This window comes from Triticum urartu, chromosome 3A, assembly GCF_056163025.1.
Source record: "Triticum urartu cultivar PI428250 chromosome 3A, HENAU_Tu73, whole genome shotgun sequence".
Lineage (NCBI taxonomy): Eukaryota > Viridiplantae > Streptophyta > Magnoliopsida > Poales > Poaceae > Triticum > Triticum urartu.
This window is the reverse complement of record NC_141875.1, coordinates 93,961,500-94,105,678: the sequence shown is the minus strand read 5'-3', so window position 1 is coordinate 94,105,678 and position 144,179 is coordinate 93,961,500. Positions and strand designations below refer to the sequence as shown.

Genomic DNA, 144,179 nt, shown 5'->3' with positions numbered 1-144,179 from the left:
TGATAATGACATGCCTTCATGTTTTTTGATACATACTACATATGTCTATTAACCATGTTTGTACATCAAACTAATGCTCTTTTGTATCCCTCATCAATCACTTATGATGAGACAGTCACCCGAGTGGGTTACTGTGAGACGCCCTACTCATTTAAAGAGTGCAGTGTCATCCTCCCCACATGATTCTCAAGAAACAGCAAGGCTAAATGAAGATAGTCAATGTAGCTCTCTAGTTGATCACCGCAATTCCCCCACACCACCATCGCAGGTGCTTGCTCTTACTTGGCAGTGTGATATGTGGTTGCATGTTGCATATGGTGTCTACCTTGTAATGCTTCTAATTAGGGTAAATTGCATCTGCTTAGTTAACACATTATACCTGTGAATATGACATGCCTTCCTGTTTTTGGTACGTACTACATCTTTCTATTAACCATGTTCTTAGATCAAACTACTTTTCTTGTGTATCCCTCATCAATGCTCCTAATTTGTTAAATTGCATCTCCTTACCTTACACATTATACATGTGAATATGACACGCCTTCCTGTCTTTGGTACATACTACATCTGCCTATCACACCATATTCTTACATCAAACTACTGTTCTTGTGTATCCCGCGTCTATCGCTTATGATGAGACAGTCACGCGTGTGTGTTAATATGAGACGCAATACTCTTATAAAGAATGCAATTTCATCCTCTCCACATGATTCTCAAGAAACATCAAGCCTAAATGAAGATATTGAACGTAGCTCTGTACCTGAAGACCGCACTTCCCCTACACCAGCATCATAGGTGCTTGCTCTAACTTCGCAGTGTGATATGTGGTTGCATGTTGCATACGGTGTCAAGCTTGTAATGCTTCTAATTAAGGTAAATTGCATCTGCTTAGTTTACACACTATACCTGTGAATATGACATGCCTTCCTATTTTTGGTACACACTACATCTATGTGTTAACCTTGTTCTTACATGAAACTACCTCTCTTCTGTATCCTGCATCAATCACTTAGGATGAGTCACCTTAATTCGTTGCATATTGCATATTATTTCTAGCTTGTTGCCATGTATTGCTTCTAATTTGGTCAAATACATTTGTTAGGGCACCCTTTTAATTTGGCAGAGTGATATTGGTTTCATCTTTCATATGGTTTCTAGCTTGCATCGATTCTAACAAGTTCAAGCACCTTGTGCTTAGTTTACACTTTATACATCATACATGTCAATATGTCACGCCGTCCTGTTTTTCATACATATTCCATCCTACTATCATGTGGCTGCCTTACATGAAAGTAGTGTTCGTCAGTATCATGCATCAATGAGTTCTGAAGAGCAAATTTTATTCCTTTTTCTTGTGGGTTTGACTTGACAAGGAAAAATCAAGAAAGAGGATGGAAAAGAGTAAGGAAGGCGATGATGGTGGTCCTCTGCAGCAACATAAACGGAGCATCTGTACCGATTCTCCTTGTACTAATAGTGCATTATAAGGTCCAAGTCTCCGCTCCCCTACTCCACCATCCAAGGTGCTTGCTCTAACTTGGCAGTGTGATATCTAGTTGCATGTTGCATATGATGTCTAGCTCGTATTGCTCCTCATTAGTGTAAACTGCATCTGCTTAGCTTACACATGATACATGTGAATATGACACGCTTTCCTGTTTTTGGTACATACTATATCTGTCTATCACACCATGTTCTTACACGAAACTATTCTTCTTGTGTATCATGCATCAGTCACTTATGATGGGACACCTTTAAGTTGGCAGTGTGATATTGGTTTGCGTCTTGAATATGATTTCTAGCATGTATTGCTTCTAGTTTGATGAACTCCACCTATGACGAGACAGTTTTAACTTGGCAGAGTGATATTGATTGCACCTTCCATATGGTGTCTTGCAGTGTTTCTAATTTGTTGAAGTGCCTTCTGCTTAGTTACCACATCGTAGGTGTGAATATGTCAAGCCGTCCATTTTTTCGTACATATTCCATCCTCGTATCATGACTTTGCCTTCCATCAGAGTAGTGTTCGTCAATATCATGCATGAATGAGTTCTGAAGAGCGAATGATATTCCTTTTTCTTGTCAGTATGACCTCACAATGCAAAATCAATAAAGCTGAAGAAAATTGGCAAGGCATTGGATGATGGTGGTCCTTCCGAGCAACTGAAACGGAGATTCTCTACAGATTCTACTCCGCCATCCTCCCAGCAAGATTCGCAAGACAACGCAAGGCTAGACAGTCAACGTAGCTGTGTAGATGATGAGCACATCTCCCCTACTCCACCATCACGGGTGCTTGCACTAACTTGGCACTATTATATGTGGTTGCGTGTTGCGTATGATGTCTAGCTTGTATTGCTTCTAACTTTGTTGAATTGAATCTGCTTACTTTACACATAATGCCTGTGAATATGACACGTGTTCCTGTTTCTACATTAGACTACTATTCTTGCATATCCCGCATCAGTTACTTATGATAAGGCACCTTTCAGTCGCCACTGTGATATTGGTTGTGTCTTGCATATGATTTCTAGCATGTACTGCTTCTAATTTGTTGAAACGCCATACAGTTTGAACTTGGCAGAGTGATATTGGTTGCATCTTTCATATGGTGTCTAGCTTGCAGTGCTTCTAATTTGTTGAAATGCCTTCTGCTTAGTTTCCACATCATAGGTGTGAATATGTCACACCATCCTGTTTTTCATACATAATCCATCCTCGCATCATGTGTTTGCCTTTCATCCGAGTAGTGTTCGTCAGTATCATGCATGCATGAGTTCTGAAGAGCGAATTTTATTCCTTTTTCTTATCAGTTTGACTTCACAATGAAAAATCATTACAGCTGAAGGAAATTAGTCCGGCAGTGGATGATGGTGGTCCTTCGGAGCAACTCAAATAGGGGGTCTCTACAGATTCTACTCCGCCATCCTCCCAACAAGATTCGCAAGACAACACAAGGCTGGACAGTCAACATAGCTGTGTAGATGATGAGCACATCTCCCGTACTCCGCCATCACAGGTGCTTGCTCTAACTTGACACTTTATATGTGGTTGCATGTTGCGTGTGATGTCTAGCTTGTATTGCTTCTAACTTGAATTGCATCTGCTTACTTTACACATAATGCCTGTGAATATGACACGTGTTCTTATTTCTAGAACATACGTGTACATGATGAGCACATCTCCCCTACTCCACCATCACAGGTGCTTGCTCTTACTTGGAACTGTTATACGTGGTTGCGTTTTCCGTATGATGTCTAGTTTGTATTGCTTCTGATTATGTTGAATTGCATCTGCGTAGCTTACAACTTATACCTGCAACGATCACTTACCCATAAGACACATTTAACTTGGGACTGTGATGTAGGTTGCATCTTGCATTGTCTTCTAGCTTGTACTGCTTCTAATTTCTTGAAATGGCACTTACGGTGAGACACTTTTTACCTGATAGAGTGATATTGGTTGCATGTTCATATGGTGCCTAGCTTTCATTTCTTCTAATTTTGTTGAAATGCCTTCCGCTTACTGTTTTTTCATACATATTCCATCCTCCTATCGTACGTGTGAATATGAAACACTGTCTTTTTTGTATATATCCCATCCTCCTATCCTGCGCTTGCCTTACATCAAAGTAGTGTTCGTTTTTATCATGCATCAACCAGTTATGCAGAGCTAATTTTATTCGTCTTCTTGTGGTTTTGACTTCATAAGGCAATATTAGAAAATAGGAAGGAAAAGTGTAAGTTAGGGGATGTTGGTGGTCCTCCGCACCGATGCAAACAGAGACTCTCTAGATTTGCCACTGCTATTGCTAATGAAGTTGAAGTCCCAAGTCTACATGATGAGTTCATCTCCCGTACTCCACCATCATAGGTGCTTGCTCTAAGTTGACAGTGTGATAATTGGTTTCATGTTGCATATGTTGTCTAGCCTGTATTTCTTCTATTTTGATTAAATTGCACCTGCTGAGTTTATACGTTATACATGTGCATATGACACGGCTTTCTGTGTCTAGAATACACTACATCTATCTATCATACCATGTTCTTACATCAAAGTACTACTGTTGTGTATCCCACACCAATCACTCATGATTGGACGCTTTTAACATGGCAGTTTGATAGTGGTTGCATCTTGCATTGATTTCTATGTTGTACTGCTTCTAATTTTTCGAATTGCCACTTATGACAAGACACTTTTAACTTGGCAGAGTAATATTGGTTGCATCTTTCATATGGTGTCTAGCTTGCATTACTTCTATTTTCTTGAAAATCCTTCTGCTTAGTTTGCACATCGTAGCTGTGAATATGTCATGCCGTCCTGTTTTTCTTACATATTCCATCCTCATACGGTTGTCTTACATCAAAGTATTGCTTGTCTGTATCATGCATCAATGAGTTCTGAAGAGTGATTTTATTCTTTTGTGTTGTGGGTATAGCTTGACATAGCAAAGTCAAAAAAGAGCAAGGAAAATAATATAGTAGGGAGTGTTGTTACTCGTCGGGTGAAACGAAAAAGGCTCTGCCGTCGAGATTCTGCTGGTACTTATAGTGCAGTAGAAGGTCCAAGTCCACCGGCTAAATCTACAAACACAGTATCACCTGCTCCACCAGCTGCAGCATCCGCTTCAACTGTACCAGCATCTCAACCAGTTACTCGTTCATTGGCTCCGGAACTGGCTAGTTCCCAAGCTGCCTTCACACCTAACACTACTTCCGAAGCACCGCTAACACAACAGGACATGGCAAGATCAGATGAACCTCATGAGCATCAACACCAAGACGGTACCTGACCGAGTCAAGCTACAGTTGCATGCTCCTTTATATGTACTCTCACAGTTTGATGTACACTAACACTTTACATATTCGTTGTTGAACTAGCACCATGGCGCAAGCGGAAACAGACATCAGGGATAATGCTTGACAGATTAACAAAATCTAGAGGAAGAATGGAGATCCATTTTGAGGCAGGTTTAAAAAGGCCACGTGATGCTACAGAGTCAGCCAAGTTAGTATCAGAGGCAGCCGTTGCCGTTAGGTGTCATGCACGTATCCTCCCAACGTGGATCCAGTACAGGAATGAGAAAGACCATACCCAGTTTAACACCTTCCTTGACCATTTATCCATAAGTAATGTTATTCATCACAATTAGTAATATTGTCTTGCTCTGTCCCATACTTTCTAGCTTCCTCCTAATAAGACTCACATTCTTTTTTCAATAGATGAGGTTCAAGTTGGATCTGAAAGATGATGCAACTAAACAAGCATGCACTCATGTTTTTCAGTCTGCTCTGCGACAGTATCAGTACCACCTTAGAAAATCTCACTTTGAAGGCAAGGCTAACAATGAAATTGCCCAAACATCTCCAGTGGAATATATTACAGATGAAGACTGGATAACCCTCGTTAAACACTGGTCTGATCCAAAGTATCAGGTAGGCTATATGTATTTGATCAGACCACATATTGAACTTGTATTTATGTATGTGCCTTACAAGTGTATCTTCTTCTAGGCTAACTGTTTGAAGAACAAAACCAACCGTTCTAAAGTGAAATTCCAACAGACAATAGGATCTCGTAGCTATATTGCACACTGCGAGGATCTTGTAAATAGCTGCTACTTCCTTCTTTTTTATGCCATATTATCGTATCTATATTGACTTGTTCCAAATACAGAGGAAAGCCCGTGCGGACCAAAAATAACCTGAACCAAATGCAGTGCAAATCTTCAAGGATTGCCACACCAGCAAGATGAAGGGCATGAGCACACCAGTTCAAGCCGTTGTTGTAAGTCCTTACTCCTCCTTCCTTGAACTGATTGGTACTGTGATGTGTTCATTTAACTACTTGGTTTGCAGCCAATGTCAGTTACTCTGTTCACTTTTATTCATAGTTGTCTTAACGTATCATTTCACCTTACATGATTTAAAAGAGATGAAGGATATTCTTTTGGTCTTGATCTGTAATCTAGTTGTTATGTTCATGTGCGCACACAATGATAAAATAGCATGTTTGTTTTACATCTGTTTGCCCATGATATGAATGATGTCATACTATGTTCATCCTACTTTAAACCATGTCTCTTTATTCTTAGATGTCAACGAATGTGAGGAAATAGACAATACAGTAGGCATGCTACATGGACATATGTTCCGAAAGTGATTTTATTATGTAGTTGGCACTACAATACATGCTAATGTATTACAGTAGTTCACCAAAATAAGTTATGTATAAACGTTTAACCTACTTTGTTTGTTTTTGTCTCATTAGTAACTTATCTGGTACACTAATCTACAAGTTCAAACTTTCAGGAAGCTATGGAACAAACGATTGAACAGCCACAACCACCTGAAGGTGACGAGGCTACTATAGGCACAATGTCACCTCTTGCTGCATTGCGTCAGTATCTCTCCACTAACAGTGCAAAAAGCACCTTCTAGCGTAATTCTGGGTTGGTTGTCAAGGTAACCTCGTCCAAATCACCGACTGAACAAAATCTTCCTGCTAGACAGAGTGATATATCTGTGCTCCAGACACAAGTCCAATCCCTAATGGACGTTGTTTCAGAAACAAGAATAGTGGTTGAGAAATGTCGTCAAGATATGAATGGTTTTGAAACTAGACTATTAGACATTCTCTTCGTTGTTCAAGAGCAATGGCGGAAAAAGGTGGAGATCGTGCTGCTCCATCAGATTCTACAGCCTGAAACATTAGCACTCAGGTCAAATGATCTGTGCTTCTATACATCTGATGGTGCTTTTATCTGGAAGGACTGTAAACTTTATGCCAACAGGCCTTTTGTTGTATGGTTGGAATTTATTTTATTGTGATACAACATTTATGATGCTACCTCGGGCTGCAGTAATTACGACGCTATGTTTGTATAGTGTAGGTTTATCTTAGTAATGTATTCGGCCGAAAGCTTCGTAGGAGCCCAACATGCCAACATTCGTCGGGCCCATTCCAATTGGGCTAAAAATGATTACGGGCCGAAATTGGCATGTAGCCCACTAAAAATATCTGGGCCTAAATCAGCATAAGCTTTCATATTTTTCTGGTAGGCCTGTGCCCATAGTGGGCCTTTAACAGGCCTAAACATAATTTGGGCCCTCAGTAAAAATAGGCCGTTTACAGGTGTAAATATCTCGAGCCCATAAAAAACATGGGCCTTTAATAGACCGAAAGTGAGATTGGGCCCTGATTGTGCCAAATAACCCACTGGACTTAGCAGGCCGAAATGGTGGCCCGTTTACGATGCGGATCTTTGACATGCCGAAATTCGGATGGGCCGTAAATGTGCCGACCTAATACACGGGCCTTTAACAGGCCGGAACTTCGGTTGGGCTAGATTATCGTCATTTTTATATGGGACGTTAATGGGCCCGATATGACGTTGGGCCACATATGGCCCATGGTTTACTTCCGGCGTTAACAGGCCGAAAATGAAAACAGGTCGAAAGTGGCCCAAAGCTATAGTGGGCCTCTAACAGGTCAAATTTCAGACATGGCCGAATATGACCCAAATCCTTCATGATCGTTTATGGGCCGAAAGTTTTGATGGCCTGTAAATGGGCCCAAATGAAGCTGGACCTTTAACAGGCCGGAAATACACCGGGCCGTAATTCGGCCCAATTACTTAGCGGACTGTTAACGGGCCAGAAGTGACCATGGGCCGCGTTGATGACAAGTTTAGGACAGGCTGTTGATGGGCCGATTTGACAGAGAATGTTGGGCCTTTAGCTGGGACGGCCCATTATAGTCTGCAGAATCTTGTGGGCCTTTAGCTGGGCCGGCCCATTGTGGTCCACAAAATCTTGTGGGCCTTTAGCTGGGCCGGCCCATTATGGTCTGCTAAATTTTATGGGCCTTTAGCTGGGCCGGCCCATTATGGTCCGCTAAATCTTATGGGCCTTCGGTTGGGCCGGCCCATTTAAACTTTGTGGGCCACTTTTGGGCCGGTCCATGTGTCAACATATCATAGGCCCATATCGACCGTTGGATGAGTGACACCTATGCCAACGCAGAGCTGACGCGTGGATCCGTCAGCCAATGAGAATTTTAAACATGGAAAATCGGCATTGGTCGTGGCTGTTAACGGGTTATCGGATCCAAAATCCGACCCGATAGCTTAACAGCGTTCCGTTACGGTGGATGCCACGTGTCGGTCACCCTTGACAAAAGCACTTCTGTGACACGCGATTTATCGTCATGGAAATGGACACTTCCGTGATGATAATTTTAGCAATGCCATGGAACACTTCTACGACATCACAAGTAAGACTATCTTGATTCTGTCATAAATTTGTCATGGATGTACATGCATGACAGAAAACGCGACCTACTGTGACAAACATGTATCATCACGGAAGTGTATTTTTTTGTAGTGCACGCATGCCTCACCGCCCCATCGTACTCCCATCGGTGGCCTAGCCATCCCTCTACTCACCCACACCTGCTGTTATTCTCTGGCGACGGCAGACAAACCAGTAAACCCTCGTAATCCCCTCCACGTGGGAAACAACTGTCGAGTCTTCCCTAGCTCTGTGTCGTTCCCTTCCTAGGCCTCTCCGTCGTCCATCGCCCTGGTGCTCTCGGCGCGGTGTGGTGAACGTGGTCAACGAATGACATGCATCTGGAGTGGACTGTACGTGGAGAGGCTAACAGCTGGGTCCATGGCCGCACGCAAGGAAATTCCTCCTTATTACATGCAAAATAATGATTCCTCCACCTGATAGCTGGGACCCACCAGAAGGGCCTGTGTATTTCGCGAAAAAAATGTTCCCCCCCGCTGACAGGTCGGACCCATCAGCTATATCTTCGCACGCAAGGAAGTGCCTCATTAGTACGCACAAAAAAATTGAATACTCCCCCTGCTAGCTAGGACCCACCATAGTGGGAGGCTAATTTGTGGGCCTACTAAGATGACGGGGACGGAGGGCTTAGTCAACTTAGTCAATATGAACGACTCTAGCTCCAGTGACCGTACGATGTCCATCCAACGACCGTAGTGCTTCTTCAACCTCTGGTCTTCTTGGTCCAGCCGCCCAAACAAGCGTCGACCGTGCCGCCTCCTCCTGCCTCCCGTGTCCGGCTGTGCTGCCACCGCTAGACATGCCATCCCTCTATACTCACCCACATCTCCTGTTATTCCCCAGCGACGGTAGCCTCACACCGCAGCCGAAGCAGTCAACCCACGTACTCCCCTCCGTGTGGGCATCCACTGCCGCGTCTTCCCTGGCTCTGCGTCGTCCCCTTCCTAGGCCTCGCTGTCATCCACCGCCCTGGTGCTCTCGGCGCGCCGTGGTCAACGTGGTCAATGAATGACATCCATTGGATGTGGACTGTACGTGGAGAGGCTGACAGCTAGGTCCACGGCCGCACACGATGAAATGCCTCCTTATAACGCGCAAAATAATGATTCCTCCACCTGACAGCAGGGACCTGATAACCCACAAGTATAGGGGATCGCAACAACTTTCGAGGGTAGAGTATTCAACCCAAATTTATTGATTCGACACAAGGGGAGTCAAAGAATATTCTCAAGTATTAGCAGCTGAGTTGTCAATTCAACCACACCTGGAAACTTAGTATCTGCAGCAAAGTGTTTAGTAGCAAAGTAATATGATAGTGATGGTAACGGTAACAAAAGAGTAATGAAAGCAAAGTAATATTTTTGGTATTATGTAGTGATTGTAACAATAGAAACGGGAAAGTAAATAAGCGCAAACCAATATATGGAAAGCTCCTAGGCATCGGATCAGTGATGGATAATTATGCCGGATGCGGTTCATCATGTAACAGTCAGAACATAGGGTGACACAGAACTAGCTCCAATTCATCAATGTAATGTAGGCATGTATTCCGAACATAGTCATACGTGCTTATCGAAAAGAACTTGCATGGCATCTTTTGTCCTACCCTCCCGTGACAGCGGAGTCCTAATGGAAACTAAGGGATATTAAGGCCTCCTTTTAATAGAGAACCGGAACAAAGCATTAGCACATAGTGAATACATGAACTCCTCAAACTACAGTCATCACCGGTAAGTATCCCGATTATTGTCACTTCGGGGTTAACGGATCATAACACATAATAGGTGACTATAGACTTGCAAGATAGGATCAAGAACTCTCATATATTAATGAAACATAATAGGTTCAGATCTGAAATCATGGCACTCGAGCCCTAGTGACAAGCATTAAGCATAACAAAGTCATAGCAACATCAATCTCATAACATAGTGGATACTAGGGATCAAACCCTAACAAAACTAACTCGATTACATGGTAAATCTCATCCAACCCATCACCATCCAGCAAGCCTACGATGGAATTACTCACGCACGGCGGTGAGCATCCTAAAATTGGTGATGGAGGATGGTTGATGATGACAACGGTGACGAATCCCCCTCTCCGGAGCCCCGAACGGACTCCGGATCAGCCCTCCCGAGAGGTTTTAGGGCTTGGCGGCGGCTCCGTATCGTAAAACATGATGAAATCTTCTCTCCTATTTTTTCTCCCCGAAAGCAGTTATATAGAGTTGGAGTTGGAGTCGGGAGGTCTCCAGGGAGCCCACGGGGTAGGGGCGCGCCCTAGGGGGGGGCGCCCCCACCCTCGTGGCAAGGGTGTGGGCCCCCTGGTCTTCATCTTTAGCGAGGATTTTTTATTATTTATTGTAAGATATTCTGTGGAGTTTCAGGTCATTCCGAGAACTTTTGTTTTCTGCACATAAAACAACATCATGGCAATTCTGCTGAAAACAGCGTCAGTCCGGGTTAGTTCCATTCAAATCATACAAGTTAGAGTCCAAAACAAGGGCAAAAGTGTTTAGAAAAGTAGATACGACGGAGACGTATCAACTCCCCCAAGCTTAAACCCTTGCTTGTCCTCAAGCAATTCAGTTGACAAACTGAAAGAAATAAAGAAAAACTTTTACAAACTCTGTTTGTTCTTGTTGTTGTAAATATGTCAAGCTAGCATTCAAGTTTTCAGCAAATATTATAACTAACCATATTTGCAATAATCCTCTGGTCTCATGATTACCCATATCAATAGCATAATCAACTAGCAAGCCATAATAATAAATCTCGGATGACAACACTTTCTCAAAACAATCATAATATGATATAACAAGATGGTATCTCGCTAGCCTTTTCTGAGACCGCAAAACATAAATGCAGAGCACCTTTAAAGATCAAGGACTGACTAGACATTGTAATTCATGGTAAAAGAGATCCAATCATCGTCACACCCAATATAAATTAACAATGATGAATGCAAATGACAGTTGCGCTCTCCAGCTAGTGCTTTTAATAAGAGGGTGATGACTCGACATAAAAGTAAATAGATAGGCCCTTCGCAGAGGGAAGCAGGGATTTGTAGAGGTGCCGAAGCTCGGTTTTGAAATAGAGGTGAATAATATTTTGAGAGGTATACTTTCATTGTCAACATAACAACCAAGAGATGGCGATATCTTCCATGCTACACACATTATAGGCGGTTCCCAAACAGAATGGTAAAGTTTATACTCCCCCTCCACCAACAAACATCAACCCATGGCTTGCTCGAAACAACGAGTTCCTCCAACTAACAACAGTCCCAGGGGGAGTTTTGTTTTGCAATTATTATAATTTAGTTTGCATAAATCATGGGACTGGGCATCCCGGTGACCAGCCATTTTCTCGTGAGTGAGGAGCAGAGTCCACTCCTCTTGAGAATAACCCGCCTAGCATGGAAGATACAGACAACCCTAGTTGATACATGAGCTATTCGAGCATACAAAATAGGATGATTATTTGAAGGTTTAGAGTTTGGCACATACAAATTTACTTGGAACGGCAGGTAGATACCGCATATAGGAAGGTATAGTGGACTCATCTGGAATAACTTTGGGGTTTAAGGGATTGGATGCACAAGCAGTATTCCCGCTTAGTACAGGTGAAGGCTAGCAAAAGACTGGGAAGCGACCAACTAGAGAGCGACAACAGCCATGTACATGCATTAAAATTAATAAACATTGGATGCAAGCATGAGTAGGATATAATCCACCATGAACATAAATATCGTGAAGGCTATGTTGATTTGTTTCAACTACATGCGTGAACATGTGCCAAGTCAAGTCACTTAAATCATTCAGAGGAGGATACCACCCTATCATACCACATCATAACCATTTCAATAGCATGTTGGCACGCAAGGTAAACCATTATAACTCATAGCTAATCAAGCATGGCACAAGCAACTATGATCTCTAATTGTCATTGCAAACATGTTTATTCATAATAAGCTGAATCAAGAATGATGAACTCATCATATTTACAAAAACAAAAGAGGTCGAGTTCATACCAGCTTTTCTCATCTCAGTCAGTCCATCATATATCATCATAATTGACTTTCACTTGCATGACCAAACGATGTGAATAATAATAAGAGTGCACGTGCATTGGACAAAGCTGGAATCTGCGAGCATTCAATAAACATGAGAAGACAATGCAATATGGTCTCTTGGTTAAATCAACAATAAAGCATATAAGAGCCACTTCAACAATTTAATCATGGTCTTCTCCTATCGACCCCCAAAGAAAAGAAAAGAAATAAAACTATTTACACGGGAAAGCTCGCAACAAGCAAAATAAGAACGGGAAATATTTTTGGGTTTTGTTTTTATTTATTACTATAGCAAGAAAAGTAAACTACTACTATTTTTTTGGTCTTTCTTAAGGTTTATTAAACACACAAGAAGAAAGCATAAAAGGAAATAAACTAGCATGGATGATACAATGAAAAAGTATGAACACCGACATCTAGCAATGAGTGTGTGTGAACATAAATGTAATGTCGGTGAGAAATACGTACTCCCCCAAGCTTAGGCTTTTGGCCTAAGTTGGTTTATGGCCACGGCAGGCCTGGCTGATATCCATAATAATAGTTGGGGTCGTACTGTGGTGCAGCGGCTATCGTCTCCTGAGCCGCAGTGTGGCGACGAGCGGCCTCCGCTCTCCTCTCGTACTCATCTGCCTCCTCTCTGGTAATAGTATATCCTCCTCTTGCCTGATAATCAAAGAAAGCAGGAGCATGGAGAGTAATACGGACAGCACGACGTCTGTCAAAGATTAGTCCGTACTGGAGAGGTGATTCGTTCCTCTCGACAAACTGGTGGTGAACCATAGCATTAAAATCTAGATAGGCAGGAGGTAATTCAATATCATCTTCGCGTACATCTATACCAAGAAAATTAGCTATGCAGGTTGCATAAATTCCACCAAAGAAATCTCCATTACGTCTATTAAGATGCAACCTACGTGCAACAATGGCTCCCAAATTATATGATTTGTCTCCTAACATAGCACTCCTAAGAATACTGAGGTCAGGGACACATACGTGACATGCCTCATCTTTACCATTTATGCATCTACCTATGAAGAGAGCAAAATAATGTATAGCCGGAAAGTGGATGCTCCCTATGGTAGCTTGTGTAATATCTCTAGATTCTCCCACGGTTATATTAGCAAGAAAATCTCTAAATTTAGATTTGCGAGGATCCCTTATACTACCCCATTGTGGAAGTTTGCATGCAGTGGTAAAATCCTCTAAGTCCATGGTATAAGATTTATCATAAAGATCAAACAGGACAGTTGGAGAATTACGTGAAGTGGAAAATTCAAACCTCCTCACAAAGGAACTAGTGAGGTTATGATACTGACTGCACTTCTCTTCCTCGAAGCTCACAAAATCAGCGTTACGCAAATATGCGTTGAATTCTTATTTTATTCCCGCTCGATCCATAAAATGTTCAGAAGGCCACTCATAAGGACGCACTGAAGCGTCTCTTGGTGGCTCTTTGTCAGCATCACGCATTGCAAGCCTGGGTCCTTGCTTCTTTGAAGAACCACCTTGGAACATTTTCCTAAGCATTTTTCTTCCTCTGAAAAATTCTGAATTTTTTTAGTAACTTCAAAGTAAAAGTAAACCAAACTCAATAATATTGATAGCAATCACTCCTACAAGTGCCTAGGGCTTTTATCATGCATCAAAACTACTTTTGACCATATAAATTTGACATGCAAGCTCAAGAACAGGGTCACCTAAGCAGCAAAAATTTGCAATGAATAAAGCACTAGAACAAAAACTAATTGGACCAATGGAGGAGTCACATACCAAGGAACAATCTCCCCAAGCAGTTTTGTGAGAGGTGCTTTGATCAAGGAGATTGAAAATGGCAGCAAAGAGGGCTGGAACTCGTGCTTGAGTTGGTTTTTCGTGTTTGTGGGAGGAAGAAGAAGAGGATGGGTGCAGGAATAAGTGGAGGAGGGCCACCATGGGCCCACGAGGCAGGGGGCGCTCCCTAGGGGGGTGGGCGCGCCCTCCACCCTCGTGGCAAGGTGGTTGGCCCCCCTGGTGTGTTCTTTGTTCCATAAATTCTCAAATATTCTTGAAAAATACTGTTTAATTTTCAGGGCATTTGGAGAACTTTTATTTTCAAGGTATTTTTATATTGCACGGATAATCAGATAACAGACAGAAAATTATTTATTTTCACTTTATTTCAACTAAATAACATAAAGTATAGAGAGGGTACAGAAGGTTGTGCTTCTAGTTTCATCCATCTCATGCTCATCAAAAGGAATCCACTAACAAGATTGATCAAGTCTTGTTAACAAACTCATTCCGATTAACATGAAACCGGAGAAATTTTGAATAACACTACGTTACCTCAACGGGGATATGCAAATCCCCAATAATAAGTATATCATATTTCTTCTTGACAGTAGGAAGAGGAAATACAAAACCTCCAAATATAATCGATGGAATTTTTCCGATAGAATTGATACTATGAACTTGAGGTTGTTTCCTCGGAAAGTGTACCGTATGCTCATTACCATTAACATGAAAAGTGACATTGCCTTTGTTGCAATCAATAACAGCCCCTGCAGTATTAAGAAAAGGTCTTCCAAGAATAATAGACATACTATTGTCCTCGGGAATATCAAGAATAACAAAGTCCGTTAAAATAGTAACATTTGCGACCACAACAGGCACATCCTCACAAATACCGACAGGTATAGCAGTTGATTTATCAGCCATTTGCAAAGATATTTCAGTAGGTGTCGACTTATTCAAATCAAGTCTATGATATAAAGAGAGAGGCATAACACTAACACCGGCTCCAAGATCACATAAAGCAGTTTTAACATAGTTCCTTTTAATGGAGCATGGTATAGTGGGTACTCCTAGATCTCCAAGTTTCTTTGGTATTCCACCCTTAAAAGTATAATTAGCAAGCATGGCGGAAATTTCAGCTTCTAGTATCTTTCTTTTATTTGTAACAATATCTTTCATGTACTTAGCATAAGGATTCATTTTGAGCATATCAGTCAATCGCATACGCAAAAAGATAGGTCTAATCATTTCAGCAAAGCGCTCAAAATCCTCATCATCCTTTTTCTTGGATGGTTTGGGAGGAAAAGGCATGGGTTTCTAAACCCAAGGTTCTCTTTCTTTACCATGTTTCCTAGCAACAAAGTCTTTCTTATCATAACATTGATTCTTTGATTGTGGGTTATCAAGATCAACAACAGGTTCAATTTCTACATCATTATCATTACTAGGTTAAGCATTATTATGAACATCATCATTAACATTTTCATTAGGTTCATGTTCATTGCCAGATTCTGTTTCAGCATCAGACATAGAGATATCATTTGGATTATCAGGTGGTTCATCAATAGGTTCACTAGAAGTTTGCACAGTTCTATCATTTTTCTTTTTCTTCTTTTTAGAAGAACTAGGTGCATCAATATTATTTCTCTGAGAATCTTGTTCAATTCTCTTAGGGTGGCCTTCAGGATACAAAGGTTCCTGAGTCATTCTACCAGTTCTAGTAGCCACTTTAACAGCATAATCATTTTTCTTACTATTCATCTCATTGAGCAATTCCTTTTGAGCTTTAAGTACTTTTTCTACTTGAGTGGTAACCATAGAAGCATGTTTGCTAACAAGTTTAAGTTCACCTCTAATATTAGCCATATAATCACCCAAGTATTTAATCATATCAACATCTTGCTTTAATTGTCTACCAAAATAAGCATTGAAGTCTTCTTGCTTAAAAATAAAATTATCAAACTCATCCAAGCACTGACTAGCAATTTTAGTAGGAGGGATTTCAGCTCTATCATATCTATAGAGAGAATTTACCTTTACTACCTGTGTCGGTTTATCGAGGTCTGGAGGTTCTTCAATAAATAAAGGATTAAGATCATATGTTTCTTCAATAGGCGGTAAATTAAGACCATGTATTTCTTCAATAGGTGGTAAATTCTTAACATCTTCAGCTTTAATACCTTTTTCTTTCATAGATTTCTTTGCCTCTTGCATATCTTCGGGACTGAGAAATAGAACACCTCTCTTCTTTGGAGTTGGTTTAGGAATAGGATCATTAATTGGAGCAGGAGCTGGCTCAGGAGGTGCCCAATTATTTTCATTTGTCAACATATTATTCAATAAGATTTCAGCTTCATCCGGTGTTCTTTCCTTGAAAAGAGAACCAGCACAACTATCCAGGTAATCTCTGGAAGCATCGGTTAGTCCATTGTAAAAGATATCAAGTATTTCATTTTTCTTAAGAGGCTGATCAGGCAAAGCATTAAGTAACTTGAGAAGCCTCCCCCAAGCTTGTGGGAGACTCTCTTATTTAATTTGCACAAAGTTGTATATTTCCTTTAAAGCAGCTTGTTTCTTATGAGCAGGGAAATATTTAGCAGAGAAGTAATTGATCATATCCCGGGGACTACGCACACAACCAGGATCAAGAGAATTAAACCATATTTTAGCATCACCCTTTAATGAGAACGGAAATATTTTGAGGATATAAAAGTAACGAGATCTCTCATCATTAGTGAACAGGGTGGCTATATCATTTAATTTAGTAAGATGTGCCACAACAGTTTCAGATTCATAGCCATGAAAAGGATCAGATTCAACCAAAGTAATTATATCAGGATCAACAGTGAATTCATAATCCTTATCACTAACACAGATAGGTGAAGTAGCAAAAGCAGGGTCAGGTTTCATCCTAGCATTTAGAGATTGCTTATTCCATTTAGCTAATAACCTTTTGAGTTCATATCTATCTTTCCAAGCTAAAATAGCTAAAGAAGCTTCTTGATCAAATAAATAACCCTCAGGAATAACAAGTGATTCATCATCATCATAATCAGATTCAATATTTTCAATCTCTCTAGCCCTAGCAGGTCGTTCCTCGAGAAAATCACCAAGTGGCACAGTAGTATCAAGCATAGAAGTAGTTTCATCATAAGTATCATGTATAGCAGAAGTAGCATCATCAATAACATGCGACATATCAGAACGAATAGCAGAAGCAGGTTTAGGTGTCGCAAGCTTACTCATAACAGAAGGTGAATAAAGTGCGGAGCTAGATGGCAGTTCCTTACCTCCCCTCGTAGTTGAGGGATAAATTGTTGTCTTAGCGTCTTTCAAATTCTTCATAGTGTCCAGCAGATTTAAATCCCAAGTGACTCAAAGAATAGAGCTATGCTCCCCGGCAACAGCACCAGAAATTAGTCTTGATAACCCACAAGTGTAGGGGATCGCAACAACTTTCGAGGGTAGAGTATTCAACCCAAATTTATTGATTCGACACAAGGGGAGCCAAAGAATATTCTCAAGTATTAGCAGCTGAGTTGTCAATTCAACCACACCTAGAAACTTAGTATCTGCAGCAAAGTGTTTAGTAGCAAAGTAATATGATAGTGATGGTAACGGTAACAAAAGAGTAATGAAAGCAAAGTAATATTTTTGGCATTATGTAGTGATTGTAACAATAGCAACAGGAAAGTAAATAAAGCGTAAACCAATATATGGAAAGCTCGTAGGCATCGAATCAGTGATGGATAATTATGCCGGATGCGGTTCATCATATAATAGTCATAACATAGGGTGACACAGAACTAGCTCCAATTCATCAATGTAATGTAGGCATGTATTCCGAACATAGTCATACGTGCTTATGGAAAAGAACTTGCATGACATCTTTTGTCCTACCCTCCCGTGGCAGCGGGGTCCTAATGGAAACTAAGGGATATTAAGGCCTCCTTTTAATAGAGAACCGGAACAAAGCATTAGCACATAGTGAATACATGAACTCCTCAAACTACGGTCATCACCGGTAAGTATCCCGATTATTGTCACTTCGGGGTTAACGGATCATAACACATAATAGGTGACTATAGACTTGCAAGATAGGATCAAGAACTCTCATATATTAATGAAAACATAATAGGTTCAGATCTGAAATCATGGCACTCGGACCCTAGTGACAAGCATTAAGCATAGCAAAGTCATAGCAACATCAATATCAGAACATAGTGGATACTAGGGATCAAACCCTAACAAAACTAACTTGATTACATGGTAAATCTCATCCAACCCATCACCGTCCAGCAAGCCTACGATGGAATTACTCACGCACAGCGGTGAGCATCATGAAATTGGTGATGGAGGATGGTTGATGATGACAACGGTGACGAATCCCCCTCTCCGAAGCCCTGAACGGACTCCAGATCAGCCCTCCCGAGAGGTTTTAGGGCTCCGTATTGTAAAACGCGATGAAATCTTCTCTCCTATTTTTTTCTCGCTGAAAGCAGTTATATAGAGTTAGAGTTGGAGTCGGGAGGTCTCTAGGGGACCCACAAGGTAGGGGGCGCGCCCTAGGGGGGCGCGTCCTAGGGGGGCGCGCCGCCCACCCTCGTGGCAAGGGTGTGGGCCCCCTGGTCTTCATCTTTGGCGAGGATTTTTTATTATTTATTGTAAGATATTCCATGGAGTTTTAGGTCATTCCGAGAACTTTTGTTTTCTGCGCATAAAACAACATCATGGCAATTCTGCTGAAAACATCGTCAGTCCGGGTTAGTTCCATTCAAATCATACAAGTTAGAGTCCAAAACAAGGGCAAAAGTGTTTGGAAAAGTAGATACGACGGAGACGTATCAGGACCCGCCGGAGGGGCCACCGTATTTCGTGAAAAAAAACGTTTCTCCCTGACTGCTGGGACCCACCAGCTACATCTTCGCACGCAAGGAAGTGCGTCCTTATTACAGGCAAAAAAATGATTCGCCCCCTGACTGCTGGGACCCACCAGCTACATCTTCGCATGCAAGGAAGTGCCTGACAGTCGGGACCCACCTGGTCGAAGCATACGTAGCGTTGTCATTCTGGTCGTGAACGTGTACGTACATACTGGTCGATGTAGAGGCGCACGTGTCATAGTAGGGGCGCCCACGTAGCATGTACACGTACGTACACCGGCAGGGTGCAAGAAAGTAAATATGTCCACGTACGTACATACGGGCGGGATCTCTAATGCCTACTCACGCGTACGTATGGCCAGGGCTCGTGTACATGGCTGGGTCAGAACGGAGAAACTGCGTCGTCGTCGTGTTCATGGGGAGGCAACCGAATGCGTCGTGTTCATCGGGAGGCAACGGAACGCGTTTTGTTCATCGGGAGCCAACCGGCTTGGATGGAATAGCCGATGGAAACGAGGCCTGGTATACGGCAGAACGGAGGAAACGGCCTTGCGTTCGACCAGCCACGGTCAAAACGGGATCCTGTTCATCGGGAGGGGTCTGGCGTACCACAAAACGGAGGAAACAGACTTCTCTTGGACCTCCTACGGTCGAAATGGGGTCATGTTGATCGGGAGGGGTGCGGCGTACCGCAAAACGGAGGAAACGGACTTGTGTTGGAGCGCTACAGTCGAAACGGGGGTCCTGTTCATCGGGAGGGGTGTGGCGTACCACAAAATGGGACTCCACAGGATACTGTTCATCTCCACCGTCGACCTCCTCCAGCCTCCACGGACTACTGTTCATCCACTATCGACCTCCTCCAGCCTCCACCTGCGAATGTTCATCCACGGGCTCCTGTTCATCCAGCCTCCACCGTGCGCTCCTCCACCGGCTACTGTTCAACCAGCCCTCTCCACGGGGTCCTGTTCAACCACCCCTCCACGGGCTACTGTTCACCCTGCCCTCCATCGGCTGCTGTTCATCCAACCCTCCACGGGGTGCTGTTCATCCACCCCAACCGGCTCGATTGGGGTCATGTTCATCCAGCGGCAACGGCCTCTACTACCACGGGGTCCTGTTCATCCAACCCCCCACCGGGAACTGTTCATCCAACCCCCCAAAGAACGCTCACTGTTCATCCAGAGGCAGCATTGATTGGCTTCAGTTAGAAGCAGTAGCGAAGGAATCACTCGGGTTCAGTTAACAGTAAGGGATCGATTGATCGCTCGGGTTCGGTAACGCATAGCCTGCAGTGCAATTGCTCGGGTTCAATTAGAGCCCAACGCCCCGCTCGAGTTAAGTTAGAGCGCAATGCCTCGTACACACACACGCGTACATACGAGAGAAACGCGCATCGCTCGGCTTCCGACCACCCACCGTAACCGGGAACTCCCCCGATATTTTCCTCGCCCTCGCTTCTAGCATGGTTTTTCCGTCATGGACGGTGCAAAGAATGTCATGTAGCTGCGTCTCTGGCCCGCCCAGGAAGAAAAGCCCATTTTTCTGTCATGATTTTTTGTCATAGAAGTAGGAGCCCACCACATCTATGATGATACCGGGTTTTGTCACAATTATCGTCATAGAAGTGTCATAAGCATGATAGGAAAAAAAATCGTTCGGCCCAAAATGTAACGGATGTGTCTTTGTTTTGTAGTGCTTGATCCTGTGTTCCTGTCGTCCCTCCTTCATGGTCCGGCCTAGGGTGCAGAAGGCGTGCCGAGGGCTCCTCCATTGGTCATCACTGGTGGCTGGGTAATCCTAGCCCTAGCTTCATCTTCGAGTAGTGATGCTACGCAATCCAGCACCTCCGCCGAGGCCCGAAGGGTGGCGCGGAAAGAACCGGCCTCCAGCCCCCCGTCAGGGGCAGGCGGGCCACCTCGAGCTTCCCCAATGACTCCCGGCATGAGGGATGGGCTTGGCCATGCGCTAGAGCTCACGCATGGGCGCAGTGTTGTGCTCCACGAGCTTTTCCGGGAGGCGATGGGTGTGCTGAGATGGCTCCGAGAAGAACTTGCCGACATCGATGCCCACCTTGAGACGGAGGATCTCCGGCTAGCGGACGACTGGCACCAGTTGAAGGTGGACATCAACCTTGGGTATCTTCAGCACGAGCGCGCCAACATGAAGGCCGTGCTATCCCTCATGACCTCACGCGAGGGCTACGCCCGAGCCTTGGAGGAGGCCAGGGCGGCCGACCATCGACGCGAGGCTGTCGAGGAGCGCGAACGAGAACTCCAGGCCTTGAATGCTACCCTTGAGCGGCGGATTGAGGCGCGCAAGGCCGTCTTGGCATCGATGAGGGGATCACCTTCCAAAGATAAGGAGATCTAGAAGCGTGAGGAGGCGCTGGTGCTGGAGGCCTTGGAGTGCAGCCTAGAGCTTGAGCACTGGAGGTGAGGGAGCGCCAAGCGGTCATGGCCGAGGATGCCGTCACCGTGCGAGAAGCCAAGATCCAGGAGGAGGTTGATCGGAGGGTGGCGAAGGCTCGCGCAGATATTGCCGATGAGCACCGCCTGAAGCTGGAGCTCCTGGAAGCCATGGTTGAGGGCAGGACTGCCGCCCCTAGGACGAATCTGAACAAGGCGGAGCAGCTCGAGAGGGCCGCCAAGGCAGCTGGCTTCCGCCCAGGTTGACTTGGCCCCTGCACGCGCCAACTTGCTCTCACTCTAGCAACAGATTGATGGCGCCGTGTCTCTCACGAAGAAGAATGTGGATGAGGCATGCGGTAGGCAGACGCTGCAGCGTGAGCATGCTTCTATGCTTCAGGCCCACATGGTGAGATCCAACCGAGCCTTGAGCACCATCTGCGAGGAGAGAGTCCTTCATCCGCGCGAGGAAGATTATGCCAGCCACCTCCGCTTCTTCACCGACTTCGTGATGCGCCTGGAGGACCGGGCTGCGAGGGCTCGCGAGCTCGTTGAGGAGAGGAGCCAGGGCCTCCTTGAGCATGCATTCTCAGGAGTCTTCAGTCACCTCCAGAACCTCGATCCCCCTTTTGACTTTGACACCGCCATAGCCCCCATGCCCGGGGTTATCCGAGACAACCTATCGAACTGGGTGGATGACCACGTGGACGCCCTGGTCACGGAGTTCGCCCCTGAGGACGACGCGACTGTGATGGTGGTCGAGGAAGGTGGCGCGGACAACGATGATGAGGACGACTCTAGCGACAGCTAGGGTGGCGAAGATGAAGACAGTGAAGACAACGAGGAAGGCAATGCCTCCGGCTAATCTTGCATTTCCTTTTGCGTTAACCCGTGTGAAAAAAAGGAAACCTCCGGGCACGGCCCTGTGGGATGTGAAAGAATTTTGAAAAGGGGGGCCCTTATAATGTATGAAACAGAATGTATGAAATGACGGCATGCCTTTTGTGGACAGGGCTTGAGATGCGCCATCACGGGCTCGCGAGGCTGCCGAGCGGGGTAGTCGTTACGTCTTACCTTGATTCCGCAGGTCTTGGGCGTGCCCTGACATCCTGGTCGAACCTTCCTCCCGAGGTGGGCTCTTCGGGGCTCATGAGGCTCTGAGCCTCCTGAGAAGCCTACTGATCCGTTCGAGAAGGCCCGGTGAGGAGTGAATGCCCGACTATGGTAGGATGTGCGCGCGGTGATCCTGCGGCGAGTCCACCCTTGACCCCGAGGGGATCCTGTCCGGGCTGTCCGGATGTGACTGGCGTTGCGCGCCGACCAGCCCCCACTCGCGAGGCACTCGCAGGGGGGCAGCAGGCGTGAGCCTCAAAGTAAAACACGCAACTAGAACGCAAGAAAACGACACAAACAAGAGAAGGCTCCCCCCATTTTGATAACACAAAAGAACTTCAAATCTCAGTCCAAAAGGCGACGAATCGAATTACAGAAAAAAGGGACGAAAGCAACAGCCGCGTCCGACACCTAGCTAGTCTTCTTGTCTTATCACTAGCGCGGAGCTAAGTTCTTTCACTGGATGTGAGCACAGTCATTGGGGGATAGTGTCGACGGCCAGCGCGGAGCATGGTGCTTCCACTTGGACGTGGGCGGGAGCCCCTGAGGCCCAGGGGCGGCACTCCGGGGACTCCGGGGCGTGTACAACCCCACTCATTATTATGTGAGAGTGTCACGAGCGGAGACCTTCATAGGTGTGAGCCTTGCTTCATATCGCCTAATGAGGGCCCCGCCATGCACCTCCCCGACCACCATTGGGGCGTCCAGAAACCAGGACGAGACAAAGGAGCAAGGGGACGCTGGCGGCGCCCTCGGCGACCACGGGCCCTCTACCGGGGGGAAGGGCTCACCGGCGCCTTCCCCGGTAGAGGGCCTACCTCCGTGCAACGCCTTTCTCCATGCGGCGCGGGGGAGGCCCTGGCTCTGGGCCCCTCCCGTGCAGCCCCCAGTGCGCCACTCTCACCGGGAGCGGAGCCACCGCCCTGGGGTCTCCGGCCACTATTGTGGCCTGGTTCACCTGCGGTTCATGGTTAGCGTAAGCATGCTCCTGAGATATCGGTTGTACCCTATGGTTATTGTCGTCGAAGGGGTCGGCAAAGCTTCCAGGCGGCTCGTGGAAAGCCTCAGCCTTTGGCGTCCCTTCTGCCCAGCCTGGCTCGGGGAACGAGTTGGGGCCTTCCTCCGGCGCATACTCCAGATCGACAATGCAGGGCATGTAGGCGTCTGAAGTTGCCGTGCCGGAGCCTTCGCCTGGGTGCCTCACGCCTTGGGCCACCTGGCCCCGCGCCTAGCCCTGATGGCCATGGGGTGATATCCCAGCGCGGCCCCGCAGGGGACCACCAGAGCCTGCCCCGCTCGGAGGAGGCGCGGTCGTGGTAGGACGAGCAGCGCCGCTTGCCATGTTGATGCTGTCGAACCCCTTAGGTGCTCCGGGGGCGCGCGCCCTGCCACAACCTAAGGCGTGAGCAGGGAGCAGAAGGGCGCCGCACCTCTGCAGGCGGTGTCTAGCAGCTCAGCGACCCGCTCCAATAGGGCATCGCGGCCGCCCTCCGCCAACCTACAACGCAGCAGCTCTCACGCTATGATGATCGCGGCTTCCATGTTCGCCTTCTCCCGACGAATGTGTGGCATTGTCGCCGCGGCGTAGCCCAAAGATCGTGTGGTGGCACGTACGACGCGGTGCGAGGGCGGACGGTGACGGCCCGGGTCGCCCACGTTCGGCGGTGTTGGGCGGTGTGCGAGCCGCCTGGAGCACGGAGTGGAGGTCTTCCTGGGTGGACGGCACCGCTCGGGCGGGCCAAGCGGACCAGTGCTCGGACGAGCCCTCGGATCGTCGGCCATCGGAACTGTAGGGTGATGGCGGACCGGCTGGAAGAAGAGAGGCTCCGACGCACCCCTACCTGGCACGCCAAATGTTGGATTTAGGGTTCCACAAACCCTTGAGAGGTTCGAACTCTGGGGTGCGTGTGAAGAACTCGTCCTCCCCAGTCTGCCTGCTCACCGAATCCACGACCTAGCTCGATGAATCTAATGGAAAAGAGACACAGCAGTTTATCCTGGTTCGAGCCACCTTGCGGCGTAATACGCTACTCCAGCTTTCTAGTGGATTGCCTCGAGGGGCTAAGTATGAACTAGTATAGTGGTGGAATAGCCTCAGGAGGCGAGGCGTTCTTGTGCTCGATGAGCTGGTGATTGTGAGCTTGGTCCAAATGATCCGTCCGGTTACCTGTATGGTGGTGTGATATGTCTCCATCGTATCTACTTTTCCAAACACTTTTGCCCTTGTTTTGGACTCTAACTTACATGATTTGAATGGAACTAACCCGGACTGACGCTGTTTTCAGCAGAATTACCATGGTGTTATTTATGTGCAGAAACAAAAGTTCTCAGAGTGACCTGAAACTTCACGGAACAACTTTTCGGAAATAATAAAAAATCCTTGCAAAAGATGAAGGCTAGGGGTCCCACCACCTGTCCACGAGGGTGGGGGCGCGCCCCCTACCTCGTGGGCCCCCTGGAGCTCCTCCGACCTCAACTTCAACTCTATATATTTGGTTTCGGGGAGAGAAAAATCAGAGAGAAGGATTCATCACGTTTTACGATACGGAGCCGCCGCCAAGCCCTAAAACCTCTCGGGAGGGCTAATCTGGAGTCCGTTCGGGGCTCCGGAGAGGGGAATCCGTCGCCATCGTCACCATCAACCATCCTCCATCACCAATTTCATGATGCTCACCGCCGTGCATGAGTAATTCCATCGTAGGCTTGCTGGACGATGATGGGTTGGATGGGATATATCATGCAATCGAGTTAGTTTTGTTAGGGTTTGATCCCTAGTATCCACTATGTTCTAAGATTGATGTTGCTATGACTTTGCTATGCTTAATGCTTCTCACTAGGGCCCGAGTGCCATGATTTCAGATCTGAACCTATTATGTTTTCATCAATATATGAGAGTTCTTGATCCGATCTTGCAAGTCTATAGTCACCTATTATGTGTTATGATCCGTTAACCCTGAAGTGACAATAATCGGGATACTTACCGGTGATGACCGTAGTTTGAGGAGTTCATGTATTCACTATGCGTTAATGCTTTGGTCTGGTACTCTATTAAAAGGAGGCCTTAATATCCCTTAGTTTCCACTAGGACCCTGCTGCCATGGGAGGGTAGGATAAAAGATGTCATGCAAGTTCTTTTCCATAAGCACGTATGACTATATTCGGAATACATGCCTACATTACATTGATGAACTGGAGCTAGTTCTGTGTCACCCTAGGTTATGATTGTTACATGATGAACCACATCCGGCATAATTCTCCATCACCGATCCATTGCCTACGAGCTTTCCATATATTGTTCTTCGCTTATTTACTTTTCCGTTGCTATTGCTATCATCGCTACAAAATACCAAAAACATTACTTTTGCTATCATTACCTTTTGCTACCGTTACCACTACTATCATATTACTTTGCTACTAAACACTTTGCTGCAGATACTAAGTTTCCAGGTGTGGTTGCATTGACAACTCAGCTGCTAATACTTGATAATATTCTTTCGCTCCCCTTGTGTCGAATCAATAAATTTGGGTTGAATACTCTACCCTCGAAAACTGTTGTGATCCCCTATACTTGTGGGTTATCAAGACTATTTTCTGGCGCTGTTGCCGGGGAGCATAGCTCTATTCTTTGAGTCACTTGGGATTTATGTCTGCTTATCATTGTGAAGAACTTAAAAGATCCAAGAACCAAGATTTATCCCTCAACTACGAGGGGAGGTAAGGAACTGCCATCTAGCTCTGCACTCGATTCACCTTCTGTTTTGAGTAAGCTTGCGACACCTAAACCTGCTTCTGCTATTTGTTCTGATATGTCGCATGTTATTGATGATGCCACTTCTACTATACATGATATTTATGATGAAACTACTTCTATGCTTGATACTACTGTGCCACTTGGTGAAATTATTGATGAACAACTTGCTAGGGTTAGAGAGAATGAAAATATTGAATCTGATAATATTGATGAAAGTGATGATGAAGACTGACCTGTTATTCCTGAGGGTTATGTTTTTGATAAAGAAGCTTCTTTAGCTATTTTAGCTTGCAAAGATAGATACGAGCTCAAGAGGTTATTAGCTAAATGGAAGCAGCAATCTCTTAATGCTAGAATGAAACCTGACCCTGCTTTTGCTACTTCACCTATCTTTGTTACTGATAAGGATTATGAATTCTGTGTTGATCCTGATATAATTACTTTGGTTGAATATGATCCTTTTCATGGCTATGAATCTGAAACTGTTGTGGCACATCTTACTAAATTAAATGATATAGCCACCCTGTTCACTAATGATGAGAGAACTCGTTACTTTTATATCCTTAAAATATTTCCGTTCTCATTAAAGGGTGATGCTAAGATATGGTTGTGTGCGTAGTCCACAGGATATGATTTATTACTTCTCTGCTAAATATTTCTCTGCTCATAAGAAACAAGCTGCTTTAAGGGATATATATAATTTTGTGCAAATTGAAGAAGAGAGTCTCCCACAAGCTTGGGGGAGGCATCTCAAGTTACTTAATGCTTTGCCTGATCATCCTCTTAAGAAAAATGAAATACTTGATATCTTTTATAATGGACTAACCGATGCCTCCAGAGATTACCTGGATAGTTGTGTTGGTCCTGTTTTTAGGGAAAGAACACCGGATAAAGCAGAAATTCTATTGAATAATATGTTGACAAATGAAAATAATTGGACACTTCTTGAACCAATTCCTGTACCAACTCCTGAGCCTATTCCTAAACCAACTCCGAAGAAGAGGGGTATTCTATTTAGATTGTTGGAAATATGCCCTAGAGGCAATAATAAAATGGTTATTATTATATTTCCTTGTTCATGATAATTGTCTATTGTTCATGCTTTAATTGTGTTATCCGGAAATCGTAATACATGTGTGAACACATAGACCACAACACGTCCCTAGTGAGCCTCTAGTTAACTAGCTCGTTGATCAAAAGATAGTCATGGTTTCCTCACTATGGACATTTGTAACATCCCAAAATTCTAAATTTTGGAATGTTATAATAAATAGATAGATTTGATTGATTGTTTGATTGATTGTGTGAAATTGAGTGAAATTCGAAACCTTTTTGAAAGTTAAATGAGAGGGAATAAAAGGACTTTCCCAAACTTTCATTTTGCATTCGTGATCTCCATGAATTCAAATTCTTTTCACCACGAAACCCTGGAGAGAAGATGACATGACTTCTTCCATTTATTTAAATGACAAGGGGTGTTGAAAATATTTGAATTTCATTAGGAAAATATTTCCAATTCTAAAAATTTATGCAACTCAATGATTTTCACGAGAGGAGATAAAATGACTTCTTCAAATTATATGAAATATGAGTTGGGAGTTTCAAAGGATCAAATTCAAAGTCTTTTTCAATTTGGAGTTTTTTGGATTTTATTCAAATCATTTTTCTCCAAAAATAAAATACATGGAAAATAGTGTAACATGATTCCCTACAACAGAAAAGCGGAGAGAAATAAATTTGATTTCATTTTGGTATTTTTAAAATGATTTTGTTGGATCTTATTAGAGCAGGAGCACTGTTGGAATTATTAGAATTTGTGTGTATTTTATTTAATGCTCGAAAAATGTTGATGTCGTAGAAAATCTTTTTCTGAAAATTTTGATATATAATATTCCTATATAAAATTTTCATTTTATTTTCTTATTCGGTTTTCCTTCTGTTTCTATTTTTTAAAAAAACTGTACGTGCGGCCCATATTTATTTATCGTCTACATGCGTAGTATAGTAGCTTCTGACGCCCCATTGTTTTTTTCTATCTTAAATAGGCCAGGCCCAGCCAACCTTTTCATTTTTTTTTATTTTTTTCTTAGGCCAAATTTTGTAAATAAATAAAAAGCTGCAGCCGCAGCATGCACGCGGCCGGCCGAAGGCCTTTAGGCCGCTCACCTCTTTTCATCTCTATTTCGTATATTTTCGTCTATGTTTAGTCCCACATTGCCTAGCCTTTGATCTCTAAGCCTCTTTTCCATCAGTAAATATAGACCCATAGAGCCTCCAAAAATCATCCGATTCGGATTAAATCAATATTTTGGTTTCCCTAGATTCATTTAAGAAAAATATATTTCTCCTCTCCGGCGCGACTTCTAGAAATTTTCTCTTTTCTCCAAAATCATCTTTTCTCTGCCTTATAAAGGTATCTTTCTTTGTTTTTTTTTCTTCTTATACTTCCGTAGTTTATTATTTCTAGACTAATACGATAAAATAATTAGATTATCAATTAGTCTACGTATGTATACATTAGACCCTATCTCGTAGCTATTTTTCTTCCGTAAAACAGCTTGGCCCTGATTTTTCAAATAGCCATAACTTTTTACTCGTTTGTCCAAATCCAACGAAACCAACGCCCACTTCTTCGTTATGATCTCCTCTATCTAGTAATCTAACTCAAACATGTTTTTGAAAAGTTTAAAATTTGAATTAGATCAGATTTGAATTCAAATTTCGTTTGATCATAACTTGAGTTTCGTAGCTCCGTTTGAGTTGATTCTTTTTGCAAATCGAAGCTCTTGACCTAAACTTTCTGATAAGGCCAAATTCATATAATTTTGGTACTGTTAGAAATTGTTTTATGTTGCAACAGTTATTTGCTTGGTTTTGATATTTTCCGAATTGTCTTCTTCGATCTTTCTGATATTTTGAGTGATTGCTTATGTGTGGTTACTATTGCTTGCTTACGATAGATTGACCGGAGTGTGACGAGTAGAACTATCAAGAGTTATGAGTGTGAATCATCTTCATCAACATTGCAGGCAAGTTCACACTTTGATCATATCCCTTTCATACCCATTTTTTATGCATTAGTTTCACCCTCAAACATTGCATGAGTAGGATTGATAACATGTGGGTATTGGGAAGTAGTTGATGAGGTAGGAACCTATTTCCCTGCATTCAAACCTTGGGAGTGACCATTACGTTATGCTTATATTGCCATGCTATGCTCGTAGACATGGATTGGGTTTGAGAGTATTTCATGACAGATGTGAGATTGTTAATTAATGGTTTACTTAAGGTGGCAACTTTAACACACATCTGGGTGGATTGAGACACCTGGGTATTCCAGCGATTGCATGTCTAGGCACCTGGGTATTCCAGGATTGCCTGTTTTTTTTATGGACCGCCACCCAGGCTCAAAGGGATCATGAGATTATTCATACTAGAAACTTCTGTGTGCAGCCACAAGCTATTATGGGCTCTATCATAGTTGATTAAGTCGTGTGAACTCTTACAGTGGTAGACTAGCAGATGTAGGGGTTGTAGGTGGTACGGTCTACCCATCGTAAGGTGCAAACGCTTCTGAAAGACTATGTCTCGGTCACCCATTTCTCAAACACCATGTAGTGCGAGAAATCCAACGGAGGAGATCGAGTCTTGTGGGGAAAAGTGCGCAAACCTCTGCAAAGTGTATAAACTAATCATGATTAGCCGTGTCCCCGGTTATGGATGTTTTGAGTATCTAGTACTTGGATTATCATGTGAATCTCATCATGTGACTTTAAATAATTTTGTTGGGTTTAATGATGTTACTTAATTGGGATTGAGAATGCTATCAACCATTCTCAATGATTAACAACCACATAGTTAAATAAAATTTATTCCTTTATAGTAGGGAAAAATTGGCTTTTCGCAAAAACCTTATAACCATAGAGCTTTTCACCAGCCAAATATGCATGTAGTGATAGCCTTTATTCATCATTCTCTATGGTGTGAATTTGCCAGTACATTCAATGTACTGACCCTTTGTGGCTGCAATGTTTCATGTTGCAGGAATCTTACGACGAGTAAGTGATACGTTAGGGTTACTATTTCTACACTCAACTTTGCCGTTGGTGTTGATGAGAATCCACAACCTTGTTACTTCCGCTATTTGGATTGAGGTGATAGTATTTACGTTACTTTTTACATGTGATTTACCTTTGTTATAAATCCTCGAGTACTGTGTGTGTCAGCATACCGATCCAGGGATGACACTTAAGCACAGAGACTTGACCGTCTGAGGTCGGGTCGCTACAAGATGGTACCAGAGCACATGTTGACTGTAGGACGTGACCCTAGAAACTGGCAAGCCCATAGCAAAGATTTTTCTCAACAACTTTCCCTTTCAAAAAGATCTTTTACCTCTCTTCTTTCTGAGCTTATTCAAAAATTCCCTTTAGTGAGACCATACCCCTTTCCCCTTTTGACCACACGAAGATTCGACTGATGAGACCACTCCAAGAAGTACAAGATATCGGACAACTAAGACCACTTCGAAATGAAGAGTACTTTCCGTGCATCTGAATAATGGAAACTACAACGGTTAAAGACCGAAGAGAAGTAGAATTTGAAGGCTCTGAAGAATTCCCAGATTTGTATGACCTAGGAAGGCTACCCTTATGGAATTTGGCAGACTATGGAAGTTGTCAATACCCGAGATCAAGGTGTATCGGAGAAAGACTGAAACAAGGAGCATGCGAACTCGAAGTTTTGTCAAAGAAAACCCTAAGGCAGGAGATATCAACTATGGAATGATAGCTCATGGGAATGACAAGAGCAGAAACACGGTTATCCGTGATGTCATCGCCCGCTGATGCTATTGTCACCATGCTGAGTTAAGGATGCATTTCTTCAGAATGGATTTGATGGAAGAAGGCTGATGGAGCACCTATTAGTAAGATGAAGTTTTAACCTTAGCCGGTGTATCACCAGGATCTTGAGTAGTACATCAAGAAGTTTAAGGTGGAGCTCCATGAAGCCGTATTAGACAACGAAGCATTTCGTGAAGAACTCAGGAACCAAAAGCTGAAAGTAGCCAAGCTGGAGGAGCTACAACCTCGAGATACCGGAGATTTGTCAGGAACTGAAGGACAGTATAACCATGGTTCATGTGAAGGATGTTGAAACCAGAAGTTTGGAACGCAACTCCAGAATATTAAAGGACGTCACGAGAGACTTCGCGTCAACAGAGTTGATCTGGCAAAAGAACTTGAGAAAGACAAGCATGATCGGAAGAAGCCATTGGAGGCATGAACAAGGCTTGAAGAGTTTGGAGATGTTGAAGATTTATTGACCTTTAAAAGACCAAACCCCTGTTATATACCTACGTTAGATGCGACATTTGTGAGCTGTCATTTGTTTGATGTTTTTCCCGACGGCCGCAAATAAAATCTGTCTTTTCAAAACTGTTGTTTGCATTGTGTGTATCCCTCTCTATCTCTCTTATCTCACCCCAAACCCATGGACCCAATAGAGGACGAATGGAGATGAACTCATGTTTTCCTGGACCGATAAGTCAATTGGAGACGGACCGATGGATTCAGAACATGGAGGATCATATGAAGAATAACCCTATAGTTGGAAAGGATATGATCCAGCATGCTCTTCGGTGCTTTGAAAGAGGTGCTGCTGCTTGGTGGAGGATGTACCAAACCATCAATGGATGGCAAGGAGTAACCACTTGGAAAGATTTTAAGTTGACTTTGCTAAAGTCTCGGTTCGTGTCCCAGAAATTGAAGCCTTCTGGAAAGTATATGAAGAAACCTTGTGCATGCAAGCTTTGTGGAGAAATAGGACACAACCATAAAGAACACAAGGATGAATGCCCAAATTGTGAAGGAAGTCACCCAGTTAAAGAATGCACAACTAGGCAGATTACTTGTTTCTTGTGTGAAGGGACTACCCACTATCCTACTCAGTGTCACATTTACCCCATGGTACAACGAACCATCCAGCAGAAGAAAGAATTAATGAAAGGAGCCCTCATGGAAATTTTAGAAGAAACTGTGATGAAGGAAGAGGTGGAAGACATGCCCAAAGAAGAACCAATTAAACCCTGCACCAAGTCATGCTATTCATGTGGAGAAGAAGGACACATCTCCCAGAATTGTATGAATGGGGATCTAGTAGAATTCCCGATAGAGGAAGTAGAATATGACCCACAAGAAATAGAAGCCATGATTGGCATGGAAAGGTCCAGGAAGAGAAGCAAATTGGATTCCAGGAAGGACCTGAGTCATATCACCTGTTACAGATGCAAGGAGTCAGGGCACTACCTCAACAATTGCCCAAAAAGGAAACCTCGATACTTGTCAGAAGTAATATGTTTTCGTTGTAATGAAGCAGGGCACTTTGCTAGAGATTGTCCCAAAGAGGAGACTTGTGATAAATAGTTGAGTCTGTGAGAAGTATAGTAGTAGAAGTGAGAACAACTCTTTTGTATCAAGGTGTTGAGTTGAGACATGTAATGGAAGAGCGAGAGATTGTAATCATTGGAGAATAAATAAAGTTAGCATCGTTGGTACTGATAGGGATTTTATGAGTTGTTACTCTATGAAGAAGGATTTTGACCATTTTTGAGGATAAGAGAAATATGGTCTATGGAAGATTTGTGCATTTTAAGGGTGGTAGTACCCTGTAAGAACCCTTGACCCCTGGAAAAGATAAGGATACTCCACTGAGTGGATTTCGAACAAAATGAATACGAGTTTTGTCTCGATATGTGTGATGCCCCAAGAGTATGTGGGATGAAGTTGGAGACCGTCAGTTGTTTGGACCAAATGTGATCAAGGAGTCAGAAGAGAATGTTAAGTTGATTCGAGATAGACTGAAGGTAGCCCAGTCTAGGCAGAAGAGTTATGCAGACTCAAAAACTCAAGGAGGTAGTCTATGAGATTGGAGACAGAGCATGTCTTCATCCCCTCTGCGAGGAGTTAAACAATTTGTAGTTAAGGGAAAGTTAGCCCCGAGATTTCTAGGACCATACCGAGTTTTGGAGCGTACGGGAGAAGTGGCCAACAAGTTGGAGTCACCCGAAGGACTGTCGGAAGTTCATGATGTGCTTCACGTTTCCCAGTTGAAGAAGTGCCATGCAGAGATGGCCAATATTCCCCTGTAAGGACGCTTGACCCTGGAACGGATAATGATGTTCCACGAAGGGGAATGTGGACTTCATAAGTATAAGTTTTTATCTCGGTATGAGGGATATCCCATGAGGATGAAGAGATGAGTTACCATTGGATATAAAGGAGGTATGATGTTGGAAATATGGATCAATGGAAATTCCATGATGAGTCTGAGTAATCATGTCCTAGTTTGGTGCCAATAGAAGGAAGGAAGACAGTACAATTGGATGGATTTAAGAATACTAGGGAGTTGGAAGTTGAAATAATGATCAGTTGCCCGATGATAAGTTCAAGGACTACAAGTGATGAGATAGGCCATAACCCACAGGCCCCAGGACCTGCCAAGAAGCAAGCACATTCTTGCTGAAGAAAAACCCTGGAGGAAGATACGACGTTTATCGGCAGACGATTTTATAGGAGTTTACGCAAAACCTGAGAGTTGTGAAGAAACGATAGATGTTTGTTTGGTTTGTAGAATCAATGGATTTATCCGAACCTTGGTTCGTCGACAAGAGAAATTCTGCAATGCTTGTGAGGATGACCGAGCGTTAGAATGCGAGATTCGCTAAACCGTATACAAGGTAATGATTTGGGTGCGGGATGGATTGATCATCATACCGAATTACTCTTATTGTTCGCCTTGATATATGGGATGGTAAATCTGAGTGACTTACCTATAGTAGAGAGACGACGATCAAAACCATGTTTAAACCTTAGAATGGTATAAGAAAATTTTCCCTTGTACAAGGCAGCTTTTGCCAACCGTAGGTTATACGGTGGGGATCAACCAGACCCATTTCCTGCAAAAGGAACCATAAATTGTTGACCACCATGAAATATCGATAGTTGTTTAGTTTTGGCACCAGACCCGTCAGCTAAGAAGACCCAGTCACAGAAGAACCTTACCGAGATGAAAGACAGAAGAATTGAGGAAAAGGTTATGCCACTACCGAAAGAGCCCAGATAAGGAATTATCCTGAAGATCTGAGAAGACCGACACTGTTAACAATATGGATGAAGTATATGAGTTTTGATGGAACCGTAACCATGCTTCTAAGGGTGGTAGCACCACAGACCCCAGAGACGATTGATGAAATTTTGAAAAGACCCCGAACCTAACCTATTTCTTTCTAGCCTCTCCGAATCTCAAGGACGAGATTCCTTTTAAGGGTGGTAGGTTTGTAACATCCCAAAATTCTAAATTTTGGAATGTTATAATAAATATATAGATTTGATTGATTGTGTGAAATTGAGTGAAATTCGAAACCTTTTTGAAAGTTAAATGAGAGGGAATAAAAGGACTTTCCCAAACTTTCATTTTGCATTCGTGATCTCCGTGAATTCAAATTCTTTTCACCACGAAACCCTGGAGAGAAGATGACATGACTTCTTCCATTTATTTAAATGACAAAGGGTGTTAAAAATATTTGAATTTCATTTGGAAAATATTTCCAATTCTGAAACTTTATGCAACTCAATGATTTTCACGAGAAGAGATAAAATGACTTCTTCAAATTATATGAAATATGAGTTGGGAGTTTCAAAGGATCAAATTCAAAGTCTTTTGGAATTATTTTTCAATTTGGAGTTATTTGGATTTTATTCAAATCATTTTTCTCCAAAAATAAAATACATGGAAAATAGGGTAACATGATTCCCTACAACAGAAAGTTGGAGAGAAATAAATTTGATTTCATTTTGGTATTTTTAAAATGATTTTGTTGGATCTTATTAGAGCAGGAGCACTATTAGAATTATTAGAATTTGTGTGTATTTTATTTAATGCTCAAAAAATGTTCATGTCATAGAAAATCTTTTTCTGAAAATTTTGATATATAATATGCCTATATAAAAATTTTATTTTATTTTGTTATTCGGTTTTCCTTCTGTTTCTATTTTTTTTAAATGTACGTGAGGCCCATATTTATTTGTCGCCTACATGCGCAGTATAATAGCTTCTGGCGCCCAACTGTTTTTTCTCTCTTAAATAGGCCAGGCCCAGCCAGTCTTTTCATTTTTTTTATTTTTTTCTTAGGCCAAATTTTGTAAATAAAAAAAATTGTAGCCGCAGCGCGGCCGGCCGAAGGCCTTTAGGCCCATGCGAGCCGCTCATCTCTTTTCATCTCTGTTTCGTATATTTTCGTCTACGTTTAGTCCCACATTGCCTAGCTTTTGACCTGTAAGTCTCTTTTCCATCAATAAATATAGACCCATAGAGCTTCCAAAAATCATCCGATTCGGGTTAAATTAATATTTTGGATTCCCTATATTCATTTAAGAAAAATATATTTCTCCTCTCCGGCGCGACTTCTAGAAATTTTCTCTTCTCTCCAAAGTCATCTTTTCTCTGCCTCATAAAGGTATCTTTCTTTGTTTTTTTCTTCTTATACTTCCGTAGTTTATTATTTTTAGACCCTAGCCCATAGCTATTTTTTCTTCCGTAAAACAGCTTGGCCCTGATTTTTCAAATAGCCATAACTTTTTACTCGTTTGTTCAAATCCAACGAAACCAACGCCCACTTCTTCGTTATGATCTCCTCTATCCAGTAATCCAACTCAAACATGTTTTTGAAAAGTTTAAAATTTGAATTAGATCAGATTTGAATTCAAACTTCATTTGATCATAACTTGAGTTTCGTAGCTCCGTTTGAGTTGATTCTTTTTGCAAATCAAAGCTCTTGACCTAAACTTTCTGATAAGGCCAAATTCATATAATTTTGGTACTGTTAGAAATTGTTTTATGTTGCAATAGTTATTTGCTTGGTTTTGATGTTTTCCGAATTGTCTTCTTCGATCTTTCTGATATTTTGAGTGATTGCTTATGTGTGGTTACTATTGCTTGCTTACGATAGATTGACCGGAGTGTGACGAGTAGAACTATCAAGAGTTATGAGTGCGAATCATCTTCAGCAACATTGCAGGCAAGTTCACACTTTGATCATATCCCTTTCATACCCAGTTTTTATGCATTAGTTTCACCCTCAAACATTGCATGAGTAGGATTGATAACATGTGGGTATTGGGAAGTAGTTGATGAGGTAGGAACCTATTGCCCTGCATTCAAACCTTGGGAGTGACTATTACGTTATGCTTATATTGCCATGCTATGCTCGTAGACGTGGATTGGGTTTGAGAGTATTTCATGACAGATGTGAGATTGTTAATTAATGGTTTACTTAAGGTGGCAACTTTAACACACATCTGGGTGGATTGAGGCACCTGGGTATTCCAGCGATTGCATGTCTAGGCACCTGGGTATTCCAGGATTGCCTGTTTTTTTATGGACCGCCACCCAGGCTCAAAGGGATCATGAGATTATTCGTACTAGAAACTTCCATGTGCAGCCACAAGCTATTATGGGCTCTATCATAGTTGATTAAGTCGTGTGAACTCTTACAGTGGTAGACTAGCAGATGTAGGGGTTGTAGGTGGTACGGTCTACCCATCGTAAGGTGCAAACGCTTCTGAAAGACTATGTCTCGGTCATCCGTTTCTCAAACACCATGTAGTGCGAGAAATCCAACGGAGGAGATCGAGTCTTGTGGGGAAAAGTGCGCAAACCTCTGCAGAGTGTATAAACTAATCATGATTAGCCGTGTCCCCGGTTATGGATGTTTTGAGTATCTAGTACTTGGATTATCGTGTGAATCTCATCATGTGACTTTAAATAATTTTGTTGGGTTTAATGATGTTACTTAATTGGGATTGAGAATGCTGTCAACCATTCTCAATGATTAACAACCACATAGTTAAATAAAATTTATTCCTTTGTAGTAGGGAAAAATTGGCTTTTCGCAAAAACCTTATAACCATAGAGCTTTTCCACCAGCCAAATATGCATGTAGTGATAGCCTTTATTCATCATTCTCTATGGTGTGAATTTGCCAGTACATTCAATGTACTGACCCTTTGTGGCTGCAACGTCTCATGTTGCAGGAATCTTACGACGAGTAAGTGATACGTTAGGGTTACTATTTCTACACTCAACTTTGCCGTTGGTGTTGATGGGAATCCACAACCTTGTTACTTCCGCTATTTGGATTGAGGTAATAGTATTTACGTTACTTTTTACATGTGATTTACCTCTGTTATAAATCCTCGAGTACTGTGTGTGTCAGCATACCGATCCAGGGATGACACTTAAGCACAGAGATTTGACCGTCTGAGGTCTGGTCGCTACAACATTAGATGTCATTGATAACAGGATCACATCATTAGGAGAATGATGTGATGGGCAAGACCCAATCCTAAGCATAGCTCAAAGATCGTGTAGTTCGTTTGCTAGAGCTTTTCCGAATGTCAAGTATCATTTCCTTGGACCATGAGATTATGCAACTCCCGGATACCGTAGGAGTGCTTTGGGTGTGCAAAACGTCACAACGTAACTGGGTGACTATAAAGGTGCACTACGGGTATCTCCGAAAGTGTCTGTTGGGTTGGCACGAATCGAGACTGGGATTTGTCACTCCGTATGACGGAGAGGTATCTTTGGGCCCACTCGGTAATGCATCGTCATAATGAGCTCAATGTGACGAAGTGGTTGATCACGGGATCATGCATTACGGTACGAGTAAAGTGACTTGCCGGTAACGAGATTGAACGAGGTATTGGGATACCGACGATCGAGTCTCAGGCGAGTAACGTACCGATTGACAAAGGTAATTGTATATGGGATTAATTGAATCCACGACATCATGGTTCATCCTACGAGATCATCGAGGAGCATGTGGGAGCCGACATGGGTATCCATATCCTGCTGTTTGTTATTGACCGGAGAGTCGTCTCGGTCATGTCTGCGTGTCTCCCGAACCCGTAGGGTCTACACACTTAAGGTTCGGTGACGCTAGGGTTGTAGAGATATTAGCATGTAGTAACCCGAAAGTCGTTCGGAGTCCCGGATGAGATCCCGGACATCACGAGGAGTTCCGGAATGGTCCGGAGATGAAGAATTATATATAGGAAGTCCAGTTTCGGCCATCGGGAAAGTTTCGGGGGTCACTGGTATTGTACCGGGACCACCAGAAGGGTCCCGGGGGTCCACCAGGTGGGGCCACCTATCCCGGAGGGCCCCATGGGCTGAAGTGGGGAAGGGAGCCAGCCCCTAGTGGGCTGGTGCTCCCCCCTTGGGCCTCCCCCTGCGCCTAGGGTTGGAAACCCTAGGGGTGGGGGGCGCCCCACTTGGCTTGGGGGGCAAGCCACCCCCTTGGCCGCCGCCCCCCTTGGAGATTGGATCTCTTAGGGCCCGCGCCCCCGTAGGGGTCCTATATATAGTGGGGGGAGGGCAGCCGCACCCTAGCCCCTGGCGCCTCCCTCTCCCTCCCGTGACACCTCTCCCTCTCGCTGAGCTTGGCGAAGCCCTGCCGAGAACACCGTTGCTTCCACCACCACACCGTCATGCTGCTGGATTTCCGTCAACCTCTCCTTCCCCCTTGATGGATCAAGAAGGAGGAGACGTCTTCCCAACCGTACGTGTGTTGAACGCAGAGGTGCCGTCTGTTCGGCGCTCGGTCATCGGTGATTTGGATCACGACGAGTATGACTCCATCAACCCCGTTCTCTTAAACGCTTCCGCGCGCGATCTACAAGGGTATGTAGATGCACTCACCTTTCCCTCGTTGCTAGATGACTCCATAGATTGATCTTGGTGATGCGTAGAAAATTTTAAATTTTGCTACATTACCCAACAGTGGCATCATGAGCTAGGTCTATGCGTAGTTTCTATGCACGAGTAGAACACAAAGCAGTTCTGGGCGTCGATATTGTCAATTTACTTGCCGTTACTAGTCTTATCTTGATTCAGCGGCATCGTGGGATGAAGCGGCCCGGACCGACCTTACACGTACGCTTACGTGAGACTGGTTCCACCGACTGACATGCACTAGTTGCATAAGGTGGCTAGCGGGTGTCTGTCTCTCCCACTTTAGTCGGATCGGATTTGATGAAAAGGGTCCTTATGAAGGGTAAATAGAAATTGGCATATCACGTTGTGGTTTTTGGCGTAGGTAAGAAACGTTCTTGCTAGAAACCTATAGCAGCCACGTAAAAACTTGCAGCAACAATTAGAGGACGTCTAACTTGTTTTTGCAGCATGTGCTATGTGATGTGATATGGCCAAAAGGATGTGATGAATGATGTATGTGATGTATGAGATTGATCATGTTCTTGTAATAGGAATCACGACTTGCATGTCGATGAGTATGACAACCGGCAGGAGCCATAGGAGTTGTCTTAATTTATTTATGACCCGCGTGTCAACATATAACGTCATGTAATTACTTTACTTTATTGCTAAACCGTTAGCCATAGTAGTAGAAGTAATAGATGACGAGACAACTTCATGAAGACACGATGATGGAGATCATGGTGTCATGCCGGTGACGATGATCATGGCGCCCCGAAGATGGAGATCAAAAGGAGCAAATGATATTGGCCATATCATGTCACTATTTGATTGCATGTGATGTTTATCATGTTTTACATCTTATTTGCTTAGAACGACGGTAGCTTAAATAAGATGATCCCTCGTAATAATTTCAAGAAAGTGTTCCCCCTAACTGTGCACCGTTGCAAAGGTTCGTTGTTTCGAAGCACCACGTGATAATCCGGTGTGATAGATTCTAACGTTCGAATACAACAGGTGTAAGCCAGATTTACACACGCAATACACTTAGGTTGACTTGACGAGCCTAGCATGTACAGACATGGCCTCGGAACACGGAAGACCGAAAGGTCGAGCATGAGTCGTATAGAAGATACGATCAACATGAAGATGTTCACCGATGTTGACTAGTCCGTCTCACGTGATGATCGGACATGGCCTAGTCGACTCGGATCATGTTTCACTTAGATGACTAGAGGGATGTCTATCTGAGTGGGAGTTCATTGAATAATTTGATTAGATGAACTTAATTATCATGAACTTAGTCTAAAATCTTTACAATGTGTCTTGTAGATCAAATGGCCCACACTAATGTTGCCCTCAACTTCAACGCGTTCCTAGAGAAAACCAAGCTGAAAGATGATGGCAGCAACTATACGGACTGGGTCTGGAACCTGAGGATCATCCTCATAGCTGCCAAGAAAGATTATGTCCTAGAAGCACCGCTAGGTAACGCACCCATCCCAGAGAACCAAGACGTTATGAACGCTTGGCAGTCACGTGCTGATGATTACTCCCTCGTTCAGTGCGGCATGCTTTACAGCTTAGAACCAGGGCTCCAAAAGCGTTTTGAGCAACACGGAGCATATGAGATGTTCGAAGAGCTGAAAATGGTTTTCCAAGCTCATGCCCGGGTCGAGAGATATGAAGTCTCCGACAAGTTCTTCAGTTGTAAGATGGAGGAAAATAGTTATGTCAGTGAGCACATACTCAAAATGTCTGGGTTGCACAACCGCTTGACTCGGCTGGGAGTTAATCTTCCCAATGACGCGGTCATTGACAGAATCCTTCAGTCGCTTCCACCGAGCTACAAGAGCTTTGTGATGAACTTCAATATGCAGGGGATGGAAAAGACCATTCCTGCGGTATATTCAATGCTGAAATCAGCGGAGGTGGAGATCAAAAAGGAACATCAAGTGTTGATGGTGAATAAAACCACTAAGTTTAAGAAAGGCAAGGGTAAGAAGAACTTCAAGAAGGACGGCAAGGGGGTTGCCGCGTCTGGTAAGCAAGCTGTCGGGAAGAAGCCAAAGAATGGACCCAAGCCCGAGACTGAGTGTTTTTATTGCAAGGGAAGTGGTCACTGGAAGCGGAACTGCCCCAAATACTTAGCGGACAAGAAGGCCGGCAACACTAAAGGTATATGTGATATACATGTAATTGATGTGTACCTTACCAGTACTCGTAGTAGCTCCTGGGTATTTGATACCGGTGCGGTTGCTCACATTTGTAACTCAAAGCAGGAGCTGCGGAATAAGTGGAGACTGGCGAAGGACGAGGTGACGATGCGCGTCGGGAATGGTTCCAAGGTCGATGTGATCGCCGTCGGCACGCAACCTCTACATTTACCTACAGGATTAGTTTTAAACCTCAATAATTGTTATTTAGTGCCAGCTTTGAGCATGAACATTGTATCAGGATCTCGTTTAATTCGAGATGGCTACTCATTTAAATCCGAGAATAATGGTTGTTCTATTTATATGAGAGATATGTTTTGTGGTCATGCCCCGCTGGTGAATGGTTTATTCTTAATGAATCTCGAGCGTAATGTTACACATATTCATAGTGTGAATACCAAAAGATGTAAGGTTGATAATGATAGTCCCACATACTTGTGGCACTGCCGCCTTGGTCACATAGGTGTCAAACGCATGAAGAAGCTCCATGCAGATGGACTTTTGGAGTCTCTTGATTATGAATCATTTGACACGTGCGAACCATGCCTCATGGGTAAAATGACCAAGACTCCGTTCTCAGGAACAATGGAGCGAGCAACCAACTTATTGGAAATCATACATACTGATGTGTGCGGTCCAATGAGTGTTGAGGCTCGCGGTGGCTATCGTTATGTTCTCACCCTCACTGATGACTTGAGTAGATATGGGTATGTCTACTTAATGAAACACAAGTCTGAGACCTTTGAAAAGTTCAAGGAATTTCAGAGTGAGGTTGAGAATCAACGTGACAGAAAAATCAAGTTCTTGCAATCAGATCGTGGGGGAGAATACGTGAGTCACGAATTTGGCACGCACTTAAGGAAATGTGGAATAGTTTCACAACTCACGCCGCCTAGAACACCTCAGCGTAATGGTGTGTCCGAACGTCGTAATCGCACTCTATTGGATATGGTGCGATCTATGATGTCTCTTAGCGATCTACCGCTGTCATTTTGGGGCTATGCTTTAGAGACTGCCGCATTCACTTTAAATAGGGCTCCGTCGAAATCCGTTGAGACGACACCGTATGAATTATGGTTTGGGAAGAAACCTAAGTTGTCGTTTCTAAAAGTTTTGGGATGCGATGCTTATGTCAAGAAACTTCAACCTGAAAAGCTCGAACCCAAGTCGGAAAAATGCGTCTTCATAGGATACCCTAAAGAAACTATTGGGTATACCTTCTACCTCAGATCCGTAGGCAAGATCTTTGTTGCGAAGAATGGATCCTTTCTAGAGAAAGAGTTTCTCTCGAAAGAAGTAAGTGGGAGGAAAGTAGAACTTGATGAAGTATTGCCTCTTGAACCGGAGAGTGGCGCAGCTCAAGAAAATGTTCCTGAGGTGCCTGCACCGACTAGAGAGGAAGTTAATGATGATGATCATGAAACTTCAAATCAAGTTGCTACTGAACTTGGTAGGTCCACAAGGACACGTTCTGCACTAGAGTGGTACGGCAACCCTGTCCTGGAAATCATGTTGTTAGACAGTGGTGAACCTTCGAACTATGAAGAAGCGATGGCGGGCCCAGATTCCGACAAATGACTGGAAGCCATGAAATCTGAGATAGGATCCATGTATGAAAACAAAGTATGGACTTTGACTGACTTGCCCGGTGATCGGCGAGCCATAGAAAATAAATGGATCTTTAAGAAGAAGACAAACGCGGATGGTAATCTAACCATCTATAAAGCTCGGCTTGTCGCTAAGGGTTATCGACAAGTTCAAGGGGTTGACTACGATGAGACTTTCTCACCCGTAGCGAAGCTGAAGTCCGTCCAAATCATGTTAGCAATTGCCGCATTCTATGATTATGAGATATGGCAAATGGACGTCAAAACGGCATTCCTTAATGGTTTCCTTAAGGAAGAATTGTATATGATGCAGCTGGAAGGCTTTGTTGATCCTAAGAATGTTGACAGGGTGTGCAAGCTCCAACGCTCGATCTATGGGCTGGTGCAAGCATCTCGGACATTCGTTTTGATGAGATGATCAAAGTGTTTGGGTTTACGCAGACTTATGGAGAAGCCTGCATTTACAAGAAAGTGAGTGGGAGCTCTGTAGCATATCTCATATTGTATGTGGATGACATACTGTTAATGGGAAATGATATAGAATTCTTGGAAAGAATAAAGGCCTACTTGAACAAGTGTTTTTCAATGAAGGATCTTGGATAAGCTGCTTACATATTAGGCATCAAGATCTATAGAGATAGATCGAGACGCCTCATTGGTCTTTCACAGAGTACGTATCTTGACAAGATATTGAAGAAGTTCAATATGGATCAGTCAAAGAAGGGGTTCTTGCCTGTGTTGTAAGGTACGAGATTGAGCACGGCTCAATGCCCGACCACGGAAGAAGATAGAGAAAAGATGAGTGTCGTCCCCTATGCCTCGGCCATAGGGTCTATCATGTATGCTATGCTGTGTACCAGACCTGATGTAAACCTTGCCGTAAGTTTGGTAGGAAGGTACCAAAGTAATCCCAGCATGGAACACTGGACAGCGGTCAAGAATATCCTGAAGTACCTGAAGAGGACTAAGGATATGTTTCTCGTTTATGGAGGTGACGAAGAGCTCGTCATAAAGGGTTACGTCGATGCGAGCTTCGACACAGATCTGGATGACTCTAAGTCACAAACCGGATACGTGTATATTTTGAATGGTGGGGCAGTAAGCTGGTGCAGTTGCAAGCAAAGCGTTGTGGCAGGATCTACATGTGAAGCGGAGTACATGGCAGCCTCGGAGGCAGCACAAGAAGCAATCTAGGTGAAGGAGTTCATTACAGACCTAGGAGTCATTCCCAATGCGTCGGGCCCGATGACTCTCTTCTGTGACAACACTGGAGCTATTGCCCTTGCCAAGGAGCCCAGGTTTCACAGGAAGACCAGGCATATCAAGCGTCGCATCAACTCCATTCGTGAAAGTGTTCAAAATGGAGACATAGATATTTGTAAAGTACATACGGACCTGAATGTAGCAGATCCGTTGACTAAACCTCTCCCTAGAGCACAACATGATCAACACCAGAACTCTATGGGTGTTCGATTCATCACAATGTAACTGGATTATTGACTCTAGTGCAAGTGGGAGACTGTTGGAAATATGCCCTAGAGGCAATAATAAAATGGTTATTGTTATATTTCCTTGTTCATGATAATTGTCTATTGTTCATGCTATAATTGTGTTATCCGGAAATCGTAATACATGTGTGAATACATAGACCACAACATGGCCCTAGTGAGCCTCTAGTTGACTAGCTCGTTGATCAAAAGATAGTCATGGTTTCCTGACTATGGACATTAGATGTCATTGATAACGGGATCACATCATTAGGAGAATGATGTGATGGACAAGACCCAATCCTAAGCATAGCTCAAAGATCGTGTAGTTCGTTTGCTAGAGCTTTTCCAAATGTCAAGTAGCATTTCCTTGGACCATGAGATTGTGCAACTCCCGGATACCGTAGGAGTGCTTTGGGTGTGCCAAACATCACAACGTAACTGGGTGACTATAAAGGTGCACTACGGGTATCTCTGAAAGTGTCTGTTGGGTTGGCATGAATCGAGACTGGGATGTCACTCCGTATGACGGAGAGGTATCTCTGGGCCCACTCGGTAATGCATCATCATAATGAGCTCAATGTGACCAAGTGGTTGATCACGGGATCATGCATTACGGTACGAGTAAAGTGACTTGCCGGTAACGAGATTGAACGAGGTATTGGGATACCGACGATCGAGTCTCGGGCGAGTAACGTACCGATTGACAAAGGGAATTGTATACGGGATTAATTGACTCCACGACATCGTGGTTCATCTGATGAGATCAGCGAGGAGCATGTGGGAGCCGACATGGGTATCTAGATCCCGCTGTTGGTTATTGACCGGAGAGTCGTCTCGGTCATGTCTGCGTGTCTCCCGAACCCGTAGGGTCTACACACTTAAGGTTCGGTGACGCTAGGGTTGTAGAGATATTAGCATGCGGTAACCCAAAAGTTGTTCGGAGTCCCGGATGAGATCCCGGAGGTCACGAGGAGTTCCGGAATGGTCCGGAGGTGAAGAATTATATATAGGAAGTCCACTTTCGGCCATCGGGAAAGTTTCAGGGGTCATCGGTATTGTACTAGGACCACTAGAAGGGTCCCGGGGGTCCACCGGGTGGGGCCACCTATCTCGGAGGGCGCCATGGGCTAAAGTGGGAAGGGAACCATCCCCTGGTGGGCTGGTGCTCCCCCCTTGGGCCTCCCCCTCGCCTAGGGTTGGAAACCCTATGGGCGGGGGCGCCCCACTTGGCTTGGGGGGCAAGCCACCCCCCTTGGCCGCCGCCCCCCTTGGAGATTGGATCTCCTAGGGCCGGCGCCCCCTAGGGGTCCTATATATAGTGGGGGGAGGGAGGGCAGCCGCACCCTAGCCCCTGGCGCCTCCCTCTCCCTCCCGTGACACCTCTCCCTCTCGCTGAGCTTGGCGAAGCCCTGCCGAGAACACCGTTGCTTCCACCACCACGCCGTCGTGCTGCTGGATTCCCATCAACCTCTCCTTCCCCCTTGCTGGATCAAGAAGGAGGAGACGTCTTCCCAACCGTACGTGTGTTGAACGCGGAGGTGCCGTCCGTTCGGCGCTCGGTCATTGGTGATTTGGATCATGACGAGTACGACTCCATCAACCCCGTTCTCTTAAACGCTTCCGCGCGCTATCTACAAGGGTATGTAGATGCACTCCCCTTTCCCTCGTTGCTAGATGGCTCCATAGATTGATCTTGGTGATGCGTAGAAAATTTTAAATTCTGCTACGCTACCCAACAAAGATATGCAAGAGGCAAAGAAATCTATGAAAGAAAAAGGGGTTAAAGCTGAAGATGTTAAGAATTTACCTCCTATTGCAGAAATACACGGTCTTAATTTACCGCCTGTTGAAGAAACATATGATCTTGATCCATCACCTATTAAAGAAGTACATGGTCTTAATAACCCAACACAGGTAGTAAAGGTAAATTCTCTCTATAGATATGATAAAGCTGAAATCCCATTTACTAAGTTTGCTAGCCCATGCTTAGATGAGTTTGATAAATTTATGGCTAAGCAAGAAGATTTTAATGCTTATTTTGGTAGAAAATTGAAATACAATTCAAATATTCTTGAACACTTGGGTGATTATATGGCTAATGTTAAAGGTGAACTTAAACTTATTAGTAAACATGCTTCTATGGTTACCACTCAAGTAGAACAAGTACTTAAGGCTCAAAATGATTTGCTCAATGAATTGAATAGTAAGAATAATGATAATGATGTTAGAGTTATGACTAGAGGTGGTAAAATGACTCAGGAACCTCTGTATCCTGAAGGCCACCCTAAGAGAATTGAGCAAGATTCTCAGAGAAATAATGTGGATGCACCTAGTCCTTCTAAAAGGAAGAAAAAGAAAAATGATAGGACTTTGCATGCTTCTAGTGAACCTATTGTTGATACACCTGAGAATCCAAATGATATCTCTATTACTGATGCTGAAACACAATCTGGTAATGAACCTGAAACTAGTGATAATGTTAATGATAATGTTCATGTTGATGCCCAACCTAGTAATGATAATGATATAGAAATTGAACCTGCTGTTGATCTTGATAACCCACAATCAAAGAATCAACGTTATGATAAGAAAGACTTTGTTGCTAGGAAACACGGTAAGGAAAGAGAGCCTTGGGTTTAGAAACCCGTGCCTTTTCCTCCCAAACCATCCAAGAAAAAGGATGATGAGGATTTTGAGCGCTTTACTGAAATAATTAGACCTATCTTTTTGCGTATGCGATTAACTGATATGCTCAAAATGAATCCTTATGCTAAGTATATGAAAGATATTGTTACAAATAAAAGAAAGATACCGGAAGCTGAAATTTCCACCATGCTTGCTAATTATACTTTTAAGGGTGGAATACCAAAGAAACTTGGAGATCCAGGAGTACCCACTATACCATGCTCCATTAAAAGAAACTATGTTCAAACTGCTTTATGTGATCTTGGAGCCGGTGTTAGTGTTATGCCTCTCTCTTTATATCGTAGACTTGAGTTGAATAAGTTGACACCTACTGAAATATCTTTGCAAATGGCTGATAAATCAACTGCTATACCTGTCAGTATTTGTGAGGATGTGCCTGTTGTAGTTGCAAACGTTACTATTTTAACGGACTATGTGATTCTTGATATTCCCGAGGATGATAGTATGTCTATTATTCTTGGAAGACCCTTTTTGAATACTGCAGGGGCTGTTATTGATTGCACTAAAGGCAATGTCACTTTTTATGTTAATGGTAATGAGCATATGGTACACTTTCTGAGGAAACAACCTCAAGTTCATAGTATCAACTCTATTGGAAAAATCCCATCGATTATATTTGGAGGTTTTGAATTTCCTCTTCCTACTGTCAAGAAGAAATATGATATTCTTATTATTGTGGATGTGCATATCCCCGTTGAGGTAACATAGTGTTATTCGAAATTTCTCCGGTTCCATGTTATTCGGAATGAGTTCATTAACAAGACTTGATCAACCTTGTTAGTGGATTCCTTTTGACGAGCATGAGATGGATGAAACTAGAAGGCACAACCTTCTATACCCTCATTTTACTTTCTGTTATTTATATTAAATAAAATAAAAATAGTATTTTTCTGTCTATTATCTGATTATCCGTGCAATATAAAAATACCCCGAAAACAAAAGTTCTCCAAATGCCCTGAAATTTAAATATGATTTTTTAGAATATTTGAGAATATTTGGCACTGAGAACATAGCAGGAGGATCTGACACCTGGCCACGAGGGTCATGGGCGCGCCCCCTGCCTCATGGGCCCACGGTGGCCCACCTCCACTTATCCTTTCACCCACACACTCATTTTGCTGCCATTTTCAATCTCCTTGCTCAAAGCATCTCTCACAAAACTGCTTGGGAAGATTGTTCCTTGGTATGTGACTCCTCCATTGGTCCAATTAGTTTTTGTTCTAGTGCTTTATTCATTGTAAATTTTTGCTGCCTAGGTGACCATGTTCTTGAGCTTGCATGTCAAATTTATATGGTCAAAAGTAGTTTTGATGCATGATATAGGCCCTAGGCACTTGTAGGAGTAGTTGCTATCAATATTATTGAGTTTGGTTTACTTTTATTTTGAAGTTACTAAAAATTTCAGAAATTTTTCAGAGGAAGAAATATGCTTAGGAAAATGTTCCAAGGTGGTTCTTCAAGGAAGCAAGGACCCAGGCTTGCAATGCATGATGCTGATGAAGAGCCACCAAGAGACGCTCCAGTGCGTCCTTGTGAATGGCCTTCGGAAAATTTTATGGATCGAGCGGGAATTAAGGAAGAATTTAACGCATATTTGCGTAACGCTAATCTTGTGAGCTTCGAGGAAGAAAAGTGCAGCCAGTATCACTATCTCGCTTGTTCCTTTGTGAGGAGGCAAAAGGAAGATATGTTATTACCAGAGAGGAGGCAGATGAGTACGAGAGGAGGGCGGAGGCCGCTCGTCGCCACGCTGCAGCTTAGGAGGCGATAGCCACCGCATCTCAGTACGACCCCAACTATTATTATGGATATCCGCCAGGCCAACCGTGGCCATAGACCAACTTAGGCCAAAAGCCTAAGCTTGGGGGAGTACGTATTCTCACCGACATTACATTTATGTTCACACACTCATTGCCAGATGTCGGTGCTCATATTTTTTCATTGTATCATCCATGCTAGTTTATTTCCCTTTTTATGCTTTCTTCTTGTGTGTTTGATAAACCTTAAGAAAAACCAAAAAAATAGTTGTAGCTTTTAATTAGTTTACTTTCCATGCTTGTAGTAGTAATTAAAAAAAGAAAACCTAAAAAGATTTCTTGTTCTTCTTTTACTTGTTGGGAGCTCTCCCGTGTAAATAGTTTTATTTCTTTTCTTTTCTTTGGGGGTCGATAGGAGAAGACTGTAATTAAATTTTTGAAGTGGCTCTTATATGCATTATTGTTGATCTGACAAAAGAGCCCATATTTCCTTGTCTTCTCCTATTTATTGAATGCTTGCAGATTCTAGCTTAGTCCAATGCACGTCCACTATTATTATTATCCACATCGTTCGGTTGTGCAAGTGAAAGGCAATAATGATGATTATATGATGAACTTATTGAGATGAGAAAAGATGGTATGAACTCGACCTCTCTTGTTTTGTAAATATGATTAGTTCATGATTCTTGATTTAGCCTATTATGAATAAACATGTTTGCAATGACAACTAGAGATCATAGTTCTTGTGCCATGCTTGATTGGCTAGGAGCTTATAATGGTTTACCTTGCATGCCAACATGCTATTAAAATGGTTGTGATGTGCTATGATAGGGTGGTATCCTCCTCTGAATGATTTAAGTGACTTGACTTGGCGCATGTTCACGCGTGTAGTTGAAACAAAATCAACATAGCCTTCATGATATTTATGTTCATGGTGGATTATATCCTACTCATGCTTGCATTCGGTGTGGATTAATTTTAATGCATGTTCATGACTGTTGTCGCTCTCTAGCTGGTCACTTCCCAGTCTTTTGCTAGCCTTCACCTGTACTAAGAGGGAATACTGCTTGTGCATCCAACTCCATAAACCCCAAAGTTATTCCATATGAGTCCACCACACCTACCTATATACAGTATCTACCTGCCGTTCCAAGTAAATTTGTATGTGCCAAACTCTAAACCTTCAAATAAATATCATGTTTTGTATGCTCGAATAGCTCATGTATCAACTAGGGCTGTTTGTATCTTCCATGTTAGGCGGGTTATTCTCAAGAGGAGTGGACTCCGCTCCTCACTCACGAGAAAGTGGCTGGTCACCGGGATGCCCAGTCCCATGCTTTATGCAAATCAAATCAAAATAATTGCAAACAAAACTCCCCCTGGGACTCTTGTTAGTTGGAGGCACTCGTTGTTTCGAGCAAGCCATGGATTGATGCTTGTTGGTGGAAGGGGGTATAAACTTTACCATTCTGTTTGGGAACCGCCTATAATGTGTGTAGCATGGAAGATATCGCCATCTCTTGGTTGTTATGTTGATAATGAAAGTATGCCGCTCAAAATATTATTCATCTCTATTTCAAAACCGAGCTCTGGCACCTCTACAGATCCATGCTTCCCTCTGCGAAGGGCTTATCTATTTACTTTCATGTTGAGTCATCATCCTCTTATTAAAAAGCACCAGTTGGAGAGCACCGCTGTCATTTGCATTCATTATTGTTAGTTTACATTGAGTATGACTTCACTGGATCTCTTTTACCATGAATTACAATGTCTAGTCAGTCCTTGATCTTTAAAGGTGCTCTGCATTTATGTTTTGCGGTCTCAGAAAGGGCTAGCGAGATACCATCTTGTTATATCATATTATGATTGTTTTGAGAAAGTGTTGTCATCCGAGATTTATTATTATTGCTTGCTAGTTGATTATGCCATTGATATGAGTAAACTTGAGACCTAAGCGTTATTGTGAATGTGGTTGGTCATAATCTTTGCTGAAAACTTGAATTTTGACTTTACATATTTACAACAACAAGAGCAAACAGATTTTGTAAAAGTTTTTCTTTATCACTTTCAGTTTATCAACTGAATTGCTTGAGGACAAGCAAAGGTTTAAGCTTGGGGGAGTTGATACGTCTCCGTCGTATCTACTTTTCCATACACTTTTGCCTTTGTTTTGGACTCTAACTTGCATGATTTGAATGGAACTAACCCGGACTGACGCTGTTTTCAGCAGAATTACCATGGTGTTATTTATGTGCAGAAACAAAAGTTCTCGGAACGACCTGAAACTTCACAGAGAAACTTTTCGGAAATAATAAAAATCCTTGCAAAAGATGAAGGCCAGGGGGCCCACCACCTGTCCACGAGGGTGGGGGGCGCACCTGCCCCCTACGGCGCGCCCCTACCTCATGGGCCCCCCTGGAGCTCCTCCGACCTCAACTCCAACTCTATATATTTGGTTTCAGGGAGAAAAAAATCAGAGAGAAGGATTCATCGCGTTTTACGATACGGAGCCGCCGCCAAGCCCTAAAACCTCTCGGGAGGGCTGATCTGGAGTCCGTTCGGGGCTCCGGAGAGGGGAATCCGTCGCCATCGTCATCATCAACCATCCTCCATCACCAATTTCATGATGCTCACCGACGTGCGTGAGTAATTCCATCGTAGGCTTGCTGGACGGTGATGGGTTGTATGGGATCTATCATGTAATCGAGTTAGTTTTGTTACGGTTTGATCCCTAGTATCCACTATGTTCTGAGATTGATGTTGCTATGACTTTGCTATGCTTAATGCTTGTCACTAGAGCCCGAGTGCCATGATTTCAGATCTGAACCTATTATGTTTTCATCAATATATGAGAGTTCTTGATCCGATCTTGCAAGTCTATAGTCACCTATTATGTGTTATGATCCGTTAACCCCGAAGTGACAATAATCGGGATACTTATCGGTGATGACCATAGTTTGAGGAGTTCATGTATTCACTATGCGTTAATGCTTTGGTCCGGTACTCTATTAAAAGGAGGCCTTCATATCCCTTAGTTTCCACTAGGACCCCGCTGACACGGGAGGGTAGGACAAAAGATGTCATGCAAGTTCTTTTCCATAAGCACGTATGACTATATTCGGAATACATGCCTACATTACATTGATGAACTGGAGCTAGTTTTGTGTCACCCTAGGTTATGATTGTTACATGATGAACCGCATCCGGCATAATTCTCCATCACCGATCCATTGCCTACGAGCTTTCCATATATTGTTCTTCGCTTATTTACTTTTCCGTTGCTATTGCTATCATCACTACAAAATACCAAAAACATTACTTTTGCTATCATTACCTTTTGCTACCGTTACCACTACTATCATATTACTTTGCTACTAAACACTTTGCTGCAGATACTAAGTTTCTAGGTGTGGTTGAATTGACAACTCGGCTGCTAATACTTGAGAATATTCTTTGGCTCCCCTTGTGTCAAATCTATAAATTTGGGTTGAATACTCTACCCTCTAAAACTGTTGCGATCCCCTATACTTGTGGGTTATCATGGTGGCTAAGTCCTATTTATAGTGGCCTCGGCCCTCTTCCCAAATGTAGGCAGAAAGGGACCCCACAATGGTCAAATTCGAAGGGAGACAACTAGTACAAGTTATCCTGAAAAAAGTAGTCTTCTCCTGTAAAAGCCTCTGATGGTGACGCTGCGGTGGGCTCCGCGATGACCTCTGTCCTGCCGTCCTGGTGGTCTTCGTCTTGTTGCACCGATTTGGAAACCATTGCTTCATTCCTCGGGACCCCGCGCCTGTGCTTGCCTCCTTAGCGCCAAGAAGGAAACTGGTACACTGCGCCCGCTGGCGCCCGCCTGGCCTTGGTCGTCACGGCTCACGTCATATGAACCTCGCTAGGTGCAGCTTGCATAGATATCTCCGCTCCTCGGAGCCATCCTGGGGAGGCCGCCCCCCCCAGGGAGGTCTTGGTGTCGTCCGCCTCGCGAGGCTTGGCCCCTCGCGAGGGTCTTGGTTGTTGTCCTAAAGTTGGGCCATACGGGGCCGTTGACAGAGCCACGCCATCGGCTGCAGGCAGGCAAGTTTGGGTACCCCCGTTCCCAGAACACCGAAAGATTCCTCCCCCTGACAGCTGGGACTGACCAGCTATATCTTCGCATGCAAGGAAGTGCGTCCTTATCCACCCCTGACCACTGGGACCCACCCAGTGAAAGCGAACGTAGCGTTGTCTGTCTGGTCGCGAACGTGTACGTACATACTGGTCGATCGGTCTCTCTGCAAGTATGAACCGTGGCCAAGTAAGTAGCGGCACATGTCATTGTAGAGCACCCGACATAGCAGTTCACGCAGTCCTGTCTAAGTCCCGCACACGTACATACATCCATAGGGCAAAAAATACGGCCATGTACGTACATATGGGCGGGGTCTCGAGCGCGTACTCACGCATATATACGGACGACGAGGGCTTGTGTACATGGAGAGGCAACGGACAGCAGCAACGGTGTCCTGTTCACCGGGCAGTGAACCGGCTGGGTCGGAACAGAGAAACAACGTCCTGTTCATCGGGAGGCAACTGACTGGGTCGGAATGCATCTTGTTCAACGGGAGCTAACCGGCTTGGACGGAACAGCCGAAACGGGGTCTGGCGTACTACAGAACGGAGGAAACGGCCTTTTGTTCGATCGGCCACGGTCAAAACGGGATCCTGTTCATCAGGAGGGGTCTAGTGTATCGCAAAATGGAGGAAACAGACTTGTGTTCGAGTGCCTACGGTCGAAATGGGGTCTTGTTGATCGGGAGGGGTGTGGCGTACCGCAAAATGGAGGAAACGGACCTGTGTTGGAGCACTACAGTCGAAGCGGGGGTCCTGTTCATTGGGAGGGGTGTGGCGTACCGCAAAACGGGACTCCACGGGCTACTGTTCATCTCCACCATCGATCTCCTCCAACCTCCATGGGCTACTGTTTATCCACCATCGACCTCCTCCAGCCTCCACATACGACTGTTCATCCACGGGCTCCTGTTCATCCAGCCTCCACCGCGTGCTCCTCCACCGGCTACTGTTCAACCAGCCCTCTCCACGGGGTCCTGTTCAACCACCCCTCCACGGGCTACTGTTAATCCAGCCCTCCACCGGCTACTGTTCAACCATCCCTCCACGGGGTTGTCCTATTCGTCTAGCCCTCCACGGGGTCCTGTTCATCCACCCGCAACCGGCTCGATCGATCGGGGTCCTGCTCATCCAGCGGCAACGGCCTCTACTACCACGAGGTCTTGTTCATCCAACCCCCACCGAAAATTGTTCATCCACCCCCCAACAACTCGCACTGTTCATCAAGAGGCAGCAGGTTCGACCGGCTTCAGTTAGTAGCAGTAGCGAAGAAATCGCTCGATCGAGTTCAGTTAACAGCCATCGATCGGTCGCTCAGGTTCAGTAACACGTAGCCTGCAGTGCAATCGCTCGGGTTCAGTAGGTGAATACCTCATTCAGGTTCAGTTAGAGCCCAGCGCCTCGCACCCACGCGCATACGTGTATGAGAGAAACGCGCATCGCTCGGCCCCCAACCAACCACCGTAACCAGGAACTCCCTGATATTTTCCTCGCCCTCACTTCTACCATGGTTTTTTCCGTCATGGACGACCCAAAGAATGTCATGCAGCTGCGTCTCCGGCCCGCCCAGGACGAAAAGCCCATTTTCTCTCATGATTTTTTGTCATAGAAGTAGGAGCCCACCACATCTATGATGATACAGGGTTTTGTCACAATTATGCTCATAGAAGTGTCATAAGCATGACAAAAAGAATTCGTTCGGCCCAAAATGTCACGAATGTGTCTTTTTTTGTAGTGTATATATGCCCCTGGCAACAGGATCAAACAAAGCAGGTGCAGGCAATGGAATAATATCACGAGTGCTCACACTGAAAACCAAGTTATACGGAATAGGAATGTTAAGGAAATCTCGTGCGATGAAGTGGTGGTGTTCCATAGCTGCGCGATCTAGATAGACCTTGGTCAAAGGATTGTCATGAGGGCGTATCTCAACATTAAAGCGAGCTGCCAAGCGAGTAGCGAAAATACCACCATGTATTTTACCCTTGGACTTATTAATGTGGAGGCGACGTGCCACGATACCTCCCAAGCTATAAGTGTTGTCGCCCTCTAGTGCACGACGTAAAACAGCAAGGTCTGGTGAACTCAGTGCACCCACCTTCTCTCTAGCGAGCAAGAATTTTGAAATGAAAAGAGCAAAATAATGAACAGCAGGAAAATGCAAGCAGCGGCCATTATACTCAACGCCCCTCTCTCATCACCCACTATCAAAGTACGATAAAAGCTTTCAAACTCTGCGGGTCTAGGCTCTGTTGAACTACCATCAGAAGGAAGCAAGCATATTTCACAAAATTCAGTAAGTGGTATCTGATGGGGTTCGACATATAAATTAAACTGCACTTCAGGGGGATTATTCCTAGGAAGGTAATTAAAACTTTGAACAAAGATGTTTGTGAGGAGATGATACTATTCACATTCAGCTGCGATGAAGTCCGTGAGGCCGGCATTACCAGCATATTGCATAAACTCTTGAAGGATTCTAGCCTCCTCCATGAACGGGGTATGCGGCCATTCACACGGCCGTACTTCCGCCAACCTCCGGGGATGGAGATCACTATCATATGACTCCCCAATAACTCCCTTGGAGTTCTTCTTGGAAGCAAATTTCCTAAATATATTCATCCTTTTCCTATGAACAAAAATTCTGAAATTTTTAGTCCACAAAATTTTTCTCAACAAAACTTTACAAGATTGATAGCAACTACTCATAGGGATACATGGAGGCCATAGCAAGCATTCAAACTACTTAGAACTCTAAGAAATCAACATGTAAGATCATCTACAGTAGCACCAAGAGTAGCTAATTATTCAAAATATAAACCACTAAAACAAAAATTAATTGGACAAACGGAGGAGTCACATGCCAAGCAACAATCCCCCGAAACAGTTTCGGAAACGGAGCTTCGAGCAAAGAGAACGAAATCTGCGGGTTTGAGAGCAAGAACACGGGAGAGAGAGAGAGAGCAATGGAGAATTTTTTCTAGAGGTAGGTCATGATGTGGTGTGAAGGGATAAGTGAGGGGGCCCACGTGGGGACCACAACCCACCAGGGCGTTGTCGGGGAAACGACACCTATGGGATCACAGGAAATCCCTACTACGGTTGGCGGGGCGCGGGGCTGTGCAAAGAGCGGGTCTAGAAGATCAACGTGGGAGAATTTTATCCAGGTTCGGGCCACAAACGATGCGTAATACCCTAGTCCTGCTTTGGTGTATATTTGGTGTTCTTGAGCTCTTGGACTAACTATGGTGCATGCCTAGCCCAAAAAGTCTGAATCCCCCCTCAGTACGCCTTGGGCCTCCTTTTATATGTCAAAGGGGTCGCCACAGTGGCACACAGGAGGTGGAAAGTATGTACAGCGTACAAGTCTATCGCATTGGTTATTGACTGGAGATGAGTCTCGGTCATGTCTACATAGTTCTTGAACCCGTAGGGTCCGCACGCTTAACATTCGATGACGATCGGTATTATGAGTTTATGTGTTTTGATGTATCGAAGGTAGTTTGGAGTCCCGGATGTGCTCACGGACATGACAAGGAGTCTCGAAATGGTCGAGACATGAAGATTAATATATTGGAAAGCTATGTTTGGACACCGGAAAGGTTTCAGATTAGTTCGGGCCTTTTCTGGAGTACCGGGGGGGTTAACGGAACCCCTCGGGGAGTTAATGGGCCTTAATGGGCCATGGTGGAAGATAGGAGGAGGCGGGTAAGTGGGAGGCGCACGCCCCCCAAGCCCAATCCGAATTGGGGGGGGGGCTTTCCTTCTCTCCCTCTCCCTCTTCCTTCTTCTCCTACTCCAACTAGGGAAGGGGGGAAACCTACTCCCACTAGGAGTAGAAATCCCCCCATTAGGCGCGCCCCATGAGGTCGGCCCTTCCCCTCCTCCACTCCTTTATATACGGGGGAGGGGGCACCCCATAGACATACAAGTTGATTGTTTAGCCGTGTGTGGTACCCCCTCCACATATTCCCACCGCGTTCATATTGTTGCAGTGCTTAGGCGAAGCCCTGCATTGGTAACTTCATCATCGTCGTCATCACGCTGTCGTGCTAACAAAACTCTCCCTCGGCCTCAGCTGGATCAAGAGTTCGAGGGACGTCACCGAGCTGATCGAGGTCGCGTCTTGGGCGTTGGAGGCCAGCATGGCCACCCGCCCACACCCCGCCAAGAGGCCACCTGATGCTCCATTTATGGATCTTAGTATTTAGCATGCGTTCCCGTAGCAATGCGCGAGGTATCATCTAGTAACAACAAAATACTAGGTCCTAGTAGTTGCAAAGAACAAACGTAACATAAAGAGAACAATGATTATGGAAAGCGTAGACATGGGAGTGGATAGTGGACATTGCATGGATGGAAGCAACCATCTAATAGCTGCACAAGGTGACAATAAGCTTGACTCCAATTCATCAATCATATGTAGGCACGCATGTATTCCATATGTAGTTGTACGCGCTTGCAATAATAACTTGCACACCATCTTTTGTCTTACCCCCTGTTTCAGGGGGATCCTAATGGAAAATAAGGGTAATTAATTTAATCCTTTCACAAAACATCGGAGCAAAGCAATCTATGAATACATGTAATCCTCAAATCATAGCCATCCCTTTTGATAGCCCGATTGCTGTCACTTCAAGGTCTCTGTCTTTTAACTATAATACACGCATAGAACTTGCAGATATGATCCAAAAACACATGTATATTCATGAAAACATAAAGGGTTCAAATATGAAATTATGACACTCGGGCCCTAGTGTCAAGCATTAAGTATAACAAAGTCACAACAACATCAGTCTCAGAAACATACAAGGTACTAGGCACAAACCATATCAAATCCGACATCTATTACATAAGAGATGTGTGATCCAATTTCCACCCACCCCATGTGCCCACAAAGAAATTACTCAGACATGAATGGGAGATCATGATGGTGGTGATGGAGAAGAGGTTGGTGTTGATGATGTCAAAGAATCCCCCTCTCCGGAGGGTAACCAAATTAATCAATTAACACAATATAATGCTTATGAGATGCATCTGATGCACAACCAATATCATAGGGAAAAAATAGTTAGGGGATTACTCCAGGGATGTTACACGACTCATTTTGCATTCAACACTATTATCCTTCATCGAATCCTCCATGTTCATGATTTAAAAAGAAGATAAAAGAAAACCTATAAAAAAAGAAGAAGAAAAAATAGCAAAACGACAATAAATATTAAATAAATAGGAAACCCTAAAACTCAACAAAAACTATAGAGAGCACTCCCATAATTCATAAATATTCTTAAATTTACAATCATATTTTAAAAGATTTTTTGAACAGTTTTAAATACATGGAATGTGTTTTTATATAGTTGTGAACATTTTTAAAACGCATGTTCTTAAAAAAACATGGACATTGTTAAAATTCACGAGACATTTATTTTTTAGGAATATTCATGAAAATTTTAAAATATCATGAATAGTTTATACATTTGTGAAAATTTATTGAAAACACAAGAAAATTTTCTAAACGAGCAATCATTAGTAAAACATATGAACATTTTTTAAATTCATGGATATTTCATAAATTGGTAAACATTTTTCAAATATGTAAACATTTCTGCAATACACGAATACTATATTTTTTGTTAAAATTTGGGAACATTTTCCGTGGACATGTTAAAATTAAGAATTTATATTTTTTTTAATCCTTGAACATCTTTAAGGAACATGAACATATATTAAATTCGTGAATATTATAAATTTTTTTGAACATGTTTTAAATTTTCAGGAATATTTAAAATTCCGTGAACATGTTTTAAATTTACATGAGTAGTTTTTTTTCTAATCTTTCAAGGCAGCCGCATTTCCTATGCATTTATCTTTTTTTAGGGAAATGCATTTATCTTTTTTGGCAGAGCGAACAACGACAGTTTTTCCCTGCACGAACGAGCATCTTACTGGGTGGCCTAGACACGCCTTGAGCACACCGTTAGTATTTGGGCTCCTGGACGAACGTATGTCTTATTGGGCCGGATGGGTGGGAGCATCGTCACCCATATAATATTAGGAGCTTTGTCTAAAAAAATTAGGAGCCTTCCGCACGGCTGTCACTGGGATCCCTAAGACATTTATGCAAGAAAAAACCCTAGATCTTGCAACTGCGGCGGCGGGGGCGGCGTCGAAGAAAGAAGAAGAGGGAGAACTCTGCTTTTGGAGATGGAGGTGATAAGAGAAGCGGAAGGGGGGAGCGGTGGAGAATCCACGAAGCGCCACCATAAGGAGGCCACATCCTCTTCTAGGATCGACGACGATTCAGCGACGCCGGAGCAGATCTCGGAGAACGAGGATGACAACTCAACGGATCTGGATGAGGAGGTGTTCCTGCCCGAGTACATGACGGATGAGGAGATTATGCAAGAGTACCGTATAGGCTGGGAGTGCATGTCCTATGGCAAGTTCGGTAACTTCGAATATGAGAGTACTTAAACAATGTGCGCACTTATCTGAGTTATAATTCGCATAATTACCTACAGCCAGCATAATTCTCTTCCTCTTCGCAGTCATCGAAATCATAACCGAAGAAAATTTTCGGTTTCTGTGTATTATTATGTTTCTTGCTGAGAGACATTATGTTGTAACACACGCTTTGTGTATGCAGCGACGATCAAGAACATGCTGACCACATACAAAACCATCCCACATGCTTTGGTCTCCTACACCTTGCAAGTCTACTCCATCCAAGTTGAGAAGCCAAAACTCGGGTGGCCACTTCGTGTCTATGGCATGGTTGCTGCCCGAGACCATGTGGATTATAATCGCAACTTTCTCTTCAATCGCACAAGCGATAACTGCCAAATCATTACTGCAGATGTATACATTCCTCTTCCCTGCTTGTGGTGGGTTTATTGGCTTTGCCATATAAATTGTTACTTATCCCATGATTGCCAATTGCAGGAGCCCTACTTGACGCTGACTGGCCCCTCTCGTGCAATTCTGTCCCTTGAACCTGTTGACTTTGAAGTTGATCTTAAGTTCAAGAGAGAGTCTGGAGATGGAAAAGCATTGATCAACCAAGTCCTCCGATGCCGACGGAGCCCTAGTCCTTTTGGTACAATCTTGGAAAACAACCTTCGCACCATAAGATTTCATTGTAAGCAGTTTGCGGAAACGGTCGAGGCCACTATCCTAAGTGTGCAAATTATTCATGGGTCATGGCCTAGTCAGTTTGCAGGGAAAGTTTTTATCCAAGGTGCCTCTTCCCTTGAAGAATTTGTGTTGCTTGATTTTCCAGATGGAGATAATCCGCCGGTGGATCAAGATGGCAACATTCATCTGTCAAGGCGTGTTGTTTCTGTAGATGTGAACCAAAACTTCCAGGTTTCAGTACAGGCCTACTCTGCATGTGGTGGTAGCTTGAAAGTACCTGTTGCAACAGGTGATGTCGTGTTCGAACCCAAAAAATATGGCGGCGTAACAGAGAAAGAATGTGACATTGGTGTTAGCTGCAGGGTCAAGATTAAAGTGGCTTGGTCTCTACTTATTTGGTCCAAGCTTGTACTCCAGGGTTAACATTGAAGTGGCTTGGTCTACTCCATTTAGAAATATCCTTCCTTCCTTGCTCTAGAAACAAAAGGTGTCATATGTTCTTGCTGGCTGGAAGAAGAATATGCAGTCTTGGTCTACTCCATTCAGAAATATCCTTCCTTCCTTGCTCTAGAAACCAAAGGTGTCATATGTTTTTGTTGGCTGGAAGAAGAATATGCAGTCTTTCCTGTTTTTTTGAAAGATCCAGCGTCATACTGGCATTTCATTGATAAGCAGAAAGCAATGGAGAAAAATACAAAGGGTGAGGTGCAGGTCCTAGGACCAGTTTTGTTACAACACTTTAAACCCCGGAAATAACTATTGTTCTAAATTTCATGGTGGATCCCAAAAGGGGTTCTCTAGATGAATTGCTCCCGCTTGGCGCCAAAGCTCGATGGCATGCTCGATGGCCTTGATGATGTTTTGCGCTGAAGCTATCTTTCCCTTGAACACACACCTATTCCACTCTTGCAAAATTTCCCAGCATGTTAACAGCATGGTGGCATTGCTGGCCTTTTGCTGTGCTGGTCGGGTGTTTGCCGCCATCCGTTGGAGTATGGCGATAGCGCTTCCCTCTTGCACCTGTTGCCGTGGGTGTAACTGCTGACACCCCTGTCTTGCGGCTACCTTCTCCCACACCTCCCGGGCTACTGGGCAGCTCCAGAAGAGGTGGTGAGTTGTCTCCAGGTTGCGGACGCACAGCGGGCAAAAATAGTAGTTCAGCCAGCCACGCCTTTGTAGCCTGTCGCATGTCCATAGCCGGTTTTGTAGTAGGAGCCAGGCGAAGATTTTAATGCATCCAGGAACCTTTGCCTCCCAGATAAAATTCCGCCATTCCGCTAGTACTCTGCCCTGGAATTGCATAGCGTAAGCCGAGCTTGCGGTGTATTTTCCCCTGGCCTCTTGATTCCACCTAATCTGGTCACTACTTCCCTCTGTTAGCACGGTCAGGGCGATCTTTCTATGCAGCCTGACAAAATCTGGTAGCAGAGGTTGTAGGTTTCCGTGCCGCAGGTCTTTTATCCAAGTATCATGTGTGAGAGCCTCGCGCACCATCCCGTTTTTATGCTTGGAGTGCGAGTAGAGGAGAGGGAACGAGCTGGCCAGGGTGCACAGCCCACACCAAGTGGAGTGCCAGAAGAGTGCCTTCGCGCCATCGCCGATGGTGACCGTGGTCGCTGCTGCGAAGAGTGCCTTGTCGCTATTGCTGCATGGTGGTTCCATGTCAACCCAAGGCCGCCCAGGGTCAGACCAGGCTATCCATAGGCATCGTAATCTAAGGGCACGGCTGAAACGTTCGATATCGGTGATCCCTAGTCCTCCATGAGATGTAGGAGTGCACACCGCCGACCAGTTAACCTTGCAGCTACCACCTGTGATCGCCTCGTCTTGCTTCCAAAGAAATCTACACCTGCATCTGTCGATCTCCTTGAGTAGCTTCTTTGGCACTTTGAGAACAGTTAGGGCAAAAGTGGGCATAGCACCGAGGACACATAGAACCAATACTCGCCTACTGGCTATTGGCAAGAGTTTTCCTTTCCATCCTACAAGTCGAGCCTTGATCCTGTCTATGATGAATTGTAGGTTTGCTAGTCGTAGTCTAGCTAGTGTCAGCGGCAGGCCTAAATAGGTGGTCGGGAATTGCCCCTCTGCCCCTCCGAAATTTTGCAACACAAACCCTAGGTCTATATTCTCACATCTGATGGGTAAAGCCTCGACTTTGAAGGGTTGATGTGTAGTCCGGAGGCTTCTCCAAAATCGTGCATATTTTTCATGAGTGCATCGATTTCTTCCCTCACCGGATTTGCGAAGATGATGACGTCATCGGCGTATAGGCTAATCCTAAGTTTTAGCTCCCGCCCTGGAAGTGTTGCAATGATGTGTTGCTCAGCGGCGGCCTGAAGTAGGTGGTACAGTGTGTCTATCGCTAGGATGAAGATGAAAGGTGACAAGGGGTCGCCCTGTCGAAGGCCTCTTCGGTGTCGGATCCTTTTTCCTGGTACGCCATTGAGGAGGAAGGACGACGAGGATGAGGACAGCAGCAAAGATATCCAATCTCTCCATCGCGCACTAAAACCCTGTTGTTGCAGCATCTCAAGGATGTACTCCCAAGATACATTGTCGAAGGCCTTGGCTATGTCCAACTTAAGAAGCAGAGCCGGTGTTTTCCGTCTATGTAGGGCCTTGATGCAGCTTTGAACGTACAGGAAGCTATCGTGGATGCATTTTGTCCGAAGAAATGCCGACTGTGCTGGTGAGATGAGCGTGTGGATCACGTTGGCAAGCCTAAGGGACAGCACTTTGGATATCAACTTTGCTATGGAGTGGATGAGGCTGATTGGCCGGTAGTCCTTGATAGTCAGTGCTCCGTCCTTTTTGGGCAATAATGCCACCACCGCAGTGTTTAGGGCTCCAAAATTTCTACCTACTAAATTGTAGAACTGATTGAACGCTGCCATGATATCCTCTTTGATTGTTGCCCAGCATGATCTGAAGAAGAGGCCAGAAAAACCATCCGGGCCTGGCGCACGATCCGCCGAAGAAGCCTTGATTGCATGCCATACCTCCTCCTCTGTGAAAGGGTTGTCAAGCCCTCCTCCTTGCAGCCTGGGCATGGCGAGAGAGCGCCAGCCAATGGTGGTGTTGCGGTGTGCTGTCATGCCCAGTATGGAGGAGAAATGATCATAGATCAAGTTTTCTTTCTCCTCCTGCTTAATAGCCACACCAGACGGTCCATGCAGTGAGTGTATAAAACCTTTCCGTCTCCTAGCATTGATCTTTGCCTGGAAGAAAGCCGTTGGCGTGTCCCCAGCTCACAGCCACGTAATTCTGGAGGCTTGGCGTTTCCTTGCACGACCAATGGCCGCCAGTCCTAAGATCTTGAGCTTGAGCATTTTTCTAAGATGAAACTCTGCATCGGACAGTGCTCTAGTTTCTTGCGCTACATCGAGGCGTAGGATCACTTCATTTGCAATGTGCATCTAGATCTTTGCCCCCCAAACTGAGATTTGCTCCAAATCTTTAGATCCTTAGCAACCCTACTAATTTTCTCTCTTAGCCTTGCAAAAGCGCAGTGCGATGAGGTTGGGCGGTTCCAGGCATGTTGGACCGTCTCCTGGAAGCACGGGAACCGGGGCTAGAACGATTCAAACTTGAATGTTGCTGGGCGGCGTGGGGCTGCAGCAGCTGCGAGAAGCAAGGGGCAGTGGTCCGAGCACGATGTTGATGCTGCATGCAGGAGAAAGGATGGGAAAAACCCCTCCCAAGCAATGTTGTAGAAAAACTTATCGATACTAACTAATGTAGGGTTCCTACACTCATTGCTCTAGGTGAAGCGGCGGTTTTTGCATTTGATCTCATGGAGGCCACCCGCGTCGATTGCCGCTCTAAATTTACCCATGATCCTACGGTTGATGTTGCTGTTATTCTTGTATCTAGCCTCGTATATAATGTTGAAATCGCCGTTGATGAGCCAAGCTTGTCCAGGTGGGGGAGCAACTCTAGTCAATTCCTCGAGAAAATCAACTTTTCTATCCTCATCTGAAGGCCCGTAGACCGTAGTTAACCAAAAATCTTTGCCTAACTGGCCTGTTTGCACCCCGGCTGTGATAGAGAACTGCCCTATCGAGTGAGACTGCACAGACAGCATGCTAGACTTCCAAAAAATGGCCGCCCCTCCCCTCGTTCCAATGGCTGGAAGAACAATGCATTGGTCAAGCCATGTGCCACCTATTTTTCTTGCTAAGATAGTGGACCAGCAGTCAATTTTGGTTTCCTGGATGCATAGGATTGCTAGCTTGTGGGCGTGTGCAGTGTCTCTGATGACTGAGCGTCCCGCCGGCGTGTTGAGACCTCTCACGTTCCAGCTCAGGATCGGCATGTTCGTGTCATCCATGGGGAAACCTGGCAGCGCTCGAGCTATAATGGATGAAAACTGGGCGATGCACGATGAGATGCCGACAACTAACATCTACTGATAAATTAGAACACAATGACACCATCCTTGCATCCAGGGGTGGCCAGCGGCCACCAATAGGCCCAAAACCCCACCGGCGAACAGCAAGCCTCCTAGCCTGGCTACTGCTACAACACTTCATGCTTGACAACAAACCTAACTCTACCCAGCACACTGCTGGTCGTCGTCGGCCGACAACTACACTAAGGTTTTCTAACATGGGGAACGGGGCAGCGCGGTGCTTCCATGCTGGCTAGGCATGCCGGCGATCGCCTTGAGCGCGTTGGGGTCGAGGCTGGTGAGCTTCGCGATGGCAGCGATGTCGTCGTCAGACAGGGGATCGTCGAAACAGCGGATGAGGGCTTCTGCAGCCTGCGCCGTCATCTTCTCCTTTGGCCCGAGGACGCCGAGGCCCTGCACCAGCCGGAGCATCGCCCTCTGAGAGACCGGCACCGGGGAGGGGTTGGCACCTTGGCGTGCGCTCTGCCTGACCGGCTTGGCCTGCGGCCTAGCCTTGAGGGGCGTCATGTCTCTTGCCCGTGGCTTTCCGATGATCGCTGGCGCCGGCTTAGAGAAGAGGGGCAGCTGCTGCTCGCCCTCGACTCCTCCCCCTTGGAGCTGCATCTCAGTAACCCTCTGTGTGACCTCGCCCAGCTGCACTTCATGCGTGCTCGCAACAAACAGGGTGTGACGGGCCAGGGACAGGGCAGGCCCCCTGTCCAGCGATCCGTCACTGCCACCATCTTTTTCATCATCGAAGCGCAGCAGCTTGTCGAGCTTGGCGGCGATCACCTCATCGATCTTCGTGGCCATGGCGTCAGGGCGTGGCCGGGGTTGTGGGAGGAGGTTGTTTTTTGATCCCTGGAAGAACTCCTCCACCGGGTCCTCTGCCGCGCCCTGCCCCCAGCATGGCCTGCACCATGCCCTTGCTCCTGAGTGAGCCTGTGCGGTGGGGCGAGCAGAGAGGGGCCGCCCGACGACTCAGCCACCGTCGAGCCACCGGACTTGCGTCGGGCCTGGCTCTTCCCCCCCCCCATCTGGCTGGCGGGAGGACCCAGCCATCACGTCCTTCCTCTTGGCCGGCTCGATCGCGGCCTGCTTGTCGATGCAGAGGTGCCGGCCCCGCGGTGCACCCTGGCGGTGGCGCGAGGCTGGGGTGCGGCTGCGCCGCCGCTCCGCAGGTGGCGCCGGGGCTGGGGCCCCGCCTCTGTCGCTGGCACGCCCCCTGCCAAGCAGCGTGTCCTTCCAGCTCCTCCTCTGGTACCCAGGGTCTCCGCCATCGTCGTCGCACCGACCATCAGTGGCCGGCATGCCCCGGCAGCCCGTGGATGCCACCGGGGTTGGGGGCGCATGGATAGCGCCGGGGCAAGCGTCGGCCTACCATCCTCCACCCGCTCGGCCCAGAAGCCTGGCCTGATCCGTGGGTAGGGGCGCTCGTCAGGCTCGTCGTCGTCGGAGGGGATGTCGCTCTGCGGCGAGTGGGATGAACGCGGCGAGAGCGGAGTCCAGTCCTCCACGCGATCTAGGTGAAGGAGCAAGTCATATTGCAGCAGCTCCGGCGGTGGTGCCACGGCGCGGCTCGGAGGAGAGTAGCCCACCATCTCATCGACGCGGCCAGCGCCCCAGGCATGCTTCCAGATCATACACTTCGTGGGGATGTGGGCAGTGTCCCAGCACCAGACCCAGCAGGCGAAAAGCTTGGTGTCGACGCGCTCGTGGGTCCGGCTGTCGAGGCGGTCGACGATGACCTTGTCACTGATGGCCTCCTCCGTGCCCTCCATCATCCAAAGCTGCATGGGAAGCTTCTCGATGACCACGCGCACGTGCAGCATCCACTTGAGCCGGACAGCATGGGCGTCCTCCCTCCATGGCTCGAGCAGGAACGGCACACCGTCCACCGACAGCGAACCGCGCCGCACCGCCAGGTCCTTGTGCGCCGGCAGGGTGAAGTAGACGAAGAAGTCCTCAGGGTCATGGTTGGTGACGCGAAGCAGGTACGGAGGGATCTTGAGCTCGCGCTCAAGCGCGCGGCCAATGGAGAGCGGGCTCGCCATGTGCGCCTTGGTGCCCACCGCGGTGACCACGACCGCGTGCTGGAGGTAGGCGGGGGAGGAAAGGTCAGGCGCTCGCAGATCGGCCGGCGCGGGGAGCGCGGCAGAACAGCGATCGAGCCCCGCCCCTTGTTGCGTGGGTTGTCGGTGCACTCTCGGCAGAAATGGCCCTGGCGTTTGCAGATGATGTAGGGCAGTGGATGCCTACAGTCTACGAGGCGGTGGTGAGGGCTGAGGCAGCGGAAGCAGAGGCCCTTGAATCTGCTTAAAAAGGCCTCTCTGCCCGCCGAGTGCCCATGGCTGTGACCTTGGCGAGAAGGCCGACACCTTGATTTCTCCCTAGCACTAAATGGATCCTGGCTGGCGCGGCGGTTCTTGCAGGATTTCTGGATTTCCCATCCTTCTTCAATGGCGTCGGTGGCCGGAGATGGGAGGGGGTTATCACTTACCACGATGGATTTGACGTGGGGGCGCTCATTTGGTGGTGCCGTGCCGCCATCCGCCGGTCCGAAGCCCGCCACCTCGACCTCCGCCCCAGATCCGTGTGGGCGGCAGCTTGGGCTCGGGGATCCCGCGTCGACGGGGACAGAGGAGTCGCCGGTACCTCTGACGGACAGCTGGACTCACCCTGGATCTCCACCTTTTCGGGCGTACTCCACCCGAGGCTCGCGGCGGGTGAGGACGGGGCACTCGCAGGGGAGCGGGCCGACATAGCCCCTAGGCCGGCAGCCGAAGCCAGAGTAAAGGCGGGGTGGGTGGGTGGCCGCCGCGGCCGAAGTGGCCCGCGGATCATACGGTGGGGAGAGAAGCGGAGCTCAGCTCAGCTCAGTTTCTATTCTTAAAATTATTGAAGCCAGGCCCAACATGTTGTAAGAAATTTATCAGTCTTTCCTGTGGTCTATTAACTTATTCAGCTATCTGTAGTGTCATGAGCTGGTTGTTATGCGAGATTATCTTGGACCTTGAAGTCGTGTCTTGTGAAACTAATTTAAATTGTGTCATGTGAGATGTCCCGGCTACTTCTGTATGGATGCCATGTATGCAAAAATGTCAGCTATTTATGTATTCCCTCTGTCCCATCATATAAGAACCTTTTTTAACACTACACCAGTATATAAAAAACGTTCTTATATTATGGGATGGAGGGAGTATCTATTGATTAGTAGTGTACGTTCTCGTGTTGTTATTACCCCCGAGCACCAGCTAATTAATTTTGATAGCATGATGATGTGCTAGTTACTGGACGCTGCTACGGCTCAATTGTTTGATGTGGTAAGCCAGGCCTACAGCAACCATGTCGCATGGTTCTTATAGATTTTGTTACGAAAGATGAGAAGTCCTTTTTATTTTTATTTTGAAGAATTGGCAGTGATCTGCCCATATATTAAGAGGAGAAAATTACAAAGTTGTGCTGTTACAGTAAGATCAGTACATGGTCATGCTCAGACCTTATTAGTCCAGCTCTGAAGTTCTCACAGTCGGAGATCCAGTGCATTGTAGTGGTCGGAAGATATATCTTTCTTGATGAGGTGAAGAACACCTTTTGGATGAAGAGAGACATGCTCGAAAGTCCTGTTGCGTTCTTTTCATAAGTAACAACAAGTGTAAATTGTTGTGTTCTGTTGCATTCTTTCCATAAGTTCCAACAAGTGTAAATTGTTGTGTTCAAATCCGGGCCTTGTAGTGAGCATATGTGGTTGGAGGTGATCGAGGTCGCATCTTGGGCGTTGGAGGCCAGCACGGCCACCCGCCCACATGTCACACCCTAGTTAGTTCAAGCATTAGAGTGTGCATCATGTTTAAATTCCTTTTAAATTTGAAATGGGGATGACAGAACCCCCAGCACCCCCCCTGGAACAACTAGGGTTTACTAAAAACTTTACCAATGAACCTGAAATGCCCTTCTAAAAAGCCCACCCTTTTTGTTTTGTGTTAAAACCTTTGACAAAAATGGTGCACATTTTTCTAGGACATCAAAGGTCATTGGATTAATCCTTATGGTATTTGCATTTGGGCATTTAAATGCTATAAATTATTTTAAATGCTCAAATAATCATAAACTAAAATGTTTGTTGTTGGATATATTCTAAGCAGTGGCCATGATTAATTTTATGATTTATGGTAATGCCCTGGTATTTTTAATAAATCCCTGAAGTTACAGAAATAATAAATAAATAATAAAAACAAAAAAAGGAGAGAGAGAGAGAGAGAGAAACTTACCAGGCGCAGCCCACCAGCCCACCTGGCTCGGCCCAGTCAACTGGCTCTTGCCAGTCATCCTCCTCCTCTCGCCAGGAGGACGAGGAGCGCGTGGCCGGCGCCCGCGGCCACACGCCGGCCACCTCCTGCTTCCGCCGACGCCCTGGAGGCATCTACGAGTGCCACGCTGACCCCCACGTCTCCCTCTCTTTCTTCCCACTCTCCCCGTGGCCTCTCCCCCTCTCTGGCTCTCTCCCCATCTTCCTGCCGACGCAGCCGCCGTCGTCTTGCCGCCGTAGCCGCAGCCACCGTCGTCCGCGTGTCACCCCACCGTGCCCACGAGCTCCGCAACATCTCCCTCAACCTCCTCGATGAGCCACGAGGCCTCGGACATGCTGCAATGCCGCCACCGCTGCCGTTCCCCTCGTCGGTAACCGGAGACCGTCTTTGACGTTTTGCCGCCTCCCAAGCTTCCCCGAGCCCGCTTCGGCGCCCGCTGCACTCACCGTGAGCTTCTTTCTCTCCTCCCCCTAGCCACGACGCTCGAGCTGCCCTCTAACCCCGTTGGCCATCATGGCCGAGAGCTCGGCTCCGCCGGCCATGTCGCCGCCGTGGCCACAGGCGCGTAAGCTCGATTCCGAGCACGTCACCACACTCACCACGTTCCCAGGAGCCTAACGCACCACTCCCCGCGCCTCACCGTGCCCCGTAGCTTCGGGTTCAGCCTCGCCCGAACTCCGGCGACCGCGAAGGTCGTCGCCGGCGTCGTTCCCGGCCTCCCCGAGCTCCACTTTCTCCACCAAAGGATGCGGCTCGCTCCCCGCGTCACGTAGCTGCTCTCCGCCGTCGATTTGGTCGCCGAAGACGCAAACCCGAGCCCCTCCGCCGCGTCTGTCATCGCCGGCGTCAAGCCGCCGGCGAGTTGACCCTGTTTGACCCCCGTGTGGGCCCAGGTAGACCCCCCTGAGTCTATGACAGGTGGGGCCGGTCTGCTAATCAGTTTAAGATTAGTTTTAACTAATTTTAATTAGTTTCATCACTGACATGTGGACCCAGGCCCCACTGACAGTCAATTAGCACTAACATAATTCTGTTAATTAGTTGTGATAGACAGGGCCCACCAGTCAGGTTTGACCTGGCCAACCCAGTTGACCCGCTGACATAACACCTATGTCATGCTGACGCATTAATTCAATTACTGGATTTATTCTTTAATAGGAAAATCCAGAAAATATCCAAAACTTCTAAAAATCATAGAAAATCAACCATAACTCCAAATGCAAAGATTTATATATGAAAAATGATCAGAAAAATTCAATCTATCCATCTGTAATGGTTTCATGCATGACAAAACAAGATAACCTTGCTGTTTAAGCAAAATAAGGTAATGCACTAATAAGGCCATGTTTAATGAGCTAACATTTGAATCTTTGATTCAAATGAGTTCATCCCCTTCTGTTTTAGCTTGCATTAGGCCAAGACACTTTCATCTTGCCATGTCATAGCATGCATCATATTGTTGCATATTGCCATGTGTTGATTATGTCGGTGTGATTTTCGTGGTAGGTTCTGCCTCCGAGGATAACCCCAAGTATCCGTCTGAAGGGCAGTACCCTACTACCACTACAACAGGCAAGCAACCATTGATCATTCCGATACAAACCCATGTTCTCGCTTCTGCTCTTGTTTACTGCATTAAGACAAAGCGATTCAAACTGCTATGTGCAACGGTAGTTGAACCCTTTTCCTCTGCATGACCTGTCAGTGCCACAGTAACTAGATGAAAGCCACTAGCATGTGTAGGAGTTTATTGAGCCATGTATGTGTTTCCTACCTTGCTATGCCTGCTATGCTTAGAGTTGTGTCAGGTCTGGTCCATCTGGGTGATGGGCTAGAGTGAAATGGTTATATCGGTAATGTGAGGGATGTGATGAACATGATTTGGTAAAGGTATCGATGATAGGCCATGTAGGAGTACATGGTGGGTTGTTTCATTGAGGCCGTCCATAAGAACTGAGATCTGTATGTGTGATTTAAGATGCAGTTACTACCATACGTTGGGCCCAAAACCAATGGACCCTCTCGGCTTCTTAATCACCCTAGTACTCTGTCCAGGAGTTGCAAACAGTTTCTGGTGTTTGTAGGTTATGTGTTGGCGGCCGTGCGTAGCGCTGACCCTAGGGGTGGGCTATGTTGCGGTAGATACACCGTGGCACGGTGTACCGAGTCACCCATTTGGTGTCTCGGGAACCCTGTTCACATCGTTCGGGGCCGTATGTGGAAACCTCGGCCGGACTCCCTACGGATGGAACCTGGATAGGCGATGAACCTGGACTAGAGACTTGAGTGTTTAGGTAGGCCGTGGCCGACACCCTCGTTGGGCCTCCGCTTGAAGGTTGCCGAGTACATGTCGTGTAAACGGCGGTAAGTGGGGAAAGCGTGTATGAAGAAGTACACCCCTGCAGGGTATAAAACTATGCGAATAGCCGCATCCACGGTAAAGGACTACTTGGTTATGTCCTTTGGTTTAACCAATGCCCCAGCCACCTTCTCCCGGTTAATGAACTCGGTCTTCATGGAGAACTTGGATAAATTCGTCGTAGTATACCTCGATGGCATACTCATCTACTCCAAGAATGAAGAGGAACATGCCGAACATCTAAGGCTGGTATTGATGAAACTTCGAGAGCATCGCCTTTATGCCAAATTCTCCAAGTGTGAATTTTGGTTGCCAGAAGTGAACTATCTAGGCCATGTAATCTCTGGTAAGGGTACTGCTTTCAATCCCGAGCAAGTTCAAGCTGTCCTTGATTGGACTCCACCTGAGATGGTCAAGAAAGTTCGGAGCTTCCTTGGCTTAGCGAGCTATTGCCGCCGCTTTGTCGAGAATTTCTCCAAGGTTGCTAAACCTCTAACTGAACTCCTCAAGAAAGATAAAAAGTTCGAGTGGACTCCACAGTGCGAGTTCAGCTTTCAGGAACTAAAAAGACGCTTGACATCTGCTCCCGTACTGGTACCACTAGATTTCTCCAAGGACTTTGTTATCTATTGTGATGCCTCGCGACAAGGACTAGGTTGCATACTCATGCAGGATCGTCAGGTAATTGCCTATGCTTCACGACAATTACACCCACATGAGGAAAACTATCCCACACATGATCTAGAGCTTGCAGCTGTAGTCCATGCACTTAAAACTTGGTGACATTACCTCCTTGGTAATCGCTGCGAGATCTTCACCGATCACCAAAGTTTGAAATATATCTTCACCCAACCAGATTTGAATCTCAGGCAAAGACGTTGGGTCGAGTTGATCTCAGATTACGACTTAGGAATAACTTACACCCCGGGCAAGGCCAATGTCATGGCTGATGCGCTAAGTCGTAAATCCTATTGTAACAACCTGATGTTACAACAAAGTCAACCACTTCTCCATGAGGAATTTCGTAAGCTTAATCTTCACATTGTTCCTCGAGGATTCCTATCCACCCTGGTGGCGAAACCTACCCTTACGGATCAGATCATCAAGGCACAGAAGGTAGATCCGGGAATCTCCCATATTAAGAGAAACATTAAGAAAGGAGTCGCGAATTGTTTCTCCGTTGATGATCAAGGTGTCGTATACTTTGGAAACCGCTTAGTGGTTCCCAAGGCACGAAACCTGAGGCGGCTAATCCTTAAGGAAGCTCATGAATCCCCTCTCACCATTCATCCCAGCAGTACTAAAATGTATCAATACCTACGCCAGAGGTTTTGGTGGACTAGGATGAAGAGAGAAATCGCTCAATACATTGCTAATTGCGACATTTGTCATCGTGTTAAAGCAGAGCATCAACGGCCTGCTGGCACCCTTCAACCTTTGGCTATTCCCGAGTGGAAATGGGATAAAATTAGTATGGATTTCATCACTGGGTTTCCCAGGACCAAGAGAGGGAATAATGCCATCTTCGTCGTGATTGACCGTCTTTCCAAGGTAGCCCATTTCCTACCTGTTTGTGAGAGTATCACCGCTGGCCAGCTAGCTGACTTGTACATCTCCCGAATAGTGTCTCTTCATGGTGTTCCATTGGAAATTAACTCAGGCCGTGGGAGTCTTTTCACCTCTCGATTTTGGGAAAGTTTCCAAAATGCTATGGGAACTCGTCTCTCTTTTAGCACCGCCATCCACCCTCAATCAAGTGGTCAAGTAGAACGAGTCAATCAAATTCTGGAAGATATGCTCTGAGCCTCTGTCATCTCATTCGGGATGGGTTGGGAGAAATGCCTTCCATTCACGGAGTTTGCTTACAACAATAGTTATCAAGCTAGCTTGGGCAAGGCTCCTTTCGAAGTTCTCTATGGACGAAAATGTCGAACGCCTCTTAACTGGTCAGAAATCGGGGAAAGACAACTCTTTGGCCCAGATATGATTCAGGAAGCAGAAGAACAGGTTCGCGTTATTCGTGATAAATTGAAAACAGCCCAATCTCGTCAAAAGAGCCAATATGATCGCAGACATAAACTCATGACTTATGAAGTCGGCGAGAAGGCTTACCTTTGGGTTACTCTGTTAAAAGGAACCCAGCGTTTCGGTATCAAAGGCAAATTGGCTCCTCGTTACATAGGACCCTTTCGCATTCTTGCCAAACGAGGAGAAGTTGCCTACCAATTGGAACTGCCTTCGCATCTTTCCAGAGTTCACGATGTCTTCCACGTTTCTCAACTCAGGCGTTGCTTCGCGGATCCTATCCGTGGAGTGGACCACGAAACGCTTGATCTACAAGATAACCTCTCATATCGGGAATATCCCGTTCGTATCCTTGATCAAGCCGAGCGTACCACTCGACGTCATAATATCAAGTTTCTCAAGGTTCAATGGTCACACCATTCCGAGAAAGAAGCCACTTGGGAAAGGGAGGATCGTCTTCGACTCGAGTACCCCACCTTCTTTCCAGAGGATCCTAAATCTCGGGACGAGATTCTTTTGAGTGGGGGTGAGTTGTCACACCCTAGTTAGTTCAAGCATTAGAGTGTGCATCATGTTTAAATTCCTTTTAAATTTGAAATGGGGATGACAGAACCCCCAGCACCCCCTGGAACAACTAGGGTTTACTAAAAACTTTACCATTGAACCTGAAATGCCCTTCTAAAAAGCCCACCCTTTTTGTTTTGGGTTAAAACCTTTGACAAAAATGGTGCACATTTTTCTAGGACATCAAAGGTCATTGGATTAATCCTTATGGTATTTGCATTTGGGCATTTAAATACTATAAAATATTTTAAATGCTCAAATAATCATAAACTAAAATGTTTGCTATTGGATATATTCTAAGCAGTGGCCATGATTAATTTTATGATTTATGGTAATGCCCTGGTATTTTTAATAAAGCCCTGAAGTTATAGAAATAATAAATAAATAAGAAAAACAGAAAAAAAAAGGGGGGGAGAGAGAGAGAGAAACTTACCAGGCGCAGCCCACCAGCCGACCTGGCTCAGCCCTGTCGACTGGCTCTTGCCAGTCATCCTCCTCCTCTCGCCAGGAGGACGAGGAGCGCGTGGCCGGCGCCCGCGGCCACACGACGGCCACCTCCTGCTTCCGCCGACAACCTGGAGGCGTCTACGAGTGCCACGCCGACCCCCACGTCTCCCTCTCTTTCTTCCCACTCTCCCCGTGGCCTCTCCCCCTCTCTGGCTCTCTCCCCATCTTCTTGCTGCCGCAGCCGCCGTCGTCTTGCCGCCGTAGCCGCAGCCACCGTCGCCCCGTGTCGCCCCACCGTGCCCACGAGCTCCGCAACATCTCCCTCGACCTCCTTGACGAGCCACGAGTCCTCAGACGCGCTGCAACACCGCCACCGCTGCCGTTCCCCTCGTCGGTCACCGAAGATCGTCTTCGATGTTTTGCCGCCTCCCAAGCTTCCCCGAGCCCGCTTTGACGCTCGCTGCACTCACCGTGAGCTTCTCTCTCTCCTCCCCCTAGCCACGACGCTCGAGCTGCCCTCTAACCCCGTTGGCCATCACGGCCGAGAGCTCGGCTCCGCCGGCTATGTCGTCGCCGTGGCCACAGGCACGTAAGCTCGATTCCGAGCGCGTCACCACGTTCCCAGGAGCCTAACGCACCACTCCCCGTGCCTCGCCGTGCCCCTTAGCTTCGGTTTCAGCCTCGCCCGAATTCCGGTGGCCGCCAAGGTCGTCGCCGGCGTCGTTCCCGGCATCCCCGAGCTCCACTTTCTCCACCAAACGACGCGGCTCGCTCCCCAAGTCACGTAGCTGCTCTCCGCCGTCGATTTGGTCGCGGGGGACGCAAACCCGAGCCCCTCCGCCGCGTCTGTCGTCGCCGGCGTCAAGCCGCCAGCGAGTTGACCCTGTTTGACCCCCGTGTGGGCCCAGGTAGACGCCCCCTGAGTCTATGACAGGTGGGGCCAGTCTGCTAATCATTTTAAGATTAGTTTTAACTAATTTTAATTAGTTTCGTCACTGACATGTGGGCCCAGGCTCCACTGACAGTCAATTAACACTAACATAATTCTGTTAATTAGTTGTGACACTGATAGACAGGGCCCACCAGTCAGGTTTGACCTGGCCGACCCAGTTGACCCGCTAACGTCACACCTATGTCATGCTGACGCATTAATTCAACTACTGGATTTATTCTTTAATAGGAAAATCCAGAAAATATCCAAAACTTCTAAAAATCATAGAAAATCAACCATAACTCCAAATGCAAAGATTTATATATATGAAAAATGATCAGAAAAAATCAATCTATCCATCTGTAATGGTTTCATGCATGACAAAACAAGTTAACATTGCTGTTTAAGCAGAATAAGGTAATGCACTAATAAGGCCATGTTTAATGAGCTAACATTTGAATCTTTGATTCAAATGAGTTCATCCCCTTCTGTTTTAGCTTGCATTAGGCCAAGACACTTTCAGCTTGCCATGTCATAGCATGCATCATATTGTTGCATATTGCCATGTGTTGATTATGTCGGTGTGATTTTCGTGGTAGGTTCTGCCTCCGAGGATAACCCCGAGTATCCGTCTGAAAGGCAGTACCCTACTACCACTACAACAGGCAAGCAACCATTGATCATTTCGATACAAACCCATGTTCTCGCTTCTGCTCTTGTTTACTACATTAAGACAAAGCGATTCAAACTGCTGTGTGCTACGGTAGTTGAACCCTTTTCCTCTACTTGACCTGTCATTGCCACAGTAACTAGATGAAACCCACTAGCATGTGTAGGAGTTGATTGAGCCATGTATGTGTTTCCTACCTTGCTATGCCTGCTATGCTTAGAGTTGCGTCAGGTCTGGTCCATATGGGTGATGGGCTAGAGTGAAATGGTTATATCGGCAATGTGAGGGATGTGATGAACATGATTTGGTAAAGGTATCGATGAGAGGCCATGTAGGAGTACATGGTGGGTTGTTTCATTGAGGCCGTCCATAAGAACTGAGATCTGTATGTGTGATTTAAGATGCAGTTACTACCATACGTTGGGCCCGAAACCAATGGACCCTCTCGGCTTCTTAATCACCCTAGTACTCTGTCCAGGAGTTGCAAACAGTTTCTGGTGTTTGTAGGTTATGTGTTGGCGGCCGTGCGTAGCGCTGACCCTAGGGGTGGGCTATGTTGCGGTAGATACACCGTGGCACGGTGTACCGAGTCACCCATTTGGTGTCTCGGGAACCCTGTTCACATCGTTCGGGGCCGTATGTGGAAACCTCGGCCGGACTCCCTACGGATGGAACCTGGATAGGCGATGAACCTGGACTAGAGACTTGAGTGTTTAGGTAGGCCGTGGCCGACACCCTCGTTGGGCCTCCGCTTGAAGGTTGCCGAGTACATGTCGTGTAAACGGCGGTAAGTGGGGAAAGCGTGTATGAAGAAGTACACCCCTGCAGGGTATAAAACTATGCGAATAGCCGCATCCACGGTAAAGGACTACTTGGTTGCCTATATAGTTCATAGACAAGTTAATGGTTACTACTAAAATACTCAAGATAAGTGTGAGTACCGAGGATGGCCCTCTCGTAGGATGACGAGAGAGGATCCCGGTGGAGTATTGTGTTGGAGAGTAGTGGACTCGTGTGCGAAAACTATTTTACTAGTGGTGTTCCGTAGGATAGTTTAGCCAAGAGTCAAAGCTGGCTTGCTGCAATAACCCCATCACCTTCTTGAGAATGAGCATGTATAGTAGGTTCTGTTGTAAGACTTGTTGAGTACCTTTGTACTCATGTTTGCTTAATTACTGTTTTCAGACGACAACACCACCCCCTCCGATGGGTTCTACGTAGACCTTGACGTCGACGAGTGACTAGCCACCCAGGTGGTGATCCTGGCCATGGAGGGCCCTATGTAGATAGACAGGCTTCGAGAAGCCTTCTTGCTTTCTAGTGTCTGTACTCAAACTATTTACTTCCGCTTGTGCTTGTATGATTGTATGACTTGAGTGTCGGGTCATGTGACCCCTATCTGTATGAACATGTTATGTATGGCTCACTGGAGCCTTTAAATAAAGTACTTGAGTTGTAGAGTTTTGTTGTGATGCCATGTTGTATGTACTCATATCGGGCATATTGTGTGTATGATTGAAATGCTTGGTATGAGTGGGATCCGACAATCTAGTTGTTTATCCTTGGTAGCCTTTCTTATGGCGAAATGTAGTCTAGTGTTCCTCGAGCCATAGTAGTTCGCTACAGCCCGGTTCACTGGAGTCCTGCTAGCCCAGCACTACTGCTCAGGACACTTGACTGGCCGGCATGTGTTTCACTTCGTTCCTATGTCTGTCCCTTCGGGGAAATGTCACGCGGTGACATCCGGAGTCCTGCCTAGCCTGCTACAGCCCGGGTTCCCCGGAGTCCTGTTAGCCCAGTGCTACAGCCCGGATTCATTCGCTGTTGACCGACATGCTCGATGTGTTTCACGTATGCCTGTCTCCATAGGTCTGTGCCGCTTTGGGTTCACGACTAGCCATGTCGTCCGGGGTTCTCTGTCATATGGATGCTAGCGACGCTATCATATACGTGAGCCAAAAGGCGCAAACGGTCCCGGGCCATGGTAAGGCGACACCCGTGGGATACCGTGTGTGAGGCCGCAATGTGATATGAGGTGTTACCGGCTAGATCGATGTGACATGGAATCGGGGTCCTGACACCACACCCCGCCAAGAGGCCACCTGATGCTTCATTTACGGATCTTAGTATTTAGCATGCGTTCCCGCAGCAATGCGCGAGGTATCGTCTAATAACAACAAAATACTAGGTCCTAGCAGTTGCAAAGAACAAACATAACATAAAGAGAACAACGATTATGGAAAGCGTAGACATGGGAGTGGATAGTGGACATTGCATGGATGGAAGCAACCATCTAATAGCTGCACAAGGTGACAATAAGCTTGACTCCAATTCATCAATCATATGTAGGCATGCATGTATTCCATATGTAGTTGTATGCGCTTGCAATAATAACTTGCACACCATCTTTTGTCTTACCCCCTGTTTCAGGGGGATCCTAATGGAAAATAAGGGTAATTAATTTAATCCTTTCACAAAGCATCGGAGCAAAGCAATCTATGAATACATGTAATCCTCAAATCACAGCCATCCCTTTTGATAGCCTGATTGCTGTCACTTCAAGGTCTCTGGCTTTTAACTATAATAGACGCATACAACTTGCAGATATGATCCAAAAACACATGTATATTCATGAAAACATAAAGGGTTCAAATGTGAAATTATGACACTTGGGCCCTAGTGTCAAGCATTAAGTATAACAAAGTCACAACAACATCAGTCTCAGAAACATACAAGGTACTAGGCACAAACCATATCAAATCCGACATCTATTACATAAGAGATGTGTGATCCAATTTCCACCCACCCCATGTGCCCACAAAGAAATTACTCAGACATGAGTGGGAGATCATGATGGTGGTGATGGAGAAGAGGTTGGTGTTGACGATGTCAAAGAATCCCCCTCTCCGAAGGGTAACCAAATTAATCAATTAACACAATATAATGCTTATGAGATGCATATGATGCACAACCAATATCATAGGAAAAAAAATAGTTAGGGGATTACTCCGGGGATGTTACACGACTCCTTTTGCATTCAACACTATTATCCTTCATCGAATCCTCCATGTTCATGATTAAAAAAAGATAAAAGAAAATCTATACAAAAAGAAGGAAAAAATAGCAAAACGACAATAAATATTAAATAAATAGGAAACCCTAAAACTCAACAAAAACTATAGAGAGCATTCCCATAATTCATAAATATTCTTAAATTTACTATCATATATTAAAAGATTTTTTGAACAGTTTTAAATACATGGAATGTGTTTTTATATAGTTGTGAACATTTTTAAAACACATGTTCTTAAAAAAACATCGACATTGTTAAAATTCACGAGACATTTAATTTTTTAGGAATATTCATGAAAATTTTAAAATATCATGAATAGTTTATACATTTGTGAAAATTTATTGAAAACACAAGAAAATTTTCTAAACGAGCAATCATTAGTAAAACATATGAACATTTTTTAAATTCATGGATATTTCATAAATTGGTGAACATTTTTCAAATATGTAAACATTTCTGCAATACACAAATACTATAATTTTCGTTAAAATTTGGGAACATTTTCCGTGGACATGTTAAAATTAAGAATTTATATTTTTTAAATCCTTGAACATCTTTAAGGAAAATGAACATATATTAAATTCATGAATATTATAAATTTTTTTGAACATGTTTTAAATTTTCAGGAATATTTAAAATTCCATGAACATGTTTTAAATTTGCATGAGTAGTTTTTTTTCTAATCTTTCAAGGCAGCCGCATTTCCCATGCATTTATCTTTTTTTAGGGAAATGCATTTATCTTTTTTGGCAGAGCGAACAATGACAGTTTTTCCCTGCACGAACGAGCATATGTTAGTTTATTAAACGCAGTGTTAGTTTATTTGTTGGCTGCCGGAGTTTTGCACCGAGTCAACAGTGTTAGGTTCCTATCAAATCAAAAGGCAAAACACTGTTTTTGGGGCAGAATAATATACATATGGTGAAAAAAAGGAAAAAATACATATGGTTGGGGCCCTGATCCAGCCAGGGATACACGAACAAGGCCTAAATAATCAACATATGGGTCAAGGCCTCACTCCACGACAGTCGAAGCAATATTGTTTGATGAATGAGGCCCGGTTGGTTCATGCATGGATCAAAACATTAGAAGAATCTATGAAAAAACCTACATCCGGATCCGATCGATCTTTCTTTTCTTGTTTGAGTTCTCATTGTGTAAGAAGTTTTCTTTTCTTGTGTAAGATTGTTCCAGATGCATTCCTTTTGTTCAATGTGAGCAAGGATATAATAGACATGATCTTCATGATTCTTTGGAGAGCCTCCTGGCACCTCCGATACGACGTGGTTCATGATAAAGGGGAATGTAAAATATCTAACTATTAATTTGTTGACTAGATACATTCAAGATCTTATGGTAAATTCACAAAGAAAATTGTCTTATGGCTAATGCAGGAACCAGTTTGAGCAACATAGTTTCGTGGAAACCATTAGATATGGGTTGGATGTTAACATGGACAAGACTTTCCGTTCGCATGATGGCGGTAGCCATGTGGGGTGCATCGCCGGGGATCACCTTGGAAGGATCTGCCTCTTGTGGACGCATAGTTACGAGATTGCGAGATGCGAAAATGCAGAGGAAGTTGAAGCGATGGCCTGTCTCATTGGTCTCCAATCCATCCCTAACACGTACATTGCTTGGCTATTATGGATGCCATAGGAAGAAATACCAAGACTTATCTAGGGGCGTACTTATAGAGAAATATCATAGTCATCTTTGTGTGAATTACAAAAAACTACCACCTTCCTCATCGAAATCTTGTTTTGGTACCACTTGTCTTGTACGCAACAAAATCTGCCACTTTCCTTGCTAGTTTTCTCAATAAAGTCTAATGATCGATTCGAGCCAATTTAATCCTATTTCTGAGAGATGGGGCTTGCTTCCAGCTGCCACATTGGCTACCAGAGACGGAGAGGGCTAACGGTTATTAACTGAAACTGGTCAAAAGAGGGCCCCGATCTGTTCCCCTCCCTCACTGCGTCACTCACTCTTGCACTCTCTCCTACTCACTCTCACCTAGACATCGGCGTCGACGCCGCTCCTGCTTGTTATTGCCACACAATGCCTTCATGGAAAGACGGAGAGGAGAGCAATGATGACAACCTCGAGTAGACCGATATGGACATGAATATGTGGGTAAGTGTTCCAATAGGTTAGGTTTAGGGTTTGGATTTAGGGATCTTGGATTTGAGATCCCATTCGAGCCGAATTGAAAGGATTTCTTGGTTAATCTAAGTTCCATCAATGCAGGAGAACCCTGAGACCACTCTGGGTTCTTCTTTCTATTGCACAATGGAAGATCCCTCAATGAAATGCAAGCTTCACTAGGACAAGGCCAAGAAGCATGGCATTTGAAGGCATAGAAACTGGAAGGAGATTTTATGGCCTTGTTGTGCAGGTAATTAGTCCCTGTATTGTTGTTTTAGCTTAGCACTTTGCTCTGTAGCTAAATCTTAGTGTTCACAACAGTACTCGTATTCAATGTGTGGTGGATTAACATGAACTAAATTTCAGTGAGCACTAGATTCATGGTTGTGTGTGTAGATATTAAATTTTACTGTGTAGTTATCTGAACTTTGTCAATATTTGGTTGTTAATCACTATGCCCATGTAAGCAATACTCAAAGCTCTACGTGTAGTTAACTTTGTCTGGATTTGATTGTAACTGATTTCTTCTTATTTTTTATAGCTCACTCTATGGTTAATGTGACTGGATTTAACTAATTCTTTAGTTGTAGTACGTTGAATTGTGTTGTGAGTTCAAATATTACTAGAAGAGTTGGACGCGCTTTGCTGCGCCATTGTTATTGTTGGGTTTCTTTAAAAAAACACTATGTTTTAAAATATAAGGTTTGTTACTTTTGAAAAGGCAAACCTTTTAAGTTTGATCAAATTTGTAGAGAAATATATCAAAATCCACAATATCATATTGGTATTTTTGAATTCATCATGAAATGAATTTCCATACTTTCTTTAATATTATGGATGTCGATATTTTTGCGCTGAATTTGGTCAAAGTTAAAGAAATTTAACTTTATAAAAAAAGGATACCCCTTATATTTTTGGAACTGATAAAATATTTAGTTTGGCGGGTGAGGAGATGATAGAGTGTGTTTTATTTATATTTATAATGGGTTGATTTGGTGGGCCTTTTGTTGTGTGATTCTATGTTATCCGCTAAACTCTATATTTATGTGGAGAAATTTCTATGTCAGTGGTTGCATATACTATTGATGCTACAATATCACATGGTGACGCTTCTTTTTTCTAGGTGGTGGGAGGGTGTGTGGGATTGATATGTTTTTATAGGCTAGGTTGTTGTTGATTGATTTAAAAAATTGTTGGCCCAATCAAAATCGTAAACCAAATCCAAAATTGAATACCTTAATTGAATGAAAGAACTTCAAAATTAGGAAAACATAGTGTATTAAAAGAATTGAATGGGAGAGCTTGAGAAATCATTGACCCGGTCAAAATTGGATGACACAATTATAAATTGAGTACGTCGATTAATTATGACGCCTTAAAAATTAGAAAGCATAGTGTATAGTATAAAATAATTGAATGAGAGAGTTTTGCGAAATTGTTGACCTGGCCAAAGTCGGTGACCCAATTCTAGTTAGAGACCTTAATTGAATGTGGGCTCTTTAAACCTAGAGAGGGTGGTGTTATAGATGATTTGCAGGGAGGTGTAGATTGTGGAGTTGTTAAGTGGGTTGATGGAGCTTGGCATGTCATACTATAGAAGTGTCTCACAAAGCTTTGGGAGGTGTTTCATTACTACCTCCAGTACCGGTGGCAGCACCAACATGTAGGCATTGCTTACCGAACATTGCCATGTTTCACTTTCGGCTCGGATCAAGGTTGTTCCGATCAGCATTCACATTACTTTTGTTACCATCAATCTCCATATTCTTATCATCCTCTAACATCACATGATATATTACCATTTGAATCAACTCTATCAGATTGGCTACTATCTCTAGCATGACCAATAGAGCGCATGACCCAATTTGATCACACGTCCTTAAAGATTAGAGCACACTCACCATGCAATGTAAATAAATGCCCAATCATGCGACAAACAACACACCAATAAGGCAACCTTTCATACTTAGCTTTCAAGATCTGTCTTTTCTTATATTTAGCTATAGAGACATGATTTCTCATTTGTTTCCTAACATCAACTATCACTTTAACTCGATAGAGCTTGCTGGAGAAGTCACGGTCCCAGCTTACTCTGGATCTGGGCCGTCACCGTCGCCATCGGGGAATTTTAGGTCTTCCACTCCTGAGTGTATGGGAACTGAGATCGAACGAGGAGGACATCAGCCGCAAATTAACTTGTTGTGTTGGGGATATTCCCCATGGTTATAACCCGGCTAAAGGTTTGACCCGGCCTAGAACTTGAAGGCTCTATCACTACAAAAAAAAAGACACATCCGTGACATTTTGTGCTGAACGAATTTTTTTTGTCATACATATGACACTTCTATGACGATAATTGTGACAAAACCCGGTATCATCATAGATGTGGTGGGCTCCTACTTCTATGGCAAAAAATCATGACAGAAAATGGGCTTTTCGTCCTGGGCGGGCCGGAGACGCAGCTGCATGACATTCTTTGGGCCGTCCATGACAGGAAAAACCGTGGTAGAAGCGAGGGGGAGGAAAATTACTGGGAGTTCCCGGTTACGGTGGGAGGTCGGGGGCCGAGCGATGCGCGTTTCTCTCGTACACGTACGCGCGTGTGTGCGAGGCGTTGGCTCTAACTAAACCCGAGCAAGGCGTTGGGCTCTAACTGAACCCGAGCGATTGCACTGCAGGCTACGCGTTACTAAACCCGAGCGATCGATCGATGGCTGTTAACTGAACCCGATCGAGCGATTCCTTGGCTACTGCTGCTAACTGAAGCCGATCGATGGGATGAACAGTGAGCGTTGCGGGGGGGTGGATGAACGGTGAGCGGTGGCGTTGCCTCTGGATGAACAGGACCCTGTGGTGTGGTGGAGGGCTGGATGAACAGTAGATGGTGGAGGGGTGCCCGTGGAGGGGTGGATGAACAGGACCCCGTGGTGTGGAGGGCAGGATGAACAGTAGATGGTGGAGGGGTGCCCGTGGAGGGGTGGTTGAACAGGACCCCGTGGTGTGGAGGGCTGGATGAATAGTAGACGGTGGAGGGGTGGTTGAACAGTAGTCGGTGGAGTAGCGCGCGATGGAGGCTGGATGAACAGGAGCCCGTGGAGGCTGGAGGAGGTCGACGATGGATGAACAAAAGCTCGTGGAGGCTGGAGGGGGTCGACGGTGGAGATGAACAGTATCCCGTGGAGTCCCGTTTTGCGGTACACCACACCCCTCCCGATGAACAAGACCCCCGTTTCGACCGTAGCGCTCCAACACAAGTCTGTTTCCTCCGTTTTGCAGTACGCCACACCCCTCCCGATCAACAGGACCCCCGTTTCGACCATAGGAGGTCCGTTTCCTCCGTTTTGCGGTATGCCACACCCCTCCCGATCAACAAGACCCCCGTTTCGACCGTAGGAGGTCCGTTTCCTCCGTTTTGCGGTACACCACACCCCTCCCAATAAACAGGACCCCCGTTTCGACCGTAGGAGGTCCGTTTCCTCCATTGTGCGGTACGCCACACCATTCTCGATCAACAGGACCCCTGTTTCAACCGTAGGAGGTCTGTTTCCTCCGTTGTGCGGTACGCCAGGCCTCGTTTCCATCGCCTCTTCCGTCCAAGCCCTCCCAATGAACACGACCACGCATTCTGTTCCGACCCAGCCACGTTGCCTCCCGATGAACACGACGCATTCCGTTGCCTCCCCATGAACACGACGACGATGATGTTTCTCCGTTCCGACCCAGCCATGTACACGAGCCCTCGCCGTACGTATGCGCGAGTAGGCGTTTGAGACCCCGCCCGTATGTACACATACGTGGCCATATTTTCTTTCTTGCACCCTGGCCGATGTACGTACGTGTACATGCTACGTGCGCTCCTCTACTACGACACGTGCGCGCCTCTACATCCACCAGTATATATGTACGTACACGTTCGCGACCAGAATGACAACGCTACGTACGCTTCGACCAGGTGGGTCCCGACTGTCAGGCACTTCCTTGCGTGCGAAGGTGTAGCTGGTGGGTCCCAGCAGTCAGGGGGAAACATTTTTTTCACGAAATACGGTGGCCCGTCCGGTGGGTCCCTGTTGTCAGGTGGAGGAATCATTATTTTCCGCGTAATAAGGAGGCACTTCCTTACTGCCGCCATGGACCCAGCTGTCGGCCTCTCCACGTACAGTCCACGTCCGATGGAAGTCGTTCCTTGACCACGTTGACCACGCCGCGCCGAGAGCACTAGGGGATGGAGATCACTATCAGATGACTCCCCAATAACTCCCTTGGAGTTCTTCTTGGAAGCAAATTTCCTAAATATATTCATCCTTTTCCTATGAACAAAAATTCTGAAATTTTTAGTCCAACCTCCGGGGATGGAGATCACTATCAGATGACTCCCCAATAACTCCCTTGGAGTTCTTCTTGGAAGCAAATTTCCTAAATATATTCATCCTTTTCCTATGAACAAAAATTCTGAAATTTTTAGTCCACAAAATTTTTCTCAACAAAACTTTACAAGATTGATAGCAACTACTCATAGGGATACATGGAGGCCATAGCAAGCATTCAAACTACTTAGAACTCTAAGAATTCAACATGTAAGATCATCTACAGTAGCACCAAGAGTAGCTAATTATTCAAAATATAAACCACTAAAACAAAAATTAATTGGACAAACGGATGAGTCACATGCCAAGCAACAATCCCCCGAAACAGTTTCAGAAACGGAGCTTCGAGCAAAGAGAACGAAATCTGTGGGTTTGAGAGAAAGAACACGTGAGAGAGAGAGAGCAATGCAGAATTTTTTCTGGAGGTAGGTCATGATGTGGTGTGAAGGGATAAGTGAGGGGGCCCACGTGGGGACCACAACCCACCAGGGCGTTGTCGGGGAAACGACACCTATGGGATCACGGGGAATCCCTACTACGGTTGGCGGGGCGCGGGGCTGTGCAAAGTGCGGGTCTAGAAGATCAACGCGGGAGAATTTTATCCAAGTTCGGGCCGCAAACGATGCATAATACCCTAGTCCTGCTTTGGTGTATATTTGGTGTTCTTGAGCTCCTGGACTAGCTGTGGTGCATGCCTAGCCCAAAAAGTCTGAATCCCCCCTCAGTACGCCTTGGGCCTCCTTTTATATGTCAAAGGGGTCGCCACAGTGGCACACAGGAGGTGGAAAGTATGTACATCGTACAAGTCTATCGCATTGGTTATTGACTGGAGATGAGTCTCGGTCATGTCTACATAGTTCTTGAACCCGTAGGGTCCGCACGCTTAACGTTCGATGACGATCGGTATTATGAGTTTATGTGTTTTGATGTATCATAGGTAGTTTGGAGTCCCGGATGTGCTCACGGACATGACGAGGAGTCTCAAAATGGTCGAGACATGAATATTAATATATTGGAAGGCTATGTTTGGGCACCGAAAAGGTTTCAGATTAGTTCGGGCATTTTCTGGAGTACCGTGGGGGTTACCGGAACTTCATCATCGTCGTCATCATGCTGTCGTGCTGACAAAACTCTCCCTCGGCCTCAGCTGGATCAAGAGTTCAAGGGACGTCACCGAGCTGAACGAGGTCGCGTCTTGGGCGTTGGAGGCCAGCACGGCCACCCGCCCACACCCCGCCAAGAGGCCACCTGATGCTTCATTTACGGATCTTAGTATTTAGCATGCGTTCCCGCAGCAATGCGCGAGGTATCATCTAGTAACAACAAAATACTAGGTCCTAGTAGTTAAAAAGAACAAACGTAACATAAAGAGAACAATGATTATGGAAAGCGTAGACATGGGAGTGGATAGTGGACATTTCATGGATGGAAGCAACCATCTAATAGCTGCACAAGGTGACAATAAGCTTGACTCCAATTCATCAATCATATGTAGGCACGCATGTATTCCATATGTAGTTGTACGCGCTTGCAATAATAACTTGCACACCATCTTTTGTCTTACCCCCTGTTTCAGGGGGATCCTAATGGAAAATAAGGGTAATTAATTTAATCGTTTCACAAAGCATCGGAGCAAAGCAATCTATGAATACATGTAATCCTCAAATCATAGCCATCCCTTTTGATAGCCCGATTGCTGTCACTTCAAGGTCTCTGGCTATTAACTATAATACACGCATAGAACTTGCAGATATGATCCAAAAACACATGTATATTCATGAAAACATAAAGGGTTCAAATATGAAATTATGACATTCGGGCCCTAGTGTCAAGCATTAAGTATAACAAAGTCACAACAACATCAGTCTCAGAAACATACAAGGTACTAGGCACAAACCATATCAAATCCGACATCTATTACATAAGAGATGTGTGATCCAATTTCCACCCACCCCATGTGCCCACAAAGAAATTACTCAGACATGAATGGGAGATCATGATGGTGGTGATGGAGAAGAGGTTGGTGTTGACGATGTCAAAGAATCCCCCACTCCGGAGGGTAACCAAATTAATCAATTAACACAATATAATGCTTATGAGATGCATCTGATGCACAACCAATATTATAGGAAAAAATAGTTAGGGGACTACTCCAGGGATGTTACACGACTCATTTTGCATTCAACACTATTATCCTTCATCGAATCCTCCATGTTCATGATTTAAAAAGAAGATAAAAGAAAATAAAAGAAAACCTATACAAAAAGAAGAAGAAGAAAATAGCAAAACGACAATAAATATTAAATAAATAGGAAACCCTAAAACTCAACAAAAACTATAGAGAGCACTCCCATAATTCATAAATATTCTTAAATACATGGAATGTCTTTTTATATAGTTGTGAACATTTTTAAAACGTATGTTCTTAAAAAAACCATCGACATTGTTAAAATTCACGAGACATTTATTTTTTAGGAATATTCATGAAAATTTTAAAATATCATGAATAGTTTATACATTTGTGAAAATTTATTGAAAACACAAGAAAATTTTCTAAACGAGCAATCATTAGTAAAACATATGAACATTTTTTAAATTCATGGATATTTCATAAATTGGTAAACATTTTTCAAATATGTAAACATTTCTGCAATACATGAATACTATAATTTTCGTTAAAATTTGGGAACATTTTCCGTGGACATGTTAAAATTAAGAATTTATATTTTCTTTAAATCCTTGAACATCTTTAAGGAACATGAACATATATTAAATTCGTGAATATTATAAAAAAATTTGAACATGTTTTAAATTTTCAGGAATATTTAAAATTCCGTGAACATGTTCTAAATTTACATGAGTAGTTTTTTTTTCTAATCTTTCAAGGCAGCCGCATTTCCTATGCATTTATCCTTTTTAGGGAAATGCATTTATATTTTTTGGCAGAGCGAACAACGACAGTTTTTCCCTGCACGAACGAGCATCTTACTGGGTGGCCTAGACAGGCCCTGAGCACACCGTTAGTATTTGGGCGCCTGGACGAACGTATGTCTTATTGGGCCGGATGGGTGGGAGCATCGTCACCCATATAATATTAGGAGCTTTGTCTAAAAAAAATTAGGAGCCTTCCGCACGGCTGTGACTGGGATCCCTAAGACATTTCTGCAAGAAAAAACCCTAGATCTTGCAACTGCGGCGGCGGGGGCGGTGGCGAAGAAAGAAGAAGAGGGAGAACTCTGCTTTTGGAGATGGAGGTGATAAGAGAAGCGGAAGGGGGGAGCGGTGGAGAATCCGCGAAGCGTCGCCGTAAGGAGGCCACATCCTCTTCTAGGATCGACGACTATTCATCGACGCTGGAGCACATCTCGGAGAACGAGGATGACAACTCAACGGATCTGGATGAGGAGGTGTTCCTGCCCGAGTACATGACGGATGAGGAGATTATGCAAGAGTACCGTATAGGCTGGGAGTGCATGTCCTATGGCAAGTTCGGTAACTTCGAATATGAGAGTACGTAAACAATGTACGCACTTATCTGAGTTATAGTTCGCATAATTACCTACAGCCAGCATAATTCTCTTCCTCTTCGCAGTCATCGAAATCGGAATCGAAGAAATTTTTTGGTTTCTGTGTATTATTATGTTTCTTGTTGAGAGACATTATGTTGTAACACACGCTTTGTGTATGTAGCGACGACCAAGAACATGCTGACCACATACAAAACCATCCCACATGCTTTGGTCTCCTGCACCTTGCAAGTCTACTCCATCCAAGTCAAGAAGCCAAAACTCGGGTGGCCACTTCGTGTCTATGGCATGGTTGCTGCCCGAGACCATGTGGATTATAATCGCAACTTTTTCTTCAATCGCACAAGCGATAACTGCCAAATCATTACTGCAGATGTATACATTCCTCTTCCCTGCTTGTGGTGGGTTTATTGGCTTTGCCATATAAATTGTTACTTATCCCATGATTGCCAATTGCAGGAGCCCTACTTGACGCTGACTGGCCCCTCTCGTGCAATTCTGTCCCTTGAACCTGTTGACTTTGAAGTTGATCTTAAGTTCAAGAGAGAGTCTGGAGATGGAAAAGAATTGATCAACCAAGTCCTCCGATGCCGACGGAGCCCTGGTCCTTTTGGTACAATCTTGGACAACAACCTTTGCACCATAAGATTTCATTGTAAGCAGTTTGCGGAAACGGTCGAGGCCACTATCCTAAGTGTGCAAATTATTCATGGGTCATGGCCGAGTCAATTTGCAGGGAAAGTTTTTATCCAAGGTGCCTCTTCCCTTGAAGAATTTGTGTTGCTTGATTTTCCAGATGGAGATAATCCGCCGGTGGATCAAGATGGAAACATTCATCTGTCAAGGCGTGTTTTTTCTGTAGATGTGAACCAAAACTTCCAAGTTTCAGTACAGGCCTACTCTGCATGTGGTGGTAGCTTGAAAGTACTCGTTGCAACAGGTGATGCCGTGTTCGAACCCAAAAAAGACGGCGGCGTAACAGAGAAAGAATGTGACATTGGTGCTAGCTGCAGGGTCAAGATTAAAGTGGCTTGGTCTCTACTTATTTGGTCCAAGCTTGTACTCCAGGGTTAACATTGAAGTGGCTTGGTCTACTCCATTCAGAAATATCCTTCCTTCCTTGCTCTAGAAACCAAAGGTGTCATATGTTCTTGCTGGCTGGAAGAAGAATATGCAATCTTGGTCTACTCCATTCAAAAATATCCTTCCTTCCTTGCTCTAGAAACCAAAGGTGTCATATGTTCTTGCTGGCCGGAAGAAGAATATGCAGTCTTTCCTGGGTTTTTTTTGAAAGATCCAGCGTCATACTGGCATTTCATTGATAAGCAGAAAGAAATGGAGAAAAATACAAAGGGTGAGGTGCAAGTCCTAGGACCAGTTTTGTTACAACACCTTAAACCCCGAAAATAAATATTGTTCTAAATTTCATGGTGGATCCCAAAAGGGGCTCTCTAGATGAATTGCTCCCGCTTGGTGCCAAAGCTCGATGGCATGCTCGATGGCCTTGATGATGTCTTGCGCTGAAGCTGTCTTTCCCTTGAACACACACCTATTCCTCTCTTGCTAAATTTCCCAGCATGTTAACAGCATGGTGGCATTGCTGGCCTTTTGTTGTGCTGGTCGGGTGTTTGCCACCATCCGTTGGAGTATGGCGATAGTGCTTCCCTCTTGCACCTATTGCCGTGGGTGTAACTGCTGACACCCCTGTCTTGCGGCTACCTTCCCCCACACCTCCCGGGCTACTGGGCAGCTCCAGAAGAGGTGGTGAGTTGTCTCCAGGTTGCGGATGCACAACGGGTAAAAATAGTAGTTCAGCCAGCCACGCCTTTGTAGCCTGTCGCATGTCCATAGCCGGTTTTGTAGTAGGAGCCAGGCGAAGATCTTAATGCATCCAGGAACCTTTGCCTCCCAGATCAAATTCCGCCATTCCGCTAGTACTCTGCCCTGGAATTGCATAGCGTAAGCTGAGCTTGCGGTGTATTTTCCCCTGGCCTCTAGATTCCACCTAATCTGGTCACTACTTCCCTCTGTTAGCACGGTCAGGGCGATCTTTCTATGCAGCCTGACAAAATCTGGCAGCAGAGGTTGTAGGTTTCCGTGCCGCAGGTCTTTTATCCAAGTATCATGTGTGAGAGCCTCGCGCACCGTCCTGTTTTTACGCTTGGAGTGCGAGTAGAGGAGAGGGAACGAGATGGCCAAGGTGCACGACCCACACCAAGTGGAGTGCCAGAAGAGTGCCTTCGCTAGGATGAAGATGAAAGGTGACAAGGGGTTGCCCTGTCGAAGGCCTCTCCGGTGTCGGATCCTTTTTCCTGGTACACCGTTGAGGAGGAAGGACGACGAGGATGAGGACAGCAGCAAAGATATCCAATCTCTCCATCGCGCACTAAAACCCCATTGTTGCAGCATCTCAAGGATGTACTCCCAAGATACATTGTCGAAGGCCTTGGCTATGTCTAACTTAAGAAGCAGAGCCGGTGTTTTTCGTCTATGTAGGGCCTTGATGCAGCTTTGAACGTATAGGAAGCTATCGTGGATGCATTTTGTCCGAAGAAATGCCGACTGTGCTGGTGAGATGAGCGTGTGGATCACGTTGGCAAGCCTAAGGGACAGCACTTTGGATATCAACTTTGCTATGGAGTGGATGAGGCTGATTAGCCGGTAGTCGTTGATAGTCAGTGCTCCGTCCTTTTTGGGCAATAATGCCACCACCGCAGTGTTTAGGGCTCCAAAATTGCTACCTACTAAATTGTAGAACTGAATGAATGCTGCCATGATATCCTCTTTGATTGTTGCCCAGCATGATCTGAAGAAGAGGCCAGAGAAACCATCCGGGCCAGGCGCACGATCCGCCGAAGAAGCCTTGATTGCATGCCATACCTCCTCCTCTATGAAAGGGTTGTCAAGCCCTCCTCCTTGCAGCCTGGGCATGGCGAGAGAGCGCCAGCCAATGGTGGTGTTGCGGTGTGCTGACGTGCCCAGTATGGAGGAGAAATTATCGTAGATCATGTTTTCTTTCTCCTCCTGCTTAATAGCCACACCAGACGGTCCATGCAGTGAGTGTATAAAACCTTTCCGTCTCCTAGCATTGATCTTTGCTTGGAAGAAAGCAGTTGGCGCATCCCCAGCTCGCAGCCACGTAATTCTGGAGGCTTGGCGTTTCCTTGCACGATCAATGGCCGCCAGTCCTAAGATCTTGAGCTTGAGCATTTTTCTAAGATGAAACTCTGCATCGGACAGTGCTCTAGTTTCTTGCGCTACATCGAGGCGTAGGATCACTTCATTTGCAATGTGCATCTGGATCTTTGCCCCCCCCAAACTGAGATTTGCTCCAAATCTTTAGATCCTTAGCAACCCTACTCATTTTCTCTCTTAGCCTTGCAAAAGCGCAGTGCGATGAGGTTGGGCGGTTCCAGGTATGTTGGACCGTCTCCTGGAAGCGCGGGAACCGGGGCCAGAATAATTCAAACTTGAATGTTGCCGGGCGGCGTGGGGCTGCAGCAGCTATGAGAAGCAAGGGGCAGTGGTCCAAGCATGATGTTGATGCCGCATGCAGGAGAAAGGATGGGAAAAACCCCTCCCAAGCAATGTTGCAGAAAAACTTATCGATACTAACTAATGTAGGGTTCCTACACTCATTGCTCCAGGTGAAGCGACGGTTTTTGCATTTGATCTCACGGAGGCCACCCGCGTCGATTGCCGCTCTAAATTTACCCATGATCCTACGGTTGATGTTGCTGTTATTCTTGTCTCTAGCCTCGTATATAATGTTGAAATCGCCGTTGATGAGCCAAGCTTGTCCAGGTGGGGGAGCAACTCTAGTCAATTCCTCGAGAAAATCATCTTTTCTATCCTCATCCGAAGGCCCGTAGACCGTAGTTAACCAAAAATCTTTGCCTAACTGGCCTGTTTGCACCCTAGCTGTGATAGAGAACTGCCATATCGAGTGAGACTGCACAGACAGCATGCTAGAGTTCCAAAAAATGGCCGCCCCTCCCCTCGTTCCAATGGCTGGAAGAACAATGCATTGGTCAAGCCATGTGCCACCTATTTCTCTTGCTAAGCTAGTGGACCAGCAGTCAATTTTGGTTTCCTGGATGCAGAGGATTGCCAGCTTGTGGGCGTGTGCAGTGTCTCTGATGACCGAGCGTCCCGCCGGCGTGTTGAGACCTCTCACGTTCCAGCTCATGATTGGCATGTTCGTGTCATCCATGGGGAAACCTGGCAGCGCTCGAGCTATAATGGATGAAAACTGGGCGATGCACGATGAGATGCCGACAACTAACATCTACTGATAAATTAGAACACAATGACACCATCCTTGCATCCAGGAGTGGCCAGCGGCCACCAATAGGCCCAAAACCCCGCCGGCGAACAGCAAGCCTCCTAGCCTGGCTACTGCTACAACACTTCATGCTTGACAACAAACCTAACTCTACCCAGCACACTGTTGGTCGTCGTCGGCCGACAACTACACTAAGGTGTTCTAACATGGGGAACGGGGCAGCGCGGCGCTTCCATGCTGGCTAGGCATGCCGGCGATCGCCTTGAGCGCGTTGGCGTCGAGGCTGGTGAGCTTCGCGATGGCAGCGATGTCGTCGTCAGACAGGGGATCGTCGAAACAGCGGATGAGGGCTTCTGCAGCCTGCGCCGTCATCTTCTCCTTTGGCCCGAGGACGCCGAGGCCCTGCACCAGCCGGAGCATCGCCCTCTGAGAGACCGGCACCGGGGAGGGGTTGGCACCTTGGCGTGCGCTCTGCCTGACCGGCTTGGCCTGCGGCCTAGCCTTGAGGGGCGTCATGTCTCTTGCCCGTGGCTTTCCGATGATCGCCGGCGCCGGCTTAGAGAAGAGGGGCAGCTGCTGCTCGCCCTCGACTCCTCCCCCTTGGAGCTGCATCTCAGTAACCCTCTGTGTGACCTCGCCCAGCTGCACTTCATGCGTGCTCGCAACAAACGGGGTGTGACGGGCCAGGGACAGGGCAGGCCCCCTGTCCAGCGATCCGTCACTGCCACCATCTTTTTCATCATCGAAGCGCAGCAGCTTGTCGAGCTTGGCGGCGATCACCTCATCGATCTTCGTGGCCATGGCGTCAGGGCGTGGCCGGGGTTGGGGGAGGAGGTTGTTTTTTGATCCCTGGAAGAACTCCTCCACCGGGTCCTCTGCCGCGCCCTGCCCCCCAGCATGGCCTGCACCATGCCCTTGCTCCTGAGTGAGCCTGCACGGTGGGGCGAGCAGAGAGGGGCCGCCCGACGACTCAGACACTGTCGAGCCGCCGGACTTGCGCCGGGCCTGGCTCTTGCCCCCCCCCCATTTGGCTGGCGGGAGGGCCCAGCCATCACGTCCTTCCTCTTGGCCGGCTCGATCGCGGCCTACTTGTCGATGCAGAGGTGCCGGACCCGCGGTGCACCCTGGCGGTTGCGCGAGGCTGGGGTGCGGCTGCACCGCCGCTCCGCAGGTGGCGCCGGGGCTGGGGCCCCGCCTCTGTCGCTGGCACGCCCCCTGCCAAGCAGCGTGTCCTTCCAGCTCCTCCTCTGGTACCCAGGGTCTCCGCTGCCGTCGTCACACCGACCATCAGTGGCCGGCATGCCCTGGCAGCCCGTGGATGCCACCCGGGGTTGGGGGCGCATGGATAGCGCCGGGGCAAGCGCCGGCCTACCATCCTCCACCCGCTCGGCCCAGACGCTTGGCTCGATCCGTGGGTAGGGGCGCTCGTCGGGCTCGTCGTCGGAGGGGATGTCGCTCTGCGGCGAATGGGATGAACGCGGCGAGAGCGGAGTCCAGTCCTCCACGCGATCTAGGTGAAGGAGCAAGTCGTATTGCAGCAGCTCCAGAGGTGGTGCCACGGCGCGGCTCGGAGGAGAGTAGCCCACCATCTCATCGACGCGGCCAGCGCCACGGGCATGCTTCCCGATCGTACGCTTCGTGGGGATGTGGGTAGTGTCCCAGCACCAGACCCAGCAGGTGAAAAGCTTGGTGTCGACGCACTCGTGGGTCCGGCTGTCGAGGCGGTCGACGATGACCTTGTCACCGATGGCCTCCTCCGTGCCCTACATCGTCCAAAGCTGCATGGGAAGCTTCCCGATGACCACGCACACGTGCAGCATCCACTTGAGCCAGACAGCGTGGGCGTCCTCCCTCCATGGCTCGAGCAGGAACGGCACGCCGTCCACCGACAGCAAACCGCGCCGCACCGCCAGGTCCTTGTGCGCCGGCAGGGTGAAGTAGACGAAGAAGTCATCAGGGTCGTGGTTGGTGACACGAAGCAGGTACGGAGGGATCTTGAGCTCGCGCTCAAGCGCGCGGCCAATGGAGAGCGGGCTCGCCGCGTGCGCCTTGGTGCCCACCACGGTGACCACGACCGCGTGTTGGTTCAGCGGGAAGACCTGGTGCTCCATCGCCGGCGTGGAGGCGATGACCTTGTGGCTGTTGCGGGGGCGGCGAGTGTGGTTGATGAGGGCACCCGACTCCATCGGTTGATGAGGTGAGGTAGGCGGGGGAGGAAAGGCCAGGCGCTCGCAGATCGGTCGGCGCGGGGAGCGCGGCAGAACAGCGACCGAGCCCCGCCCCTTGTTGCGTGGGTTGTCGGCGCACTCTCGGCCGAAATGGCCCTGACGTTTGCAGATGATGCAGCGCAGTGGATCCCTACAGTCTACGTGGCGGTGGCGAGGGCTAAGGCAGCGGAAGCAGAGGCCCTTGAATCTGCTTAAAAAGGCCTCTCTGCCCGCCGAGTGGCCCATGGCTGTGACCTTGGCAAGAAGGCCGACGCCTCGATTTCTCCCTAGCACTAAATGGATCCTGGCTGGCGCGGCGGTTCTTGCGGTATTTCTGGATTTCCCATCCTTCTTCAATGGCGTCGGTGGCCGGAGATGGGAGGGGGTTATCACTTACCACGATGGATTTGAGGCGGGGGCGCTCATTTGGTGGTGTCGTGCCTCCATCCGCCGGTCCGAAGCCCGCCACCTCGACCTCCGCCCCAGATCCGTGTGGGCGGCAGCTTGGGCTCGGGGATCCCGCGTCGACGGGGACAGAGGAGTCGCCGGTACCTCTGACGGAACGCTGGACTCGCTCTGGATCTCCACCTTTTCGGGCGTACTCCACCCAAGGATCGCGGCGGGTGAGGACGGGGCACTCGTAGGGGAGCGAGCCGGCATAGCCCCTAGGCCGGCAGCCGAAGCCGGAGTAAAGGCGGGGTGGGTGGGTGGCCGCCGCGGCCGGAGTGGCCCGCGGCGCAGACGGTGGGGAGAGGAAGCGGAGCTCAGCTCAGTTTCTATTCTTACAATTATTGAAGCCAGGCCCAACTTGTTGTAAGAAATTTATCAGTCTTTCATGTGGTCTATTAACTTATTCAGCTATCTGTAGTGTCATGAGCTGGTTGTTATGCGAGATTATCTTGGACCCTGAAGTCATGTCTTGTGAAACTAATTTAAATTGTGTCATGTGAGATGTCCCGGCTACTTCTGTATGGATGCCATGTATGCAAAAATGTCAGCTATTTATGTATTCCCTCTGTCCCATCATATAAGAACCTTTTTTGACACTACACTAGTATAAAAACGTTCTTATATTATGGGATGGAGGGAGTATCTATTGATTAGTAGTGTACGTTCTCGTGTTGTTATTACCCCTGAGCACCAGCTAATTAATTTTGATAGCATGATGATGTGCTAGTTACTAGACGCCGCTACGGCTCAATTGTTTGATGTGGTAAGCCAGGCCTACAGCAACCATGTCGCATGGTTCTTATAGATTTTGTTACGAAAGATGAGAAGTACTTTTTATTTTTATTTTGAAGAATTGGCAGTGATCTGCCCATATATTAAGAGGAGAAAATTACAAAGTTGTGTTGTTACAGTAAGATCAGTACATGGTCATGCTCGGACCTTATTAGTCCAGCTCTGAAGTTCTCACAGTCGGAGATCCAGTGCATTGTAGTAGTGGGAAGATCTATCTTTCTTGATGAGGTGAAGAACACCTTCTGGCTGAAGAGAAACATGCTCGAAAGTCCTGTTGCGTTCTTTTCATAAGTAACAACAAGTGTAAATTGTTGTGTTCTGTTACATTCTGTCCATAAGTTCCAACAAGTGTAAATTGTTGTGTTCAAATCCGGGCCTTGTAGTGAGCATATGTGGTTGGATGTGATCGAGGTCGCCTCTTGGGCGTTGGAGGCCAGCACGGCCACCCGCCCACATGTCACACCCTAGTTAGTTCAAGCATTAGAGTGTGCATCATGTTTAAATTCCTTTTAAATTTGAAATGGGGATGACAGAACCCCCAGCACCCCCCTGGAACAATTAGGGTTTACTAAAAACTTTACCAATGAACCTGAAATGCCCTTCTAAAAAGCCCACCCTTTTTGTTTTGGGTTAAAATCTTCGACAAAAATGGTGCACATTTTTCTAGGACATCAAAGGTCATTGGATTAATCCTTATGGTATTTGCATTTGGGCATTTAAATGCTATAAAATATTTTAAATGCTCAAATAATCATAAACTAAAATGTTTGTTGTTGGATATATTCTAAGAAGTGGCCATGATTAATTTTATGATTTATGGTAATGCCCTGGTATTTTTAATAAAGCCCTGAAGTTACATAAATAATAAATAAATAAGAAAAACAGAAGAAAAAAAGGAGGGAGAGAGAGAGAAACTTACCAGGCGCAGCCCACCAGCCCACCTGGCTCGGCCCAGTCGACTGGCTCTTGCCAGTCGACCTCGTCCTCTCGCCAGGAGGACGAGGAGCGCGTGGCCGGCGCCCGCGGCCACACGCCGGCCACCTCCTGCTTCCGTCGACGCCCTGGAGGCATCTACGAGTGCCACGCCGACCCCCACGTCTCCCTCTCTTTCTTCCCACTCTCCTCGTGGCCTCTCCCCCTCTCTGGCTCTCTCCCCATCTTCCTGCCGACATAGCCGCCGTTATCTTGCCGCCGTAGCCGCAGCCACCGTCGTCCCCGTGTCACCCCACCGTGCCCACGAGCTCCGCAACATCTCCCTCGACCTCCTCGATGAGCCACGAGGCCTCGGACGCGCTGCAACGCCGCCACCGCTGTCGTTCCCCTCGTCGATCACCGGAGATCGTCTTCGACGTTTTGCCGCCTCCCAAGCTTCCCCAAGCCCGCTTCGACGCCCGCTGCACTCACCGTGAGCTTCTCTCTCTCCTCCCCCTAGCCACAATGCTCGAGCTGCCCTCTAACCCCGTTGGCCATTAGGGCCGAGAGCTCTGCTCCATCGGCCATGTCACCGCCCTGGCCACAGGCGCATAAGCTCGATTCCGAGCGCATCACCACACTCACCATGTTCCCAGGAGCCTAACGCACCACTCCCCGCGCCTTGCCGTGCCCCGTAGCTTCGGGTTCAGCCTCGCCCGAACTCCGGCGACCGCCAAGGTCGTCGCCGGCGTCGTTCTTGGCCTCCCCGAGCTCCACTTTCTCCACCAAACGACGCGGCTCGCTCCCCGCGTCACGTAGCTACTCTCCGCCGTCGATTTGGTCGCCGGAGACGCAAACCCGAGCCCCTCCGCCGCGTCTGTCGTCGCCGGCGTCAAGCCGCCGGCGAGTTGACCCTGTTTGACCCCCGTGTGGGCCCAGGTAGACCCCCCCTGAGTCTATGACAGGTGGGGCCGGTCTGCTAATCAGTTTAAGATTAGTTTTAACTAATTTAATTAGTTTAGTCACTGACATGTGGGCCCAGGCCCCACTGACAGTCAATTAGCACTAACATAATTCTGATAATTAGTTGTGACACTGACAGACAGGGCCCACCATTCAGGTTTGACCTGGCCGACCCAGTTGACCCGCTGACGTCACACCTATGTCATGCTGATGCATTAATTCAATTACTGGATTTATTCTTTAATAGGAAAATCCAGAAAATATCCAAAACTTCTAAAAATCATAGAAAATCAACCATAACTCCAAATGCAAAGATTTATATATGAAAAATGATCAGAAAAATTCAATCTATCCATCTGTAATGGTTTCATGCATGAGAAAACAAGTTAACCTTGCTGTTTAAGCAGAATAAGGTAATGCACTAATAAGGCCATGTTTAATGAGCTAACATTTGAATCTTTGATTCAAATGAGTTCATCCCCTTCTGTTTTAGCTTGCATTAGGCCAAGACACTTTCATCTTGCCATGTCATAGCATGCATCATATTGTTGCATATTGCCATGTGTTGATTATGTCGGTGTGATTTTCTCGGTAGGTTCTGCCTCCGAGGATAACCCCGAGTATCCGTCTGAAGGGCAGTACCCTACTACCACTACAACAGGCAAGCAACCATTGATCATTCCGATACAAACCCATGTTCTCGCTTCTGCTCTTGTTTACTGCATTAAGACAAAGCGATTCAAACTGCTGTGTGCTACGGTAGTTGAACCCTTTACCTCTGCATGACCTGTCATTGCCACAGTAACTAGTTGAAACCCACTAGCATGTGTAGGAGTTGATTGAGCCATGTATGTGTTTCCTACCTTGCTATGCCTGCTATGCTTAGAGTTGTGTCAGGTCTGGTCCATCTGGGTGATGGGCTAGAGTGAAATGGTTATATCGGTAATGTGAGGGATGTGATGAACATGATTTGGTAAAGGTATCGATGAGAGGCCATGTAGGAGTACATGGTGGGTTGTTTCATTGAGGCCGTCCATAAGAACTGAGATCTGTATGTGTGATTTAAGATGTAGTTACTACCATACATTGGGCCCGAAACCAATGGACCCTCTCGGCTTCTTAATCACCCTAGTACTCTGTCCAGGAGTTGCAAATAGTTTCTGGTGTTTGTAGGTTATGTGTTGGCGGCCGTGCGTAGCGCTGACCCTAGGGGTGGGCTATGTTGCGGTAGATACACCGTGGCACGGTGTACCGAGTCACCCATTTGGTGTCTCGGGAACCCTGTTCACATCGTTCGGGGCCGTATGTGGAAACCTCGGCCGGACTCCCTGCGGATGGAACCTGGATAGGTGATGAACCTGGACTAGAGACTTGAGTGTTTAGGTAGGCCGTGGCCGACACCCTCGTTGGGCCTCCGCTTGAAGGTTGCCGAGTACATGTCATGTAAACGGCGGTAAGTGGTGAAAGCGTGTATGAAGAAGTACACCCCTGCAGGGTATAAAACTATTCGAATAGCCGCGCCCGCGGTAAAGGACTACTTGGTTGCCTATACAGTTCATAGACAAGTTAATGGTTACTACTAAAAGACTCAAGATAAGTGTGAGTACCGAGGATGGCCCTCTCGTAGGATGACGAGAGAGGATCCCCGGTGGAGTATTGTGTTGGAGAGTAGTGGACTCGTTTGCGAAAACTATTTTACTAGTGGAGTTCCGTAGGATAGTTTAGCCAAGAGTCAAAGCTGGCTTGCTGCAATAACCCCACCACCTTCTTGACAATGAGCATGTATAGTAGGTTCTGTTGTAAGACTTGCTGAGTACCTTTGTACTCATGTTTGCTTAATTATTGTTTTTAGACGACAACACCGCCCCCTCCGATGAGTTCTACGTAGACCTTGACGTAGACGAGTGACTAGCCACCCAGGTGGTGATCCTGACCATGGAGGGCCCTATGTAGATAGACAGGCTTCGAGAAGCCTTCTTGCTTTCTAGTGTCTGTACTCAGACTATTTACTTCCGCTTGTGCTTGTATGATTGTATGACTTGAGTGTCGGGTCATGTGACCCCTATCTATATGAACATGTTATGTATGGCTCTCTGGAGCCTTTAAATAAAGTACTTGAGTTGTAGAGTTTTGTTGTGATGCCATGTTGTATGTACTCATATCGGGCATATTGTGTGTATGATTGAAATGCTTGGTATGAGTGGGATCCGACAATCTAGCTGTTTATCCTTGGCAGCCTTTCTTATGGGGAAATGAAGTCTAGTGTTCCTCGAGCCATAGTAGTCCGCTACAGCCCGGTTCACCGGAGTCCTGCTAGCCCAGCACTATTGCTTAGGACACTTGACTGGCCGGCATGTGTTTCACTTCGTTCCTATGTCTGTCCCTTCGGGGAAATGTCACGCGGTGACATCCAGAGTCCTGCCTAGCCTGCTATAGCCTGGGTTCCCCGGTGTCCTGTTAGCCCAGTGCTACAGCCCGGATTCACTCGCTGTTGACCGACATGCTCGATGTGTTTCACGTATGCCTGTCTCCATAGTTCTGTGCCGCTTTGGGTTCACGACTAGCCATGTCGGCCCGGGTTCTCTGTCATATGGATGCTAGCGACACTATCATATACATGAGCCAAAAGGCGCAAACGGTTCCGGGCCATGGTAACGCGACACCCGTGGGATACCGTGCGTGAGGCCGCAATGTGATATGAGGTGTTACCGGCTAGATCGATGTGACTTGGAATCGGGGTCCTGACAGCGTTGGTATCAGAGCCGGACTGCCTGTAGGTTCGTTGAGCCAAACTGGTCGATGTCGAGTCTAGAAATGCTTTAGTTATATGTAGGGGAATTGATTGTGGAAGGGAACGTAAGGCTCTTTTACTCTTTTACCTTATGTCCTCTGATCTGAGTCATTCTCTTCTCATTCAACGTGGGTTAAGGGCTAGGCTCTCTTCTTCTATCAGGTTCACGTGTTACTAATCCGTAGTAGCTTATAGGATTGTTGTTACAAGCCTCAGTACAGTTTCTACTATTTTTAGTATGTTGCTAATTGAATCAAAACCTAGATATGATGTTGTTGAGTGGTATTGCAAACTGTTGTGGATGTCTCAAATCTTTTTCTGAGCATTTACAGCTGTTATGCTGTCCAATTTTCCCTAGAAATTCTAATGTCTTTGCATTGTGGTTGTGCTTTCAGATGGCCAACCGTGTTCAAAACCAAGTGGTTCGCCTGACCCGGTGCCTCGATGTGCCCGGTCATACTGCTATGTTAGTCTGGGTAATGATCGAGACGGGTTACCGTTGGTATCCCGAATACACCATCGAAGAGCAATTCCGAGACTTAAATCAAAGCCAATATTTCTGCACCGTCAGGATATTTCCTTCTTATCCTGGATCTACGGAGCCCCTTCACTGTTCCTATGGACTCTGGGTTACTGTTGAGATGGGTGTGTAGGATGCTGCCTATTCCATGATGACCATCATGCGAGTCCGGACTGGCCTGCTTCGAAACACCGACTTCCATTACATGCCAGCTTCACTTCCGGGAGCGCAAGGGTATCTTCAGGCTATCTATGCTGACTGCACTCAGGAGGACTCATTAACTCGTATCACTGCCGAGATGCTCGAAGATAAAGACCGAGAGAATCGGGCCTTGAGGCTGGAGCTTTTCAATACCCGTGCAGATCATTGGGCCACATTGACTCGGTTTGCACCTGCGGTGCAAGCTGGATGTATGGATACAAGGGATCTGTATCCTGTGAGATCTGCTCTGCCAGACATGGTGGATTGGCATGATGTGGGAGGCATCACCCCACCACATGGTCCCCGCAGGCCACCATTTGTTGGTCCAAGACCTCATCCTAGCCCCTTTGGTCCACAAGCTCCTCAGGACCGTCTGTTCCCGGATGATCATGTTGAACTTCCAGGCTATGGAGGTGACTTCTATGAGGACTACTACGGAGCTGTCTGAGTTAGTAGTAGTATCACTAGTATTGTAATAATTGTATCTCCACTGTCCTGCGTGACTTGTGGAATATGACTTTGTGTGTAATCAATTCCAGAGGTGTAGACAAATAATGTATAGGAGCTTGGAATGCCTCCGATGAGATGTAACGTCTTTCATCATAGTTGTACTGTAGCCTGGGCTTGTACTAAACTATGTATGTTGTGTATGACCGTTGGTATATATATGGCAGTTTTGTATTACCATGACATACGGATGAACATCTCTGCATTCCGTGTTATCCATTACATTCTGCACTTCCTTGCTAAGTTTGATCCATCCTTATTTAAACCGTTGTCTTGTTTTCTCCTAGGATGGTCAACACCCGCAGCAACCCTGCTGCCCCGGAACAGGGGGAAGCCAGTGCAGCTAGGGGTGAAAATCTGCCTCACCCGCCCTCTCTCGCCGAAGTGATGCTGGAGGCGGAAAGAAACAAGCGTGAGACTAACCGCCTACTAGAGCGGATTGAGCAGAACACTACACGCCATCAGCGAAATGACTTGGTGTCAATCAATGACTTTATCAAGCTATACCCACCAAAGTTTAACCATTCCGTCGAGCCCCTCGACGCGGATGACTGGCTTCGCAGCATCACCCACAAGCTACGTTCTGCCAACGTAGCCGAACCCGACAAGGTTACTTGTGTTGCCTATCACCTCGAAGGCCCTGCTAGCCTCTGGTGGGAAAATTTTGAAGCTATGCGCCCGGTCGGCCAAATCACTACTTGGGCTGAATTCAGTGAAGCTTTCCGTGAGCATCACATTCCGGAAGGTCTCATGGATCGCAAGAGGGAGGAGTTCTGCAATTTCACCCAGGAAGACTGACTGTGGATGCATATAGCCGTGAGTTTGGGAATCTGGCACGTTATGCTCCTGAAGAAGTATCTACCGACGCTAAGAAGCAGGCAAGGTTCCGCAAGGGACTTAGCCCTGAGCTTCGCCGCGATCTTCGTCTGCACGAGTGCACCTCTTTTCAGAAGTGGTCAATAAAGCCATCAGCGCTGAGACAGGCCAGACTGATTATGACGCTTCACGCAAGCACTCACGTGATTTTGGCTCTTCATCCGGCTCTGGAGCTCAGAAGCGCCGGGTGTGGATCCCAAGCACGGCACTGCCACCCAGGTTCATCCCGAGGCCATCCTTTGAGGCGCCTCATCCCAACCAGCAGTTTGCACCGCCCAAGCCCTATGGTGGCCTCGCTGCTAACGCTGCTCCCCGTTCCAATGTGGTGACATGCTTCAAGTGTGGAGAGCCGAGTCACTATAGCCAGAGTGCCCCCAGAACAACAACCCCAATCAAACTGGAAAGTCCGTTGGCCATGGTAAGCCCGCAGGAAAGACATTATACGCCAAGCCGGTCACTACTACACGTGGCCATGTCAACTATGTTTCAGCCGAGGAGGCTCATGAGGATCCTAACGTCGTCCTTGGTACGCTCCTTGTTAACTGCCATCCGGCATCTATTCTTTTCGATACTGGAGCATCTCATTCATTCATATCCGAGAACTATGCTCGATTGCATAACACGACATTCTGTGACATGCCCACTTCCATGGTAATTCAAACTCCGGGTTCCAAATGGCAAACTTCTAGAGTAAGCCATGGAAACGAAATTCTTGTTGATAGACCTGTCTTCCTTGCATCCTTAATAGCTCTCAAGTCCTCGGACATAAACATCATCTTGGGTATGGACTGGATGTCATCTCATTATGCGAAGATTGATTGTGCCACTAGAACCGTTCAACTTACTCATTCATCGGGCAAGACAGTCAATGTCTTAACTCGAGTAGCCAAGCGCCAACTTTACTCCCTAAATGCCAACCCCCTTCCAGACCTTGAAGATGTTCCAGTAGTCCGAGACTTTCCGGATGTCTTTCCAGAAGAACTATCAGGTGTTCCACCTGACAGGGATGTCGAGTTTGCGATAGACCTTGTTCCAGGAACCGTTCCAATTTCTAGAAGACCCTACAAGATGGCACCCTTAGAACTAGCCGAGCTTAAGAACCAACTCGATGAGTCCTTGAAAAAGGGTTTCATCCATCCTAGTTCCTCTCCTTGGGCTTGCCCCGTCCTCTTCGTCAAGAAGAAGGATGGAACGGATCGAATGGTTGTAGATTACCGACCTGTCAACCTGGTCACCATCAAGAACAAGTATCCGCTTCCCAGGATCAACGATCTGTATGATCAGCTCGCTGGATCCTCAGTCTTTTCCAAGATGGATTTGAGGTTGGGCTACCGTCAAATCAAAATCAGAAATGGGGACATTCCCAAAACGGCCTTTGTTACTCGTTATGGCCAATACGAATATACCGTTATGTCCTTCGGTTTAACCAATGCCCCAGCCACCTTCTCTCGGTTAATGAACTCGGTCTTCATGGAGTACTTGGATAAATTCGTCATAGTATACCTCGATGACATACGCATCTACTCCAAGAATGAAGAGGAACATGCCGAACATCTAAGGCTGGTATTGATGAAACTTCGAGAGCATCGCCTTTATGCCAAATTCTCCAAGTGTGAATTTTGGTTGCCAGAAGTGGCCTATCTAGGCCATGTAATCTCTGGTAAGGGTATTTCTGTCAATCCCGAGCGAGTTCAAGCTGTCCTTGATTGGACTCCACCTGAGACGGTCAAGCAAGTTCGGAGCTTCCTTGGCTTAGCGAGCTATTGCCGCCGCTTTGTCGAGAATTTCTCCAAGGTTGCTAAACCTCTAACTGAACTCCTCAAGAAAGATAAAAAGTTCGAGTGGACTCCACAGTGCGAGTTCAGCTTTCAGGAACTAAAAAGACGCTTGACATCTGCTCCCGTACTGGTACCACTAGATTTCTCCAAGGACTTTGTTATCTATTGTGATGCCTCGCGACAAGGACTAGGTTGCATACTCATGCAGGATCGTCAGGTAATTGCCTATGCTTCACGACAATTACACCCACATGAGGAAAACTATCCCACACATGATCTAGAGCTTGCAGCTGTAGTCCATGCACTTAAAACTTGGTGACATTACCTCCTTGGTAATCGCTGCGAGATCTTCACCGATCACCAAAGTTTGAAATATATCTTCACCCAACCAGATTTGAATCTCAGGCAAAGACGTTGGGTCGAGTTGATCTCAGATTACGACTTAGGAATAACTTACACCCCGGGCAAGGCCAATGTCATGGCTGATGCGCTAAGTCGTAAATCCTATTGTAACAACCTGATGTTACAACAAAGTCAACCACTTCTCCATGAGGAATTTCGTAAGCTTAATCTTCACATTGTTCCTCGAGGATTCCTATCCACCCTGGTGGCGAAACCTACCCTTACGGATCAGATCATCAAGGCACAGAAGGTAGATCCGGGAATCTCCCATATTAAGAGAAACATTAAGAAAGGAGTCGCGAATTGTTTCTCCGTTGATGATCAAGGTGTCGTATACTTTGGAAACCGCTTAGTGGTTCCCAAGGCACGAAACCTGAGGCGGCTAATCCTTAAGGAAGCTCATGAATCCCCTCTCACCATTCATCCCAGCAGTACTAAAATGTATCAATACCTACGCCAGAGGTTTTGGTGGACTAGGATGAAGAGAGAAATCGCTCAATACATTGCTAATTGCGACATTTGTCATCGTGTTAAAGCAGAGCATCAACGGCCTGCTGGCACCCTTCAACCTTTGGCTATTCCCGAGTGGAAATGGGATAAAATTAGTATGGATTTCATCACTGGGTTTCCCAGGACCAAGAGAAGGAAGAATGCCATCTTCGTCGTGATCGGCCGTCTTTCCAAGGTAGCCCATTTCCTACCTGTTCGTGAGAGTATCACCGCTGGCCAGCTAGCTGACTTGTACATCTCCCGAATAGTGTCTCTTCATGGTGTTCCATTGGAAATTAACTCAGACCGTGGGAGTCTTTTCACCTCTCAATTTTGGGAAAGTTTCCAAAATGCAATGGGAACTCGTCTCTCTTTTAGCACCGCCTTCCACCCTCAATCAAGTGGTCAAGTAGAACGAGTCAATCAAATTCTGGAAGATATGCTCCGAGCCTCTGTCATCTCGTTCGGGATGGGTTGGGAGAAATGCCTTCCATTCGCGGAGTTTGCTTACAACAATAGTTATCAAGCTAGCTTGGGCAAGGCTCCTTTCGAAGTTCTCTATGGACGAAAATGTCGAACGCCTCTTAACTGGTCAGAAACCGGGGAAAGACAACTCTTTGGCCTGGATATGATTCAGGAAGCAGAAGAATAGGTTTGCGTTATTCGTGAGAAATTGAAAACAGCCCAGTCTCATCAAAAGAGCCAATATGATCGTAGACATAAACTCATGACTTATGAAGTCGGCGAGAAGGCTTACCTTCAGGTTACTCCGTTTAAAGGAACCCATCGTTCCGGTATCAAAGGAAAATTGGCTCCTCGTTACATCGGACCCTTTCGCATTCTTGCCAAACGAGGAGAAGTTGCCTACCAATTGGAACTACCTTCGCATCTTTCCAGAGTTCACGATGTCCTCCATGTTTCTCAACTAAGGCGTTGCTTCGCGGATCCTATCCGTGGAGTGGACCACGAAACGCTTGATCTACAAGATAACCTCTCATATCGGGAATATCCCGTTCGTATCCTTGATCAAGCCGAGCGTACCACTCGACGTCATAATATCAAGTTTCTCAAGGTTCAATGGTCACACCATTCCGAGAAAGAAGCCACTTGGGAAAGGGAGGATCGTCTTCGACTCGAGTACCCCACCTTCTTTCCGGAGGATCCTAAATCTCGGGACGAGATTCTTTTGAGTGGGGGTGAGTTGTCACACCCTAGTTAGTTCAAGCATTAGAGTGTGCATCATGTTTAAATTCCTTTTAAATTTGAAATGGGGATGACAGAACCCCCAGCACCCCCCCTGGAACAACTAGGGTTTACTAAAAACTTTACCAATGTACCTGAAATGCCCTTCTAAAAAGCCCACCCTTTTTGTTTTGGGTTAAAACCTTTGACAAAAATGGTGCACATTTTTCTAGGACATCAAAGGTCATTGGATTAATCCTTATGATATTTGCATTTGGGCATTTAAATGCTATAAAATATTTTAAATGCTCAAATAATCATAAACTAAAATGTTTGCTGTTGGATATATTCTAAGCAGTGGCCATGATTAATTTTATGATTTATGGTAATGCCCTGGTATTCTTAATAAAGCCCTGAAGTTACAGAAATAATAAATAAATAAGAAAAACAGAAAAAAAAAAAGGAGAGAGAGAGAAACTTACCAGGCGCAGCCCACCAGCCCACCTGGCTCGGCCCAGTCGACTACCTCTTGCCACACGCCAGCCTCCACGAAGCGCGTGGCCGGCGCCCGTGGCCACACGCCGGCCACCTCCTGCTTCCGCCGACTCCCTGGAGGCGTCTATGAGTGCCACGCCGACCCCCACGTCTCCCTCTCTTTCTTCCCACTCTCCCCGTGACCTCTCCCCCTCTCTGGCTCTCTCCCCATCTTCCTGTCGACGCAGCCGCCATCGTCTTGCCGCCGTAGCCGCAGCCACCATCGTCCCCGTGTCACCCCACCGTGCCCACGAGCTCCGCAACATCTCCCTCGACCTCCCGCAACGCCGCCACCACTGTCGTTCCCCTCGTCAGTCACCGGAGATCGTCTTCGACGTTTTGCCGCCTCCCAAGCTTCCCCGAGCCCGCTTCGACGCCCGCTGCACTCACCGTGAGCTTCTCTCTCTCCTCCCCCTAGCCACGACGCTCGAGCTGCCCTCTTACCCCGTTGGCCATCACGGCCGAGAGCTCGGCTCCGCTGGCCATGTCGCCGCCATGGCCACAGGCGCGTAAGCTCGATTCCGAGCGCGTCACCACGTTCCCAGGAGCCTAACGCACCACTCCCCGCGCCTCGCCGTGCCCCGTAGCTTCGGGTTCAGCCTCGCCCGAACTCCGGCGGCCGCCAAGGTCGTCGCCGGACTCGTTCCCGGCCTCCCCGAGCTCCACTTTCTCCATCAAACGATGCGGCTCGCTCCCCGCGTCATGTAGCTGCTCTCCGCCGTCGATTTGGTCGCCGGAGACGCAAACCCGAGCCCCTCCGCCGCGTCTGTCGTCGCCGGCGTCAAGCCACCCGCAAGTTGACCCTGTTTGACCCTCGTGTGGGCCCAGGTAGACCCCCCTGAGTCTATGACAGGTGGGGCCGATCTGCTAATCAGTTTAAGATTAGGTTTAACTAATTTTAATTAGTTTAGTCACTGACATGTGGGCCCAGGCCCCACTGACAGTCAATTAGCACTAACATAATTTTGTTAATTAGTTGTGACATTGATAGACAGGGCCCACCAGTCAGGTTTGACCTGGCCGACCCAGTTGACCCGCTGACGTCACACCTATGTCATGCTGACGCATTAATTCAATTACTGGATTTATTCTTTAATAGGAAAATCCAGAAAATATCCAAAACTTCTAAACATCATAGAAAATCAACCATAACTCCAAATGCAAAGATTTATATGTATGAAAAATGATCAAAAAAATTCAATCTATCCATCTGTAATGGTTTCATGCATGACAAAACAAGTTAACCTTGCTGTTTAAGCAGAATAAGGTAATGCACTAATAAGGCCATGTTTAATGAGCTAACATTTGAATCTTTGATTCAAATGAGTTCATCCCCTTCTGTTTTAGCTTGCATTAGGCCAAGACACTTTCATCTTGCCATGTCATAGCATGCATCATATTGTTGCATATTGCCATGTGTTTATTATGCCGGTGCGATTTTCGTGGTAGGTTCTGCCTCCGAGGATAACCCCGAGTATCCGTCTGAAGGGCAGTACCCTACTACCACTACAACAGGCAAGCAACCATTGATCATTCCAATACAAACCCATGTTCTCGCTTCTGCTCTTGTTTACTGCATTAAGACAAAGCGATTCAAACTGCTGTGTGCTACGGTAGTTGAACCCTTTTCCTCTGCATGATCTGTCATTGCCAGAGTAACTAGATGAAACCCACTAGCATGTGTAGGAGTTGATTGAGCCATGTATGTGTTTCCTACCTTGCTATGCCTGCTATGCTTAGAGTTGTGTCAGGTCTGGTCCATCTGGGTGATGGGCTAGAGTGAAATGGTTATATCGGTAATGTGAGGGATGTGATGAACATGATTTGGTAAAGGTATCGATGAGAGGCCATGTAGGAGTACATGGTGGGTTGTTTCATTGAGGCCGTCCATAAGAACTGAGATCTGTATGTGTGATTTAAGATGCAGTTACTACCATACGTTGGGCCCGAAACCAATGGACCCTCTCGGCTTCTTAATCACCCTAGTACTCTGTCCAGGAGTTGCAAATAGTTTCTGGTGTTTGTAGGTTATGTGTTGGTGGCCGTGCATAGCGCTGACCCTAGGGGTGGGCTATGTTGCGGTAGATACACCGTGGCATGGTGTACCGAGTCACCCATTTGGTGTCTCGGGAACCCTGTTCACATCGTTCAGGGTCGTATGTGGAAACCTCGGCCGGACTCCCTGCGGATGGAACCTGGATAGGCGATGAACCTGGACTAGAGACTTGAGTGTTTAGGTAGGCCGTGGCCGACACCCTCGTTGGGCCTCCGCTTGAAGGTTGCCGAGTACATGTCATGTAAACGGCGGTAAGTGGTGAAAGCGTGTATGAAGAAGTACACCCCTGCAGGGTATAAAACTATTCGAATAGCCGCGTCCGCGGTAAAGGACTACTTGGTTGCCTATACAGTTCATAGACAAGTTAATGGTTACTACTAAAAGACTCAAGATAAGTGTGAGTACCGAGGATGGCCCTCTCGTAGGATGACGAGAGAGGATCCCCGGTGGAGTATTGTGTTGGAGAGTAGTGGACTCGTGTGCGAAAACTATTTTACTAGTGGAGTTCCGTAGGATAGTTTAGCCAAGAGTCAAAGCTGGCTTGCTGCAATAACCCCACCACCTTCTTGAGAATGAGCATGTATAGTAGGTTCTGTTGTAAGACTTGCTGAGTACCTTTGTACTCATGTTTGCTTAATTATTGTTTTCAGACGACAACACCGCCCCCTCCGATGGGTTCTACGTAGACCTTGACGTCGACGAGTGACTAGCCACCCAGGTGGTGATCCTGACCATGGAGGGCCCTATGTAGATAGACAGGCTTCGAGAAGCCTTCTTGCTTTCTAGTGTCTGTACTCAGACTATTTACTTCTGCTTGTGCTTGTATGATTGTATGACTTGAGTGTCAGGTCATGTGAACCCTATCTGTATGAACATGTTATGTATGGCTCTCTGGAGCCTTTAAATAAAGTACTTGAGTTGTATTGTTTTGTTGTGATGCCATGTTGTATGTACTCATATCGGGCATATTGTGTGTATGATTGAAATGCTTGGTATGAGTGGGATCCGACAATCTAGTTGTTTATCCTTTCTTATGGGGAAATGTAGTCTAGTGTTCCTCGAGCCATAGTAGTCCGCTACAGCCCGGTTCACCGGAGTCCTGCTAGCCCAGCACTACTACTCAGGACACTTGACTGGCCGGCATGTGTTTCACTTTGTTCCTATGTCTGTCCCTTCGGGGAAATGTCACGCGGTGACATCCGGAGTCCTGCCTAGCCTGCTACAGCCCGGGTTCCCCGGAGTCCTGTTAGCCTAGTGCTACAGCCCGGATTCACCCGCTGTTGACCGACATGCTCGATGTGTTTCACGTATGCCTGTCTCCATAGGTCTGTGCCGCTTTGGGTTCACGACTAGCCATGTCGGCCTGGGTTCTTTGTCATATGGGTGCTAGCGACACTATCATATACGTGAGCCAAAAGGCGCAAACGGTCCCGGGCCATGGTAAGGCGACACCCGTGGGATACCGTGCGTGAGGCCGCAATGTGATATGAGGTGTTACCGGCTAGATCGATGTAACTTGGAATCGGGGTCCTGACACCACACCCCGCCAAGAGGCCACCTGATGCTTCATTTACGGATCTTAGTATTTAGCATGCGTTCCCGCAGCAATGCGCGAGGTATCATCTAATAACAACAAAATACTAGGTCCTAGCAGTTGCAAAGAACAAACATAACATAAAGAGAACAACGATTATGGAAAGTGTAGACATGGGAGTGGATAGTGGACATTGCATGGATGGAAGCAACCATCTAATAGCTGCACAAGGTGACAATAAGCTTGACTCCAATTCATCAATCATATGTAGGCATGCATGTATTCCATATGTAGTTGTACGCGCCTGCAATAATAACTTGCACACCATCTTTTGTCTTACCCCCTGTTTCAGGGGGACCCTAATGGAAAATAAGGGTAATTAATTTAATCCTTTCAAAAAGAATCGGAGCAAAGCAATCTATGAATACATGTAATCCTCAAATCACAGCCATCCCTTTTGATAGCCCGATTGCTGTCACTTCAGGGTCTCTGGCTTTTAACTATAATAGACGCATACAACTTGCAGATATGATCCAAAAACACATGTATATTCATGAAAACATAAAGGGTTCAAATGTGAAATTATGACACTCGGGCCCTAGTGTCAAGCATTAAGTATAACAAAGTCACAACAACATCAGTCTCAGAAACATACAAGGTACTAGGCACAAACCATATCAAATCCGACATCTATTACATAAGAGATGTGTGATCCAATTTCCACCCACCCCATGTGCCCACAAAGAAATTACTCAGACATGAGCGGGAGATCATGATGGTGGTGATGGAGAAGAGGTTGGTGTTGACGATGTCAAAGAATCCCCCTCTCCGGAGGGTAACCAAATTAATCAATTAACACAATATAATGCTTATGAGATGCATATGATGCACAACCAATATCATAGGAAAAAAAGAGTTAGGGGATTACTCCGGGGATGTTACACGACTCCTTTTGCATTCAACACTATTATCCTTCATCGAATCCTCCATGTTCATGATTAAAAAAGATAAAAGAAAATAAAAGAAAACCTATACAAAAAGAAGGAAAAAATAGCAAAACGACAATAAATATTAAATAAAGAGGAAACCCTAAAACTCAACAAAAACAATAGAGAGCATTCCCATAATTCATAAATATTCTTAAATTTACTATCATATATTAAAAGATTTTTTGAACAGTTTTAAATACATGGAATGTGTTTTTATATAGTTGTGAACATTTTTAAAACGCATGTTCTTAAAAAAACATCGACATTGTTAAAATTCACGAGACATTTAATTTTTTTAGGAATATTCATGAAAATTTTAAAATATCATGAATAGTTTATACATTTGTGAAAATTTATTGAAAACACAAGAAAATTTTCTAAACAAGCAATCATTAGTAAAACATATGAACATTTTTTAAATTCATGGATATTTCATAAATTGGTGAACATTTTTCAAATATGTAAACATTTCTGCAATACACAAATACTATAATTTTCGTTAAAATTTGGGAACATTTTCCATGGACATGCTAAAATTAAGAATTTATATTTTTTAAATCCTTGAACATCTTTAAGGAACATGAACATATATTAAATTTGTGAATATTATAATTTTTTTGAACATGTTTTAAATTTTCAGGAATATTTAAAATTCCGTGAACATGTTTTAAATTTGCATGAGTAGTTTTTTTTTCTAATCTTTCAAGGCAGCCGCATTTCCTATGCATTTATCTTTTTTTAGGGAAATGCATTTATCTTTTTTGGCAAAGCGAACAACGACAGTTTTTCCCTGCACGAACGAGCATATGTTGGTTTATTAAACGCAGTGTTAGTTTATTTGTTGGCTGCCGGAGTTTTGCACTGAGTCAACAGTGTTAGGTTCCTATCAAATCAAAAGTCAAAACACTGTTTTTAGGTATACATATGGTGAAAAAAGGAAAAAATACATATGGTTTGGGCCCTGATCCAGCTAGGGATAAACGAACAAGGCCTAAATAATCAACATATGGGTCAAGGCCTCACTCCCTGGCATGCCTAGTTGGATCAAGAGTTGCATGTATGTGATTGGAGTACGTGTCTGTTCCTCCGCGACAGTCGAAGCAATATTGTTTGATGAATGAGGCCCGGCTAGTTCATGCATGGATCAGAACATAAGAAGAATCTGTGAAAAAACCTACATCCGGATCCGATCGATCTTTCTTTTCTTGTTTGAGTTCTCATTGTGTAAGAAGTTTTCTTTTCTTGTGTAAGATTGTTCCAGATGCATTCCTTTTGTTCAATGTGAGCAAGGATATAATAGACATGATCTTCATGATTCTTTGGAGAGCCTCCTGGCACCTCCGATGCGACGTGGTTCATGATAAAGGGGAATGTAAAATATCTAACTATTAATTTGTTGACTAGATACATTCAAGATCTTATGGTAAATTCACAAAGAAAAATGTCTTATGGCTAATGCAGGAACCAGTTCGAGCAACATAGTTTCTTGGAAACCATCGGATATGGGTTGGATGTTAACATGGACAAGACTTTCCGTTCGCATGATGGCGGTAGCCATGTGGGGTGCATCGCCGGGGATCACCTTGGAAGGATCTACCTCTTGTGGACGCATAGTTACGAGATTGCGAGATACGAAAATGCAGAGGAAGTTGAAGCGATGGCCTGTCTCATTGGTCTCCAATCCATCCCTAACACGTACATTGCTTGGCTATTATGGATGCCATAGGAAGAAATACCAAAACTTATCCAGGGGCGTACTTATAGAGAAATATCATAGTCATCTTTGTGTGAATTACAAAAAACTACCACCTTCCTCATCGAAATCTTGTTTTGGTACCACTTGTCTTGTACGCAACAAAATCTGCCACTTTCCTTGCTAGTTTTCTCAATAAAATCTAATGATCGATTCGAGCCAATTTAATCCTATTTCTGAGAGATGGGGCTTGCTTCCAGCTGCCACATTGGCTACCAGAGATGGAGAGGGCTAACGGTTATTAACTGAAACTGGTCAAAAGAGGGCCCCGATCCGTTCCCCTCCCTCACTGCGTCACTCACTCTTGCACTCTCTCCTACTCACTCTCACCTAGACGCCGGCGTCGACGCCGCTCCTGCTTGTTGCCGCCACACAATGCCTTCATGGAAAGACGGAGAGGAGAGCAATGATGACAACCTCGAGTAGACCGATATGGACATGAATATGTGGGTAAGTGTTCCAATAGGTTAGGTTTAGGGTTTGGATTTGGGGATCTTGGATTTGAGATCCCATTCGAGCCGAATTGAAAGGATTTCTTGGTTAATCTAAGTTCCATCAATGCAGGAGAACCCTGAGACCACTCTGGGTTCTTCTTTCTATTGCACAATGGAAGATCCCTCCATGAAATGCAAGCTTCACTAGGACAAGGCCAAGAAGCATGGCATTTGAAGGCATAGAAACTGGAAGGAGATTTTATGGCCTTGTTGTGCAGGTAATTAGTCCCTGTATTGTTGTTTTAGCTTAGCACTTTGCTCTGTAGCTAAATCTTAGTGTTCATAACAGTACTCGTATTCAATGTGTGGTGGATTAACATGAACTAAATTTCAGTGAGCACTAGATTCATGGTTGTGTGTGTAGATATTAAATTTTACTGTGTAGTTATCTGAACTTTGTCAATGTTTGGTTGTTAATCACTATGCCCATGTAAGCAATACTCAAAGCTCTACGTGTAGTTAACTTTGTCTGGATTTGATTGTAACTGATTTCTTCTTATTTTTTATAGCTCACTCTATGGTTAATGTGACTGGATTTAACTAATTCTTTAGTTGTAGTACGTTGAATTGTGTTGTGAGTTCAAATATAACTAGAAGGGTTGGACGTGCTTTGTTGCGCCATTGTTATTGTTGGGTTTCTTTAAAAAACACTAAAAAACACTATGTTTTAAAATATAAGGTGTGTTACTTTTTGAAAAGGCAAACCTTTTAAGTTTGATCAAATTTGTAGAAAAATATATCAAAATCCACAATATCATATTGGTATTTTTGAATTCATCATGAAATGAATTTCCATACTTTCTTTAATATTGTGGATGTCGATATTTTTGCGCTGAATTTGGTCAAAGTTAAAGAAATTTAACTTTCTAAAAAAAGGATACCCCTTATATTTTTGGAACTGATAAAATATTTAGTTTGGCGGGTGGGGAGATGATAGAGTGTGTTTTATTTATATTTATAATGGGTTGATTTGGTGGGCCTTTTGTTGTGTGATTCTATGTTATCCGCTAAACTCTATATTTATGTCGAGAAATTTCTATGTCAGTGGTTGCATATACTATTGATGCTACAATATCACATGGTGACGCTTCTTTTTTCTAGGTGGTGGAAGGGTGTGTGGGATTGATATGTTTTTATAGGCTAGGTTGTTGTTGATTGATTTAAAAAATTGTTGGCCCAATCAAAATCGTAAACCAAATCCAAAATTGAATACCTCAATTGAATGAAAGAACTTCAAAATTAGGAAAACATAGTGTATTAAAAGAATTGAATGGGAGAGCTTGAGAAATCATTGACCCGGTCAAAATTGGATGACACAATTATAAATTGAATACGTCGATTAATTATGAGGCCTTAAAAATTAGAAAGCATAGTGTATAGTATAAAATAATTGAATGAGAGAGTTTTGCGAAATTGTTGACCTGGCCAAAGTCGGTGACCCAATTCTAGTTAGAGACCTTAATTGAACGTGGGCTCTTTAAACCTAGAGAGGTTAGTGTTATAGATGATTTGCAGGGAGGTGTAGATTGTGGAGTTGTTAAGTGGGTTGATGGAGCTTGGCATGTCATACTATAGAAGTGTCTCACAAAGCTTTGGGAGGTGTTTCATTACTACCTCCAGTATCGGTGGCAGCACCAACATGTAGGCATTGGTTACCAAACATTGGCATGTTTCACTTTCGGCTCGGATCAAGGTTGTTCCGATCAGCATTCACATTACTTTTGTTAGCATCAATCTCCATATTCTTATCATCCTCTAACATCACATGATATATTACCATTTGAATCAACTCTATCAGATTGGCTACTATCTCTAGCATGACCAATAGAGCGTGCCGGGGTACTGATCCTCGGGCACCTATGGGACCGGCGGGCCGGGTCCCTTTCGGTTCGGCGGGGGCGGAGATCGTGCAAAGAGCAAATCGAGGCGAAGCACGCGAGCGATTTACCCAGGTTCGGGCCGCACGGATGCGTAAAACCCTACTCCTGCTTTGTGGTTTTGTATTGATTTCTAGCTCGGGAGCGCGGAGTGCTACAGTACACACCAGCGGCTAGCAAGACCGAGCGTGAGTGTTCGAACTGGCTAACCCCCCTCTACGTTGCACACGGGCCTCCTTTTATATTCTCAAGGGGCTACCGACAGGTGGCAATGGAGGTAAAGGGCAAAAATGGAAAGGTGCTGTGGTAGGCACAGCTACCTGCTACAGTGTATCATACCTAACCCTGACAGCAGGGGACAAGGGCCTTAAATGCCCGTCTATGTCGCCTAAACAGTGCGAAAAGGGACCACCAGGGACGCCACTGTTCGCCACGATGGCGATCTTGTCAGCGCCGCTTGCCACCGCACGTCCCTAGCTGCACAGCCTTCCGCCACGTACGCCTGGAAGGACCCCAGAGCGACACGTTGGTGGATGTGCTGGAGCGCGGGCGCGGAGAGGTGGCTTGCCGCGGCAAGCGCCTTGCCGCGGTCGTTGTCTTGTCGCGTCCGGGAGCTTGTCGCTCATCGGGTCTTGCCGGAACGCGTGGTGCGCCGCGGCAAGTTCCTTGAAATGCCTTGAGTGACCTTCCCGGCAAGCTCCTCTTGTCGGGGTCTTGTCTTCTTGACTTGGACACTTTGTTCTTGAATGGCTCCAAAGGAACCACGGAGGATCTTGGCGGTCACCCGGCAAGCCTTGCCGTGGGATGCTGCGACTGCCCGTGCACAAGTTTGGGATACTAGGGTACCCCTCCTCTAGTACACCGACAGGAGCCCCCGGGCCTGGGCCATACACGGTGCCGAGCGCTGTTGGGCCAAGCCCAAAACAGGGCACGGGCACGCGCGGCCTAGGTTACGCCGTATCTCACTCCGTATTCACCGCGCCCTCCCCGAACGGCACGCGTTGAATGCGGCGTCGTGGGAGAGGTCGTGGGGGTTTCTTTATTCAGAAATGCAGAACGTCCGCCCCCTCTGACAAGTTTTGCTCCGGCAAGCTTGTCGGGGAACGTCAAGCTCCGGCAGAGCCGCAGGTTCTTGCTATGGAAGCGGATGTTCCCGCAGCAGCAGATTTGCCTTTAGTCCTTGTTGTCGAGCCACAAGCTCCAGCATGGGCACAGCAGATTGTCCATTTCCTTCAGACAGGAGGACTTCCCGAAGGGCAAGAAGAAGCGGAGAGAGTAGCCCGGCAGTCAAGTATGTACCAGTTTGTCGACAAGACACTGTACAGAAGAAGACTCAACGGTGTGAAATTGAAGTGTATTCCCCGGGAAGTTGGACAAAAGCTGTTGGCAGAAATACATGGAGGCATATGTGGTCACCACATTGGCACAAGAGCACTTGTCGGTAAAGCTTTCTGGCAAGGTTTCTTCTGGCCAACAGCCCTCCAGGATGCAACTGCACAAGTAACCAAGTGTGAAGCGTGTCAGTTTCATTCCAAGAAGATACACCAACCAGCTCAAGCTCTCTAGACAATCCCTTTATCCTGGCCATTTTCGGTCTGGGGGCTCGACATCCTCGGCCCCTTTCCCCGAGCTGCTAGGGGCTTTGAGTACTTGTACGTTGCAATCGACAAGTTCACAAAGTGGCCGGAAGTGGAACCAGTGAGGAAGGTGATAGCACAGTCAGCAGTCAAGTTATTCAGGTCAATTGTTTGCCGCTTCGGGATCCCTAACAGGATAATCACCAACAACGGCATGCAATTTACGAGCCGCACCTTCACGCAGTACGTCCAAGATCTTGGCGCCAAGGTCTGCTTCGCTTCTGTTGCTCACCCGAGAAGCAACGGTCAAGCGGAGAGGGCAAATGCTGAAGTGTTGCGCGGGCTCAAGACCAGAACTTTCGACAGGCTGCACAAGTGCGGAAGAAACTGGATTGAGGAGCTGCCGGTGGTTCTTTGGTCGATCAGAACGACGCCAAATCGAGCCACTGGACAGACACCTTTTGCTCTAGTCTATGGAGCAGAGGCAGTTATCCCCACGGAACTCGTATACGGGTCACCTCGAGTGCTCGCTTATGATGAGCTCGAGCAAGAGCGGCTGCGACAAGATGACGCGCTACTCCTTGAGGAAGACCGTCTTCAGGCTGCTGTGCGAGCTGCTCGCTACCAGCAAGCTTTGCGCCGCTACCATAGCCGCAAAGTTAACGCCAGAAGTCTCGAGGAAGGCGACCTTGTTCTTCGGCGCGTTCAGTCCGCCAAGAATTCCAACAAGTTGATGCCGAAGTGGGAAGGCCCTTACCGGGTGAAACGAGACACTAGGCCTGGCGCTGTCCGCCTTGAGACCGAAGATGGCATTCCGGTGAGCAACTCCTGGAACATTGAGCATCTTCGTAAGTTTTACCCGTAAGGCGCGGTTGTCGGAACCTGTTCCGGCAACCACCTTTTGTACAAGTCTTGCCGTTGTTGCATGCAATCCTTTGTACAAAGCCGGGCGCAGATCCCGTGCATAAGTAAAGCTCATGTGCTCCGCACATTTTGTCAATTTTATGCTTTCTATTTTCTGGCATATATGATCTGACACTTTGTGCAGCACCTACTCCACGGTAAGCAACAACGAGCCATAAGGCTCCATATCTGTATTGTCTCTTCTTCCTTTTGAAAGCAAGGTTCCCCTCACCCACAAGTTTGCCGGGGGGGAAAGGAGAAGACGATGGATGGTATGGGCCAGGCGTCGTTCAAGAAAGTTTCGCCTTGCCGGGAAGCAAACAATAGAAAAGCTAAGTTGCCAAAGTTTGAGCAATCAAATTTTTAAAATTTTAAGTTATTTCCCTTGAACGACCGCACTTTGTATGGAAAACCTGTGCGCGGAGGAACCAACTCGTAGCTAGCTGCGCCCTTACTTTGTTTTGAGTCCGCTCAACAACTTAAGTGAGCTGCTAGCACCCTTACTTTGTTTCGAGTCCGCTCAACAAATTAAGTGAGTTGCTAGCGCCCTTACTTTGTTTCGAGTCCGCTCGACAACTTAAGTGAGCTGCAGCTAGTCGCGACAAGGTTTCTTGCCGGTAGCGGCACCGCCAGCAGGCTGCTGACGTTCCGCACTCAGCGCTCGCGGCCAAGGTGCCTGCACCGGCAAGTTCCCTAAAAGCGTAGGGTAAAAGCATACAAAGCAAAGAGTCAAGTAAAGGGAATAACACTGCAATGGCTACCCAAAATAAAGTTATATTACAAAAATAGCTTGTCGCAGCTCTAATAAACTGTTTTCATGACAAGATAAACAGCGACAAGGGAAGAAGAAATGGGCGGCCTAGTCTACGCGATCGCCTTCGACTCGCTTGACCCCGCTCACCTTGTCCACAATGGGTGTGACAGGGGCCTTGAGCTCCTCCAGATCAGCCTCCGACGGCAAGGTCTTGAGGACGTTGGTGAGGCGGAGGCCCGGATTGCGGAAGGCCACCTTCATCAACACCTTCTGGAGGGCTCCTGCGCAGATCTTGCGCGATTCGTCGGCCAGCTGCTTGGGGATCCTCTCCCGAAGTCGCTGGAGGGCTGTCGCCACGCCCTTGAAGAACAGGATGAGCTTGGCGCTGGGCTGGAGGTTGTCGTCGGAGGGATACCCAAGGTCTTCCATCCCCAGCTGCGCCAGCTCCTTGTCGATATCTGTGGCGGCGTTCACCAGACTCTCCGTCCAGTGCGTCACAGTCTCTCTGAAGGCGTTCTGGGCGGCGGCAGCACTCTCCAGCAACGCCTTGTCGACCTTGATTTCCTCCTTCAAGGCCGCCTCCCGCTTCTTGGCGCTATCTAGAGTCTTGGTCGAAGTGGTTAGCTTCAACTCAAGATCCACGTTGGAGACCTTGGCGGCGCTGAGCTCTCTGCCCTTCTCGGCGAGATCGGCTTCTAGCTGCGCCACCTTCGTCTTCAATTCTTCCTTGGCGGCTTCGGCGGCGGCGGCGGTGTCTTCTGCTTGTTTGAGGGCTCCGCCAAGTTTTTCCTCGCGTGCGGCAAGCTCCTCCTCGTGAGCGTCGAGATTGACCTTCCGCTGCGCCAGCTCGCCCTCTTCCGCGGCTAGCTTCACAGCGGCAAGTCGCTGGCGCTCTTCGGCTTCAGCCTTCTCGAGGAGAAAGACCTTCCGCGCTTCAGCGAGCTGCTCCCGCTCCTCCGCCAGGGATCGGAGGGCTTCCCGGTGGAAACCTCCGAGCTCTTCTGCGCGCTTTTCAATGTCTGCTCCCGCCTTCGCGACAAGCGCCTCGCGGGACTCCAGCTTGGCTTGTCGCGCGCGGTAGAGCGACATCAACCTGCGCAGCAGCCGCTCTTCTTCGGGCTCGTTGCTGCTGCTGCTTGGCGCGTCGACCAGCTTTAGCCCCGCGGAGACGAGCACTTCTCCGTCGAAGACCTCCCCCTCGACCGGCGCTCTGGAGCTTGATGCCCAGGGAAGATTGATGAAGACGTCATCGCCGGCCTTCAAATAAACGCCCGGCTGGGGCTCCTTGGAACTTGGCGCTGCGGCTTCGGCGGATGGGTCGGCGGTCGGCGTAGCGCCTGGCGCTCCTGCGGCCTCAGGGCCGTCAGTATGATCACCAGATTCCTCGCCAGTTGCTGCGGCATCAGCCTTGGCGGCCTCTGCACCGGTGGCGTCTCCAGCACCGACTGCTTCATCGGCGGCGAGCTCTGTCTCCATCTGCTCCACAGCGGATGGATCTGACAGACAAAAAAGGGGAGAAGAGTCAAACAGAATCCAGCAGAAACCCATAAAGATCAAGAAAAGAAGGATCCAAGAGAAGTTTTGAAGCAAGGGGAGTACCTGCACCAGGCTCTGCGGTTGTGGTCTCCGTGGTCGGGGGGCCGCTGGCGCTATCCCTCGCCGGAGAACCCTCCCTTGCCGGAGACTTCTCCCTCACCGGGAAGCCTTCCCTTGCCGGAGAATTCTCCCTTGTCGGGGGATTCTCCCTTGGCTCTTGGTGGGGCTGCTCGGCTCCTACACAAGTCAACAAGCAGATATCAGCAAAGACAAGTACCCATGCACGCCTCGCCGCGGAAAATAATTCACACACTTACGCTGGGGGCTGCCATGGAGGAAAGTCGCCAGCTCCGACAAGGTTTTCTCGGGCGCGCCACTTGTTGTCACAGTGGGCTCGTCCTCGATGATGATCACCGGGACCTTAGCTCTCTTTGCCGCTCTCTGGGCCAGAGTCCTAAAGAGGAACAGATTCAGGGAAAAGCAAGTGAGAAACAAGACCAACAGCAAGAGTTGAAGAAATGCAAGTACAACAAGAGAAGCTTACTCTTCTTCTTCTTCCTCGTCGGAGCTTAACGCGGAGAAGTCGAAACCTGGCGCGCCAAAGATGCCGGGGTACTGATCCTCGGGCACCTATGGGACCAGCGGGCCGGGTCCCTTTCGGTTCGGCGGGGGCGAAGATCGTGCAAAGAGCAAATCGAGGCGAAGCACGCGAGCGATTTACCCAGGTTCGGGCCGCACGGATGCGTAAAACCCTACTCCTGCTTTGTGGTTTTGTATTGATTTCTAGCTCGGGAGCGCGGAGTGCTACAGTACACACCAGCGGCTAGCAAGACCGAGCGTGAGTGTTCCAACTGGCTAACCCCCCTCTACGTTGCACACGGGCCTCCTTTTATATGCTCAAGGGGCTACCGACAGGTGGCAACGGAGGTAAAGGGCAAAAATGGAAAGGTGTTGTGGTAGGCACAGCTACCTGCTACAGTGTATCATACCTAACCCTGACGGCAGTGGACAAGGGCCTTAAATGCCCGTCTGTGTCGCCTAAATAGTGCGAAAAGGGACCGCCAGGGACGCCACCGTTTGCCACGATGGCGATCTTGTCAGCGCCGCTTGCCACCGCACGTCCCTAGCTGCACAGCCTTCCGCCACGTACGCCTGGAAGGACCCCAGAGCGACACGTTGGTGGATGTGCTGGAGCGCGGGCGCGGAGAGGTGGCTTGCCGCGGCAAGCGCCTTGCCGCGGTCGTTGTCTTGTCGCGTCCGGGAGCTTGTCGCTCACCGGGTCTTGCCGGAACGCGTGGTGCGCCGCAGCAAGTTCCTTGAAATGCCTTGAGTGGCCTTCCCGGCAAGCTCCTCTTGCCGGGGTCTTGTCTTCTTGACTTGGACACTTTGTTCTTGAATGGCTCCAAAGGAACCACGGAGGATCTTGGCGGTCACCCGGCAAGCCTTGCCGCGGGATGCTGCGACTGCCCGTGCACAAGTTCGGGATACTAGGGTACCCCTCCTCTAGTACACCGATAGAGCGCATGACCCAATTTGCTCACACATCCTTAAAGATTAGAGCACACTCACCATGCAATGTAAATAAATGCCCAATCATGCGACAAACAACACAACAATAAGGCAACCTTTCATACTTAGCTTTCAAGATCTGTCTTTTCTTATATTTAGCTATAGAGACATGATTTCTCATTTGTTTCCTAACATCAACTATCACTTTAACTCGATAGAGCTTGCTGGAGAAGTCACGGTCCCAGCTTACTCTGGATATGGGCCGTCACCGTCGACGTCGGGGAATTTTACGTCTTCCACTGCTGAGTGTATGGGAATTGAGATCGAACGAGGAGGACATCAGCCGCACATTAACTTGTTGTGTTGGGGATATTCCCCATGGTTATAACCCGGCTAAAGGTTTGACCCGGCATAGAACTTGAAGGCTCTATCACTACAAAAAAAAGACACATCCGTGACATTTTGGGCTGAACGAAATTTTTTTCTGTCATACGTATGACACTTCTATGACAATAATTGTGACAAAACCCGGTATCATCATAGATGTGGTGGGCTCCTACTTCTATGACAAAAAATCATGACAGAAAATGGGCTTTTCGTCCTGGGCGGGCCGGAGACGCAGCTGCATGACATTCTTTGGGCCGTCCATGACGGAAAAAACCGTGGTAGAAGCGAGGGGGAGGAAAATTTCGGGGAGTTCCCGGTTACGGTGGGAGGTCGGGGGCCGAGCGATGCGCGTTTCTCTCATACACGTATGCACGTGTGTGCGAGGCGTTGGCTCTAACTGAACCCGAGCGAGGCGTTGGGCTCTAACTAAACCCGAGCGATTGCACTGCAGGCTACGCGTTACTAAACCCGAGCGATCGATCGATGGCTGTTAACTGAACCCGATCGAGCGATTCCTTGGCTACTGCTGCTAACTGAAGTCGATCGATGGGATGAATAGTGAGCGTTGCGGGGGGGTGGATGAACAGTGAGCGGTGGCGTTGCCTCTGGATGAACAGGACCCCGTGGTGTGGTGGAGGGCTGGATGAACAGTAGACGGTGGAGGGGTTCCCGTGGAGGGGTGGATGAACAGGACCCCGTGGTGTGGAGGGCAGGATGAACAGTAGACGGTGGAGGGGTGCCCGTGGAGGGGTGGTTGAACAGGACCCCGTGGTGTGGAGGGCTGGATGAATAGTAGACGGTGGAGGGGTGGTTGAACAGTAGTCGGTGGAGTAGCGCGCGATGGAGGCTGGATGAACAGGAGCCCATGGAGGCTGGAGGAGGTCGACGGTGGATGAACAATAGCTCGTGGAGGCTGGAGGGGGTCAACGGTGGAGATGAACAGTATCCCGTGGAGTCCCATTTTGCGGTACGCCACACCCCCCCTGATGAACAAGACCCCCGTTTCGACCGTAGCGCTCCAACACAAGTCTGTTTCCTCCGTTTTGCGGTATGCCACACCCCTCCCGATCAACAGGACCCCCGTTTCGACCGTAGGAGGTCCGTTTCCTCCATTTTGCGGTACGCCACACCCCTCCCGATCAACAGGACCCCTGTTTCGACCGTAGGAGGTCCGTTTCCTCCGTTTTGCGGTACGCCACACCCCTCCCAATCAACAGGACCCCCGTTTCGATCGTAGGAGGTCCGTTTCCTCCGTTGTGCGGTACGCCACACCCCTCCCGATCAACAGGACCCCCGTTTCGACCGTAGGAGGTCTGTTTCCTCCGTTGTGCGGTACGCCAGGCCTCGTTTCCAACACCTCTTCCGTCCAAGCCCTCCCAATGAACACGACCACGCATTCCGTTCCGACCCAGCCACGTTGCCTCCCGATGAACACGACGCATTCCGTTGCCTCCCCATGAACACGACGGCGATGATGTTTCTCCGTTCCGACCCAGCCATGTACACGAGCCCTCGCCATACGTATGCGCGAGTAGGCGTTTGAGACCCCGCCCGTATGTACACATACGTGGCCATATTTTATTTCTTGCACCCTGGCCGATGTACGTACGTGTACATGCTACGTGCGCGCCTCTACTACGACACGTGCGCGCCTCTACATCCCCCAGTATATATGTACGTACACATTAGCGACTAGAATGACAACGCTACGTACACTTCGACCAGGTGGGTCCCGACAGTCAGGCACTTCCTTGCGTGCGAAGGTGTAGCTGGTGGGTCCCAGCAGTCAGGGGGGAAACATTTTTTTCACGAAATACGATGGCCCGTCCGGTGGGTCCCTGTTGTCAGGTGGAGGAATCATTATTTTCCGCGTAATAAGGAGGCACTTCCTTGCTGCCACCGTGGACCCAGCTGTCGGCCTCTCCACGTACAGTCCACGTCCGATGGAAGTCGTTCCTTGACCACGTTGACCACGCCGCGCCAAGAGCACTAGGGCGGTGGACGACGGCGAGGCCTAGGAAGGGGACGACAGGGAGCCGGGGAAGACGCGGCAGTGGAAGCCCCCGCACGCGCGAAGAGGAGTACGAGGGTTCACTGGTTCGGCTGCGGTGTGAGGCTGCCGTCGCCGCAGGGCCTGGCCAACGGTGGGAATAGTAGGGGGCGGTGAGGCCTCCGCGGCAGCACAGCCGGCCACGGGAGGCAGGAGCATGCGGCACAACCGGCGCTGCTTTGGGCGGCTGGAGCAAGAAGACCAGAGGTTGAAGAAGCACTACGGCCATTGGATGCACATCGTACGGTCAATGGAGCTAGAATCGTTCATATTGACTAAGTTGACAAAGCCCTTCGTCCCCATCAACTTAGTAGGCCCACAAGTTTGCCTCCCATCAAGGTGGGTCCCAGCTAGCCGGGGGAGTATTCATTTTTTGTGTAATAAGGAGGCACTTCCGGTGGGTCCGAACTGACAGCGGGGGGGACGTTTTTTCGCGAAATACGGTGGCCCGTCCGGTGGGTCCCAGCAGTCAGGGGGAAACGATTTTTTCGCAAAATACTGGTGGCTCGTCCGGTGGGTCCCTGCTGTCAGGTGGAGGAATAATTATTTTGCACGTAATAAGGAGGGACTCCCTTGCTGTGGCCGTGGACCCAGCTGTCAGCCTCTCCACGTATAGTCCACGTCCGATGGAAGCCGTTCCTTGACCACGTTGACCACGCCGCACCGAGCGCACCAGGGCGGTGGATGACGGCGAGGCCTAGGAAGGGGATGAAGCGGAGCCGAGGAAGACGCGGCAGAGGATGCCCATGCGTAGAGGAGTACGAGGGCACTGGTTCGCTGTGGTGTGAGGCTGCCGTCGCCGCAGAGTAATAGGGGGTGTGGGTGAGTAGAGGGATGGCCTGGCCAGCGATGGGAGTAGTAGGGGACGGTGAGGCCTCCGCCGCATCGCATCCAGCCACGGGAGGCAGGAGCACAAGGCACGACCGGCGCTGGTTTGGGCGGCTGGAGCAAGAAGACCATAGGTTGAAGAAGCACTACGGCCGTTGGATGGACATCGTACGGTCACTGGAGCTAGATGTTGGGGAACGTAGTAATTTCAAAAAAAATTCCTACGCACACGCAAGATCATGATGATGCATAGCAACGAGAGGGGAGAGTGTTGTCTACGTACCCTCGTAGACCGGAAGCGGAAGCGTTAGCACAACGCGGTTGATGTAGTCGTACGTCTTCACGGCCCGACCGATCAAGCACTGAAACTACGGCACCTCCGAGTTCTAGCACACGTTCGATGACGATCCCTCGACTCCGATCCAGCAAAGTGTTGGGGATAACTTCCGTCAGCACGACGGTGTGGTGACGATCTTGATGTTTTACCGTCGCAGGGCTTCGCCTAAGCACCGCTACAATATTATCGAGGACTATGGTGGAGGGGGGCACCGCACATGGCTAAGAGATCAATGATCAACTGTTGTGTCTACGGGGTGCCCCCTGCCCCCGTATATAAAGGAGTGGAGGAGGGGGCGGCCAAGGAGGGTGGCGCGCCCTAGGGGGGAGTCCAACTCCCACAGGGAGTAGGACTCCCCTTTTTCCTATTAGGAGTAGGAGGGGGAAGGAAGAGGAAGAAGGGAGGAAGGAAAGGGGGGCCGGCCCCCTTCCCAATTCGGATTGGGCTTGGGGGGGCGCGCCCCCTCCCTTGCTCCTTTCCCCTCCTTTCCACTAAGGCCCATATACCTCCCGGGGGGTTCCGATAACCTCCCGGTGATCCGGTATTGTCCCAATCTCACCCGGAACCTTTCCGGTGTCCAAATATAGTCGTCCAATATATCGATATTTATGTCTCGACCATTTCGAGACTCCTCGTAAAGTCCATGATCACATCCGGGACTCCGAACAACCTTCGGTACATCAAAATATATAAACTCATAATGAAATTGTCATCATAACGTTAAGCGTGTGGACCCTACGGGTTCGAGAACAATGTAGACATGACCGAGACACGTCTCCAGTCAATAACCAATAGCGGAACCTGGATGCTCATATTGGCTCCTACATATTCTATGAAGATCTTTATCGGTCAGACCGCATAACAACATACGTTTGTTCCCTTTGTCATCGGTATGTTACTTGCCCGAGATTCAATCGTCGGTATCTCAATACCTAGTTCAATCTCGTTACCGGCAAGTCTCTTTACTCGTTCTGTAATACATCATCTTGCAACTAACTTATTAGTTGCATTGCTTGCAAGGCTTAAGTGATGTGCATTACCGAGAGGGCCCAGAGATACCTCTCTGACAATCGGAGCGACAAATCCTAATCTCGAAATATGCCAACCCAACATGTACCTTTGGAGACACCTGTGGAGCACCTTTATAATCACCCAGTTACGTTGTGACGTTTGGTAGCACACAAAGTGTTCCTCCAGTAAACGGGAGTTGCATAATCTCATAGTCATAGGAACATGTATAAGTCATGAAGAAAGCAATAGAAACATACTAAACGATCGGGTGCTAAGCTAATGGAATGGGTCATGTCAATCACATCATTCTCCTAATGATGTGATCCCGTTAATCAAATGACAACTCATGTCTATGGTTAGGAAACATAACCATCTTTAATCAACGAGCTAGTCAAGTAGAGGCATACTAGTGACACTCTGTTTGTCTATGTATTCACACATGTATTATGTTTCTGGTTAATACAATTCTAGCATGAATAATAAACATTTATCATGATATAAGGAAATATATAATAACTTTATTATTGCCTCTAGGGTATATTTCCTTCAGTCTCCCATTTGCACTAGAGTCAATAATCTAGTTCACATCGCCATGTGATTTAACATCAATAGTTTACATCACCATGTGATTAACACCCATAGTTCACATCGACATGTGACCAACACCCAAAGGGTTTACTAGAGTCAATAATCTAGTTCACATCGCTATATGATTAACACCCAAAGAGTACTGAGGTGTGATCATGTTTTGCTTGTGAGAATTTTAGTCAACGGGTCTGCCACATTCAGATCCGTAAGTATTTTGCAAATTTCTATGTCAACAATGCTCTACACAGAGCTACTCTAGCTAATTGCTCCCACTTTCAATATATATCCAGATTGAGATTTAGAGTCATCTGGGTCAGTGTCAAAATTTGCATCGACGTAACCCTTTACGACGAACCTTTTGTCACCTCCATAATCGAGAAACATATCCTTATTCCACTAAGGATAATTTTGACCAATGTCCAGTGATCTACTCCTAGATCATTATTGTACACCTTTGCCAAACTCAGGGCAGGGTATACAATAGGTCTGGTACACAGCATGGCATACTTTATAGAACCTATGGCTGAGGCATAGGGAATGACTTTCATTCTCTCTATATATTCTGTCGTGGTCGGGTTTTGAGTCTTACTCAACTTCACACCTTGTAACACAGGCAAGAACTTCTTCTTTGACTGTTCTATTTTTAACTACTTCAAAATCTTGTCAAGGTATGTACTCATTGAAAAAAAAACTTATCAAGCATCTTGATCTATCTCTATAGATCTTGATGCTCAATATGTAAGCAGCTTCACTGAGGTATTTCTTTGAAAAACTCCTTTCAAATATTCATTTATGCTTTGCAGAATAATTCTACATTATCTCCGATCAACAATATGTCTTTCACATATACTTAGCAGAAATGTTGTAGTGCTCCCACTCACTTTCTTGTAAATACAGGCTTCACCGCAAGTCCGTATAAAACTATATGCTTGATCAACTTATCAAAGCATATATTCCAACTCCGAGATGCTTGCACCAGTCCATAGATGGATCGCTGGAGCTTGCATATTTTGTTAGTACCTTTAGGATTGACAAAACCTTCTGGTTGCATCATATACAACTCTTCTTTAATAAATCCATTAAGGAATGCAGTTTTGTTTATCCATTTGCTAGATTTCATAAAATGCGGCAATTGCTAACATGATTCGGACAGACTTAAGCATAGATACGAGTGAGAAGCTCTCATCGTAGTCAACACCTTGAACTTGTCGAAAACCTTTTTGCGACAATTCTAGCTTTGTAGATAGTAACACTACTATCAGCGTCCGTCTTCCTCTTGAAGATCCATTTAATCTCAATGGCTCACCGATCATTGGGCAAGTCAATCAAAGTCCATACTTTGTTCTCATACATGGATCTCATCTCATATTTCATGGTCTCAAGCCATTTCGCGGAATCTGGGCTCATCATCGCTTCCTCATAGTTCGTAGGCTCGTCATGGTCAAGTAACATGACCTCCAGAATAGGATTACCGTACCACTCTGGTGCAGATCTCACTCTGGTTTACCTACGAGGTTCGGTAGCAACTTGATCTAAAGTTACATGATCATCATCATTAGCTTCCTCACTAATTGGTGTAGTAGTCACAGGAACATATTTCTGTGATGAACTACTTTCCAATAAGGGAGCAGGTACAGTTACCTCATCAAATTCTACTTTCCTCCCACTCACTTCTTTCGAGAGAAACTCCTTCTCTAGAAAGGATCCATTCTCAGCAACGAATATCTTGCCTTCGGATCTGTGATAGAAGGTGTACCCAACATTTTCTTTTTGGGTATCCTATGAAGACGCACTACTCCTATTTGGGTTTGAGCTTATCAGGTTGAAACTTTTTTCACATAAGCATTGCAACCTCAAACTTTAAGAAACGACAACTTAGGTTTCTTGCCAAACCATAGTTCATACGGTGTCGTCTCAACGGATTTAGATGGTGCCCTATTTAACATGAATGCAGCTGTCTCTACTGCATAACCCCAAAACGATAGTGGTAGATCGTTAAGAGACATCATAGATCGCACCATATCTAATAAAGTACGGTTATGACGTTCGGACACACCATTACACTGTGGTGTTCCAGGTGGTGTGAGTAGTGAAACTATTTCACATTGTTTTAACTGAAGGCCAAACTCTTAACTCAAATATTTTACCTCTGCGATCATATCGTAGAAACTTTTATTTTCTTGTTATGATGATTCTCCACTCCACTCTGAAATTCTTTGAACTTTTCAAATGTTTCAGACTTGTGTTTCATTAAGTAGATATACCCATATCTGCTCAAATCATCTGTGAAGGTCAGAAAATAATGATACTTGTCGTGAGCCTTAACACTCATCGGACCGCATACATCAGTATGTATTATTTCCAATAATTCAGTTGCTCGCTCCATTGTTCCGGAGAACGGAGTCTTAGTCATCTTGCCCATGAGGCATGGTTCGCAAGCATCAACTGATTCATAATCAAGTGATTCCAAAAGTCCATCAGCATGGAGTTTCTTCATGCGCTTTACACCAATATGACCTAAACGGCAGTGCCACAAATAAATTGCACCATCATTATTAACTTTGCATCTTTTGGTTTCAATATTATGAATATGTGTATCACTACGATCGAGATCCAACGAACCATTTTCATTGGGTGTGTAAACATTTAGGGTTTTATTCATGTAAACAGAACAACAATTTATTCTCTTACTTAAATGAATAACCGTATTGCAATAAACATGATCAAATCATATTCATGCTCAACGCAAACACCAAATAACACTTATTTAGGTTCAACACTAATCCCAAAAGTATAGGGAGTGTGTGATGATGATCATATCAATCTTGGAACCACTTCCAACACACATCGTCACTTCACCCTTAACTAGTCTATGTTCATTCTGCAACTCCCATTTCGAGTTACTACTTTTAGCAACTGAACCAGTATCAAATACCGAGGGGTTGCTACAAACACTAGTAAAATAAACATCAATAATCTATATATCAAATATACCTTTGTTCACTTTGCCATCCTTCTTATCCACCAAATACTTGGGGTAGTTCCGCTTCTAGTGACCAGTCCCTTTGCAGTAGAAGCACTCAGTTTCAGGCTTAGGTCCAGACTTGGGTTTTTTTTCACTTGAGCAGCAACTTGCTTGCCGTTCTTCTTGAAGTTCCCCTTTCTGCCCTTTGTCCCTTTACTTGAAACTAGTGGTTTTGTTTACCATCAACACTTGATGCTTTTCACCTTCGTCGATTTCAGCATCACGAAGAGCTTGGGAATCGTTTCTGTTATCCCTTGCATATTATAGTTCATCACGAAGTTCTACTAACTTGGTGATGGTGACTAGAGAATTCTGTCAATCACTATTTTATCTAGAAGATTAACTCCCACTTGATTCAAGCGATTGTAGTACCCAGACAATCTGAACACATGCTCACTGCTTGAGCTATTCTCCTCCATCTTTTAGCTATAGAACTTGTTGGAGACTTCATATCTCTCAACTCGGGTATTTGCTTGAAATATTAACTTCAACTCCTGGAACATCCATATGATCCATGACGTTCAAAACATCTTTGAAGTCTCGATTCTAAGCTGTTAAGCATGGTGCACTAAACTATCAAGTAGTCATCATATTGAGCTAGCCAAACGTTCATGACGTCTGCATCTGCTCCTGCAATAGGTATGTCACCTAGCGGCGCATTAAGAACATAACTCTTCTGTACAGCAATGAGGATAATCCTCAAGTTACGGACCCAGTCCATATAATTGCTACCATCATCTTTCAACTTAGTTTTCTCTAGGAACATATCAAAAATAAAACAGGGGAGCTAAACGCTAGCTATTGATCTACAACATAGATATGCTAATACTACCAGGACTAAGTTCATGATAAATTTAAGTTCAATTAATCATATTACTTAAGAACTCCCACTTAGAAAGACATCCCTCTAATCTTCTAAGTGATCACGTGATCCAAATCAACTAAACCATAACCGATCATCACGTGAAATGGAGTAGTTTTCAATGGTGAACATCACTATGTTGATCATATCTACTATATGATTCACGCTCGACCTTTCGGTCTCAGTGTTCCGAGGCCATATCTGCATATGCTAGGCTCATCAAGTTTAACCTGAGTATTTTGCGTGTGCAAAACTGGCTTGCACCCGTTGTAGATGGATGTAGAGCTTATCACACCCGATCATCACATGGTGTCTGGGCACGACGAACTTTGGCAACGGTGCATACTTAGGGAGAACACTTTTATCTTGAAATTTAGTGAGAGATCATCTTATAATGCTGCCGTCAATCAAAGCAAGATAAGATGCATAAAAGATAAACATCACATGCAATCAATATAAGTGATATGATATGGCCATCATCATCTTGTGCTTGTGATCTCCATCTCCGAAGCATCGTCATGATCACCATCGTCACCGGCACGACACCTTGATCTCCATCATAGCATCATTGTCGTCTTGCCAATCTTATGCTTCCACGACTATTGCTACCGCTTAGTGATAAAGTAAAGCATTACAGCGCGATTGCATTGCATACAATAAAGCGACAACCATATGGCTCCTGCCAGTTGCCGATAACTCGGTTACAAAACATGATCATCTCATACAATAAAATTTAGCATCATGTCTTGACCATATCACATCACAACATGCCCTGCAAAAACAAGTTAGACGTCCTCTACTTTGTTGTTGCAAGTTTTACGTGGCTGCTACGGGCTTAGCAAGAACCGTTCTTACCTACGCATCAAAACCACAACGATAGTTTGTCAAGTTGGTGATGCTTTAACCTTCGCAAGGACCGGGCATAGCCACACTCGGTTCAACTAAAGTTGGAGAAACTGACACCCGCCAGCCACCTGTGTGCAAAGCACGTCGGTAGAACCAGTCTTGCGTAAGCGTATGCGTAATGTCGGTCCGGGCCGCTTCATCCAACAATACCGCCGAACCAAAGTATGACATGTTGGTAAGCAGTATGACTTATATCGCCCACAACTCACTTGTGTTCTACTCGTGCATATAACATCAACGCATAAAACCTAGGCTCGGATGCCACTGTTGGGGAACATAGTAATTTCAAAAAATTCCTACGCACACGCAAGATCATGGTGATGCATAGCAACGAGAGGGGAGAGTGTTGTCTACGTACCCTCGTAGACCGGAAGCGGAAGCGTTAGCACAACGCGGTTGATGTAGTCGTACGTCTTCACGGCCCGACCGATCAAGCACCGAAACTATGGCACCTCCGAGTTCTAGCACACGTTCAGCTCGATGACGATCCCCGGACTCCGATCCAGCAAAGTGTCAGGGATGAGTTCCGTCAGCACGACGGCATGGTGACGATCTTGATGTTTTACCGTCGCAGGGCTTCGCCTAAGCACCGCTACAATATTATTAAGGACTATGGTGGAGGGGGGCACCGCACACGGCTAAGAGATCAATGATCAACTGTTGTATCTATGGGGTGCCCCCTGCCCCCGTATATAAAGGAGTGGAGGAGGGGGCGGCCAAGGAGGGTGGCGCGCCCTAGGGGGAGTCCAACTCCCACAGGGAGTAGGACTCCCCTTTTTTATATTAGGAGTAGGAGAGGGAAGGGAGAGGAAGGAGGGAGGAAGGAAAGGGGGGGCCGGCCCCCCTCCCAATTCAGATTGGGCTTGGGGGGGCACGCCCCCTCCCTTGCTCCTTTCCCCTCCTTTCCACTAAGGCCCAATAAGGCCCATATACCTCCCGGGGGGTTCCGATAACCTCCCAGTGATCCAGTATTGTCCCAATCTCACCCGGAACCTTTCCGATGTCCAAATATAGTCGTCCAATATATCGATATTTATGTCTCGACCATTTCGAGACTCCTCGTAAAGTCCATGATCACATCCGGGACTCCGAACAACCTTCGGTACATCAAAATATATAAACTCATAATGAAATTGTCATCGTAACGTTAAGCGTGCGGACCCTACGGGTTCGAGAACAATGTAGACATGACCGAGACACGTCTGCAGTCAATAACCAATAGCGGAACCTGGATGCTCATATTGGCTCCTACATATTCTATGAAGATCTTTATCGGTCAGACCGCATAACAACATACGTTTGTTCCCTTTGTCATCGGTATGTTACTTGCCCGAGATTCGATCGTCGGTATCTCAATACCTAGTTCAATCTCGTTACCGGCAAGTCTCTTTACTCGTTATGTAATACATCATCTTGCAACTAACATATTAGTTGCATTTCTTGCAAGGCTTAAGTGATGTGCATTACCGAGAGGGCCCAGAGATACCTCTCCGACAATCGGAGTGACAAATCCTAATCTCGAAATACGCCAACCCAACATGTACCTTTGGAGACACCTGTAGAGCACCTTTATAATCACCCAGTTACGTTGTGACATTTGGTAGCACACAAAGTGTTCCTCCGGTAAATGGGAGTTGCATAATCTCATAGTCATAGGAACATGTATAAGTCATGAAGAAAGCAATAGCAACATACTAAACGATCGGGTGCTAAGCTAATGGAATGGGTCATGTCAATCACATCATTCTCCTAATGATGTGATCCCGTTAATCAAATGACAACTCATGTCTATGGTTAGGAAACATAACCATCTTTGATTAACGAGCTAGTCAAGTAGAGGCATACTAGTGACACTTTGTTTGTATATGTATTCACACAAGTATTACGTTTCCGGTTAATACAATTCTAGCATGAATAATAAACATTTATCATGATATAAGGAAATAATAATAAGTTTATTATTGCCTCTAGGGCATATTTCCTTCAAATACGACAAAAGCAATGTAATCATCATCCGCAGCAGCAGCGTCAAAATCTTTGCCATGTGTATCAGTCTGAATCGTAATTCCCCACGGTGTCATCTTCTTCTTCGTCCTCAACGTCCTCGAACGTTGGCTTCTTCTTGATCAACTCTTGTATGTCCACAACACGACAGGCAATCTTTTCGCCGGCGTCATTGACGTGATGGTTCTCAAAGATATTAGGAACATCTGTGTTATCGTGTACATCAGGAGCAGTGTAAGCATCATCTTGTTGTGCAACTTCATTAAACAAATTCCTCTGCTCAAACCTTTGCAATACTCTCCACTCATCACTACGTGCAAATGTGTCTTCCAAGAAAAATATCTGTGTTGCTTGATTTGCAAAAATAAAAGGCTCGTTGGTCTGGTACGCCGCCTTGACATTGATGGATTTGAAATAATCATCAGCTCTGGGTTTTGCGATCCTGGAAAACAGGTTATACCAACGACAGCACAACAGAACCACACACCGATGATCCTCGAAACTGGAGATATACTGCAAATGAACAATGTCTGTTATGTTAGCATACATTTCAGTTGTCTCGTTGTCATACGTATCCATGCTCATGATGGCACTGTTTTGTGTCTTCCTGCCTTCGTCTCGTGCAAGGGTGTTGTAGCGCACATCTCCAACAACGCAAGATTCATAATGTATTACCCGAGTATCAGGACCCATTTCTAGTGAGTAAAGGGCATCATCAACTGCCTACCCATCCTCCTGCATCTTCTTAACCTATGGTTAGAAAATAGACAAGCTGATCATCTTATGTACTCAATATATTAAAAAACTGACAGTGCACTTCAAAGCTTACATGGTTCGTGAACCATTTCGCAAATCCTGCCATAACCAATTTGTCAATGTTTCTTGGATTTTGCGGCAATAACTCCTCTTTGTAGATGCTGCACAACATAGTGATCGCGTCAAACATGTAAATATATAAGAATGTGTTGCGAGTTTGGTAGATTACGATGTATAAGCTGCAGTACTGCACTTACTTGATATAAGGTAGTATCTCAGGACAGTTATTCAACACATACCAAACCATTTTGTCCAAATCTTTAGGTTTGTCCTCTTGTCGACTCTTCCCTGTAACTCGAACAGAATAATCGAAAACATTGAGCCCGGGATTGTCTTCACCCACCTCTTTGCTAAGCTGATCAGCTGTTTCAATGTATTTTGAGCAGAATGTCAACGCTTCTGTAGCAATGTAGGCCTCTGCAATGGAACCCTCGGGTGTAGCTCTGTTCCTAACATAGCCCTTGAAAGTGCCTAGCTGCCTTTCAATAGGGTACATCCAGCCATACTGTACTGGACCTCTAAGTAGTGCCTCATTAGGTAGATGAACAGCCAAATGCACCATCACATCAAAGAAGGCTGGAGGATATATCTTCTCAAGGTCGCATAGGAAAGTTGGTATCTTGTCTCTAAGACGCTCCAAAGCATCTATCCTGATATTCCTACTGCAGAGTTCCCTGAAGAATTGTCCCAACTCTGCAACTACTCTGTATAAGTCAGGGCGGCCCAATCCTCTAAGGATAACAGGTAAAACCCTTTGAAGTAGGACGTGGCAGTCATGAGTTTTCAACCCTTGTACCTTGTTTCCATCTGCATTGACTCTCCTTTCAGGGTTGGAAGCAAATCCATGTGGGAATCTCACACATGACAGGACCTCGCAGAATTCTTTTCTTTTTACCTTGTCCAAGACGTACACAGCTGGTGCCACATCCCGTGGTTTACCTTCATCTTGCACCTGCAAATCCTGTCTGATACCCAGGTGTGTCAAATCAATCCTAGATTTTAAGGTATCTTTCGTCTTGCCTTCAATATTAAGAAGTATGCCGATAATGTTGTCACATATATTTTTCTCGATGTGCATCACATCAAGATTATGCCGCAGATCCAAATCTTTCCAATACTCCAAGTCCCACAAAGTGGACCTGCGGGTAAACAATAATCTCTCTTTTGCCTTGCCACGCTTCCTTTTCCCGCTACCATTATCAGGATGGTTTTCTGGTGTAATATGCCTGACCTTCTCTAATTCCACTTGCAACTCATCGGCGGTGAGCCTCTTTGGCGCATCACGGTTTTCATGCTTTGCATTGAACACATGTCTTTGGTATTTTCTAGGAAGCGGCTTGTCCTTGGCAAGGAAACGGCGGTGTCCAATGTAACAGATCTTGCTAAGTATTGCGTATGACAGCGGATTCCTGTCACAGCGAACACATGCATTGTAACCATGTGTCGTTCGCCCTGACATAGTGCCCAAAGCCGGATAATCATGGATGCACCAAATTATAACAGCACGCAGAAAGAAATCAGCTGGTGGGCTGCTATATAGGTCTCAAGTGAGAACACCCTTCCATAGCTGTTGAAGTTCCTCCACAAGAGGCTCCATGAACAAATCAAAATCCTTTCCAGGACTTTTTGGACCTGGGATGAGCAAGGCCATCATGTAGTTTGATTCTTTGGTGCAGACATTTGGAGGCATGTTGTAAGGGATAACAAGCACTGGCCACATGCTATATGTGGCGCTCTGGTGGCCAAATGGGTTAAATCCATCTGAAGCTAAGCCAAGTCTAATGTTTCTCGGGTCAGCAGCAAACTCTGTGTGTTTATCATTGAAGCTTTTCCACTCACTACCATGAGATGGATGGCTCATTACATTCTGATCTCTATACTCCTGGTTCCTAGAATGCCACAGTACATCCTCTGTTGTTTCAGCATCATGAAACAACCTCTGCAATCTTGGTGTAATTGGAAAATGTCTCAGAACATTATGAGGAATCCTCTTCACAGCATTGCCATCTTTCCATCTTGATGATTTGCATTTTGGGCATTCACTTAAGTTGGCATAATCCTTCCGGAACAGAACACAATTATTCTTACAAACATGGATCATATCATATCCAATTCCAACTGCACGAAGGAAATTCTTCATTTTACTGTAGGTGTGTGGCAGCTCAGACGCATCTGGGAAAGATTCGCGGAAAGCAGCCAACATCGCATCGAATGATTTGTTGGTCATCCGCTCAGATGTCTTCACCTGAAGAAAGGTGACCATAGCTGAGAATACTGACAGCTTATTTCCTGGGGTGACAACAACGTTGCATTGTTCCAACATGCGGGCCCACCGTTTTTCTTCTGTAGGTGAAAGTTCATGGAATGCATGAGCATTTCGTAGCATTGTTTCAATGTTGGTCAAACTCACCGGCTCTGCCACCACCACCTCCTCCTCCTCTTCCACCTGAGCATCAGGCAGATCAAGATGGTGATCTGCTGCTTCCACGTAGTCAATAACATTGACGTTCACAGCTTCACCATGATGAACCCACCTAGTATATGTGACCGACATCTCATACAAGTGTAGATGATTTTGCACAGTTGACTGGGGTCTTGTAACTGAATTCATACAACTGCTACACGGGCAGAGCACATCTGATTTCGGACCACCGTACTCAGCTCTGATAAAGTTTATGAAGTTTTCAACCCCCTCGACATATGCAGCAGAGAATCTTCGAGCAGAAGTTATCCAAGTCCTGTCCATCTGTTAGACATACAAATTAGTTCTTCTACTATATATTACAGGAAATACATATATGCTTTTTTATGAAGTCCAGAAAAAAATACCTAGGTCGATGTCTAAAGCTATGGCAAGATATTTGGACGAGCATATCTAAGTAACGAAATATATGTAAAGCTAATTCAGCAAACAGATTTGAGTGCCAAATTATGGCAGGCTGTTTCAGCAGTCAATGAGGCCGAGCACACAGCCATCGAACTATCGAAGGCCATCGCAGCAACAAAGATCGAGTATAAAACGGTGTAGAGCTATTTCACCTAACAGATTGGCTACTAGACCATGGCAATCTACGTCACAATAAATATATGGCAGGATATTTTAGGAACCAATCGGCCTTGGCATGCCATCTCAGCTAAGTAGATTGAGTGCAGAACAGGGCAAGGAAGCTTCTTAAGCAGAGCATATTGATACTAAACTACTTCGGTAAACAGTGAGATTCACAGCGTCTATCAGCTAACATTCAGTGCTACACCGACATGAACGGGGCCTCGGTCTAGAATGCGCGTAGCGTGGGAGAAGCTGACTGCCGTGCGTCTCCACACGAACGTCGCCAGCGGTGGCGGCTCTGACCGCCGTGCGCCTCCACAAGAACATAGCCAGAGGTGGCGGCACGGCTAGAGGACGACAGTCTACGAGAGCTACTGTGGGAGCGAGAGGATCGCCGAACCGCGGCACCAACGTATCGGCGCGGCGGGGAGGGCGGCTTTGGTGGAGCGAATGGAGTGGAGGGGATAGGGGGGAGGGGGGGTTGGGGGAATATTATTGGCTAGTTGGCCGAAGGGCGATTGAATCGGATTTGGGGGGAATTTTTGGGTGTGGGGGGGAGGATTTTCGCGCGGTGGGCGGGGGGAGTTTGGCGCATGGTCGGTTTCTCCAAGTGCAGTCCCACGTGTCAGTGAAGAGGCAAGCCGAAGCGCATTCCGTTTGCGTGAGCCGTGTGCAGGACCGAACGTGTGTGGGGTGCAATGCGACCGCGACATGAGTGTTGTGAGTGTACCACATTTTTTCCTTTTAAACTAGGTGCTTCGCCCCCACAAAAAAAATTGTTGCTTCGCGCGATCCATCGATACTACTACTAGTAATCCGGTAATCTCGACTAAAACGGCGCGGCTGGGTCTTTTCCCGCGCGATATGCTGGGAGGTTGGCTTAGTTGGGTTTTTTAGGACGAGTAATGCTACACCTACGTAATCCCAGTTACGTAATTAACGTAATGTGAAACGTGTGAGCTGTTGATTGTAGACTGGGGGGAGAGAGGGGCCCACCACCATGAAAATCAGGGGAGGAGAGAGAGAGGCAATTTACGTTAACCCTTTCGTAGGTTCCCGTAGATGTGGAAAGATGTGTGCGATCCTGCAATATAGGCCGTCCGATCTATATCTAACGTATAGGAAGGAAACTATGACAATTTACCCGCACTCCTCTTCACATTTGCAGATAAGGCTTTCCCTCGTTCATCCTTTTCTCCCACAAGATCTTGATCTTCCGTGCAACGCACGGGCATCTTGCTAGTACTCCTACAATATGTATATTATTGTGAAAGTTCATATACACCGGCCGAGATTAATGCAAACACGACAGATTTTCATTACATTTCGAACTTTTATAGGACAAAAAAATAAAAGAAACCCGACCCTAAACCTATTCTACGGCGGCGACCGACGTCCTCCATCTGTGATCTCCATGTATGGGGGCGGGGTTCAAGACCCGTGAAGTGAAGGTGCGGTCTCAGGCGAGGAAAAGTAGAACACGGGAGACGGACCGGCCAGTTGGCACACCATGCCCTGCCGCCTCCCATGCCCTACTCATCCTCGGAGGAGTCCCCGACCTCGGCGGTGCCGGACATTGGACGGCGGCAAGTAGGACGCGTGGCTGACGGTGCTCCCGTCGTCGGCTGCCAGCGTGGCCACCGCTTGTGCGGCGACTTCAGCGAGGGCGACGACCTCAAGCTCCATCCGCGAAGACAAGCTCTCCCGCAGAGCGTTCGCACTTGCGGTCATGGCGGATGTGGTTCCAGGTAGGAGGACGATGCGCTATGGTGTGGAGGTTAGCTGGTCATTGCCGCTTTAAGTAGCGCATTCCGGTGAGGCCAAGCGTCCGGGTGCGTCATTAAGTCGCCGGAGTTGTTCCTCGGGCACCGAGCCTCTTAATGACGACATACGAACGGACGGCATGAATGCAGGCAGCTGGCGCCGGCTGGGAACGCACCGCGTGACGACGCGAGGGACAAGGGTTTTGGTGTGCCAGGGTAGTCAGCTGCGGTCGTGGCAACGTTGGAGATGCCCTTTGCTCACATGCGATCCCCGCATGTCATTGAGAAAGCAAGAGGACCCGGCATGGTCTCATGTCTAGAGGATGCAGTTGGCCACGCTACACCACTCCATGGACGCGTCGCGGCGCCCCGTGCATCCTCGACGAGCCGGGTGTTGGGGTGTGTTTGGATTGTGGCCAAAGTGCACCTTGCCAAAATTTTGGTCATGACCAAAAGATTGGTCTTTGTTTGGATGGTTGCCATTTTTTTGGCATGCCAATGAACTCTAGCCAACTCTAGTTCATTTTTCTTGCCAACGTCGGCCAAATCATGGGCAACCAATACCTCAACCAAAATTTTTGTCATGACCCAAAGATTGGTCTTTGTTTGGATGGTTGCCATTTCTTTGGCATGCCAATGAACTCTAGCCAACTCAAGTTCATTTTTCTTGCCAATGTCGGCCAAATCATGGGCAACCAATACCTCAACCAAAATTTTGGCTACCCAATGCTTTGATGGGGCAACCTTGGGCACAAACCAAACATACCGTTGGTCGTGCCACAGCACTAACGCCACCCTCGGCAAACTGAAACCGACCGTGTCTAGCAACGATATGAGCGTGTCGCTCACCGTGGTCGCCATGTCCAGAGGCGGTGCTGGAGCTGCGCCCCGTTGTTGGCCCCAACGACCCACATGAGCGGTTGTCAGTGGCGAGGAGGTCGTGGGCCAGCTCCTCCATTGGACTAGTCTGCGCTACGTCGTCCCGACGGGTGTGCCCCACATGTCTGTTTCCCTTTTTTCCCGCCATATTCGAGCGTCAGTGCTCCGCGTTGCGCACTAGGCCTTTCACTATGTAGGCCAAGCGAGACAACTTATTGTTTATTTGAGCCGTTCAAGTATAATCATGTGGCGTTTGCTTATTTCTCATTCCTCTCCAACCCTCTTCTCCATCAATCATGTCGCCCTCCAGTCGAATCCATCCTCCCGCATGCCTCATTTGAACATTCCGCCGAGTATCATTCGCATGTACCCACCCTAGTCCACTTTCAATAGATCTCCGGACCCCGAGATGAAATCGAGAGGGAACGAGTGGGGGCACGTGATACCTAAGGCGGATTCAAAATTTTGAACCGGTGATCATAGCATCCGCAAATCATATATAAAGGGTATTCAATGTTCGTTTCGTTTTTGAACGTACAATATACTCCCGCCTATCCTTTCTACTCCCTCCTTCCATCTATATTGGGCCTAATGCATTTTTCAAGATCGCCTTTGACTATTGACAATATTAATAGTACATGACATGTATAATGCGAAAATTATATCATTGGAAGCTCCTTTCACATACGAATTTGATGGTATGCTTTATTTAAGTTGCATGTCATATATTATTGCTCTACCTTTTGGTCAAAGTTAGCCTCGAAAACGCATTAGGCCCTATACAGATGGAAGGAGGGAGTAGTTTACATATAAGTTTTATGTGTAGTCAAAGTATATCTACTTTGATAAAAAAAAGGTATCAACATTCAATAACGCCCAATCAATATTGTTAGATTGGTACGTACTCCTAGATTTGTACTCGAGATGGTTTCCAATTTGACTATTGACAAGATTAATAGTACATGAGATGTATAATGTGAAAATTATATCATTGGAAACTCCTTTCACATACGAATTTGACCGTATGCTTTGTGTAAGTTGCATGTCATATATTATTACTCTAACATTTGGTCAAAGTTAGCCTCGAACCCTGTATGCTTTGTGTAAGTTGCGTGTCATATATTATTACTCTAACATTTGTGTAAGTTGCATGTCATATATTATTACTCTAACATTTGGTCAAAGTAGTATAGTGGAAGTGGATCCTCTGACGTAGGTATCCTTGCCTTACCCTCCCTTTCGGTCACTTACTGGCGGACCCCATGCTTGCTAGGCCCCGCATGTCAGTTACTCAATGGGTTCGGCCACGTCAGGGGATCCTCATCCGTAGTAATACTCCCTCTGTTTTTATTTACTCCGCATAAAACGGAGGGAGTGGTGGTATAATAAATGACGCGGGCGGGAGAGGGGGAGGGATGTCGGTTTGCTCTCAACTACGGTCCCACAAGCGAGCGAAAATGCAAGACGAAGCGCATTCCATTCGATGGGCGACATGGAGGGTCCAGCGTGCCGGGATGCAACGCGAATGCGACAAGAGCGATGTATAGTCAAAACCGATTGACCGGTCGTCACTGGAACCACTATTCACACCAGAACCTTCGCTGCTCGGCCTACACCAGCCACTGCCCTAAAACCACACCAAATCTCCAGCCCATTCCCCCACCTTTCTATCCCCTAGCCCGCATCAAGCGTCCCCTAGTTCGCCGAAAAGCCATGGTGCGTCGCAAGATCACTTACTACAAGATGCTGACGCCGGAGCGCCGCGCAGAAATCGCGGTGGCGGTCGGCGCCACAGACCTCCGTTCCCAAGCTCGCTTTGCGGCGGGCCAATCCCCGAGTTCTCTGGAGCCAAGCTACGAGGAGGAGGAAGCCGATCCAATGTTCATGGCGGAGGTCGCGATGCAGAAGACCCCCGATGGGTATGAGACGATGGACGTCGACTTCGTGCCGGCGTCCGAGTCCCGCATGGTGCAGGCGGACCAGCGGTTCAACATGGCGATACTAAAGGAGGACCGGGAGGCAGAGGCTCAACTCGACGTGGAGCGCGCACATGCCGCTGCCATCGAGGCTCTCCTGCAGGCGGAACCGGATGTCATGGATGTGAACCGGGCGGCGGAGGCTCAACTTGAGGCGGAGCGCGCGGATGCCGCTGCCATCAAGGCCCTCCTGCAGGCGGAACCGGACGTCCTGGACTTGAACCAGGCGGCAGAGGCTCGACTCGACGCAGAGCGTGCGGATGCCGCTCTCATCGACGCCCTCCTGCAGGCGGAACCGGACGTTCTGGACTTGAACCGGGCGGCGGAGGCTCGACTCAACGCAGAGCGTGCAGATGCCACTGCCATCGAGGTCCTCCTGCAGGCGGAACCGGACGTCCTCGACTTGAACCGGGATGTGCTCTCATCCGTGCAGAGCGCCCGCATGCTCCGCTTGAACGAGTAGCTGGAAGCCGAGGACAACCACGGTGCGGAGACACACGTCGGCAGCGACGGCTAGTTCGCGTCGGCAGCCAAAGACGACGAGGCCGTCTCTTTCCGCGAGCAGTGATAGTTTTTCTTTATGTTGTTGTTTTCATGGATCTTTTGCTGTGTAAAAACATATATTTGTTATGCAAGTCGCCTGACTTGGGTCAGTCTACCACTTCAGGCGGTTGGATGAATATCCTACGTCTCCTAACCCTTCTTTCCTTCTTCCTCACCTCTTCTTCTTCCCCAACAGACCACCGCACGGGCCGTACGGATACTCCCCAACATGCGGTTGGATAAACATACTCTATGAATGAAAATTATGTGTCAGCGATAGGATGGCTGAGTTTGGTGTGTTCACATGCGACAGCACGTGTCAGTGAGGGTGCGTTCCCTTGGTTGGGTTTGCGGCGTGCAGG

General features: G+C 46.5%; 3 protein-coding genes across 3 annotated transcripts; 2 read left to right on the top strand and 1 right to left on the bottom strand.

The window, feature by feature from the left end:
* Positions 1-59,691: 59,691 nt before the first annotated feature.
* Positions 59,692-60,534, top strand: LOC147978732 (uncharacterized). Its single transcript, XM_087516659.1, has 2 exons — positions 59,692-59,835; positions 59,920-60,534. The coding sequence occupies exons 1-2, from the start codon at positions 59,749-59,751 to the stop codon at positions 60,532-60,534; spliced, it is 702 nt and encodes a 233-aa protein (XP_087372785.1). The 5' UTR covers positions 59,692-59,748.
* Positions 60,535-89,210: 28,676 nt separating this feature from the next.
* LOC147978731 (uncharacterized) lies at positions 89,211-89,996 on the top strand. The gene is made up of 2 exons (XM_087516658.1): positions 89,211-89,297; positions 89,382-89,996. The coding sequence occupies exons 1-2, from the start codon at positions 89,211-89,213 to the stop codon at positions 89,994-89,996; spliced, it is 702 nt and encodes a 233-aa protein (XP_087372784.1).
* A 600-nt stretch (positions 89,997-90,596) lies between these two features.
* LOC147978730 (uncharacterized) lies at positions 90,597-92,219 on the bottom strand. Its single transcript, XM_087514869.1, has one exon. It carries the CDS (start codon positions 92,217-92,219, stop codon positions 90,597-90,599), a length of 1,623 nt encoding a protein of 540 aa, XP_087370995.1.
* Between the last annotated feature and the right edge of the window lie 51,960 nt (positions 92,220-144,179).

What these genes read in the sequence shown, in the direction of transcription:
- LOC147978732 (XM_087516659.1), top strand. Translation starts at nt 59,749, where the DNA reads ATGGTTGCTGCCCGAGACCATGTGGATTATAATCGCAACTTTCTCTTC. An exon ending in GCCAAATCATTACTGCAGAT is followed by an intron (nt 59,836 to 59,919) that starts GTATACATTCCT and finishes TGCCAATTGCAG; the next exon opens with GAGCCCTACTTGACGCTGAC.
- LOC147978731 (XM_087516658.1), top strand. Translation starts at nt 89,211, where the DNA reads ATGGTTGCTGCCCGAGACCATGTGGATTATAATCGCAACTTTTTCTTC. An exon ending in GCCAAATCATTACTGCAGAT is followed by an intron (nt 89,298 to 89,381) that starts GTATACATTCCT and finishes TGCCAATTGCAG; the next exon opens with GAGCCCTACTTGACGCTGAC.
- LOC147978730 (XM_087514869.1), bottom strand. Translation starts at nt 92,219, where the DNA reads ATGCACATTGCAAATGAAGTGATCCTACGCCTCGATGTAGCGCAAGAA.